This window comes from Bidens hawaiensis, unplaced genomic scaffold, assembly GCF_021521415.1.
Source record: "Bidens hawaiensis isolate Kalapana, Puna unplaced genomic scaffold, B.hawaiensis_p1.1 tig00003356_1, whole genome shotgun sequence".
NCBI classification, from domain to species: Eukaryota; Viridiplantae; Streptophyta; class Magnoliopsida; order Asterales; family Asteraceae; genus Bidens; species Bidens hawaiensis.
This window is the reverse complement of record NW_027491185.1, coordinates 579,804-711,563: the sequence shown is the minus strand read 5'-3', so window position 1 is coordinate 711,563 and position 131,760 is coordinate 579,804. Positions and strand designations below refer to the sequence as shown.

The 131,760-nt window shown below is 35.0% G+C and overlaps 5 protein-coding genes and 1 pseudogene across 6 annotated transcripts; 1 reads left to right on the top strand and 5 right to left on the bottom strand.

The window, feature by feature from the left end:
• Positions 1-24,461: 24,461 nt before the first annotated feature.
• Positions 24,462-28,817, bottom strand: LOC143623253 (DEAD-box ATP-dependent RNA helicase 31-like). The gene is made up of 10 exons (XM_077094202.1): positions 27,908-28,817; positions 27,398-27,504; positions 27,244-27,299; positions 26,951-27,175; positions 26,660-26,866; positions 26,496-26,582; positions 26,314-26,409; positions 25,575-25,790; positions 25,328-25,510; positions 24,462-24,777 (listed from the first exon to the last, which is right to left on the bottom strand). The coding sequence occupies exons 1-10, from the start codon at positions 28,735-28,737 to the stop codon at positions 24,550-24,552; spliced, it is 2,235 nt and encodes a 744-aa protein (XP_076950317.1). The 5' UTR covers positions 28,738-28,817; the 3' UTR covers positions 24,462-24,549.
• A 3,620-nt stretch (positions 28,818-32,437) lies between these two features.
• LOC143623252 (histone-lysine N-methyltransferase ATX3-like) lies at positions 32,438-38,123 on the bottom strand. The gene is made up of 20 exons (XM_077094201.1): positions 37,208-38,123; positions 37,066-37,121; positions 36,079-36,277; positions 35,944-36,003; positions 35,671-35,858; positions 35,463-35,598; positions 35,324-35,402; positions 35,142-35,241; positions 34,923-35,047; positions 34,442-34,587; positions 34,219-34,323; positions 34,075-34,139; positions 33,763-33,973; positions 33,580-33,666; positions 33,442-33,498; positions 33,280-33,369; positions 33,123-33,209; positions 32,952-33,026; positions 32,765-32,862; positions 32,438-32,669 (listed from the first exon to the last, which is right to left on the bottom strand). Exons 1-20 carry the CDS (start codon positions 37,868-37,870, stop codon positions 32,582-32,584), a joined length of 2,715 nt encoding a protein of 904 aa, XP_076950316.1. The 5' UTR covers positions 37,871-38,123; the 3' UTR covers positions 32,438-32,581.
• Positions 38,124-45,995: 7,872 nt separating this feature from the next.
• LOC143623134 (F-box protein At5g07610-like) lies at positions 45,996-47,114 on the top strand. The gene has a single exon (XM_077094110.1). It carries the CDS (start codon positions 45,996-45,998, stop codon positions 47,112-47,114), a length of 1,119 nt encoding a protein of 372 aa, XP_076950225.1.
• A 6,553-nt stretch (positions 47,115-53,667) lies between these two features.
• LOC143623286 (cytochrome b561 and DOMON domain-containing protein At3g61750-like) lies at positions 53,668-81,775 on the bottom strand (annotated as a pseudogene).
• A 5,420-nt stretch (positions 81,776-87,195) lies between these two features.
• Positions 87,196-88,793, bottom strand: LOC143623259 (cytochrome b561 and DOMON domain-containing protein At3g61750-like). Of its 2 annotated transcripts, none has more exons than XM_077094209.1 (4): positions 88,606-88,793; positions 88,119-88,515; positions 87,740-88,047; positions 87,196-87,489 (listed from the first exon to the last, which is right to left on the bottom strand). In XM_077094209.1, the coding sequence occupies exons 1-4, from the start codon at positions 88,774-88,776 to the stop codon at positions 87,214-87,216; spliced, it is 1,152 nt and encodes a 383-aa protein (XP_076950324.1). In that variant the 5' UTR covers positions 88,777-88,793; the 3' UTR covers positions 87,196-87,213. The 2 variants fall into 2 exon arrangements, with proteins under 2 accessions (XP_076950324.1, XP_076950325.1); XM_077094210.1 differs by having other exon boundaries at positions 87,740-88,041; positions 88,606-88,792.
• A 12,757-nt stretch (positions 88,794-101,550) lies between these two features.
• On the bottom strand, positions 101,551-107,183 carry LOC143623158 (phragmoplastin DRP1A-like). The gene is made up of 16 exons (XM_077094126.1): positions 107,049-107,183; positions 106,264-106,327; positions 106,085-106,189; positions 105,895-105,996; positions 105,744-105,794; positions 105,592-105,653; positions 105,399-105,489; positions 105,219-105,283; positions 104,386-104,580; positions 104,187-104,306; positions 103,583-103,653; positions 103,281-103,506; positions 102,359-102,409; positions 102,048-102,276; positions 101,836-101,975; positions 101,551-101,749 (listed from the first exon to the last, which is right to left on the bottom strand). The coding sequence occupies exons 1-16, from the start codon at positions 107,181-107,183 to the stop codon at positions 101,621-101,623; spliced, it is 1,836 nt and encodes a 611-aa protein (XP_076950241.1). The 3' UTR covers positions 101,551-101,620.
• Between the last annotated feature and the right edge of the window lie 24,577 nt (positions 107,184-131,760).

The following is a 131,760-nucleotide window of genomic DNA, read 5'->3' as shown; positions in this document are numbered from 1 at the left end:
TATAATCCTAGTAATCAGAAATCTGAGAATGTTGAAATTAGTCAGACAGTTCCAATAAAAGTATCTACTAAAGAACCTGAAGTCAATGAGAGTGAAACAAGTACTACAACTTCTAATGTCACTAGCTCTGTCTCTAGTTCCATCTCATCAAATTCAGACAAGTCGTCCGAATCTGATGAGATAGAAGAAAAGGCCGTGTTACTAAAAAGAGGGGAGGAATATAAGCCTGATGAAAAGAAATATCCCCTAAATCCGTTCATCCCACCATATGTTAGACAAACGGGTAGTAACGCCACCTCGACATCTGCAACAACTTTTGAGACGAAAGTACAAAACAACCAAAATAATTCGAACAGAAGTTGTTTCAGATGCAACAAAGTAGGACACCTTGTCGCTGACTGTCCTCTGAAACAGAGAAAGTCTAGAAATATGAGGCCTCCTAAAACTGAGAATAAAATGAACACTAATTATGATGCTGGTAAGAATGTGAACTCACCAAATTTCAATCATTGGACTAATCCAAGATTTCAAAGAAATCAGTCTCATTTTTTTCAGTAAACTACCAAACCAACAATTATAATTTTGTTAACTCACGAAGGTTTGGATGGCCTAACAGCCAGTCATCTAGAAGTTTTCCATTCAGAACTTACAGAAACTATCCTCAAACTGACTTGGGGCATTCAAGATACTGGATGCCGGATAACAGATTTACTCAACCCAAGACCAGAAGGTCTTGGGTCCCCAGATTTTAATATATTTCTTTAATTGTGCAGGAACAGTCAAAAAGGGCTGTAAACAATATGTGGGTTGTTGACAGTGGCTGTTCCCGGCACATGACTGGTAACAAGAAATTGTTACGTGACTGGAAATCTTTTCAAGGAGGAAGGGTTAGTTTCGCTGGAGAGAGTGGAGGAAGAATTAGTGGTATTGGAACTGTGACGAATGGAAGAATAAAGTTAGAAAAGGTGAATTTTGTGGAAGAGTTGAAGCATAACTTGTTGAGTGTATCTCAGATTTGTGACAAAGAATATACTGTGCATTTTACTAAAGATGAAGCACTCGTACTTTATCCTGGTTTCAAGATACCAGTGGCCTGGGTTGTGATGAAAGCTCCAAGAGAAAAGAACACGTATGTAATGGATATGAGGTCAACTGAGATGACAACAGAAGAATCGTGTCTTCTGTCAAAGGCAACAGAGTCTGAGTCAGAGTTGTGGCATCGAAGAATGGGTCATATACATCTTCGCAAGATGAATTACATTGTCAAGAATGGGTTCGTACTTGGGGTTCCTTTGAATAATTTTAACTTTGAAGATCAATGCATGGCGTGCAAGAAAGGAAAACAACACAAAAAGCCTCATCACTCCAAGAAAGTTAACTCAATTGTCAGCACCCTAGACCTACTTCACATGGATCTCTTTGGTCCTGTGAACGTAAAGAGTCTAGGAGGAACTTCATACTGCTTGGTTGTGACCGATGATTACTCTCGATACTCTTGGGTTTATTTTCTGAAGGCAAAAGATGAGACAGTTCAGTTGGTAATTAACTTGATTACCAAGGTTGAAAATATTGTTGGGAGAAAGGTTAAGTACATCAGGAGTGATAATGGTACAGAGTTCAAAAACTATCAGATGGAGATGTTCTGCTTACAGAAAGGGATAGAGCATCAGTACAACGCCCCATATACTCCGCAACAAAATGGTGTGGCTGAGAGGAAGAATAGAACGCTAATCGAATGCGCCAGGACCATGCTGGCAGATGCTAAACTTCCCGTGGTGTTCTGGGCTGAGGCTGTTGCTACAGCCTGTTATATCCTTAATCGTGTTTTAACTGTTAAAAGATTAAATAAAACATGTTATGAACTTATGCATGGTAGAAAGCCAAACTTGAAGGGTCTCAAACCTTTCGGGTCCCCATATTCGATATTAAAGACTAACTCTAAATTTGGTGAGAAAGCCGACGAAGGTATCTTAGTCGGATATGTTGTTGGGACCCCCAACAGAAGAGTCTTTAATTTATCGAACAGCAAGGTTGAGGTGGTCTGTAACACTGACATTACTAGTTACAAATCACCAAGGCCTAGCATGGGACCGGCAGAAGCTTTCGACTATGATAAGCTATTCAAATATTTTAATGTGCCCTACTTGGATTTTGCAAACATTGATGAGAAAATTGCTTCACAGATACTGTATGACGACGAGGAGACCATTATGCAACGTCCGAAATATGATGAATGTCAACCAACCTCGTCAAGTGCGATTAACACTCCTGCTATCTCGAATGAAGATGATTTCTACAATCCATTTCACACTCAACTTCTATCTCACACTGAAGAACTCTCTTCAAATCTTGAGAATGATTGGGAAGTCGATCCGGTTCAGACTACTAGAATTCACAAGAATCATCCTTTGGAGAATGTGATAGGTAATCCTTCTGACGGTGTTCGTACAAGAAGAAGTTTGGATGAACACACATGTGTTTACGCAAGCATTAAAGACTCGGGTATAATAAATGAATGCTTGTACTCCTGCTTCATCAGCCAGATTGAACCAAAGAATTATCAAATGGCACTGAAGGATAGCTCGTCGGTTGAAGCCATGCAGGAAGAACTAGCACGGTTTGAGAAGATGGAAGTATGGAAATTAGTTGAAAAACCACAGGACGTAAACGCTATCGGTACAAAGTGGGTTTTTAAATGTAAGAGAGATGTGAAGGGGATAATCATACGCGAAAATGAAGTGTTTGCTCCTGTAGCAAGATTGGAGGCAATCGGACTATTTTTGGCATATGCTGCACACAAAGAGATGAAGGTGTTCCAGTTAGATGTGAAAAGCGCCTTTCTTTATGGTGAAGTTGATGAGGTGGTATATGTTGAACACCCCCCGGGTTTCCCTGACCCAGATTTTCCTGATCATGTGTACAAACTGAGCAAAGCGTTATATGGGTTACATCAGGCTCCTCGTGCCTGGTACGCAACATTGTCAGACTACTTGCTAGAAAATGGGTTTGAGAGAGGAAAGATTGATAGTACGTTGTTTGTCAAGAGAAAAGGGGGAGATTTTCTACTTGGTCAGGTTTATGTGGACAACATCATTTTTGCTGCCTCAAGAGTTACTATATGTCAGGAATTTGAAGTGGTCATGAAGAAGAGATTTGAGATGAGCGCCATGGGTGAATTAACTTTCTTTTTGGGATTGCATGTAGATCAAAAGAAAGGTGGCATGTTTATTCATCAAACGAAATATGTCCATGATGTGCTTAAACGATTCAAGATGGATGATAGTACCCCATTTTACACTCCAATCTGCGTCAACCACAAACGGTGCTGATTCCGACAGTGATGAAGATGTGGATCCCATCCAATATCAGGCCATCATAGGTTCTTTAATGTATCTAACCGCATCTAGACCTGACATTATGTTTGCAGTTTGTCTTTGTGCTCATTTTCAGGCAAATCCGAAGGAATCTCACATGAAGGGAGCGAAGAGAATCTTGCGTTATCTCAAAGGAAAGCCCAAGTTGGGACTATGGTACACGAAAGGGGGAGAACTGGATTTGGTGGCTTACACAGATTCTGACTATGGAGGTTGCAATCAGAACAGGAAGTCTACAACCGGTGGATGTCAGTTTCTCGGAGGAAGATTGGTGTCGTGGCAGTGCAAGAAGGAGACCTCAGTAGCCATTTCCACCTGCGAAGCAGAGTACATGGAAGCATCAAACTGCTGCTCCCAGGTTCTATGGATACAATAGCAATTGCGCAATTATGGTATGAATTTCACTCAAACTCCTATTTGCATTGATAACACTGCTGCAATCTCAGTAACTAACAATCCCGTTAAACACAGTAAAACTAAACATATTGACATTCGTCATCATTTTATACGGGATTGTGCTGAGAAGAAATTAATTGTGCTTGAAAAGGTTGATTCACTAGATAATTTTGCCGATCTTTTTACTAAAGCGTTTGACCGATCCCATTTTCAAAATCTTGTTGAGCTTAATGGGATGATCAATCCCGAGTAACCTTGTTTTCAGTTTTATTTAAAAAATAATAATAAAAAAATAAAAATAAAAAAAAAAAAAAAAAAACCATCACTATCGCTTAAAATTATGTCGGTTACTCAAGTCTGAAAGACATATCCTTGGATATGTTTGGTCCTTACTTCTACGTGTGGATTTTAAGGATAGCCATTAACCAGATGACTGAAAGTGACCGGGACGGTTTATGATGGGTTTTTATTCTTTCGCTTAAAATTAGTCGTTCATACTTAGTTAGAAGGACACATACTTGTATGTGGTCAGTTCGGCTGATCCATTGGATCTTTAGGATAGCCGTTTACCTGAAGACTTTGACTTGATTGGGGTGTTAGAATTTTAATTTTTTTATTCGGGAGATGATATAATTTTTCAAGTCTATAACTTCGGAAGGAGTTTCAATACGATGTTAAAAGAAAATTTATCCAACCTTGGAAAGTGATAGAAAACTGATTTTGTGTGCTTAGCTGGTGAAGTAATTAGTGCTAAAAGACTCTAGAACAGTCATTGTATGTTATGGTAGCTTTCTATGGTGCGTAAAAGTTGAAGTGATACAAACTAAATCTTCTCGATTTAATGTGGAGTATCATTCTGAGTTGTGCATGTCTCCATATATATCTTTCCGAATGATAGGCAGAAAAGTGATTACCCAGTCATACACGAGCCCGTGAGTGTTCTGATTCCCGAGAAGATAGTGTTAAGTACCTGCAGTGATCCAGATTTGGGACTTGCAGATTGTCTTCAATTTGAAGTAGTATTAATGTCTTTATTTGTATCAGTTTAAAAAAAATCTCTCTCAAGTTATTATTATTAAGTCTTCTGAAGCTTATGTTATTACAAATATCTAGAAAGAGGCTAGAAAGAATTTTTAAAGTATAAGAAAGAACGAGAAGAAGACTCCGAAGATAGACGTGTGCTCATTGTTTAATCAGACACTACGGGTCGAAGTCAACTCGGGGTGACTTGGGGAAAGCCAAATACGCTTTGAGAATAGATAGGAGGCATCACAATCTCTCATGTGATGTCCATCTAAATTTTGAGCTTAATTGAACCTAATCCGTATCACAGAAGCAATGAAAACCATACTAAGTTTTATACCTGCTTACAACCGGTTTCTTTATGTCATTATACCGCTGAACATGGATCTTTGTGACAACCACTTAATTAGTATGATTCTTGTTCGGATCTTTTCTAAAACGTGCAGGTTATCGTGAAGACTGAAATTTGATCCCGTTTATTCGTTTCTTTAAATTTTCGTTATCTATTTCGTTTTATGGTTTAAAACTTGGTTACTTGGTTCTTTGATCGTCAAGTTTAAATCTTTTAAGGAAAATTTTAAAAGCATGTTGCCCTTTGATCAACTTTATAAGGTTCTGTTTGTAAGTTATTAAGGGAAAAGATAACTAAATGGCGAAGTTAATTGGTAAGCTACATAGGCGAAGTTGACCACAAGGTTGACTATAGGCGATGTTAATTTTGGGCGAAGTTAACACAACTTCGCCCCTGGGGTTCCTTTAACCTTTATAAGGGGTTTAGGTGGTCAAACAAGTCAAATATTCTTCAAATACTAACCCTCGGCGAACTTATACACTTGAATCGAACCTCATTCTAATCTGTTTCGTGTCCGTGATTAAGGTTTGTAGGATCCAAGTGACCCGTAATTTGTTATATATGGTGATAATCGGTGTCACGATGATTCGTTTTGTGTTCTCGCTTGCTGCAATCCATTAAACCCTCGTTTAACAATTCGTTTTTAAAGTGCTTAGTAACAAATTTGGTCATCTGGATCTCAATCGAACTACCTCTTTCATGTTTTCATCCTCAAATCGGCCAAACCAAACCACAAATGGGTCATCGTGATACGCCGATTACGAGGCGAAGTTAGGGTTTAGGCGAAGTTGTACTCAACTTCGCCATATGACTAACTTCGCCTGCTCAAGAAAATATTACCAAAGTGTTCTGGTTTGTTACTCTCTATGTTGATACTCTCAGGCGAAGTTGGTTAAGTATACTGGTATGTTACTCAGGCGAAGATGGAACTTTTAAAATTTCTCATAAGGTTATATCATAAATTCGCTCCTGGTAATGGCGAAGTTATGACCTGCTTAATCAAAAACCTAACTTAGACCGTTTGTTGTGCAGATATGGCTGCGGTGGCAGGTGCTGGTGGTGATGAAGGTGGAGATAATAACCGACAGTTTTTTCCGGGTCACAACATGTATATCACTTTGGATCCGGATGCTCGTGGCATAGACGATTATCGTGAGATCATTTCATTCCTCGTTCGCTCACGTATTTTTCACGCCATCACGACTACTCTTCCCATTTCACTACCAAATATTGAAGACTTTTGGCGAACAGTTGAATATGACTGTAGGGTTGATCCTCCGGTTATGCGCGCTACAGTTAATAATCAAGTGGTACAATTCTCGGCCGAACAGATAAGGGTAGCTTTATAGCTTGGGTTTGAAACTACTGATGATCCTACTAAATTTCCGGCATCCTTCAGAGATGGTGCGTTTCTGCGTATGGGGTATTCGGGTCCGTTGGGAGACTCTCAGAGGAGGAAAGGTTTTTTGTTAGATCAGTGGCGGCTTTTTATGCACGTGATGATAGTGTGCATGTCAGGTCGGAAAGCTGGTACAGATGGTATGGGTGCAACAATGCAATCGGCAATGACTGCTCTGATCTATAACAAGCCTTACAGTTTTGGTCAGATGATTTTTTATGAGATTGATCGTCAGAGGCGTGCGGTTGCTCGGGAAAGATTTTTGATGTATCCGAGATTTCTACAGATGATTCTGAATCATGTAGCTCCTAATTTGCCACAACGACGTCCTATTTCGTTTGTGGAAAGTGTGTCTAAAAGAATCTTTGAGCAATGTAAGTCATCAAGTGCTCGTAGCAACCCTGAACTCCGTCCACGGCACACTGCTTTGTTTGGTTATTTGGCGAATCCTGCGTATGTTGCTCCTCAAGGTGATGAATTTCTTGATCCGGCACCGCAACAGGCCAATGTTCCTCAACCACCTCCTGTGGCTCAACCACCACCCGTGGTACAGCAAGCACAGCCTGTTGATCCTGTTGCCGCTCCGGAAGAACAGGTAGACCTTGAAGTTGCCTTTGGAGGGCAATGGTTCTTTGACATGGAACAGATTCATCCAACTGATGAAGTTCAAGTCTCAGTGGCTGAGGCGTTTGGGGTAAATGTGTCCATGGTCGCTACTTCGGTGACCTGAGAGAGCCGACTCTGACTCCTCCACTGATGATATCGTTGAGGCACAACAAATCCTTGCCAGACAAGAAAGAATCCACGGCAAGCGACAGAAAGACTCAGATGATAGTGAATCTGATTATGAGGAGGATTTATATCGGATGGTACGAAGAACAAAGAAAGCAAGAGTTGGTGAAAGCTCAAGAGTTGGTGAAAGTTCGAGGGTTGTTCGTTTTTCTCCACCCTCATTATCTGGTATGACTATGGTTCTTGCTTCTACGACTGTAACAGTACCGATTACCACAGGTGTTTTTTTGGTGACCACGTCATCATCTTTTGGTACTCCTCCAACCACGTTTCAGTTTACTGCTCCAGAGATAGTTTCCTTGCCACCTCCTACTCTTACTCCATCGGAGGTTGTTGCTAGATTTGTAGACTCAACGTTGGTTGCAACTGCGGGGTTACCTGTTTCGATACCACCTGCGGTTACTATTCAGCCGACCTCAGATATACCAGCTATCTTGGGAATTCCTCCACCGTATGCTCAAGATATTTCTCACATGCGGTTTGATTTTGATGCTACTTTGTCTGATTCTGAAAGGATAGCGGCTCTTGAACGGGTAGTTGTTGAACAGTCAAGAATCAATCTCATCCAGACTCAAGCTATCCAGCGACTTGTGGCAGAAAATCAGATCCAATCGTCCCTCCTTGTTGAATACCGTAAACTATTTGATGCTCTTAAACAGTTCTTAGCATCTCAGGCGAGCTGCAAGGGTGATGAGTTGAGAACCAAGAAAGAACATGACAGAGACGATGATCCCAATGCATCAAGAGGTGCAGGTGGTGAGTTACCAAGAACTGAACAAGCTCTTGGGACTTCCACATCTCAGGGGGAGTCAGCTGGTACATCAGGTGGTTCAGGTGGTGAGAATGTGGTGGTTGTGGATGATGAGGAAGTGTTGGGAAATGATGATGAGTTAGTAGATGATGTGTTAATAATTGATGAGATTGAAAAAATAGGGGAACAAATTGAGATTGATAGTGAGTTAGAAGAAGGGGAGATTGTGGATGATGGTGTAGAACATGATATTCCAAATGTAGACAAGGTGAATATGAGCCAAAATGCAAATGTGTCAGACGAGTCTGAGTGGGAAGAACAGCCGAGATGGAAAGAAGGCTGTGCTTAGTGGTTTTTCAAGACAAAGAAGCCTGCGGTGCCGACAATGTTTAAAAAGAGTTACAACATCAAAGTGTATGCTGAGTCAAAGAAAGATATTATTTGTTGGTTGTATGACGAACAGTTAAAGTTGTTTGTGATTAAGCGTTATGATAGGATTCAGTATTTTAAAAAGGCATTGAGATCACTGAACACCTTGCCTGAGTGTGAGGTGAAAGACTTAGCTCATTCGAGGTTAATTAATCGAAGTGACGACAATTTTGCAAGATGGATTGGAAGGATCGTGTGGAAAGAAAGTGTGAAAGAGAAGAAGTTTGAGTTGCTAAAGCCACAGAAAGGGAAGTTAGTTGAAGACTAGGAAAGGGGAATGCGGGAAGATGGTAAACCCTGGATGGTGATGAAGTATAAACCGATTCGTTGTTTGAAAGAGGTGCCGATGAAGATGATGCCCAAAGATGTGTTAAAGAATCTCAAGTGGTGGTATGTTGACTGCCAGAACGCTGAAGCTGTTATGGAAGATGAGGACGAACAGGAGATTCTGAGGGTGTATGATCCCATGCACTTGGTTAATCTGTCTCAAGTTGATTTGCAGGTACTGAACAATAAGAAGATATTCTACATTCCTGCGTGGAAGGATGAAGCCAAGAAGTACCAGAGGGTGGTCTCTGTCCGTGTAAGGCAGGGAGTTCATGCTTGAAGACGAGTGGCACGAGATTTTTGGAATTACAATACACGAGAAAGAAGATAGAGATATGAAGCTACTGCCAAGGGGGAGTCTGTTGGTGCATGATGTCAGTAGTTCAGTATCTCGTGTTTTGTCTGTGTCTGTAATTGTTTAGTGTGTTTGTTACGTGTCGGATACTGTTGATTAGTTAAGTTCGCTGGTATGTATAAGCGAACTTGGGGACTTAGCGAAGTTATGACAACTTCGCCTAGCTTGTTAGGCGAAGTTGTCGAGGTATATATAAACCTCAACTTCGGGTTTTAGGGTGAAGTTTTTTGGAGAACGAGTTGTTTTGTGATCTTGAGAATCACGTGTTGGAGTTTTGGCAATATATCTAGTTTACAATATTATCCTGTGTGTTTGTTTTACCGATTCAACGTATTACTTGACTTACACTCGTATCGTATTACGTGGGGATTCCGCACCCTCGTGTTACGAGATACTTTTGTGTGATCCGGCTGGGAACCTACACTAACCTGACCGACATCTTTATCTCCAGCTATTTGAATTATTTTCCATCTACTGCTCGAAGTTCTATGGTTTTTCTGTCACATATGATACGGGCTTTGTAACATTCGTTACTTTTCAAACCCGAAAACTCGACCCGTTTTAAATTTTCGGTTTTGTTTCTATTTAAATTTATATAATTTTATAATATTATTAATTAATCTCAGTTTTCGTTAATGTATTTTATGTAATCATTTCTATGCAATTATATTTTTCACCACCCTTGTAGTATTACATACAAATTTAAAACATCCATAATTAAGATAATTTATTCATGAACTTTTCCCATGCAAATCATTATAATAAATCTTGAATTATTATTACCATATTTTTCATATTATGTTTTTTTAATTAATTAATAAAAATAAAGCAATGAATGGTTTAATTAAATAAAATTTATTAAAAGAGTTAAACACTTTGAAAACCTTTTAAACCATATTAATTTTTGTTTTTAATTATATTAAATATGATTAATTTTCATAAATGCCATAAGACATAACAACTCCATATTTTCACTATAAAAGGAGGACAAATCCTCCATTATTTTCACACCCCAATCCACTATTTTCTTAAGATTGAAAGCACTAACAAGTAAGTTTTATGATTCCATGCATTTTATAGTTTTTGTTTTGATTTAATGTTGAATGTTCATAATTTGTTCTTCATGATCATGTTACTTTTATCATAAAAATATTTTATTTTGGTTTTAAGAATCATTATGATCATGGATATCAAAGATAAACACTTTGATTTTTCTAACTCTTGGATCAAACCTAGTTATTTTGCAAGAACAAGCAAGAATATATATATTTATGTAAATCTTATGATTTGTTGATCATTATAAACTTATAAACTTTCTTTCAAATAAGATGATTTATAAAAATTTTCTTTTTTTAAAATATTTTACAATAAATATAACATATTTCATATCTTTAAATTAATAATTGAGTAAGTTAATTATTTTTTTATCTTATTTCAACATAAACTAATATTTTATAATTTCTTTAAAAGAATTCATGCAAAACATTTAAGTTAATTAATTAGTAAATTAATTATTTATGTTACTAGAATAAAACAAAACATTTAATCATTAATTGTTATTAATATTGATATTTAATCTTATATTAACAAGTTATAATTATTTATCTACAAATCATCTTCAACTAATAAACATCAAACGATTTATTCATTTTTGTTAAACTCATTAAAATCCCCAAGTCCCCATTTAACATAAGTTAATTAATTTTATAATTCTGGTAGCTAGTCCTTGATTTTTTGTACCTTCGTTATTATGTATAGTTTCGTGAGATTCAATTGCTTCGTTTGTTAACTCGCTTTCGGTCATTATTTCAAGTTGTCTCTAATATGAAAGGTGAGTTTCTCACACCCTTTTTTTAATTTTTTTACACATTTTGGGGGTAGCATATATATCCTATCAACATTACAACTTTGTTTTCTTATTATTTACAAACTACAATTCGTTACATGGACTTGTGTGTTTATTTGCTTACTTGCTCAAAGATTACGTGCTCATGGTTTCCTCATTAAGTATGATCATACGCCCCCCTATGCACTCAGGACCTCGATGTTATGAGTAGAATAAGGACCCCCGATCCGAGTACATTGGTTGTTACCAATTGGAAAAGACACTTACTTGCGCTATTATCCGAGTACGTTGGTGCACAATCCCAACTGGAAAGGACTTTACTTGCTCATTTACACTTGTTCATGGAAATGTAGATTTTTATGTACTTATATCAAAATTTGTGTGAACTCACCAACTATTCATTTAGTTGAGATTATTTTATATATATGCTACAGGTACCTTATTTAGAGAATGCTTTCGTGACGAGGACACTAGAACTTAGGTTATAATAATAAATGGACAATTTGTTAATTGTTCTTGTATTTTTCCTTGTATTTCTTGTTACAAACTTGTGTACATGATGTTTAAATTAATTAATGATATTATTTTCACGTAATAGTGTCACATGTGTTTTGAGCAATCTGTACGTCACACTCGAGCGTATTCCGCTTTAGCCGGGGTGTTACAGGCTTGGTTATCCGATAACCAGTCCATACCTAAGACTATATCAAAACCAGCCAATGTCATGGGCAACAATTGGACAGGTATGACATATCCTGCTAACAAGATTTTACCATTTTCTAATACTTCAGAAATTCCTACTAAGTCACCATTAGCCGTTTCTACGTGTAAAGTTTTGTCTAATTTTGTTAATCGTTTAATAGACTACAAAAGCTATAATCTATAAAACTCTGGTTTGCACCTGAATCAAACAATACCCTAGCGTAGACATAATTAACTAGAAACGTACTGGTGATGACATCCGGTATCTCTGCGGCTTGTTTGGTGTTGAGGACAAATGCTCTAGCGTTGCCCTTCTTTTCCTCTGGTTTGGTGCCACTTCCACTAGCACCTCCTCCCATCGTTATCTTCTTAGGGCAATCAAAACTGAGATGTCCCATCTCCTTACAATTGTAGCAAGTCATGTTCTTCTTCCAACAGTCTTGAGAAACGTGACCCGGTTTCTTGCAGTTGTCACAAACTGTTGGTGCTTCAAATCGACATTTCCCCATATACCTTCTTTAACAGGTTTTGCAAACTGGGTAGGTGGGGTTAAATTCACTTTTCTTCTTTTCTATCCTTTTGTAATCGTTTCCTTCTTTTCCTTCTTGTCACCTGTTTCACCTTTCTTGTCTTCTTCTTTATTTCTGATGAGACCATTCATTAAATAACCTGCCAATTCCATTGCTGAATCAGCGGTTTGTGGTAAATGGGATCTCACCATATCTCTGATCTCTCGAGGTAACCCCCAAATGTAGCGAGTTACTTTATTAGACTCAGGTGTCACCACTTGTGGAACCAACCTACAATACTCTTGAAACTTAGCATTGTATTCTTTTAGATTAGTTCCGATCACCTTATGATTCGGGAACTTTGTTTGAATCAGATCAGTTTCATGCATTGGGCAAAATGTTGCCAGCACCATCTCCTTGATTTCTTCCCACATTAGTTGATCCAACATTTCTCTCCCCTTTCTTATGATAAGAGTGTTCCACCACTCTAAGGCTTCTCCTTTGAACATTTGCGCCGCATATTGGATATTTTCTTGCTCAGCGCACTTGATGATAATCACTATCGATTCCATTTCCTCCAGCCACCTTAGCGTTGCAATGGTGCCCTTTTCTCCATAGAATTCTTTAGGGCCAAAAATTTTAAATTCTTTGAATGAAAAGTCTTCGATTTTAAGTTTCTTGAATTTGCGATTAAAATCGCCACCCATATTTGATTCGTGAACACTTTCTTCGGGATGAGATGGTTTAGGACGTGACTTGGATTTTATGGATTTTCGAGAAAGATCGGTGTGATGAGTTTGCCTAGATTCAGTTCTATGGTGCGATTCGGCTCTTACAGCTTTTGTTATCATTTCTTGTATTTGTTTCATATATTGCTCTGGTAGTTGTTGAGCTTGTTCATTTTGAGCGCGGTTGTCTTCTCCTTTTTGAGAAGCTTCCGCGTGTTGAGATCTTTGATTTGACATTCTGAAATAATTATATTATTTTCTTAATAACACACGTCTATGGGTGGTTTAGAGTAAGGACTGATAGAAAGGGTTACCAACCTATCTTATCCCTACTAAAATATAAAACAAACTAATAATAATACTTAATTACTTGGATCGAAGCTTAGGTATTATTAATTAATACCTAATTCGCTAAGATCGATGGCTCTGATACCAACCTGTCACACCCAACTCCATGGGCCTAGGCGTGTGACCATAGTTGGTACATGTTTTGAAAATACATCAAAGTATGTGTTGCGTAGCGGAAGTCTTTTCTTGTTTAAAATATTCATTTATAGAAAACTCGGGATTTAATACCCGGTATTGTCTTACAAAATATTAAAAGTGAAAAAACGTTAATTTACATCTTTTACATAATTAAAACCAAACTGAGCCATCAGATTCGTCTAACGGCTATACCCCCCATCTTCTATTACACCTTTCTACTGACTACCTGTAAAATAGTTTTATAAAATATGTCAGCGACAATTGCTGGTGAGCACGCTGACACTAAATCATTTATATAAACCTTTAGCTTCACTCGTAACAACTCAGCGGCCCTATAGACCGGCGTACCAAATATATCACGTAGTCAAGCCCTAACGGCCCTCTAGACCGGCTCAATAAGCAGGGACATGATGCTAAGCGTGGCGGGGTATGCCTACCCTCTGACCACATATGTATGGATCCAGATACACGTATATCTAGCCTGAGAGCCAGTGACTACTAAAGTTTTTAGGGATCTATAAACCCATGTAAACTTTTAGACTCGTTGAAATGACTCGATTAAATAATTTAAAAGAGTTGCAGGCGTATTCACCTTTTGATGAGTTGCTCAATTAACAACTTCTCTGTATTTGATGAACGATTACCTCGGACCTATAGTTCGAGAATAATAGTTTAATAATTTATCTAGATCAAATGATCTAGCTTCAGACCTTTAGTCTAGTTAAATAGCTTTAAACCTTGAATGCATATTTTATTGTTAAAGTATCACTTTAGATCTTTAGTCTATAAAATCCTATTTTAATATTGACGTTTCTTCCTGTAGAAGAAATCATCTAAATTATACGTTTCTTCCTATGGAAGAAATCGTGTTTATAAAAATTTTATGTTTCCTCCTTTAGAAGAAACATTATTTATTCATAATGATTTCTTAAAACCTTTTAGTTCATATGACGTTTGATGTAGCATGCTTTGGCCTAATAAGTTCGAACACTCTCATCAAGCTCTCCAGGAAAGTAAACGGGTCCCGCGGTTGATTGAGATTTATACGAATTACTTTCCTTAGACAAGAGACTCCACTACCGGTATTGTTACCCTTCCAGTTACTACATGTCTGTCATGTTTTTCTGATTTACAATTATCTTTAATATATATAAAAAAATAACGTTTATTCCTTTAGAAGAACGTCAATTGACAATAACCTTTATATGCAAAAATTTATGTTTCTTAATAATAAAGAAACGTCTATTTTTGTAAACTTTATATATAAAAAGCTTAAACATATCTATAAACTTTTCAAGGTTTAGGCTATACCATCGACTAGGATCTAGATTATGAGTTGAAATATCTTAAACATAACTCTTACCTTATAATGGGTATAACGCTTAAGAACGAACGAGGAGTACTTCGACTATACATAGGGTGTCGGGGAATGAAACGTCAAAACTCTAGAGTGGCGTCGGGAATCCAACTAGATGGCACAAACTTCGAGAAAGTGAGAGTGGTTTGGTGTTCGGGATGTCACAAATGAACAACCCATGACCACTATTTATAGTTGAATCTCACATCCTCGGTCGGACCGTCGCTCACCACCATTCATTCTTGTGATGACACGTGTCATTTCATGTTGACATGTGGCGACACATGTCATTCCACATGATTAGTCATTGGACACATGTCAATTTCATCTGATTAGTCATTGGACATGTGTCGCTTTTATGCGATTTAGTCATCGAACACGTGTCGCTTCATGAGAATTTACATATATTTATTTTACGTAAATGAATAATTGGTCCCTCAACTTTTTAAATTGTCAAAATTGGTTTGGCAATTTGTAGGTTGTTATAGCTACACACACACACATCTAATTAAATCATATATAAATCATGTAAACATCCAAACATAGACATCAAATATAATATAATCTATGCAATATCTTCCAAACGGTTCAAAAGGGTAAAATCGTGATAAAGCGTGTATGATAGCCCAAAACGTAAAACATTTAAAAAGGGGCATCATGAAACTCACCTGATATGGATCACACAAATATCACAACTGGATCCTCTTGCTAATCACTCACAATTCACAAGCCTGTCAAGTTAAAGCACACAATAATCACTATCTAAACTTCAACGACTCGCTTACTCTACGAGACGTCCTAACGTGATTGGATTGACCCGTAGCCTCACCCAATATTCATATTCATTTACATCAGTACCCGAAGTCCTTAAATTACCCAAAACTCCCCTTCCAATATAATCACCACCAACAGTTCCCAAACTATGCCCGTCTTACGTTAATTGTGTCAAATTCGCACATTAACGAACCGATTATCCAACCACAACTAGCCCCAATATTAAAAATTTGGAATTATTACAGCCTACCCATCAATATTTAACCAGTCAAGTTGATGGGGTTTGCAATCTCATCATTTTCTTCATTAATTAACAATTAATCGATTTTACGCGCTTTTACAAACCGATTAAATAATCACCAACCAAATCAGCCCCTATAACCAAAATAATAAGTTTTCTACTATTATTACACTAACAAAAGACTCCACAAACTGATCGGTTTGGCAATTCATTCAAATAATAACTGAATGACAACAATTAACTATTATACATATGTTACAGGTATGCTTATTAGAGGATGAAACAAGAGAAGACACTAGACATAGTATTATCAATAAAGTGTTTGTCTTGTTTATTTCCTTGTAATTTTCTTTATCTACAAAAGTACTTGTTATTTGAATCATCAATGAAATAATGATAATATTGTCACTTAATAGTGTCAAATGTGTTTTGAACAATCTGTATGTCACACTTGGGCGTATTCCGCTTTAGCCGGGGTGTTACAGATCACCATCTCAGGCACGAAAGGACATAAGTCCTGAACGGTTTAATACTGGATTGGATCTCTTTTTTCATCTCCGGTCATTGTCCTCGTTTTTCATAAACTTATCCACAACTTGGTAAATTTGCGTTGTTTGGGATTAGTTTAATAATATATGTGAGAAATTAGTAACTGACTATATTTGTCTTGGTTTTGAAAAGTGTAATTTGTGATTTGTAAATTAAGCAATGGTTAGACTTGTTTTCCGATGATGATAATGGTTTAGAACCGAGACTTAGGAATCTCTAATTGAAAATTGGTGAAGATGAATAAATAAATGTGGTAATATATATTCCATATTTTGTAAACATACCAAACATCATGGTAGGCTTTGTTGTTGATAAAAGGGATGTATGGTGTTCGAAACCCAACATCTACATTATTTTTAATGATTATTGTTAGAGAAAATTATGATTTGCATCCTTGTATAATTGAAGGCCAACATTGAACTAGGGGTGTTCAAAAATATTTGAATCCGAATCCAAATCCGTATCCGAATTATCCGATAATCCGTATCCGAAATTTCAGATATCTGAACCTCGGATATCCGAAAATTCGGATTCGGATTCGGATTAAGATAGCAGTTTTGGTATTTTTCTGATAGTTCGGATATCCGAACTATCCGAAATATAAATTTAATTTTTTTTATATATTTATTATATACCCAAGATGAATAAATGTATCCCTAATTTTAATTTCAAAACACTTTCATTCCTTCATTTCAGATGTCCTTCCTTTCTTGCTTTGAAATCGTCATCACCTTCAGATTCACTCTCACCTCCATTGTACGAATCATCATCTTTAGACTCTTTAATCATCTTACATTTGCCTTTGTCATTCTTCATTATCCCCTTACCTTCTAAATCAACTTTAGTTACAACTCACCTCTGCCATTAACATGTTCATCTTCGTCGTCTGAATAGGTTTCGTCTTCTTCTTCGTAATCATCTTCATCTTCTTCGTCTTCGATCTTGTCCTTTTCACCGTTTTTTTGTTAGGATTTCCGGTTCGACGGATGGGGTACTTTGATCAATTTATGTTTTAGGTTATCAGATTGGAAACCCAGGTGCTTTATGCTAGTTTAGGTTGTTGGATTAAAAACCCTGCTCTTGAATTAAAGTAGGTTGTGTGTGTGTGTGTTTCAGATTTGCTTTCGGATATCTGAACCACTATTTGATCGGATATCCAAAATATCGGATTCGGATAGTTAGTGAAATCCACTATCTGAAAGGTCAGGATATCAGTTTTGAACACCCCTAATGTGAACATAATACTTACGGGTAAAAGGGTCATTTCAAAACCTTCTTGAACGATCAACAAATAATCAACTGACAGAAGGGCACTTTTTTGAGTGTCAGAGAACCACGGGGGTACACATCAATAAATTTAAGAACTGGACCTGTAAAGTGCGCCCCTCCATAAAGCACCGGGGCACAAATCATAATATTTTCCGTATAAATAAAAAACTCAAATGTTATCATTACCACCTTATTACATGTTATACATCATAATTGCAAATATTAATCTTTTCATGGAAATTAAATCTTTACTGGGTCATAGTATGCAACTCACTATGTAAAAAGGGTAAAAATTCAGTAATTTCTTTGGGTTCTTCTTCTTTCTTTCCCATTAGGGTTTCCGGCATAGCTCGTTGTTCATTTACATGTAACTTTATTGTAATCATTTAGATGTTATTAAATTACTAATTTCCCTTTAAACCTTAATTATAAGGGTAAAATTTCTATGATTTCTTTGTATTTGTTTTAGTTATATAGTTGTAGCTTTTAATGAACGTTAGCTGAGAATAACTGCTTCATTTAACTCACATAGTGAAAAATTTCATTAGAAAACACCATCACTAATCACTATATAATTTAAAAAAGAAACACACACACATAATATATATAGACCGGAATTCACCATTTTCCCTAATCTACAAATGTTCAGGATCTAAAAAAAAATTTCGTTAATTTAGTACTCAAATATGTAGTTGGTGTTGAAAGAAAATTAATCCAATTCAATTCAATGTTTACTGTTTGTGTGGGCTTATGAGTACTATTGGACTGGAGTTGCTCTTGGACTAGAAGTATAGATTTGGGCTTGATGGGCTTTGAAGTTTGCTGCGTGTTCATGAAGAGTTGGAGGTCAAAGAGTTGCTGGTTAAAGTGTAACGGTCATATTCTCCCTCCCCCCCCCCCCCTCTCTCTCTCTCTCTCTCTCTAAGTCGTTAGAGAAGTGTGTTGGTTGTTAGTGGCAAGACAATCCAAAATGGTTTGACGTCATGTTAAGTCAAACGGCTACGCTTGTTTTTATTGAACTTGAGTCACACTGCTTATCAAACTAATTGGTTTATAACAACAAATATATAAAAGAGAGATTGAATTAAATACTTTCACTTCAGCCGGAAACACTTCTAACAAACGAAATAGTTTACCGTCATTCCTAACTTTTAAATATTTTATTCTAACACTCCATAACTTAACACTCAATCCCCGTTAGGTTTCTTGCCGAGGTGCCATTTTTTAGATGTGGCATGCTTATGTGATATTATTAAATATTAAAAAAAATCTAAAACCAAAAACAAAATTTAATATAATCCTTTTCTCTTACCACCCACTCTTTTTCAACTCTCCACAACTTAAATCGACCAGCTGCCTACCCTTCCTCGTGTTTTCTGGTCACAAACCTTTACTACATGGAATCATTGCGTCCACTCCATGAACCACAATCCAATATGTAGTTCCAACAACACCTCTGCAACCGAAATGTAAAACCATGCCCGTGCATCAACTCATAAAATTAGACCAAAACATAAAACATAGAAAAGAAGCGACATGGCCGTTAAACCTGGCACACAAAAAAGACTTCGAAGGTTCTCAGATAAAAGAAAATGTTGTATTGTATTCTTTTTTTTAACATGTATTTTTTTTTCAATTATAAGGTATATGAGTTATGCTGCTATTTTCTGCGTTGACATGTTACCTTTTAAAAATAATTAGCTTTGCTATATTAACGAACTTAAACCATACCAACCAAATGTATGTTAATGTACCACCGCAACACGAAATGCACAAAATTAATAAGATATTATTAAGATACATGAAAGGTTATAAGTGGCAGGTTTTAAAAAGCCCCTTTCAATGTCACGTTAGTACCACGTAGATGGTGGGTCTTTTTCCATTAAAGTGCCTAATGGGGTCACTTGGTCACTAAAGAATTAAAACGAATATGAAATGATAAGTTGATCGGTAACTAATAAAAAAAATGTAATAGGTGGCGTAACAGTGTGTAATTTTGTGACATTTGAGCCCGCCCCCCACTCGTTTGTGAAATTTTGTATACATTTTGAGCCCCCCCCCCCCCCCCGGGTGCCTCAGTCCAAGCTTCGCCACTGGTTTTGGATGCAAAGTATAGAGCTACGCAACGCCCCACTACGCTTGCTCTTTTTATGGCATGATGAGCCTGTTATCTTTAGCGGTGAGCGTGCATAAGTCTCGTGGCATAAAATGTATGTATGTATATATGTATGTATGTATGTATGTATTTATAATACGAATTTTAAAAATAATGATTTTCTTTTATTATTTTTAAATTTAATTTAAAAAAAGAAGGGCGAGGGCAAAACGGTAATTTTAGTAACCGTACGATTCGGCCTTGTCATATATATTTTGAGTGTAAAAGGTTCTTATTACAGTCGCTGAAGTGTACACGCACACAATAATAATATCATTTTTCAATTTTTTTCACACTCTTTCGATTCTGTTACTCTTCGTTTCTGTTATTCAGTTAGTTAGTCAATTCTTGTATTTACGCTTCAATGGAGGACAACCGTGGTCTCATCAACCCTCATAACCAACACCGTAATTCCACTCGTATAGTGCACATGCACAATTTCAGGCCAGGCGCCGTCACCGAATCACTAACCCCTCCTCCGTCAACCGTTTCTGTTTCACCAACGCCGTCAGCTTCTTCTCAGTCATCTGCACCTCCCATGATAGACAGAGAATGGCTAACTGAATGCCGTCAAATTGTTGTTGGCATGCGTGTAGAACTCTGTGAGATTTCAAGCATCATCCATGGAGAAAGAACTCGTATAAGGCCGCCGGAAGTTAGTCACATCGTTCTTGAGAACTGGTATGCGATTGGCCACAATTTCATAAATAATGAAGAAAACAACAACGTTGAAGAGGAATAGGCAGAGGTAGATGTCACGTCCGGGCCGTCAGTTGCTTCATCGTCCACCACACCTACTCCGGCGACTGCTCCGTCGAGTAGTCGTGTTCGTCATTCTAAGTTAATAAGGGATCCGATCTCTCAGGCTGCTCCAGTCGCCTTGTCAAGTGTCACTTTTGCCGTCTCGTGCACGTGATGCAGTTCCTCCATCGACTCGGCCACCGCCACCCGAATTGCAATCAGAAGAAGCTGCGGAGGAATTCAACCAACTGCTGAGTGAAAGTCGCCAATTAACCTCTAATATTCGTGCTGAAATTAAGGAGCTCCTTGCATTACCTAACGGATACAAGAATCGAAAGCCAGGGAAGAAAGATGGAGCATCCTGTTCAAGTTCTAAGTGATTCTGATTCTGATTCTCGATCAATGAGTAATATCACACCCCAAAAACCTTAACTTAACAGCGGAAGACTTAATCAACTAATTTGGGCAGTGACAGACGTCGTTTAGCCATCAGTAAATAAGCACAACATATTCACATACAAGTTGGACTTTTATTTATTATAAAATATCATAATTCGCACGTGTCAGAGTACACGGTTTATTTAAAATATAAGTCCAACATTCAGGTATTACACATGTTTTCCCACATCATCCCCACGAAACATCCGCTTTTCATTTACCTGAAAAAACACGTTTAAAATACACGTCAACACAATGGTTGGTAAATTCTCAATGTTAAAAACTTATATTTTGAAACAAGGCTTTTCTTGGTTTCGTAAATAGCACTCAACCCATAAGGCCCAAAGTCAACGTTCGTTGAAATAGCAAAAATAGCATTTAACGACTTACAGTCGTAACAATATTTAAAAGCAAAAAGTTATTTGTTAAAATATTCATTCGTCCTTATCGGCATGAAACCAAAAGTCACGTCGAAATCAATCTTTGTCCCACGAAATCCTTCAGACCCCTTTTTGCTTAACGAAAGTGTCGTTTTAACACACTTTTTCTTTGTCAAAACAAAGCCAGTAATTATACAAAGTCCCACTTTATTTTTCTCAAAACTTCTTTGTCTAACTTGGACCAAAGTTAACACAATACCATTTGTATAAGATCAAGGTCTACTTTGTTTTCACACAAGAAAGTTAATTTAAAATTATCCTCAGTCCTCGTTTACTACGACGTACGAATTGACCCCCCCTTTCGCTATAATAACGAAAGTGTCAGAAATTCCTCATGTTATTCTATAACAAATGTGATAGTTATAAACTAACTAAGAGTATAACAAATGTACAATAATTCAAAACGTACAATAATTCAAAATATTTATCATTTATTCCACCGGCGTGACCGGTGGTGATAGGGCGTCACCCCGATAGATCTACCAATATTTCTATGTCTGTTAATAGTTAATGATTATAAGGTTGTGGTAATTTTCTCGTTATTTGCCCTCGACAGCCCGACCACGTTAGCCAACGTCGGTCAAATTTAAAGTCATTCCAATACCACAATTATTTAAAATAAAACGCATTTTAGACCCAAACATGTTTTCCCCCAAAACATTTATGAATCATTTAAAACATTTAAAATGGTGGGGATTTCTGAGAAACTCACATTTGTTTCGGCACACTCAACACATGCGAGATGACACACAACCTGTTGATGCAAATTAGGACCGAGGATTATTTGAGGAGTAAAAGGAAAAAATTGCCCCTCACGATGATGGGTTTAACGACCAAACTTAGCAAGGTCAATAAATTCGGGTTTAATTGCAAGTGAAATGGAACCACGGGGACGAAAATCGCAAATATAAACATATTGGACTAAAACCACATATTTGGCCAAATCACATAAACGAAAACCACAATTTACTCTATCATCTAAAACTCTACTTAAACTAGGTGTTATGAGCTAACACCTTAGTTCATGTCAGCCACATAAGGTGCGAAACACCAAAATTGGTAGGGTGTGAGAGGCCGTGAGAGGCGTCGAAGAGCAAGAGCTCCATTGGTTGGCAGCCACTTATAGGGTGAGGGCAAGAGGTGTGGGGCCACTAATGGTTCAAACCACTTTTATCACATTTTTTATAAAAATAAATAATAAATAAAAATTTGTTGTTGGTTAAATCATCACGTGTTTTTTATAAAAAATTTGTTGAAAGCTTCCATGCCTGCGTGACAGTCACAAGGTGTTAAAATATTGATTTTGGTGAGAATGGAAATGAGAAAAACATTTATTGGTTTAAGTGAACATACTTGAAATGTTTCACAACTGCTAAAGAGAACTTACTATGGACACAAGACACATGGGTCGTAGTTGAACTAGAGGTGCACAAATCAGGTTCATCTTGAAAACCCGAACCGGTTCGGAACCGGTTTTTTTCACACCGGGTAGAAAATGAAACCGGTTCCAGTCAGGAACCGGTTCGGTTCCCGACCCGAACCGATGCCCAAAAATGCAATCTTTTAGGAACCGGGTAGGTTGGAACCGGAACCGGTTTTTACGTAAAAACCGGTTCCACCGGTTTTTTTTGAAATTTAAACAATATAGCCGTTAGGAACCGGTTCCAACGGCTATATAACCGTTTTAGACCGTTGGAACCGGTTTTTTAACTATAAATAGGTTATCTTCTTTCTATAAATAGCAAGGTTTGTTTGTGTACTTGTTAAACCACTCCCAAAACTATAAAACACACTCCAAACCACAATTAACCTTAAACCGACAACAAATGGCAACCAATGATGACGTTGTTATGGTGATCGAAACAACAAGATGCCCCGATGTTTGGGTTCATTACGATTTGTGTCTCATGACCGACTCACATGAGTTGGCACGTTGCAAATATTGCTCGAAGTTTCTTAAAGCAGCGTCCAACTCGACATTACGAAAACATACGAATAAGTATTGTCGAGAGAAAAGAAGAATGGAAGCTAAAAAAACGGAAGTGGGAGAGTCGTCCGGCTCTACAACCCAAAAATAAGTATTCCCGGGTTAAAACGACGGACTTTGTTTTTTATGTTTTAGTTGTTATGTTTAGTATCGTTTATGTTTTAATAATGTTTGTAATAGTTATTTTTTAGAAAAGGGGTTTGCTAAAGGAGTAGTATTGTAGTTTGTTTTTGAGTTTGATGGTGAAACAAGTAATAGAAACAACTTATATATAGGTTTGGCCCAAAAACCGGTTCCAACGGCTATATTACCGTTGGAACCGGTTCCAACGGCTAATTGGTGTCTAAAAAAACCGGTTCCAACGGCTATATTACCGTTGGAACCGGTTCCAACGGCTAGTTTGACTTTTGTTTGACCCTTCAAAAAAACCCGTCGGAACCGGTTATTCCGGGTACGAACCAAACCGGTTCCAATTAATAACCGGGTAGGAACCGGTTTGGGACCGGTACTGACATATAAATATTAGAATCGGGTACGATTTTCGGGTACAAAAATACCAAAACCGGGTATTGTTCCAACCGGGTTGGAACTGGAACCGGTTCCGGTTCGGTTCCACCGGTTAGGTTCCGGAACCGGTTTTTTTGTGCACGTCTAAGTTGAACTACGAACACGCATGTGTACAAAAGTCCAAAATAAAATCGGAAGTGTAAAACTTCACAAACTTTGTCAATTTTCCTTCGTAATTTTGTGTGTTGGTTTTGTTTTTTTTTTCAAGTTTTGGCTTCTCGCGTGGACAAATATGAATGTTTAGGCTTCTCGCGTGGACAAATATGAATATAATCAAACAAACAGATTAGCAAACTAAAAACGAGGATCACGAAACAATGGCGAACATAAATGTTTTCACCGGCTATTTTAGCAAGCTTTGGCAACCCCGGTCCATGCCCAAAATATCCTTTTCGTTAGGCAAGACGCGTTGCAACGTAAATGCATACCTTAGCCACCAAAAAATAGCCACAGAATATAAAAAAATAATAAGATAAAAAAGTTCCAAATAAACATATAATACTGTTTGTTCTAATAGCTTCTCCAAAATTTCACTAATTTCACTCACATCCATTCCAGGATCTCATTTAGACCGCAGGCCCGGGATATTTTTCAATCCCATTTTACCAAGAACAAGTTTAGGAATTGCAGGTGGATTATCAAGCCCCATACTTCGGCTAAACTCATTTGCAAGCTCCACAAGTCGGTATTTATCTTTCGCAATCGTCTTGTTCGAGTTGTAATACCCGAGCCACGCCTGATATGCAGATTCCTTATTTTTCATCTCCACATTACACAACGCTTTCTCCACCTAAAGATTCACAAACTAAAGTCAAACCTTTGACTTCCATGAGATAGGGCTGTAAACGATCCGAGCCACGTTGGCTCGGGTTCAAGCTCAAACTTAAACTAGCCCGGATCGTCTCACTTATTTAATGAGCTTAAAAGTCAAACTCGGCTCATAAAAAGCTCGAGTCAGCTCATGGCTTAAAAGTATACACATAATGAAATTTATAGCATTATAGAGATTATAGGTATTATTTACTTTTTCAAATTTTTTTTTAAAGATAGACAGATTCAATTATATAAGCATTATTTTGTTTTCTTTTAATATTTTTAATAAATTATTATTATTATCATTATTATTATTATTATTATTATTATTATTATTATTAAAATTTAAGGTTTAATTTTAAGAAGGCAATCATGATTTGAGCCAACCCTGGCTCGGGCTCAGCTAGGTTACAAACCGAGTCAGATTGGTTTGGCTCGCTTACAAACGAGCTTTTTTCAAGCCAAACATTTTTTGAGCTCAACTTCGAACAAACCGCTAGTTATTTTAATAGCCGAGAAAAGCCAACCTTTTTCTTTGTATCAGGATCTACCAAAGGCAGTTGGCGTTTTGAAATAGGCAAATCTTTAATTGTAGACAAAAAGAATTCTTCCCATGGTGCTAATAATAATATCCCTTGCCCTTCTTTCCCTTTACGCCCTGTTCTTCCTAGCCGATGAATGTACTGGGCTTTATCAGCCGGAATCCCAACCTGTGCAGGTCAAACGGGTTCAATATAACTGTCAAAACGGGTGTGCTTTGAACAAGAGTCGTACCTGAATAACAAGTGTTACATCCGGATAATCGACTCCACGTGCAGACACATCAGAAGTTACAAGAATAAGACCCTTTGACCTTCTAAATTCATCTGAAACCCGAGTCCTGTAACTCTGTGGCTTTCGGGAATGAATTTCCCTTATGTTTAATTTGAGCTCACCAAGCAAGTCAGCAACAAGTTGTGTCACCTTTGCAGTTGTGCAAAACACAAGAACCTGAATATAAAGAATAAACATTATACACTTAACAGTTATGTTTTAAAACCCTTCGGTTTTTGAGTATTTAAACCAAAGAAAAATTCAACGATCATAAAAAAACGTTATAAAAATTCGGTTTTTAATTTTTTTTAAAAACCCTTTGGTTTCGGTTTTCAGTTTAGGTTCAATTTTTAGCATTTGGGCTTGAATATTTTAGGCTGAAAATTTGGGACAAATTGTTTTTGTTAATTAATAAGTAATTGCTTGTCATATAATTGGGCTAGAATACTTGGGTAACACCATTTATTAAAATATTATAAATTGTTTTAAATTTAATAATGAAAATCCAGATGTTCGGTTTGATCTGGCTTTTTCATTTTTCATTTCATGCAAAACCGAAACCGAATCCAAAGTTGGGTTTTCACAAAAACATAAAACCAAATAATCAGTTTTTGTTTCAATCCGTTTTTACGATTACAGATTGGTCTATTCGGTTTCATGCAAAGTCAAGATTTTAAAATAAATAAAAACTAAAGTAAACCTTATAGTCAGGATCATCTGCAATATGATCTTTCAAAAGAGCGTACAATAGTGAAAAATGCTTGTCAAGTGGTGCAACTAAATGCGTTTGTTGAACCTGAACAAATTAAAACACACGGTTACAAAAATAAAAATCAGTAAACTTATAATAAATTACAGATAAGCAATATTTAAACAATATACCTGTGTGTGAGTCTCTTCGCTACCTTCACGAACCGTATTGATATATTCATGATCTCTTTTTAAAGCAATATGACAAATTTGACGAACCTTCACATCAGAAAACATTTCTAAATAATTCGCAATTCGGTGCCTTGTGTCATAAGAAAATAATATTAAGATAATACCTCAGGCGGGACCGTGGCTGAAAAGAGCAACGTTTGTCTCTCTTTCGGGACAGCTGCTATTATTCTCTCAATGTCTTTGCGAAATCCCATGTCTAATAAATGATCAGCTTCATCAAGAACCAAAACCTTAACGCCCCTTAGCCTCGTGGCAAATCCAGCTGTGTTTTCAATATGGTCTTTCAGCCGTCCAGGTGTCGCCACGAGAATCTAACAGTTACAACAACAAATTAGTTACTTAACAAAATTGATATAAAATTTGATATCAAAGTTATTATGAAATTGAAAGATGACCTGGCATGGGCTTGCTTGCATACGCTTTTGTTCTAGACCGAGTCGAGTCCCACCAATAACTACTTGAACACCAATAGAAGGATGGTATTTTATCAGTTTGTTAGCTTCCATGGCGGCTTGACTTGCAAGCTCTCTAGTCGGGCAGATGATAAGTACTTGAATTGGAGGTCGGTTTTGATCACGGCTGACAGCTGGCGATTTCACAACTACTTCTATTGACGGAAGCTGAAATTAAACATATTAGAAACTAACTGCAATTCTTTTTATAAATTGTTTTTATATAATGTTCTTACCAGAAATGCAACGGTTTTTCCGGTGCCTGTTCTAGCCTTGGCCAACACGTCCTTCCCTAAAATTTTATAATAATTTCAAAACAAAATTCGATCTCATTTAAATACTGGACTATTTATACTTTCCAATATTAAGTGATATTCAGAAATTACAAACCTTTAAGAATGACAGGAAGAGTTGCCTCTTGGACAATGGTCATCTTTTCATAGCCAGCATCCTTAATCGCTTTTAATGACATTGGTGAAACTGAACATTGATCAAACCTGTGGAAATTCATTTGATTTTTTTATTAAAAAGTCAATCACATGAGCTGAAAACTTGGTTTATAAAAGCGCGCCTGAAGCGTTGTTGCGCAAGGCGACCTAAGGGCTAAGGCGCAACCAAAGTTCAAAAGGTGCAAGTGAGGCGCGATTTTTAGGCAAAAAAGCGGCATGAGACGCAGCTGAGGCATGTGCATTAAAATGTGGTGCAGAATGCTTTTTAAATTCATGTGATATTTATAATGCTTATTTATAGTTAAATGTTAAGTAGGGATGCTTAAACCTATGATATATATATACACAACAGATTTATATAAAACCTTGCGCCTCGCGTGCAAAAGGCATGGGCTTTTGCGCTTCGGTTAAAACCAAGGCTGAGCATAATACAAGATTTCATAAAATGTACCTTGTTTCACTTAGATAGGATTCACTTCCATCAGGTGAAACTCTAGGCAGATTCACACTTGCCGGTTTTCGCAAAACACCATTATCATTACCATCATCAATGTCGGTATCCTCTTCATCCTCATCGTCATCATCATCGTCTTCATCACTACTAATCAACTCCGTAAACTTACTCACCGTATCCTTCCGCGCCTCATCATCATCCGACACCATAAACCTCCCACTTTTCCCACCTCTTTTCGACACAACCCCGTAATCACCTTTCCCATTCCCCTTCCCCTTATCCAAATCACGCGAAAACCCCTTTTTCCCTTTCCGCAACGAATCAAACCCAAACCCATTTCCCTTATCCACCCCGCGTTTAAACCCGTCATTTTTTTTCTCCAATTCACCCTTAAAACGCCCCCGCCCTCTCGAATAATCACCCGAACCCCCATTCGACCGCCCATTTCCCCTCGAATCACCACGATCACCGAAACCCCTATTATTAATATTATTATTACCATCACTCTCTTGTTTTCTCTTCAAATCTGAGCCTTTACGTCCTCTGACATCATTATCAACATCACTGTCACTATAGAGTCTAGATTTCTTGAACGAATCGGATTTTAATTCGCTAACCCAGTCACTGAGCTCAGCTTCATCTTCAATTAAGCTTCTAGCGTACATGTTGTTGTTTTTAGAAGGTCTGGATGAATATGCAGCCGTGGGATTAGTAAACCCTAGTATTTTCTTGGATGATGATGATGAGACACTTGTTGGGTTTTTCTTCTTCATGAAGGTGGAGTTGAGTTGACGGAGGTGTGGTAGTGAGAAGAATCTGAAACGCATGCTCCGGTCACCGGAATAATAATTGTAAAGGCGGCGGAGGTAGAGACAGAGAAGATATTATTATTAGGGTTTAAGCCAGCCCTCTTGTGAGGGGAAAAGGGTTTTGCCACTTATGGTGTTCACCGAATAATGGTTTTGCCACTTATTATATGTGTGAACCCTCGGGTGGGCAGAAGTGAAATTGCACTAATTTTGACGTTATTTTACTAATCTCATGAAAATAACGTTAAAAGTGACGGACGGTTAATCAGGCATCATGTAGTGGCGTTGATAGCCGAAAGACAAGGGCACATGCACCGATCAGCCGGTGTCCCGATGATTGAGTGCTATGTGCCTTATGTCCAAGGCTTGATGCAAAACTACTATCGAGCCGGGGGTCTCACCGAAAGCAGCCTCTCTATCCTTATAGGGTAGAGGTAAGGCTGTCTACATCTTACCCTCCTCAGACCCTACCATAGCTTTGCTATTGGTGGGATATACTGAGTACGATGATGATGATGATGGTGTTCACCGAATAAAAAAACGGGCATCGACCTATGGGGCGCGTGTGGTGCGATTTGGTGCGGTTTTGACTAAAATCAATTCAAAAATCAAACGTTTGGTTTTATGATTTCTTAAAACTATTCGGTTTTTGGGATCGTTCGGTTTTAGATGCGGTTTTTTCCGGTTTTATTAATCGAGCCAAAAATTTTCAGTGGAAAAGAAATTGGGCATGATATTTTTCTTTAAACTAATTGTTAACAGAATAATGAATATTTTGGCTTTAAACATTAAAAGCTAATAAGAGTTACATTTAAAATCAAAATTGAAACTAAAAGTACTGGTATTATTAGTTATTAACCATATGTAGCAACAAAATATTTTTGTTATTAACCATATGTTAAAACTAAACAAATGGTTGTCGGTATATTTTGTTTTAATGGTTACGGTTAAAATATTATGTGTATTTCAATTATTTTGGTTCGGTTTGGTTTTTTCGATTCTTAACAAAATACAAAACCGAACTAAAACCATTATCTCGGTTTTTGCTAAAGTTCAAAACCGAACCGTCGGTTTCTAATTCGGTTTGAATTTTTCGGTTTGGTTTTTTTGGTTTTAATTCAGTTATTTCGGTTTTGTGCACACCCCTACTTACCACAGGTGGCCTCGGTGAACGGTTCGTGAACCGTTCGGTGGAAAGTTTGTTTATGTTCGTTTATTTAATGAACGAACATGGCACATGTTCTGTTCGTTCATTTATGTTCATAAACATTCGTCTATGTTTGTTTATTTAGACTCGTAATTAAATATTATCTGGATGAATCATCTACGTTTTATATTTGTTAATTTGTTCATTTAAGTGTTTTTATTTATGTCCGTTTATATTTGTTTATGTTCATTTATCTTTATTCCGTTATGTTTGTTTAGTTTTTAAACAAACAAACATGAACATAACTAATTCCATAAATAGTTATGTTTTCAAATTTCTTTAAAAAAATTATACGAACCAAACGCACCATAAATATTTTTTTGGGTTACGAATTAAAGTATGATGTTTGTATATGGAATCAATTATCATAAGAATAGAAACTATTATAGAAAAACAAGTTTGGTGAAAACCGAAGTGTTTAGTTAATGACTTGATGTGTTTTAATAACATGTGATTTCTTTTACACAATGAAACGTTCCAACTCTTCACGAAAAGTATTAACTATATGGTTATGGTTGTTAGCGGTTAGATTACTCGTGCATTCATCAAATAAAGCCGTTAGATTAGTAAGCCCATGTAATTTGTTCAAGGATTCGTATTTGAGTTTGTGTTGGAATACACGAGTGAAAACCTCGTACCTCGTTGTTGTTTTCATGAAGATCAATCTGAAGGCCATGCTAATGAAACTTGTATATTAATGGAGAAAGAGAGAATTAATATAGGGTTTAAGCCTAGGGGATATTACTGGGAAATGGTGGGTGGTTTGCTGCTTGTAGACGAGATTGATTTTATATATTTTTTAAATCAGATCGTTTATTATTTATCAATGTTTTTTTATTAGTTTTTTTTATATTTTGAGAAAGGTTTTAAACGAGTTTTTATTGTTGCATGGCAATTTTTCAGACTACGTGTATCGAATACTAGCCAATCCGTCCGCATATGGTTTTGTCATGCCTTGGACTTATCAAGCGAGTGGCAACAGTTTGCGACCAACGATGCGTTTGTTGTGTGTATGCTTTCATTCCCGCTGAGGTCGTGCCCGATGAAGTTCGTGACGAGCAAGCAAACCGGCCCAAGCATTCAAGCGCATTCAAACAATTTGACATTCAAGTATTTGGTCTGTAACATTAAGCTTGGCTTGGGCTCGAATAGTACCTTAAAGGGCTTAAACTAGCCGGAACTCGGCCTAAGCTCGGCTATGCAATGTAAAATAATGCGTAGAAATCCAATATATTAAATTACAAAATATCACAAGTGGCTTGACATATATTCATATCATATTTTTCATACGACACTTGCATAAAAGTGTGACTTAATAAAAACACGCCAAATACATGAACCTTTTTGTCACATATACATACACAACATACAAACGCGTAAAAATCAATCTTCGACAACTTTACCATCAAATAATGGATTTTATTTACAAGATATGGTTGATCACAATCTGTCTACTATCGGTTTCATGGAACCTGGCCACGTTGGCTGCTCCTAATTGTGCATGGGTTGTACCCATGTTGTCACCGTGCTTAGGTTTCATGATCGGTCAAGAGCCGTCGGTTCTTTGTTGCATGTCAGTTGAGAACATAAACGTATGGGGGAGAACCAAAGATGACCGTATGGCAATGTGTGAATGTTTAAACAAGTGGCACGGGTGATCACTTATGACGCTAAACGACTTCCTCTCCTACCGAAGAAATGTGGTGTCAACTCGTCGTTTCCTCCCATTGATAAGGAATACGACTGTGGAAAGTTAGTTTATCTCTCTCTCCATTTTCATTAATATATGTAACTGTAGTTGATCATATAGTTTGTCGGTGATATATGCAAGAACTGTCGGTAAAAATAGTTTTCACGTCATTTTGTTATGACGTCTCAAGTATTTACCGATGGATTTTGATTATTATCGTGATAAGTAACTTATAGAAATTTGTTTCGTTTAAAATACAATAAGATAGTTTGAGTTTGAACGAGACAATCGAATAAAAGATTGGTTTGCTAAGTGAAACTTAAAGGCGTTTTAACAATCGGTAAAAAAGGAAAAAAGTTTTGACACATATTGTCATGACAAATGAAGAAATACTAAAGATTTGCTTATTTTTTATTGCTTTTATAGTTTCGTAGCAAGTCGTTGAAAATGTTAAAGACGTTAACATATCTTTAACACCTAAAGGTCCTGAGTTTGGCAAGTTTTATTTTGCTTTTCGGAACTAAAAAGTAAAATAAAACTTGCCTTTAAAAAAAATGTATATAATATATATAATGCATACAGATATCAAAGTCTAAAGAGTATGATTTAATTATTTGCAGGGTGAAATAAGCTTTGGATATACTGCACAAGCATGAACTACAAGCAAATTATGGTTGTATTGAATTAAATAAGTACTTGTGATTTTGTGTATATTGTAAATATAATTATCTACAAATGGAATTCAAAAATCCAAAAAAATAAAATAAAAACTGGCTACAACATTATCTGGTAACTTGATGTTTTGATGCAGCCTCAAAAAACATTATAGCTCAAAAATTAAAGTAGCTTTATATCAAACTTTAATGAAAAAAAAATGCCCAGATATTCAGTTGCCTAAAAACCGCAGATTTACAGGTTATAACTGGTAAGAAAAAGCAAAAAACAAGTATTTATGGTGTGTGCATTCATAAAAAATTCCGACAATTAGCGGCTCTACATAAACAGGGGACTTTGACTTCATCCTGCACATCTTGATCAAATTTGTAATCATACCTGTCATCACAAGAAACAGATGATCTAAAAACTTCTATAAAAAAACCCATTTTTCAATTTTTTAAACATTTTTCAACAATATGTAAAAGCCATACGTCAGTTCATCGCCAGCTGCAACGTTGGTTTTAGCTATAAGAACAATCCGACTCTCGTCACCCATACTCAAAATCCTAGCATAACAATTGGGCATACACTGCACGAAAAGAGTCAACAATTTGGATCAGTCAAAACTAAGTAGAAAGTCAAACATTGCACTTTTCAGTTTTCACAAAGGAAACTTACCGAATGATTGATTAAACGAGCCATATTACCCTTATCCGTCGCATCAATTACAATATCCTCACTAATTTTAAACAGCTGCAAAAGAAAATAATATTAAATTAATCACAGTAAATAGTTAAATACTAAACAAGAACTAATTTTCATAATTAAAGATTTAAAGAATTAACTCACATAGCAATCTTTCCCTTGTGACCTATATTGTACCTCCCTTAAATCCGCAACACTACGCCTCACTTGCTCACCGCGGTATTCAAGAACCTGCAACATAATAAAGTTAATAAAAACAATTGATGTGTTTCTAAAAAACTTTAAAAAAGAAAATAAATACCATTTCTCCTTCTAAAATCTTCCGACGTGCAAAGAGGCCCCATCCATGTATTCCAGATTTACCGAAACAGATCCGATGTTTTTCAATCCTCTGAATTTAAAGACACACGATAAGAATGATGCATAAGTGCACGTATTAACATGACCCGTAGGTAAATCATACCTGTAAAGTATTGAGTCGTTCTTTGAATGTAGAGCAAGTATCCAGATCTTGAATTTCCTGTATTAAAATAAAAATAAGAAATAAAAACTAGAATATGATTTTAGAATAATTAAATACTTAAAAAGGGTATGAGATTACGTTGTGAGAGGTTAAGCGATCAATTTCGTCTACTGAATGCTGGGTCGGGCCAATTAACCGGTGGAATATTGCTTCCTTCGCGTCATTCTAAAAATAAATAATAAAAAATATATAGATGTGAGAGAAAGCAAATGGATATGATTTGTCACTAATTTAATATAATATTTCAAAAAAAAAACGCACCTTTGTAGTTTTTCGTCTATAAACGCGACACCTGGCAGCCGATTGTGGCTCAATCTCCTCATCATCCTCGATCGTTGAGGAAGTCGAACTTGTACATTGCACGAGTCTTGACCCCCTAAAACTCTGATTATGATTATTGTTTTCAAGTAATCCTTTTGCACAAAACACCTCTGAAGAAGTCCTGATCACAATCCCGTTATCCGCAGGGGTTCTGAATAAAAATAAACATGTAACACGGTTTAACAATAATAATAATAATAATAGTTAATCCCAAAAATCAATACTGATAAATAATAAGTTTTGTAGCATTACTTGTGGAGAGCACAATATGTTGACCATTTGGTTTTATATGTCCCGCCTTTCTCAGATGAATGCAACTGAAAAATATTTTAGTGTCATCAATTATTCAAATTAATGTTATATTATATCTGAAAAAACAATTTACGGATAATTTACCTCAACACAGTAACCGGCCCTTGAAGCACACGTGGCATGGAAGGATGTGGAACATTTGCAACATTGTATGCACGAACCATGAACTTGCTTGCAAAGTACACATCTCTACAAAAAAGTTAGAAATAATAATAATAATTATAATTATAATAATAATAACAATAATAACACTACACACAATAAAGTTTGACTTTACTCAAAATGTGACATTGTTTTTAGTTTTTACCTTCACAAATGATTCGGGTGGAATCCTATAAAGTCCAACCGCGGGTTCCATCTTTTCACCGCTTAAGAAAGCAACCTCGGGTCGGAACCATGCACATATGACGTGGACCCACAACGTATCAATATTAGTTGGCTTCAATGCACCGCCTGTAGAACAATGATACAAGTTAACGTTTGTTTTTCATCCCTGTGGTTTTGGTATTTTAACCCTTTCAGTCTAAAATGGAACTTTGTCATATTACAATTTTCGTCTCTGACACCAACTCTATTAGATTTTTATGTTAAATGAAAGGGTATTAAGGTCCTTTTATATCTAAGGACAATTTAAGTACCTTCTTAAAACCGTTTAATAGTTGGGACAGCCCAACTATTATTAGTTACATATATAATCCTTAGGTGTAAAATGACTGAAATACCCTTTTTATATAACACAAAAATCTAACAGACAATAATTTGAAAACAGAGTAAATGACTATTTTAACCTTTGACAGGGCAGAGACAACACTCCCTCTTAACCTCGGGTGTTTCACACGCCCTACAAACCCAAGATGTGAAATCATTCATATCTCTAACTCCATAGCATTCTTGATGGACAGCTATTTGGCATCTGATAACAAAAGAGAAGTAACATTATTGACCCTGATTATGTAAACCGTTCGCATTTTATTGCATTACATATTGGAAAGAACAAATATTCAGACCTGTTACATATAATGATTTTGTTAATATCATAATCTTCATCCCATCTACAGATTGCACACCGTTCGGTTGTCCACTTTACATGAACAGGTTCATACTTCTCTATAATTATCAAATAAAAAAAATTAATATTATTTAATAATAAAATAGTAAAAGTACTAAAATTTAAGAATATTAATAATACCTTTAAGAAATGAAAACAGTTGTTGTTCATCTAACTGAGTCGAAGCAACCTTGTAATAATCAATCTTAAAGTCTACAAGCTGCACGTTAAATGTCAATAACAATAAAAACAAATATAACATATTTTATTCAAACTATACCATTTTTTCTAGTGGTAACGTCGAATCTTTGACTTTAATGCTGTGTTTCCACTTTTTTGCTCTCGAACCGGTATGCCGTTCCCATTCGGATGGAGTTTGCTTCCTGGTCCCACATGAACCACACTTGCACTCAATTCTGATACAAACATATAAAAACTAGAGTTAATTAAACAGTTAGAATTTTAAAACTGAAAAAATGTGAACTTACAGATGAAGATTTGTATAGTAAATCCCTTCCATGTCCGTACAAACAACAGGTATCTTTTCAGGAATTGTACTATAGCCATTGCTTTCGGTACAGCTGCTGACTTTGGGTTGACTTTCGTCTACAACTATTTGGTCAAACGGATATTGAACTTTGCATTCGGTGCAGTAATATACATTGTTTTCCATATCCTTCAATCAATATAACCAACTAAGTCAAACTAATAAAATTCTAAAAGTCACGAATCAATAAAACTGCTAGTAAATATAATAATACCTTGAAACAACTGCTTGAAATATCATCATGTACCCAAAGATTACAGCCATCACAGCATATCTAAACACGTAAAGATAATCAAAATCCACTCGTTATGCAAAACAAAGATACGAAATTATATCTGCGAAAACTTACCTTATTACGGTTGAAATATTCATGATAAAGATCAGTAGCGGGTCCCACGCGAATCTCAACCAAATCCGGATCAATATAACATTCTTGTTTATCTCTATATCCAGAATTCAAATACCCATTTTCTATGCTGTACGCCTCTTCTATCGCCTTACGAAAATCTTCTCGTTTGCAACCGTATAAGTGAGTTTGTCCCTCAAATCTAATTTTTTTATAAAAATTTTAGTAAACCTATTAGTATTTTTTTTTATTCGGGATACCCTCCGTTTACATGCATCACAAGGGGGTCAGATCAAAAGTTTACAATTTTACCCTCTTGTGATGCTGTAATATTCGGTAAGGGTGAGCAGAAAACCGAATTTACCGAACCGAAACCAAATTAACCCAAAAAACCGAAACGAAGCATTAACCGACAGTTAATTTTTTGGTTTTCCATTTTTAAAAAGCCTAAAAAAAACCGAACCGAACCAATTGACGGTGACGAAGAAGATGAAGACTAGGACTAAACTTTAAAGATGAACAAGATGATGAATGAATATTGGGACTAAACTTTTAGTGTTTTTTGATTAAGAACTTTGTTGAGTTTTAAACTCTACTACTCTAGCAACTTTGTATTCGTATGGTTCCATGTAACAAGCGTCTAATTTTGTTTTTAAATTCAATATATATGATGCGGTACTCTAACACGCTCTTACAAGCTTAAAATCATCATTTTCATTTTAAAATTTTTTTTACAATGCCTACACAAATTTGAAACTAAATAAACAAAAAAAAACAACTATAACCGAACCGAAACCGAAAATAACCGGAAAAACAAAACTGAAAGGTTTGTATATATTCAAAAAACCGATGACTTCGTTTTTGGTTTCGGTTTCAGTTTCGCCTACTAACCGAACCGAACCGTGCTCAACCCTAATACTCAGGTACACCAAATAAAAATATTCCCATGAATATATAACTAAAAAGTACAACAAATAAAGCACGAGGTACCTATCCATATACTGCAAAAATGGAAAGATCATTCCACCCTTCACCCAAGCATAATCCTAAACAACCAAAAATAACAAACACAATCCAAAAACCATTAAACACAAAACCAAATAACCGAAATTTAAAAACCAAACATACATACCCGAGTTCCTTTCCTTGAATACCCATAAAACATAACACAAACAGTGTTGGCAACAAAAGCTTTCTGCACAGACACAGGAGCTTCATGTATCGCATCAATCACAACCGCGGGCCAAGCCGGAAACCTATTCGAACACTTTGCCCAAACAATATCACCCGTCACAAAATCCCCCGGGCCAAATAAATCCATCCCATTGTTCTTCTTCACCTTCCCATTAACATTATTACTATTACTAATATTAATATTGTTATCAAACACATTATCATCGAAAAACACCGGAGCATCAATAAAACACGAATCCACTTCCATATTCGGTTTCTTCTTCGATACGAATTCCCCGTCATGAAACGGGTATTTCTGCTTATTCGAGCTCTCGTTATCGTTCTCTTTATTCCACGACCCGTTACCCAAATCAGCAAACCGAGACGGGCGGACCGAAACCCGCCCCCTGGACGACTTAAGCAACTGAATTGAACACGAATTGGGCTTCAATTCGGTACCCGAACACCAGGCGTTAACCACATTATCATATTCGATAAAACCCGGATCGATTTCGACGTTTTCGACAATCGCTCGGTACTCTGTAGCTGTCCGTTGTTGCTTCACGAAACTCATGGGCGGATAAAGGGTTTGTTCATGTTCAATTTCATCAATTGTCTTCATTTGTTCATCGAACAGAAACCCTAATTTCAGAAACTGAGTCCAATTAAGGGTCCGGAAGAATCGGAACACGTTGAAAGTGATAATTTGAGCAATTGGGTGAGTGAATCGGTGATTGAAATGAACCAATCGACGAATAATCGATTGAATTGGATAAATTTGGTGGGTATTGATCGATTGGCCACAAAAACTCAGCAATTGGATTCGAATGAACACGGAAAACAAACCCTAATTGGATTATTATTATTATTAATTAGGGGAAATTGAATGATTATTATTCTTATTATTAAATCTGGGTTTCTGCGAATGAATCGAAAGAAGGAGGTATGAACATGAATATGAATATGAATATGAATGAAGGAGATAAAAAGATTTAGGAATTGTTATTCAAGTTATAATAATAATATTATTATTATTACTAGGATATTGACCCGTCGGCGTCACGGGTGGAAAAATATAAATCGTTCAATAAACAAATAATTTCAAACAACATATTTTTGAATTTGTTATTTGGCAGCAACATGATATTTAATTGCACTTCATATAATTTAATGATATCAAAGCAAACCAAAACATAAAATTTTAATGAAAACTCTAAATCTATGACAAAAAAATCAACAAAATATCAAAGAAACAAAAAACAAACTCAAACATAAACCTAAAACAATTATTGTTTTCAAAGCATCCTTTTATTATCATCATTTAACAGACATCACTTCTCAAACTTTCGGATAACAAGAATAACCCTTTCATCACCATCAAACTTCCATTTCCTTCTTCACTATTGCTTTTTGTAGCCGACATATTTGTTTCAGAATCAGCATCATATGTATCAACTAACTTTCGTTTGAGCTTTGCGTCTTTAACAGAAGCGGATTAACCATTTTCATCAGTCAATGGAACATCTACAGCAACATCTTGAGAAATGAAAATAGGAGTGACCTAGTCATCGGTAGGAATTGGAGAATCCTATAAATAAGATAATAAATTTCATATTATTAATAAATATATAAATGAATATCATACACATTAAAAGTTGTATACTAAAGAAAAACAAATTATAATTTAATGTTTGTAACAGTAAATACCTTCAAAGCAAGTGAGTTTAAAAATCTACATACCATAAAATAAGCAAGGTAGCTGACACCAAGTGTTAATACAATTTCCATCACAGTATCATAAAAGAAATTCCATGCGAAAAGTAAGATTATAGTCTAAAAGCCACGCCCATTCCTACATTGGATGAAGAAAAAAGTATAACCAACCCAAGTGACATATTAGAAAATTGAAGGTAAAACACTCACGCTGTAACATATACAGTAGCAAAGAACTTCGCTAAATTGCCACCCTGGATGTACACAATGAAAATTATAATTACATAACTATGATGATTAAGAAATGTTTAGATGTAACATAAATGCATGATACAAAAATTAAAAATTTTATTATATCCATGAAGCAATTAAATTTCCAAAATTTAACTTTCGTTAAATTGGTTGAGTTTTGTTTAGTTCATAGTTGTTCGACTGTATGGGCTATAGAGATGGCAGTGAAACCCGAACCCGATTCAAAACCACGAAACCCGATGAGAAAACACGAAGCCCGACGGGTAGTTACCCGATAAATACCCGACGAGTTTGGGATGGGCTTTACTAATCGTGTATGGGTTTGGGAATACCTAAACCCGTCCCAAACCCGATCCATTGCCATGAGCTAGCCCAACTTTTGTTGTCTTAGGCTGGTTGTCATGTGTCTTCTGATATACAGTATGTTTAAGAAACATGTATGGGAAGGAAAACAATCATAAAAGACATTTGTTTATATCACAAAATCTTCATCAGTGAGCTTCAATCTCAATAACCATTTAAGTTAAGTATACGTGTTGTAAAAAAAGTAGAATCTATAATAGTTATTACCAATATATCAAATGGCTATCAAGTTGTACCAATCTTGAATCTTCCTCAAGCAATGTTACTGCAAAATCCTATATTTATACATGTGATACGACAAACACCCAGTGTGTTAAGTACTTAAATATAACATGAGATCTCTAAACCAAAATCTATTATCCCACCCCTAAGAAAGTTGGAGATGGTACTTACACTACTGAATCCTTGCTTGAAAAAGAAACATCTTGAAATAGTTGCAAGAGATAGATTTTATCCCAGTCCTGGATGGCTGCAAATAACAATAAAATTGATGTAGTGTATGATGATAACATACTTTTATAGTCCTCTTATGTAAATGTTTTGGCAGTTTTTGGCAGTTTAAACAAAAGGTTACATACCTCTTGTGCACACTTGTCTTCACTGGTGCTTTTGGCAGTTTAATTAAAATTCCATAAGCTCTGAAATTGGACTCAAGCAAGTCAAGGTTGTCAACAAAATTTATATTTAAGCGTGTTTCATGTGACATATCATCGACACACTATCATAAGTACCGTATGCCAAATTAGTTTCTGGTGCATCTTCTAGCAAAGTTTTGGTGATATTTTCAGTTCTGTAATAAGTTGCATGGTGCTAAGATTCTTTGGGTCTCATCTATCTACATGACATCCTTGTGTGGAGCAACATATTTTCTTTCATATTTGCTGAAAAAACAGAATCATTGTAAAAAAAATAAAAGCAAAAAACGAGCTTATTATCTTATTGTTTTTACTTATGAAATCTAACATAACTTGCATATTATAGGAAACAAGCATGTTTATATAATCTTCAGTAAAATAAGAATTTTCGAATTCATTGAGACAACCACCATGATCTTGATAATAAAAAAGAAATGTGTAGTTTAGTCCAAGCAATAAAATAATATCTAACAAAATAAACTTGCAAAGAACTCAATTTATGTATTATAAAACAGATAACAATGAATCAAAAGTGTTATGCACAATGTTCATTTTCAATTCTATAATTTATCCAAAAGTGATTTGTATTTTTTCTTTTTTTATATAACTATTCAAGTATAAATTTTTTCACTAATAATGTGTATTTACGTGTTTATGTTAATTGTATATTCATCCTCAAAGTTGTTCCTTCAAAATACAATACAAACATGAATAAAACTCATGATTATACAAAATCCAATTACATAGCATAATTTATTTGTGTTGTGAGTTTCAATTAATATAATTGTATGTAATTAAATCCAAAGATCGATATTTCAGAAATGTTGATGATTATAAAAACTTAAAAAAATTCCAATCAATCTTGTAAGTAATGGTGACCATAAAGAACAGAAGTCAAAGTCATAAACCCGTGCGCTACAAGGCTGGAAATATAAAAAGTGAAATCGAATTAACATGAATAGTGGTTACTATTGTTGCTATGGTTTATCATTATAACTTATATAATGTCACACCCCGAAAACCTTAACTTAACACAGCGGAAGTCTTAACTTTAATTCATTCGGGTTATGACAGATGCCGATAGTCAACAATAATAACCATTTAATAATAAAAGCATCATCTTTTATTATAAGAAATATTTTACAAAATCAGAGTTTACTACACGTGCTAATGCACGGTTTACAACACATCACTTTTGTTCAAACACCCCACGCTCTCGTTTCCATGCCACCTCGAAACCTTCACTTTCCTGCAAAGCATATTTAAATAATATTTGGGTCAACATTAATGTTGGTGAGTTATTCCTGAGAAGAAAACTTATTATATAAATATAAACAATTTATATATAAACAACACATGAATATAATGGTGTACGGCCATTATACTCCCAATAAAACCGATCATAACACGGTATAACACAATAACGAAACCCGCATTTTACCTTTAAGCACAAAAAGCGTTAGTTGTAAACTAGCTAAGAATACAACGCGTGTATGACTACCAATTTGATAACTCGAAACGTACCATACTCGAAATATTCCCACTTTTAACCCAACGCGAATGGAAGTGGGGGGGGGGGGGGGTCACCCCGATAGATCTACCAACATTTCTGTGCCCTCAATTCGGTTAACAGTTCTTTAACCAAATTGATTCATCTCACAATAACGACAATTTGTAGTATAATGCGTTTTCAAAACATATATATATAAATACGAATATAGATATACAATATGCTTTTCGGAGGAAGAACTCACCTTTGATTTCAGTGTTCGAATAAATGCTCGTTCCTATATTAGTACACGTTCGTTAATTTTAGGTTTGACTAAAATATATATATTCTTATTCTAAAAATCCACACAAGCATATAACACATAAAGTTTACTACTTATAATCTTATAATTCTATACTTAAAAATATAAACAAGTAATAATCAACTAATAATTGTTTTATTTAATAATTTAATTTAATTTAATTATTAAAATTTATAAAAATTATTACCTTTAGTTGCTGGAGTGTTTTGGAAAAATTCAAGTTATTATTTTATTTAAAATTTTGACTCTATTATAATCGGTTTTGTCGGTTTTGCCGGTTTCGTTGATTTTGAGCTTAAAAACGAACCGGTTGTCATTTTTATGAAACTTTTAGTTTTAAATTATCTAGAACACTTTTTATATAGTTTTTAGTCAAGTTTTATTGGTTTTTCAATAAAAATGTTTTGGTTCTTATTTTGTTGCCAATTTCTTAAAAATGTCAATTTTTAACGTTTTCGTGTCGGTTTTCGCGACACGAACCGTGTTGGTTTAAGTTTTGCTATTCTTGACTTTTCTTATACTTTAACTTATGTTAAGTATAAGAATATTATGACTTTGGGAGCTGTTTTAATTCAGTTCCAAAAACTCATGTCGGTTCACCTTAAAAGTCGAACTTTCCGACCGTTAAAGTCACCGACAAGCTATTTAAGTCACAATGTCAAAACCAAACCATTTGGTACAGCAAATATACATATAATAACAAGTAATATATCATCACATCCATGTTTGATCATCTAGCACCAAGTATGCGCACAAAACAAATTTTTAACTACACATGCTCAAGCCTTAGCTTAAGTTTTCAACTATACAATATACATGTTATTTCTACAATCTCTACAAGGTGTTTATGTACCAAAATTTCCAGATCTTATTAACCCATATTAACATCTTATTTCATCCCATTGTTATCCTTTAACAAACACATTCTTGATTTCTTTAACAACAAAGTTTCTATTACTAGTAAGTAGCAATTTTTAATAACCTTATTACCATACTAACAATCTTTACAATAGAGTTTACTAAAGTAATCCTAACCACAAGTCTTTAATCATCCACACAAGATTATGTTCACTTATCAAATCATTTTGCAAAACATCTTGTACAATTTACAAAGTTTCCTTTATTAGTAAGTTTAACACAAACTCTTGTTTATCTAAGTTATCATGTTTCATGCATCCTAGTACTTCTAGTAGATTTTATTCCTTTCCATATGTCCCATTCAATCACTTAGTTTGTCATTTTCAATCCATATAAGACAAGTATGAGCTTTATGATCAAAATCAAATTTTTGTATTACTTGCATGTGTAAGTAACTCTCCAACAAAGTCAAATCCCTACACTTTTGTCAACCCTTTTCCAAGATCCTTTCAAAACCATTATTATTATTACTTACAACTTTTTCAAGTAATCAAGTATGTGGGTTTTCAAAATTATCATTCTTTCTTTAACCATTTTACCATTTAACAAGCTTACAACTTCAATCCAATACCAAAATCAAAACTCACGGCCTAACATGGGTATTTTACTCATTATCCATCTTTGATCTTTTGGCCATTTACACATTTACTTCCAACATTAAAACAATACCTAAACCCATTTGTTAAACAAACTCAAGTAACATCAATATGGACAATCTATACAAGCTAAAATGCAACCATAACAAGTCCTATAATCAACAACCCATCTTATACATTCTTATGTAAACTCACGGTTCACACATATGCATGTATATATCCATATTATACCTACATGTACACTACCAAGCATACTAAAATCAAGCTTTAAACATCAAATAGCAACTAATATACACAAATCTTAAAGTGGGTTACATTGGGTTTCGGATTTGGTGTCTAAGGAGGTGATAATGTGACCTTGTGTTGGCTATAATCCTTCCTTTGGCTTCCTACTTCTTGTTATTAGCTTAACCTTCCACCAAAGATCTCCTAATCAAGTGTTGTGCGTATAAAAATTTGAAAATGTGAGATGGTAAGGTGGTGGTGGGGTGGCCGGTTATATGAAGGGAGAAAGAGAGGTATAGGGTTGTGAGTTGGATGGTATAGGGTGTGCATGTGTCAAAGTGTGTAGCTTCCAAGTAATCTATCAATCATTGCATACCTATATGTAAGCTTTTCATTGGTGGGTTTGGGAGGTGGGTTGGGTTGTGTGTAAGTGGCGGCCGAGAGAGATGGGAGAGGGAGAGGGAGAGGTGGTTTTGAATAATGACATGTGATAATACCTAGGTGTTAAAGTTTAACGTATCTCGTAATTTATCTAGCCAAACGACTTCCGTTTCTAATAATTTTTATCAGACTTTAAGCGAAATTAGATTACAGTCAATGTCTGCCTAAAAACAAAATTTTCTGATAAACTTAATGTCGGGCTCTTACGGTGTCCTCTACTGGCTTTCGGTTACTTATTTTCTAATTTTTGCGATTCGAACCTTCTAAAATTAAGTTTATACACTATCTCTAATATCCTAACATAAAATTTTATTTTTCGAGGTCATCTTGACACGTTTATGAATTTATCCGTTTTGAGATATTACCCGGTGTCAATCTGTACAGTGTCAGCTACACGACAAATTGAACTTTTTCGGGTTCCATATTTTAAAATTCAACTAAAGTCAAAAACTTTGACTAAAAATATTATTCCTATGTATTTATTTTACTAATTAATACACGATTACGGTTAAGATAATTACCAGATTAGTCTAATTTTTGTCGGTTGTCACATATAAGTCATAAGTTATAAGTTATAAAGTTGTAACTTACCACTTACGAGTTACAACTTATTCACTCACAACCTTTAACTTTCCCAAACACATTATAACTTATAGTTTATAAGTTATAACAAGACAAAATAAGCAACCAAAGCTACGTAAGTTATAAGCTAAACATGACATTTAGCTAACTCAAAACTTCATAAGTTGTAACAATAAACACACATGTGAGTATGTGACACAAAAAGTTAACACCAAAGTTACTTTCAATCACTCAAAAACCAAGTATATCACATCTCAAAGGGTTTGTATACCTGATAACATCAAATACAATATGAATTCAACCAAAACCAATATTCTGTCTATCTGTACAAAACTCTGGTCTTTAACAATCTTTAACAAATAGGCTTCTGCCACTTAATATATAACCTTACCATATCTATTCTTCTTATCTTTAACAATCTTTTACAAATATTATAGTTTTAAAGATATAATATATTAAATATATATTTTGTATTAAATTAAAAGGAAAAATAGAAAATGAAAAATGAGGAGAATGATTCATAGCGCTAATTGAATGATTAGAGAAAATGAGCGAGACAAAGCTAACGTGACACATCGTGACAAATGAGACCTATTAGCCTTTTTTTAACAGTAAAATTTTATAAACAAAACCAAACACCCAAAAAGAAACCTCCACAACCGGAGAGAAACCACCAACGAAATCCACAAAAGAATTGCATGACAAGAATTTACACCACTTCGTCCAATTTACATGTCTATTTTTTGTCCTACACTTGTACCAAAGAAAACCTTTCGACTTTATATCCCGATTACATCTTCTATCTTAACTGGTTTTCCTTGAAAGATTTCTCAGTTCTCGCCTTCCTAACTCTCCAACAAGCAATAATCACGATCCCGTGAAAAACCTATTTCTCCACTTCGCCGAGCTCAATAGTTTTATAAAGATCTAACAAGTCTTTAACCGTAAAGCCAAAGATAAAAGGGACTTCGCGCCCACGACTAACGAGCTAGTCTCTAACCGTGAGACCCATCAGCTTTAATTGTTTAGATTATTAAAATCCATTTTTTTTAAAAAGAAAAATCTTTAATGTGAATTTTATGGTGTTTTAAGTTTACTTTTTTTTTTCTCGGTTGGAAACCCTAATATTGTTTAACCTCCTCATACAAATAAATAAATACGCTGCTATATCAAACACACATAAACCATTAAACCCCAAACCTACGTCTCACATGGAGGATTCCGATACTATATCGGGAGCTATTATTGGTTCCAACGACGACCTTTTAACCGAAATCCTTATCCAGCTCCCTGTTACCTCCATCATTCGTTTCAAATCCGTATCTAAACACTGGCGGTTGCTTTTGAGTAACAGCCATTTAAACCGTCGGTATGATAATAATAACCTTTCTAAATCTCTTGGTCTATTTGGTCTTTATGGCATGTATTTTCCCTTTGATGTTGAAAACCCAAGCCCTCCTCCATTCCGTAGTCTCGACTTCTACTTTAATCGTTCCAAAGTCAGAATCAAGCAATCTTGTAACGGTTTATTACTTTGTAATGCCTTTCACAATAATGGTGCTAGTGAATATTATGTGTTCAATCCCACCACCAAGCAACTCGCATTCATCCCATCTCTCCCGAACATCCGTTCTATGGCTCTGGCATTTGATCAAACACATTCTCCGCACTACAAAGTTGTTTGCGTTTGTGCTTTTGAGTCTCGAAAAGACATGTTTCAGATTCAAATATACTCATCTGAGACAATGAAATGGAAGGTTTGTATTGAATCTTTCGCTGCGCGTGTATCCGACTTCCACTCCCCGGTTTACTGGAACGGTTCCATCCATTGGGCTCCTGATCATCTAGATAACAGTTTCTTGTACTTGAAATTAGATGTTGAAGAGTTGCAAATGTTGCCTGTGCCTGAGGAGTTGGCGTCTATTGAAATATCGACAAAGTATTTTGGGGAATCAAGAGGCCATCTACATTTAATACCAAACACTGATTGCAGTCACAGAATATTGTTCCTGAATGTGTACGAGATGTTGAGGGACCGTTCGGGGTGGTTTGTCAAGTATCGACTACAGTTTTATGAGCTTCGGGGTTTCCCGGAAATGTTAGATTATGATTTGGGAGTTGTTGATGTGGTTAGAGGTAAAGGAGAAGAAGAAACATTCTTGGTGCTGTTAACTCCCGAGAAGGTGATGAGGTACAATATTCATGACAAGAGTTATAATGAGATATATAGTCTAGCGGAGGATGACTTTTATGATGAAACCTCAAGATACGACTTTTTTGTGGCAACCGCAAGTTGTCATCGTTACATTGAAGCCTTGTCTTCTTTCTAAAAGACAATTACGTACAATTGTTTAGTTTTTCGTTATTAAGGTGTTTGAATGTGTGTTCTAAAATATATATGTTGCATCATGCATGTCAGTTTATCTATGTAATTTATATTTTGGCTTATGATTTGTGTTTGTGTGTCTTGTTCTAGCTGTTTGAAGGTGTATCTAATTATGATTTATGATTTGTGCACAACAATATGCACATTTTAATAAACAAATTGATTAATTAGTTTAATGCTCTAGAATTCATAGACTAGTAAGGATGAGGCCATATGATGAGCTAAAAGGCTTTTTGGTTTCTATTACATGTTTGACTCTTGAAAGTCAAAAGTCAAACAACATATAATTTGTATTTCAACCCAATCTAAACAACTGGGATGGCCAAAGGTCAGTGGCGGACCCAGGAATTTTGGCCAATGGGGTCCCGTTTTTTCGGTGTTTAGATTTTTCGGGTCAGTTGTTGTTCGGGTCGGCCGTCGTTTGGTTCGGGTCGAGACGATGAACATAAATAAAACAATATGATGAAATACGATCGGTCCTCATTAATTATCAACAAAATACAATGTAGATAACTTCAAAATCAATGTGAAATTATTAACAAAAAGTCCATGTTACATTCTACAATCACAAACATAAATAGTCAAAGAATGGGCTTTGATATACTTCTTTTTGAATCAAAATCATCCCTTAGGATATGGATGTTAGTGCCTATTATATTCACAGCTTTACGTTATGTTCGCGTAACCACTTCGAGATTTGTTTTGTCGATCTAAAACTGTGTAAAGCCATACAACTATTGCAGCTTCATAGACCCATATATACGTAGACATTTCAATTGATAAATGCTATATGGAAGACTGCTTATGACCAACCTTCAATATCTGCCACTTCTAATCTTTCTAAACTCCAAAACTCTTTTAGCAAATAGCAAGTTAATAATACAATGACAAAAAACGAGCTCTAAATGAAAAAAAAGGGTAAACTCCAAAGCTCCTATGCTGGATCCAACAAAAGGTAAACTCCACCTATTCTACTTATGGTCTTCTATCTCTGTGTCCTAATGTTGGTTATTTTAAAGCCCTAACTAGTAACTAATATTGAGTAGGATTTAAAAAAGAATGAAAAAATCATAGAAAATGGAGGGTTGGAAGACTTGAACCAGTGACCTTTGGGATACAAAACCAAGAATTTACCACCACACCACATCAATATTGATAGCATGGGTTCCAACTCTTAATTTTTATGGGGTCCATAAACAATTTAATATACCGCCTCTAGAAAATTTCTAAAAAACATTGGTGTCCCGGGACCCCGTTCTACACTACGTGGGTCCGCCCCTGCCAATGGTGCTCTAACTACACTTAGGGGGTGTTTGTTTTTTCTTCAAACATCTTCAAGGGAGCTAATGTCTGCAGGCGCGCAGACATTACCCTTGAAGACTGTTTGTTTTTTTTCTTAAAACAGATCTGAAGTTATCTTCTTTCATCTTAAAAGAAAAGCAAGGAAATCTTGCTTAAAACATCTTCACAAAAAAACCTTTGCAGCCACCCTCTCATCCACTGCTCCTACCACCGTCCGCCAACACCACCACCCACCGTACGCCGCCACCACCACCCCCGTACCCCGCCGCCACCGTCCACCACCATCCACCGCCACCACCACCGTCCACCACCCACCATCCATCACCACCCACCATCCATCACCACCACCGTCCGCCACCACCACCACCATCCATCACCGCCACCACCACCATCCATCACCCACCACCACCACCATCCATCACCGCCACCACCACCGTCCACCACCCACCATCCATCACCACCACCGTCCACCACCCACCATCCATCACCACCACCGTCCGCCACCACCACCACCATCCATCACCACCACCGTCCACCACCCACCATCCATCACCACCACCATCCATCACCACCACCACCATCCATCACCGCCACCACCACCATCCATCACCCACCACCACCACCATCCATCACCACCACCGTCCACCACCAACCAAAACCATCCATCACCACCACCCATTGTCCACCACCACCATCCACCGCCACTACCCACCGTCCGCCGCCACTACCACCATCCACCACCACCACCTTCCACCACCCACCAAAACCAAATCGGCATGGCAAGCAAAGACTAAAAACTAGATGTAACTTGAATAAATGACTTCTATCTTGTGAGATAAGTTTGACAGTTATGCAGACAGTATCAGCTTATAAAAACAAACAGTCTTATATTTTCAGCTTGCAGATCTTCAGACCACATCTTCAGTTGCAGACATGAAAACAGATGAAATCAGCTTGCAGACAGTTTATGTCTGCAAAAACAAACAGCACCTTAAAGAATGCCATAACCTGAATTTGCAAAACATGTTTAAGAAACTTGACTTTTTAAGTCAAACCTTACTGATGTAATTCAATCAAGATTTAAAAATACTCATATTTTTCAACACAAAACTTTATTTTTCTATATGTTTTGTATTTTCTTTGCAAACCCACCAATATATTTCTTTAAGTTTTGGAAATAAGTGATGAATTTGGAATTTAAATTCAGTTTGTTTGACCTTAAAAGTCAAAGTTGTAAATGGATACTAATTTTTGAACCTTGAGAATGCTGAGCACGATGGCGGTTAACGCCAAGCCTTAATTTGTATGCTGGTGCATGGAAATTAAACTTGTTATACATGTTTAATCCGACAAATCCTGCGGCGACAACAAATATGAACCCGACAAACTGAAACCCCACGTGCAAATAATACCATAACGGATCCTTGTGCTTGAAGTATTTAGCAATGATAGCCCCATATGGTAATATTATGCCCCACCCGAGTAAACCCAATGCCCCATGCGTCGTTTTGAGTGGTGGAGATTGTTAGAAGGCGTTCCTGAATTTGAACTCGATCTTGATCCTGAAAAACCGGGGGGCAAAAAAGTCAAATAATTGAGTTTTAAGGTCAACAAGCTCGATGATAAAACGAACCTTCAAAGAAGTCCAAGTAGATACATGTCTTGTCACTGTGAATCGATAAAAGGTGGTGCTCGGGGTACCTACTTGAGAACGCTAATAAAATAGGTTGCGTTTTGAGTTTACTCGGGTACATGATTTGATATGCTAAGTGAATATTGCCACCATAAACCGTGACAAAAGGACAAGGATGAGCAAAAAGATTTTGATCTCTTGACGCGAGATCTTAGCCATCTTCACGAAGAAGAACTCGAATTGGTGTTGGCTTTGAATGCAAAATCGCAAAAAAAAAATAACATAACTTTCTAGTTTTTTAGTTAATTTTTATGTTATTTATGTTTTAGTTTTGATTATTAGTTTTTTTTTTTCTAGTTTTTGGTTTATTATTTGCAATTTTCTTTTTAAAAGTAATGTACTCACTTCCACTATTTTAATTTGTGTGGTTTAACTTATTTTACAAATATTATAGTTTTAAAGATATAATATTTTAAATATATAATTTGTATTAAATTAATGAAAAATAGAAAATGAAGCATGAGGAGAAAGATCCATAGTCCATACCGCTGGTTGAATGATTAGAGAAAATGAACGAGACAAAGCCGACGTGACGCATTGTGACAAATGAGACCGAACTATAAAATTTTATATACAAAACCAAACACCCAAAATGCAACCTCCACAACCGGAGAGAAGCAACCAACAAAAACCACAAAAGAATTACAAGAACAAGAATTTACACCACATTCGTCCAATTTATATGTCTTTTTTTGTCCTACAATTGTACCAAAGAAAACCTTTCGACTTTATATCCCGATTACATCTTCTATCTTAACTGGTTTTCCTTCAAAGTTTTTTCTCGTTTCTCGCCTTCCAAATTCTCCAACAAGCAATAATCACGATCCCGTGGAAAAACTCTTTCTCCACTTCGCCGAGCTCAATAGTTTTATAAAGATCTTACAAGTCTTTAACCGTGAAGTCAAAGATAAAAGGGACTTTGCACCCACGACTAACTAATTCTCTAACCGTAAGACCCATTTGCCTTAAAAGTTTGGATAATTAATATCCATTTTTTCATTAAAAAAAATCTTAAATGGAACTCTAAGTTTACTTTTTTTTATTTCTCGGTTGGAAACCCTAATGTTTAAGCCTCCTCATACAAATCAATACATACGCTTCTAAATCAAACACACGTAAACCCCAAACCTACCTCTCACATGGAGGATTCTGATCATCAATCTGGAGCACTAATTATCGGTTCCAACGACGACCTTTTAACCGAAATCCTTATCCGTCTCCCGGTTACCTCCATCCTTCGTTTCAAATCCGTATGCAAACACTGGCGATTGCTTTTGAGTCACAGACACTTCACCCGCCTGTATGATAATAATAATAATAATAATAATAATAATAATAATAACCTTTCAAAATCTGTTGGTGTATTTGATCGCTATGGTATGTATTATCCATTTGATGTTGAAAACCGAAGCCCTCCTCCCTTTCGTAGTCTCGATTTTTACTTTAATCGTTCCCATGTCAGAATCGAGCATTCTTGTAACGGTTTATTACTTTGCACCGCCTTTCACAATGATGCTCGTGAATATTATGCTTTCAATCCCACCACCAAGCAACTCGCATTCATCTCACCGCTCGGTAAATACCCCAGATCAATGGCTCTGGCATTTGATCAAACACATTCTCCGCACTACAAAGTTGTTTGTGTTACTTCTTTAGAGTCTCAAAAAGACATGTTTCAGATTCAAATATACTCATCTGAGACAATGAAATGGAAGATTTGTATCGAATCTTTCTCTGCGCATGTATCCGACTTCCACCACCACCCGGGAACGGTTCCATCCACTGGGCTCCTAGTTATCTATACCAGCATTTCTTCTACGTCAAATTAGACGTTGAACAGCTGCAAATATTGCCCGGGCCTGAGGGATTGAGCTCTGAACAACTATTAATAATGTCTTTTGGGGAATCAAGAGGTCATCTGCATCTAATACCAATCACTGATGACGGACACAGAATATTGAATGTGAATGTGTATGAGATGTTGAGGGACCGTTCGGGGTGGTTTGTCAAGTATCGAATTCACTTTGATGAGCTTCCGGGCTTCCCAGAGAGGTTCGACCGTCATTCGGGAGTTGCTGATGTGGTTAGAGGTAAAGAAGAAGAAGAAGAAGAAACATTCTTGGTGCTGTTGGCTCCCAATAAGATGATAACGTACAATGTTCATGACAAGAGTTTCAAACAGATACATAGTTACAAAACCCACTGTAGACGTGTTCATCGATACATTGAAACCTTGTCTTCGGTCTAAAAGACAATTAGGTTTGTTGTCCAGATAAGCTAGCTGTGAATTCAATGTTATAAAAAGGAGAATATTCGTCTAGTATTTTATCACAAATTCATTTGATTCCTTCATTGACATTTCATCGATTTCAAGTTACATGGTTTTATGAATATTTACACTGTTTAGTTTCTCTTCAACACCAAATCTACATGTTTTTGTTCTAAGTCCCTTTGATTCTACAGGTTCTGTTTGATTGATTGTTGTTTAGTTTTACATGTTTTTATTCGATAGGACCATCTCTATTGGTTTATAATTTGCTTATCTACGTTACGAGTGAATATGATAATATTGCTTTAACTTTAGCTTTTTATTTTATTTTATTAGTTTTCTAGACTAAATACTTAAAACCTTATTAACTCAACACGATAAAACCAAACCAAAAAACCCGAAAAAAGATTAGGATCATGTTTTGATTATAGATTTAAATTCGCAAACCCAAAATACCTAACAAAAACAAACAAAGGGAACACTATACCTAATAAAAAAAATCTTTTAATAAATTATTATCATCAAAATGGCGAAATTTTTACTTTAGCTTTGTACTTTTTTTATTTCCAATAAAAAATAATTAAATTATTTTTACATCACTGATCACCTTCTAGTCATAGATTTCATATTCAAAGTGAGTTACTGACACGGTTTAACAAAACAAAACGTGTTCTTCTCTAAGGGTCCAAGATGAGGGTAAAAAGGTAAACTAAATGCATCTTTTTGTTACAAAACTACTATTTTTTCTTAAGTTTATAATTAATAATCGAAAATGTTACGAGCTTCAATTTTTTAACTTTAAGAAAAAGAAAGTATGGATTATTATTTACAAGGGGTGTTTAGTATTCCTTATTTTTACCTCCTTATTACTTATCGTAAGTCATAAGTCACAACTTTGTGACTTATGAAACATTTTCACTCACACGTTAAGCATTCCCAAATACATTTTTAACTTTTCAATAAATAATAAGGAGTCAAAAAATTAAGGAATCCGAAACACCTCCTAAAGTCTTATAATTCACCACTTGTGCCCTAGTTGTAGTAAGGTTTAGGTTCTCCAGTAGAGACCCAAGTTTGATCACCACTTTAGTCGCGTTTTTGTGGATTATGACAATAAAGGATTTAAGCTAAAAACTTTGTGAGGTTGTCGGTTGGAATCCTGAACCCACGCAGGTTTTCGTCCCATCGTGTGTTACGCTAAAGAATTATGCTCTTGTGGCTGCACAATGACTGTCAAGTGGCAACATGCGATATGGTTCTTCGAGGAACACTTAAGCCAAACTCTGAAGCCAACGTGAGCTTGATTAAGATAATATAGTCTGACCAAAGTGGGGCAAATGGCTCTCCTATTTGAAGACTGCAATGGCAAAATACAACAAAGTCGTAATTCTAAAAAAGAGTTTTATTAATAATTTATGGGAATTAAGTTGAGCATGAAGGTATATCATGTCGAATTAAGTTGAGCATGAAGGTACCGATTCAATAAGTGACGGACCTATGAAAAAATTTTACAGGCATTGAATGAGGGTTGGTATCAAGATTTTATAAGAGTCAATCGAGATTTTAACATATATGTATTTTTAAAAGAAAGTTTTCTCAAGGGTCAGCCGACACTTACAACTTTGATGTAGGTTCGCCGATGAAATCGAGTCATCAGCTCGAAAAGCGTCAACTCTGATACATTGACTAAGATTGTTATGTTACTAATTATATAGAGAACTGATAACGAAGATAAGTATAAAACAAAGAAAAAAACCTTACTTTTAGATTTTTATAATGGTGAATTCATGTGTTAGTATAAAATGATAGCAAAAGGATATATAATGATACAAGTTAAAACAATATAAATCAATGATATTTTCACATAATAAACAATTAAATTACATAATAAAATCACACTTTTAGTAGGGGCGGGCCTACACTTTTAAGTGTAGAGTCGGCGAACCATGTGAATTTTTCGTTTACAAATAATAAAATTTTAACACCAACACTCCTTTGACTCCTTTGAAATTCTATCTTAAACCCGTCATTGTTTATGGCAAATTATTGGTATAGTCCGGAATGATGAGACAAAGACATACTATCTTATCTAAGGAGATACTAATATTGTTTTCGCTGACCCTGGCTAGAGTTGCAATATTCATATAACATGTTTAATTTATAAAGGTTAAATTATTTTACATAAACTTTAATAAAATATAATGTTATAGTTATGGATTAAGAAGTGTTTCCAAAACTCTTCCGACTTGACTCTTAAGGGTGTTTAGGATTCCCTAGTTAATCTTCTTATAACTTACTTCTTATAACTTATGTAAATCATAAGTCATAAGTCACAAAGTTGTAACTTACCACTTACGAGTTACGACTTGTCCACTCACAACCTTTAACTTTCCCAAGCATTTTATAACTTATAATGACATTTAGGTAATTCAAAACTTCATAAGTAGTAACATTCAACACATATGTGAGCATGTGACACAAAAAAGTTAACAAAATTACTTTCAATCACTCAAAAAACAAGTATATTACATCTCAAAGGGTATGTATACCTGATAACATCAAATACAATTTGAATCCAACCAAACGTCAAAAACCAATATTCTGTCTCTCTGTACAAAGCTCTCTGGTCTTCAGCAATCTTTAACAAAAAGGCTTTTGCCACTTAATATCAAACCTTTACCATCTTCTTATCTAGTCTTCTTGCCCAACATGCTTTGCTATCTCGAAACTTAATATTTTGAACATTTTTGCATGATTTTACAATCATGTTTAACCTCAAGTGAACAGAATCCAATCGGAATGATGGATTTGGAGGAAACTTGTTACGTGTTTTGAGCTTCAAAACACTTCTAGGACAATAGAGTTAAGTATGATCGAAGCAAGAACGAACCTATAGCGATCTTCCATGAACTCCCTGCGTCAGCAAGCTGTATTTCTGTTGTAACCAAACGTCCGATTTTAGCTGTTATAAAGGATGAGTTTAGCACGGGTGGTTCGGATGCCTGTTGTAACCAAGATCTTAATATGGAATTTTAACAATGACGATCCTGTTGAATCGGAACATCCCAATAGGAGGGACAAGGCAAAGGGAAAGAGAACATGATCGTCTTCAAACACAACTGATGATCCAAAATTAGTTGTTATAAAGGATGAGTTTGCAAAGTATTCGGAGTTGCAAATCGAGAAAATGAAAATGAAGCAAAAAAATAAGTGAAGAGGCTGCTGAGATTGAACGAGAAAAAAATTGTTTAAAGGAGGCCGAGCAAAAGGACAAGGATAAGCGGAAAGATTTCGATCTCTTGACACGAAACCTTAGCCCTCTTCACGAAGAAGAACTCAAATTGGTGTTAGCTTTAAAGGGTCAATTTATTCTATAAATGAGAACAAAAATGAGAAGGATGTGAACATTGTAGCCATACAAAAAACCCCTTAAAAATTAAAAAAAATTAAAACTCAAAATTTAATAAAAAATGAAAGAAGTACAAATACAAAAACGCTTCCATCGTCTTTCTCGTTCTCATAAAAATAAAAAAATAAAAAAATAAAAAATAAATAAAAAAACACAATGGTAAGTGAAAAAAAGTCGTTGTGGCTTTTGTTTATCATTGTGTTTTGTGTTTATTTTTGTCATTGATTGTGTCTTTTATCCTTAATATTGTGTCTTTTTTCTTTATATTGTGTTGTATTACTCAGCATTGTTTTATATTTTGTTCGTCTTTGTGTTATACTTTGCGATATATTATGTCTTTTGTTAGTTGTAATTGTGTCCTTTGTTCATTTTCGTCATTGTGTCTTTGATATCGGCATCGTGTCTTTTCGTCAATTTTTTTATTTTTTTTGAACGGGAATGATGCCGGAAACATTTTTGTTTTTTAATTTTTTTCGTTTTTTATTTATATTTTGAGTTATGACTTATTTATTATTTTATTTGAATTTATTTTTAAGGGGTTTTTTTTGTGTGGTCAAATATCCTTCTCGCACATTCTCATTTTTGTCTCATTTTGTATTTAACTTTACCCTAGCATTAAATGCAAAATTGCAAAAAAATACAACACAACTTGCTAGTTTTTTAGTTTATTTTTAAGTTATTTATGTTTTAGTTTTTATTATCAGTTTTTTTTTCTAGTTTTTGGTTTATTATTTGCACTTTTATTTTTAAAAGTAATGTACTCGTTTCCGCTATTGTAATTTGTGTGGTTTAACTTATTTTATAAATATTATAGTTTTAAAGATATAATATTTTAAATATATAACATGTATTAAATTAAAATGAGAAATAGAAAATGAAGAATGAGAAGAACTATTCATAGTCCATACCTCTAGTTGAATGATTAGAGAAAATGAACAACAAAGCCGACGTGACGCATCGTGACAAATGTGGCCTATTAGCCTCTTTTTTTTCGAACAATAAAACTTTATAAACAAAACCAAAGACCCAAAAAGCAACCTCCACAACCGGAGAGAAGCCACCAACGAAAACCACAAAAGAATTACATGAACAAGAATTTACATCACATTCGTCCAATTTATATGTCTATTTTCTGTCCTACACTTGTACCAAAGAAAACCTTTCGACTTTATATCCCGATTATATCTTCTATCTTAACCGGTTTTTCTTCAAATATTTTCTCGTTTCTTGCCTTCCAAATTCTCCAATAAGTAATAATCACGATCCCGTGAAAATCTCTTTCTCTGTAACATCCTACTTTTGATATGAATTAATAAAATAAATTTCGTTTATTTTATCATGTGTCGTGTGTCGGTGTTAATAAGTAAACTAATAGGAGTTGGGCTTGGACCTTAGAAGATGGAAAACAAGAAATGGAATGGGCCTTAGGTCCATGGGCTTAAGGGAGTATAAATACCCCTTAAACCCTAAACCTTTCCATTTTTATCCATCTCTACACCCTAGCCTACACCTTGAAATACACACACAAACCCGAACCAAGATCCAAATACGAGAACCCGAGCTTGTTGGTGTTAGATCGTTGTGAAGAACCAAAACAACATCAAGGACCAGCTGTGTTCGTAGTTCGACTCGTTTAAGGTACGTTTATATTTAGAAATCGAACATATAGGTTCGGTTTGATTAGGGAAATCATAGATCTGTGTTAGTTTGTTATAAACAAATCCAAAACAACAAATCTTATGGAAATTTATCAGCATTTGATGGGTTAATTGTAAACCTAAAGAAACCCGTATATATGTACACAAATCGCACCTCGTAAACGTAAATATTTGGATGAATGGACGATTAGGGTTTGTAGGCGCTGTAATTCCGAATCCGTTGATGCCTAAATCATGTTATTTGGTTAAGAAACGAGGGTTTAATTGCAGATCTAAGATCTGTTGACTATTTGCTGTTCTTGGCAATTTTGACTTTGACCCTGAGTCAAAGTCTAGATAAGATGGACGCAATTCGTTATGATCAGATGTGGTTCGTTATGATAAAATAACGAATTAGTCAATCCATTCGTATGTCCAAATAACGAATCAGGTGATTCGCAATTCGTTATAATTACAGCAGCGAACTAGGTCATTTGCTACTGGTCAATTCGTTATAATAAGACAGCGAACCAGACAGCAGATCAGGAGATTTGTTATTGACCAGTTCGTTATATTTAGATAACGAATCAGTTGATCCGTTACTCATCATTCGCTATATTAAGCTAACGAACTAGGATGACGAGTCAACTAGCGAATCAGTAACGAATTAGTCTTAATTTGTCATAGCGAATAAGATAGCGAATCGGAAAAATAATTAAAATCCTAATGGAAAATGTGTTAAGACAGTTATTGGAAATAAATTTTTTCCAAGCTGACCTAGCAGCTAGACCCCAACCAGGGGCTCTGCCCCTTGGACCCTGCTAGGGGCTGCCGCCCCTAGAGCCCCGCTGCCCCCGGACCCCCGTTCGTTGTGGGTTATATAAAGATATAAATACGATATGAGTAGTAATAGTTAAATGATATATGTAAATATTATACAGTTAGCCGTGCACAGCTCAAGAAACGGATTACGATTAACGGTGAACGTAACCGCATTCAGGTGAGTTTCTACCCACATTTCCTTGATATGTTTTCGGGGCTGTGTGTGATATAGTCGAAAATATACATAATTTATATAAATATTTCCTATACTTTTGAGTTGCTTTTGAGGTGTGTTTATAAAATAATTCCCCAAATTGGTTCATATATACATTTTATGGGTTATCAGAGACAACGAGCTAAAATAGAGTGTATACTAAAGTTTTGATTAACGAGTTAACATGTGTTATCTAAACTTAATATTCAATTGATTAAAAGTTCACTTATTAATTATATATATGAACTTCAAATAAAAGAGTCAAAGTTGGTGACTAATGAATATCTAAATTTTAGTTGATTCTTATTATTTACAATTTTGTTTTCAAGAAGATTGAAAGCCCATTAATATTAATTGTTAAATGTATTATTGTAGGGTTCACCCAAAGGAAATTCTCACGTGGGCCGTTGGATTCTTTGAGCTAAAAAGAAAAAAAAACCTATATTATTATTATGAATACAAAGAGGAACGAAAAGAAGGCAGAAGGCGGTGTGCTTGATTGAGACGTGAAGTCAAAGCAGAAGAAAAAGGTTTTTTTTTTATTTTTGGTGGAGGAAGTCAACGAGAAGAAGAAGAATTATTATTATTCATGTTATCTTGGCTGTGAACGTGAACAGAAGAATTATTATTATTTCGTGAGGCTACGTGATCGAGAAAAGAAAAGATAAGAAGCAAGAAGCAGACTTTTAGTAGCTAAACCTTTACACTACCTGGGTTTTGGTTGAGTACTATGTTAGATTTGATGGTTTGACGAACTACTATTTGACGTTGGTTGATTTGGTATTATGGTAAAGGTTTTTAATTGGTTAGTTCACAATATTGTTGAGTGATTAAATCTAGTTTGTTACTTTAATATTTATTCCACTTGTGTTTAATAGTTTTTGTGATTGTTAGACGCATGATTAAGTTGTTTACTTTGTGTTTTCAACTTGTTTGCGGTTTATGGTCGAAATAACCGTAGGTGTAATTATTGAGAGATTATTAAATTTTATTGTTCTTTCACTAGAGAGACTGGGAGGTGATTTAGTGTTGTGTCGTCTTTGTCTTTTGCGGGTTTGGGTAATAATTGCACGAGAGTGAGTTATCTTAGGTCCCTAAGATTATTGTGATACAAGTTGTGTTCAAGTTAATTAAAAATACCCTTTTTATATTAATATATATTGTATTTAAAGAGACCGGGAAGTGATTTGGGTTTTGGGGTACCATAATATTATTAGGCAAAGTGAGACCGGGAGGTGATCCAAACCTTTAACAATTGAGCTTCACATTTCATTAGAGTTCTAGGGTGTCGTTGGTGAGGCCGGGAGGCGATCTAGCGTACTTTGGTGGTCTTTAATGTCATATTTACAAGATATTGTTTTTCAACCAAATCAAGTTCGTTAACTATTAATTTAACTAGTGGGATTCCATTACCTAGGTAGTCGTTTCTCATATTTCGTTTAAAACCCAGTTTTTATAAAGTTTTATTTTTAGTTAAATTTTAATTAGTTAAGTTTTATTAATTTAATTAATATAAAAAAATTCTAAAAAATTAAAAGAAAGTTTAGGTTAGTAATCATAAGGTTTAATAATTAGAGTTTACCCATAGTGTCCAAGGTTCGATATCCGTTCTTACTTGCTAGCTACATTGTGACCAGTACACTTGCCGATTGTGTGGTTTATTTAGGTGAATTCGGTAAAACTTGGTTTTTAAATTTTATAAACGTTTTTCACACATCAAGTTTTTGGAGCCGTTGCCGGGGACACTGGCAAATTCTTTTTTTAAACCGAGTTGATTATCTGATATTTTTATTTGTTTATTTGTTTTTTTTATCTAGTTATCATTTTTCCTTTACATGCCTTTACTTGCTATTTGTGCCTTTAGGTTTAGTTTTCCTTAAAAAAATAAAAATAAAAATAAAAATAGATATGGGCGACGCCGTTCAACCACCGAGACAAACCGTTCATGCTAGAGCTAACGATGGCATCATGGGAGCCCGATCCGCAATTGTTCGACCTGCTGCGACTAATAAGCAAAACTGGCAAATTCCCTCTCACGTCATGAATTATATCACCAATTCTGCTCAGTTCCACGGCTTGGATGACGAAGATGCTCCGGGAAACCTGTCCCGATTCGTGCGAATCTGCGAAACTTTTAATATTAATAATATCTCGTTCGACGTCATTCATCTTAAGTTATTCCCATTCTCACTTTCTGGTCGTGCTGCTACATGGTTTGACTCTCTTCCGAACGCCTCAATCGCAACATGGGCCGACTTGCAATCCAAGTTTCTTAGGAAGTATTTTCCTCCATCGAAGTCTGGGCGTCTACGCGAGCAAATCCGTTCTTTTTATATGGAACCCGATGAGTCATATTATTCTGTGTGGGAGCGTTTCCAAACTCTTATAAGTCGTTGTCCTCAGCATGGCTTAAATGATTGGGCTGTGGTTGAAAAATTCTATAACGGTCTTACTCCCGAAACCCTACAGCGGTTCAATACCGCCGCCGGAGGAAACATGCTCGATAAACTCACCATAGAGGAGGCTGAAGAAATGTTCGAGAGCATTGCATTAGGGGATCAGCATACACCGAGTAGAAGGTCCGTCTCGGCAGACAAGGCCGCAACCATCTCAGCATCACGTGGAGTGCATCATGTTGATCATAATACGAGTGTGTCGGCAGATGTGGAGGCACTGAAGAGGGAGATGAAAGAGCTTAAATTGCAAGCTCGTAGGTGCGAGATATGTCGTGGAAATCACGAGACAGCCGATTGTCCCGTTGATTCTCAGGAGGAGGTAGATTTTTTTGCTAATCAAAACCGTAACTTCAATTCCGGGTGGCGAAACAATAATTCTAACTCTAATTAGCGGGTAGGTAACACCGGTTATCAGCAACGCCAGAATCTGTTCCAAGAACCCACCCACCTGTACCAAATAGTACTTCTAAGATCGAGGAGATGTTGGCTAACCAATCTCAATTGTTAAATCAGCTCTTACAAAATGATGCCAACACCAAATCCACTCTTATGCAGTATGAGACGTTTATGAAGGGACAACAGGTCGCATTTCAGAATCTCGAGGCTAAGTTTGGTGAGTTGTCCGCAAAGATTGATCAACGAACCTCGGGGAGTCTTCCAAGTAACACCGTCCCTAATCCTGGCCCCACCTATTCTAAACCATTTCAAAATGCTCAGGCCAAGGCAGTGACCACCCGAAGTGGGCGAGGTGTCGTTAGAGATACACCAAGTGAGGAGGAAGTTGACGAGGAGATGGAGATGGAGACACCGCCTGATAAGGTGAACCAGAGGCGAGGCCCAGCAAGTACCTCACGGTCAAGCGGTGCGCCAGTTGAGAAGGAGAAGGAGGTTGAGCAGGAACCGGTGCGCGTCTATAAGCCAAAACCGCCATATCCCGGTCGTCTAGTGAAGAAGAATGATTCGGAGCAGTACTCTAGGTTTCTCGACATGCTTAAGAAGCTCCATGTGAACATTCCGTTTATTGAAGCTCTCGCAAACATGCCAAAACACGCCAAGTTTCTTAAAGATTTACTCACTAATAAAAAGAAACTTGAGGAGCTTTCGACTGTTACTCTTAGTGAGGAGTGTTCTGCCGCCGTACAGAACAAGCTTCCTAGGAAGATGACAGATCCGGGCAGCTTTACCATTCCTTGCTTGATTGGTAATCTTCATGTTAGCAATGCTTTGGCCGACCTTGGTGCAAACATTAACCTCATGCCCTATTCAGTGTTTGCCAAACTTAACGTGGTAGAGCTGCTTCCCACCCGAATGAGTATCCAGCTGGCAGACCGATCTGTGAAGTTCCCAAGGGGCATTGTGGAGAACATGTTGGTGCAGGTGGACAAATTCATCTTTCCGGTCGACTTTGTCATTCTCTATATGGATGAGCACTCGAACGTCCCGCTCATCCTCGGTCGTCCATTCTTAGCCACCGCACGCGCTCTCATTGATGTTGCCGATGGCAAATTGACTCTACGAGTTCATGATGACACGGTCACATTCGACGTGCAGAAATCCATGAGGCATACCCAGCAGCAGGATGACACTCTCTACTTCATCGACACTTTCATGATGCATGTATGCGACTATCTTACGAAGGTCTGCCAGAGAGACACGTCCGACACCCAGATCATCGATGTGGAGAATCAGTCATTCGAGATGACAGAATTTGATTTTGAGTTGCAGGAGAGGGAGGAGCAGCAGTTACTTGAGACAGGAGGACACGAACCGATCATGAGTTCCCAAATCTTTTCTAATGTCCTTGCGGTTGTAGAGCGAGAGTTTCCGATTGAAAAACCATCTGTTGAGAACCCCCATCTTTAGAGCTAAAAGATTTACCATCTCACCTTGAGTATGCGTTTTTAGGGGAGAGGTCTCAACTTCCCGTCATCATCTCTTCGAGTTTGGAGATGGAGGAGAAGGAGAAGCTGATGGTTGTTCTGAAATCTCATAAGCATGCCATCGCATGGAAGCTTATGGATATCAAAGGTATAAACCCGTCATTTTGCACGCATAAAATCTTTATAGAGGACGAGTTTAAACCTGTGGTGCAGCCGCAGATGAGGCTTAACCCGAACATGCAGGAGGTTGTCAAGAAGGAGGTTATTAAGTTGCTCGATGCTGATTTGATTTTTCCAATCTCCGATTCCGCGTGGGTTAGTCCAGTCCAGGTGGTCCCTAAAAAGGGCGGTATGACAGTTATCACGAATGAAAATAATGAGCTCATACCGACACGGACTGTAAAAGGGTGGCGAGTTTGCATCGACTACCGCAGACTTAACGAGGCCACACGAAAGGACCAATTCCCGCTTCCATTCATAGATCAGATGCTTGAGCGTTTGTCAGGACAACAATTATACTGTTTTCTTGACGGCTTTTCTGGTTATTTCCAGATCCCCATCGCCCCGGGTGATCAGGAGAAGACCACATTTACATGTACTTTTGGCACATTCGCGTACCGACGCATGCCATTTGGATTATGTAACGCTCCAGCCACATTTCAGCGGTGCATGGTGGCCATTTTTCATGAGTTAATTGAGGATTCCATGGAAGTCTTTATGGATGATTTTTCTGTCTTTGGGAATTCCTTCGATGATTGTCTGCGTAACTTAGATCGAGTGCTCGCTAGATGTGAAGAGACGAACCTTATGCTTAATTGGGAGAAATGTCATTTTATGGTTCGTGAGGGTATTGTTTTAGGTCATAAGATTTCTAGTGCGGGGATTGAGGTAGATAGAGCTAAGGTAGACACCATTTCAAAACTTCCACCGCCCACTTCTGTGAAGTATATTCGTAGTTTTTTAGGTCATGCGGGATTCTACCGCCAATTTATTAAAGATTTCTCGAAAATCTCCCGTCCGATGACCCAGCTTCTAGAGAAAGATAGGACGTTCGATTTTAGTGAAGAGTGTTTGAGGGCCTTTGAGTTGATTAAGGAGAGGTTAGTGAGTGCTCCTATTCTAGTTGCTCCCGATTGGACTCTTCCGTTTGAGATCATGTGTGATGCGAGCGATTTTGCTGTTGGAGCCGTGTTAGGGCAGCGTCGAGAGAAACACTTTCATCCCATCTATTACGCTAGCAAGACCCTTAACGATGCTCAGGAAAATTACACCACGACAGAGAAGGAACTTCTTGCAGTTGTTTTCGCGTGCGATAAATTCCGTTCATATCTCGTGCTTTCAAAGCTAGATGACGCACTTTGGGCCTTTCGTACTGAATTCAAAACGCCGATCGGGACCACTCCCTTTCGGCTAGTTTATGGAAAGGCGTGTCATCTTCCTGTTGAGTTAGAACATCGTGCGTATTGGGCTTTAAGAGCCGGAAATCTTGATTTTTCTGCGGCGGGAAAAAGTCGTTTTCTTCAAATTCATGAGGTTGAGGAGTTACGGAATGAGGTATATGAAAGAAGTTGGGGGTATAAGGAGCGGACAAAGGAAAATCATGATAAACATATTAAGGGGTCCAAAGAGTTTAAGTGTGGGGATAAGGTTCTTTTGTATAATTCCCGGTTAAAGTTGTTTCCGGGTAAATTGAAATCCCGATGGGCTAGTCCGTTCGTTGTGAAGGAGGCATTTCCGTATGGAGCGGTTGAGATAGAGGCTGATGATGGACATTCTTGGAAAGTGAATGGGCATAGACTGAAGCATTATGTTGGAGGTCCACTTGGTGATCGAGAGGAGGAGGCGATCTACCTTGATCCGCCTGGAGAGTAGAGAGGAGAGCACACTCGGGACTTTGCACGAGTTGTAGAGTTTGTATAAAACTTAGTTGCATTATTTTCTTTTATTTTTATTTTTATTTTTATTTTTAATCTTCTTTGTTTTAATTTTCTTTGAGTATTTTTAATCCTTAGAGTCTGTTTGATGTATGCTTTGGGTTGTTTTGAGTTTTATATTGCAGGATTGGATTTTCTCGTTCGTACTCAATCTCCATTCGGATGAGGATTTTTCTGAGCTTATCATATTGTAGTGGACACCCAGAAGCTGCGGCCGCGAATGAAATGTTATACGGTCGCCTTGGAACGAGACTTGTGATGATAACTGCATTATTACCAGGGGAGTCTGTTCCAGTTTATTGTTTTATTTGCTTACATTTTTTTATTCAGCTTTATTTTCTGTCTTTTTCTATTCCTACATTGGGGACAATGTAGATTTTAAGTGTGGGGATGAGAACTGACGTTTTCTTTTGGTTAAAAAAAAGTAAAAAATAAAAATAATAAAAAAAAAGTTTCAAATTTTATTAAAAAAAATGTCCCGAAATTTTAACGAATTTTATTGCAAATAATGGAAAATGATAGAAAAATTTGAGATTGGTTTTTAAAACTACTATTATATATGAGATTAAATAAAAGATAACGCACTATACTTGGGATGTGTCGGTAGGCCCAACTAGTTTTGATAGTCCTCTTTAGCAAGTTTTATATATCCAATAATTTGAAAAACGGTGAAACCAAATTTCGATGCTTAGGGAGGATTACCATAATCTAAAAACTTTGAGATGGTAAGACTTAGATGCACTCAAACCAGTACACCACCACATGTCCATCTTTTTACGAGCTTAGAAATAGTTATATACTTTAGTGTGATATAAAAGAAAAAAGAAAAAAAAAAGAAAATAAAAAGAAAAAGAAAAAGAAAGAAGTATGTTTTAAAAGTTATGTGTATTATCAAAAGTTGTTCAAGAAAAGAAAATGCTTGTGAAGAAAGTTATGTATTGTAAAATGCCAATGAAGCATTCTCAAAAATAGAAAAAGAAGCCAAAGATGCACATACTAGACGGGACTTAGAGTTTACGTGTTACCTTGGGGATGGTGACTCTGAGGATACACTATTGGGGATCGAAGGTTCTTAGTCAATAAATATCAAATTAGGAATTTATAGGACAAAGTCCAATAATATTTAGGAATAGCTCGTACGACATCCACAGGACCATTCATCCATCAAATTTCACCGAGTGCATCTAATTAGTACCATCAACGAGTCCTTAGCTTATGCTAATTTGTCAAACCAGTTTGCTTTTTATTTAAAAAAAATAAAATTTTGAAATCTAGTTTTTTTCTAGCTCTCTTTGTCTGAGATGGGGTAGGTGTAGCCGTGGTTTTTGAACTTAAAACGCTTAATGAAAAGGGGGGCTTGATAGGCTGGTGGCTGGGTTTAAGTGGACAACAATATCGGCAATCGCGGTTTTTGCGTTTATCTGTACTTAAAAGATAACCTATATGTTTTGAAAACTAGTCTTGAATTCTGATTCCATTGCAATAGATCATAATTTATATAAATATTTCATATACTTTTGAGTTGCTTTTGAGGTGTGTTTATAAAATAATTCCCCAAATTGGTTCATATATACATTTTATGGGTTATAAGAGACAACGAGCTAAAATAGAGTGTATACTAAAGTTTTGATTAACGAGTTAACATGTGTTATCTAAACTTAATATTCAACTGATTAAAAGTTCACTTATTAATTATATATATGAACTTCAAATAAAAGAGTCAAAGTTGGTGACTAATGAATATCTAAATTTTAGTTGATTCTTATTATTTACAATTTTGTTTTCAAGAAGATTGAAAGCCCATTAATATTAATTGTTAAATGTATTATTGTAGGGTTCACCCAAAGGAAATTCTCACGTGGGCCGTTGGATTCTTTGAGCTAAAAAGAAAAAAAAACCTATATTATTATTATGAATACAAAGAGGAACGAAAAGAAGGGAGAAGGCGGTGTGCTTGATTGAGACGTGAAGTCAAAGCAGAAGAAAAAGGTTTTTTTTTTTTATTTTTGGTGGAGGAAGTCAACGAGAAGAAGAATTATTATTATTCATGTTATCTTGGCTGTGAACGTGAACAGAAGAATTATTATTATTTCGTGAGGCTACGTGATCGAGAAAAGAAAAGATAAGAAGCAAGAAGCAGACTTTTATATGAGTAGCTAAACCTTTACACTACCTGGGTTTTGGTTGAGCACTATGTTAGATTTGATGGTTTGACGAACTACTATTTGACGTTGGTTGATTTGGTATTATGGTAAAGGTTTTTAATTGGTTTGTTCACAATATTTTTGAGTGATTAAATCTAGTTTGTTACTTTAATATTTATTCCACTTGTGTTTAATAGTTTTTGTGATTGTTAGACGCATGATTAAGTTGTTTACTTTGTGTTTTCAACTTGTTTGCGGTTTATGGTCGAAATAACCGTAGGAGTAATTATTGAGAGTTTATTAGATTTTATTGTTCTTTCACTAGAGAGACTGGGAGGTGATTTAGTGTTCTGTCTTCTTTGTCTTTTGCGGGTTTGGGTAATAATTGCACGAGAGTGAGTTATCCTATGTCCCTAAGATTATTGTGATACAAGTTGTGTTCAAGTTAATTAAAAATACCCTCTTTATATTAATATATATTGTATTCAAAGAGACCGGGAGGTGATTTGGGTTTTGGGGTACCATAATATTATTAGGCAAAGTGAGACCGGGAGGTGATCCAAACCTTTAACAATTGAGCTTCACATGTCAGTAGAGTTCTAGGGTGTCGTTGGTGAGGCTGGGAGGCGATCTAACGTACTTTGGTGGTCTTTAATGTCATATTTACAAGATATTGTTTTTCAACCAAGTCAAGTTCGTTAACTATTAATTTAACTAGTGGGATTCCATTACCTAGGTAGTCGTTTCTCATATTTGTTTTAAAACCCAGTTTTTATAAAGTTTTATTTTTAGTTAAATTTTAATTAGTTAAGTTTTATTAATTTAATTAATAAAAAAAAATTCTAAAAAATTAAAAGAAAGTTTAGGTTAGTAATCATAAGGTTTAATAATTAGAGTTTACCCATAGTGTCCAAGTTTCGATATCCGTTCTTACTTGCTAGCTACATTGTGACCGGTACACTTGCCGATTGTGTGGTTTATTTAGGTGAATTCGGTAAAACTTGGTTTTTAAATTTTATATATGTTTTTCACACATCAGTGTGCATACTCGATGTGATAGTTAATACACTTACCTTAAGTGGTAAGTGTATGCCATGAATGATTTATATGTTAATTATGTATATCTTGAATGTGATCGAAGGCTTGTCGGTACGTGAACGATCTTCGGATATTGCACGTATTTGACAAGGGAGGTATGTATATGATAGATGGATGTGTATGATAGATATATGTATGAATGTGTATGAAAGAATAAAGAATGTTATGTATGTTACGAGTATGTAAAGATAGAACGTACGAAGATGCAGAAGTAAGGGATCAGACCCTAATAATATTTGAGATAGAGAAGAAAGGGACTAGACCCTAATAATATCTGAGATAGAAAAGTAAAGAGGGATCAGACCCTAATAATATCTGAGATAGACAAGAAAGGGATCAGACCCTAATAATATCTGAGATAGACAAAGGAAAGAGAGATCAGACCCTGATAATATCTGAGATAGAAAAGGAAGGGATCAGACCCTAATAATATCTGAGATAGAATGGACAGTAAATAAATAGTATGAAAGTAATAAAGTATGTATTGAAAGTGAAATAGTAACGTAATTATTATGTGTCTTCGGATGCATAATGGAAGGTAAGTGTACGTATGGTATGTTTTTTGATTAACTAGAACTCACTCAGCGTAGCTAACTTTTAGTATGCACGCAGGTGAGTAGAATGAGGCACCTGGCTTGAGCGGGGACACATGGCGGTAGAATAAAGAAGCTGGCATCTGAAGATCTATTTATTATGTTTTGAACTAAAGACATGTTTAAGTTATGTTTTAAAGACAAGATTATGAATGCTTGTAATGATTGTTGATGTTTTATACTATTCCGCGAAAGTTTTAATTAACTCTGATATTCAGAACTGCGTTTATGAGTAAATCTAACACCAAAGTAGGGCTACCGGTAACGGGGCCTTACATTCTCCACTTCGCCGAGCTCAATAGTTTTATAAAGAACTAACAAGTCTCTAACCGAGAACTCCTAAATAGAAGAGACTTTGCACCAACAAGTGTCTAACCGTGAGACCCATTAGCCTTAAGACCACTCACATTGTGAGAGTTTTGTTTGGTCGGTCGGACCATTTCATTTAAAAAGAAAAGCAAAACTCTAATAACATTACCAACCTGATCGATGAAGCGACTTTGTGGCCCCACTCCATTATCACTTTCTTTTTCCATTTTGTTTTTGGATATATCATCACATTTACATTTATCATTGGTTGAGTATGTAATATATATATACTAGTTTTTATGTTATGGGGGTTGTTTTATATTATTTATTTATAATATTTATATATTTTTTTAAATTGAATTTTATTTATTGTATGTAACTTAATAATATACTTATGGTTTGATAATAAAAAGTTTTACAAATAAATGAGATGTTATAACCCCGATTTAAAAGCTATATGAGTTTGGTCAGACCCAAGACTCGTTTATTTTTTTAACATAAAATTGTTACTTAATTAATGATATGTTTATCTCCAGTATTACGGGGTTATTTTACATTATTCGTTTCTAATATTAATATATTTTTTTAGGATCTTAATTTTATTTATTGTATACTTAAGATTTGATGATGAAATGGTTTCACAAATAAATAAGATGTTATAACCCGGTTTAAAAGCAATCTGGATTTGGTGAGACCAATGAGCCGCTTTTTTTACTATAAAATTGTTTCTTATCTATAAATAATATATTTAAAAAAATCGGATATTAATTTTTAGCATATCCCCATTTTATAGAATTCTCATATCAAATATTTGATGGATTAATCCTACTATACTATTAAAACAAATTAGTTTGCCTCCACATGCCTCTTTTCTATTGGATGATTTCCTTTTTTTCCAAATATATCTTATATTTTTTTATTTTTCTTACCAATTAAATAAATCAAAAATAAAATCAATTTATACCACATCAATGCCACCTTAATGCCATGTCGCCAATTCCTTTTATACTAATGCCAACTCATCCTCTAACCTATATTTAAACAATAACATTTCTTAATTTTTTTCCCTAATCATGTTTTTCTTTCTTTCTCTAATAGCCGGATCTTCTTTCATCCTCTCCCATATTCCGGCCAATCCAAATCTATATCTTTATTAATTATTTTCCGGTAAGTTTCTATTATATATTAAATTTCGATTGTTGATATATGTATTTCCGGCAATATTATATTTCTTTCGGTTATTGTTTCCTCTAATCTTTTTATGTTTATTTTAATTGTTAACTAATTTTATTAAAATCATTTTAGGTTTTTAATAAAGAAAGGAGATGTCTACAATTTTTGGACGTGTTTACGTTGTTCCAATAAGTATTGACGATAATTTTTTCCGGTTATGTGTTATACTTATAACAATGATGATTGTTTTATATTTATTAGTATTTTTTTAATTTTTCATGTTCTTTTGTTTGACATGCTGTTAATCTATGTTCTAGATCAAAATTATGTTCATCCATCGACGGTATCAAAATCGGAGATTCCATGGTTAAAAACCATATTTCTTACTTTCTGGTAAGACATTCAATTTTTCCGGTTACAAATTAAAAATCAAATATTCCATAATATCAACATTAATATTCTACTTTCTAATTTCAGGTCAATGCCAACTAATAGATGTTCATTTCTCTGGAAATTCTACAAAAAAATCCGACATACCATGATCATTGTCACAATATCGTTTTTCCGGTTACATCTTTTAAATTTTCCGGTTATTAACTATAATTCAGAAAACCATAATATCAATATTAATTTTCGATTTTATTATTTCAGGTTATTTTCCGACTCATATAATATAATTTCACGATTGATCAAGACTTTATAAGATGTATTTTTATTATATTATCATGTATAGATTTTCTTTTTTGAATATTCATGTATTTCAATATTTCAATTTCATAAATTTTAGTTAAAGCTAAATATTAATCTATACCTGATGTATATTTTGTTTTCCGACGCCTTAATAAATGGCACAATTAACTATTCCATTAATTCGAATTATTTAGTTTGACTTTCCTAATTTATGGTCATAACAAGATTCCGATTTTATATGCATTGACTTTCTCAATTAACTATTTCCTAATTTTGTTGCTTAATACAATTTATTTCATTCACATTTTATAAACAATTTCTTTCCTTAATTTTTAAAGAAAACCGATTTTACAAATTAACTTCATTTTTTTTCTCATTTACTATTTGGCCATATCAATGATAATTATAAAATAACATTTACACATACTTAGAACTTTGTTACTACCTTTTATAATATAATTATTGTATTCCCTTTTATATAAAAATTTAAATCTTAACGAAATACAAATTAATTTGCAATCATTTCACCCAACTCAAAGTTAATATGAGTTTACCGTAATTGTATATAGTTTTGGTGTATCATAAAAACTTAATTTTAAATTAATTATCCATAATTTATCTAACATTAAATGTCCATAATCTATAAATAATAATACATAATAACAGGTTTACTAATTTACATAAATAAGTTAATCAAGATATCAAATTTATTTATGGTATCTCTCTACATTTTTGGTATATTATTTAAATTTGAATTTGAATTTCTAATTAATTCCATACTAATTATTTGACTAACATTTACACGAAATATTAATATGTTTCCTATTTAACATGTTTCCTTTAATTGTTTGACTAACATTTGAATTTCTAATTAATGTTTATTCATTCCTTCATTTTGTATATATAACCGAATTAACATCAATATTGTAATTTATATGCTTTAATACTTTAATTATCCCATAATTTATATACTTTAATTATACATAATTTACATAATAATAAGTTCCCATAAACTTGAATTTCTAATTAATGTTCATAATAATGGTTTGACCAACATTTCCATGGAATATATACCAACATTCAAATTATGTTTAAGGTAACATATTAAAATTATACTTTACAAGTATGTTATTATTTTTATTTTTGTTAAAAGATTACAAGTTACCATTCATACCATTACAAATTCAAAATTCGTTCTAAATTTTAAAACAACTCATAACTTCAATTCTTTATTTTGTTTACCGTAATTGTTTATAGTTTTGGTATATCATAAAAAATTAATTTGAAATTAATTATCCATAATTTACATAATAATAAGTTCTCTAAAATCAATGGTCCATAATCGGTAGATAATAATAAGTTTACTATTTTACATAAATAATTAAATAAAGGTCTCGATTTTCTCTGTAGTATTTCTCTACATTTTTGGTATATGATTTAAATTTGAATTCCTATTTAATGTCCATAATAATTGTTTGTCAAACATAATTGTTTCTATACATGTTTTCCATTATTATATTGACTATAACCGTATCTTAATAATTACCAAAAATTATAATTCAGATTATGTTAAATTATTAAAATTATACTTTACAAGTATGTTATTACTTATATTATTTTTTGTTCTAGATATTTCAAGAAGTACTACCTTAGAAAGTTACCATTCAGACTATTATTTTTATTTTTGTTATAAAATTACAAGTTACCGTTCATACTATTACAAATTCAAATTTGTAATCAATGTTAAAACAACTCAAAACTTCAATTCTTTATTTTTGTTTACCCTAATTGTATATAGTTTTTAATTTTTTCCCATTTTTATAAACTCATTCCTTAATATGGTTTGACCGAAATAATACCATAATTATCTTATTATTACATTTTATATGGTTTGACTTTCTTTATTTGTTAAAAAACCCGAATGAAGAAGTTATAAACTAAATAAATTTCCGACCGATTTAAGTATTTGACCATTCACATTAAATCATTTTTGACCATTCATATTAAATCGTTTTAATTTTTAAATAACATTTACATAGTAAATATAACTTTCTTGAAATATATCAACATGATTTAAGTACTTTTAAATTTAAGATTTGCACTCACAAATTATGTCCATATAAAAATTAACATACATTTATTTTGACTATTGTAACATTTTTAATTATATTATTATGTTATTAAGAGTTACTATTAATTGTATTAAGTTTGCTTCAAGCAAAAGAAAAAACAATGGACACATTTTGGATTTTAAAAAATGCATATATATTATGTTGACATTTTGAAGTCAAAATATGACATTTTAAATTAAAAATTAGACCTTTTAATTCAAACATGGTGTGTTATTTTTTTTTCAAGATAGTACATTACTAACTATAATTTTTTCAAGATGATAAAATTTAATTCAAAAATGGTTTACAATAAATGTTTTAAATTGATGTGCAAATATACACAGGTACTATCTTAGAGTAATAAATATTACAGTTATTGATGTGTAATAAATGTCCTAGATAAAGTTCATCTTTTAAATCAACATTAAGATAAAAGTTTTGTTGAATCGACGTTGTAGAATTGTTTTATTGATTTGGAGACTAATTTCATTTGTTTGCTTATTATTGTACTAATGATATAAGTTATAAAATATTTTAACTTTTCATTTATCTTTGTTAGTCTTTGTATATTTTTGTATTTGATTCAAATAAGTTATGATGTCTTATAATTCATGTAAAAGTATCGTTCATTTATAAGTAAAACATTTGCATTTCATTACATTTATATGATGTTACATATATATCATGTTTTTAAATATGTTGCACCGTGTGTAACACGAGTACTATCCTAAATCAATATTGGAATCCAATGATCTGTTTCTTTTAAGAGATTTGGATCACTTAAAGCTTGCTAATGTTAAAAAGAAATGACACATTTGAATTTGGAAAATGAAGTTAGTGATAAATGTTTTTCAAGATGGTAATATTTAATTCAAACATGATTTGTAATAAATGAATTAAATTGATGTGCAAATAAACACGGGTACCATCTTATAGTAATAAATATCACAGTTATTAATGCGTAATAAATGTCTTAGATAAAGTTCATCTTTTGAATCAACATTGAGATAAAAGTTTTGTTGAATCGACATTGTAGAATTGTTTTATTGTTTCGAAGACTAATTTCTTTTGTTTGCTTATTATTGTACTAATGATAAAAGTTATAAAATATTTTAACTTTCGTTTATCTTTGTTTGTCTTTGTATGTTTTGTATTTGATTAAATAAGTTATGATGTTTTATAATTCATGTAAAAGTATCATTTTTTTATAATTACAACATTTGCATTTCATTAAATTTATATGATGTTACATATATATCATGTTTTTAAATATGTTCCACCGTGTGTAACACGGGTACTATCATAAATCAATATTGGAATCCAATGATCTGTTTCTTTTAAGAGATTTAGATCACTTACAGCTTGCTAATGTTAAAAAGAAATGGCACATTTGAATTTGGAAAATGAAGTTAGTGTAATATTTAATTCAAACATGGTTTATAATAAATGATTTAAATCTCTAGCCTGAAGTCAACCGAAAAGGTAAGACATTAAAAATAATAATGGAATATGTATCAGTTTGTCTAAATATAATATTTCATGAAATCTAAATATGTAGACTAAAAACATTTTTTACACTTCTTCGTAGGATATGTGTACGCCTTCGTCCAACCAGTTCACTCTGATTTCAATTTCTGAAGATGTTATTCCTGACCGTCTTTCATTCATCGCTTGACGAAAAGGTTATTTCTTTACCTATCGTTGATGCAAAACTCAAGCGCAAATTGGATGACACTTATAATGTTCATGATGACACTTGTATGTCTGCAAACAAGACGAAGGTTGACGAAAAACCAATTGTTGATGCTAATGTTGGTGAGGGAGATACCGTTGGAATGAAAGATATAAAATGGACGGATTTGAAATTTTCGTAATAAATGCAACATTTTGCATGCATGTTTACTTTATTTTTTTGGTTTGAGATTGGATGTTTTTGTGTTTATTGTCCTTGACATTATCAATTTAGTTTTATTTGTCGTGTTTGAATTTCATATGGATAGCAATGAATTTGTGTTTTTTTAATGTTATGTGTTGTTTTATATTTGTATTCTCTATTCTCCTTGGTTTAAAGTTCACACCAACTACTATGTTTATTCTTTCTAATGTTAGTCTAAAAATAACATATTTTTTATAAAACTTTAAATTAGGGAATCTTCATCATCGTGATCTTACTAACATTACTTTTTACATTGGTACTACCAACATGCAATTTGAATAATGATACACCCATTTTGGACATCTACATGTACAATATTTATCATGACATATCTTTTCAATATAACTTATGTTGTACTCTTTTCCTAAACTTAAATACCTAAACTTATTTTTTATTACACTTTCACTCTTCAACATACAATTGTAACTTTTTAAATTTAATGTATATATTATAAGTTAACATGAATTATAATGTTATTAGCATAAATAATCGACTTTATTTAGCTTCATATCATTAAATACTACATTACACTTTATGGTGAAAGCCACTAATAATTATCTAACAACCACACATAACAAAACACATAATTTTACAAAATTTGATGAAAGCCATTAATAATATATAATTTAATGTTACAACAATTTTAAAAGGAAATGATGTATTCCTATAACTCTATGTATTAGTTACCAAATAAGTTGAAAGAAAATAAAAGTAAGTCAAAGAATATTTATTACAATACTTATACGCAACACCAACGTTCATGTACGAGATACAACTATTTGTTTATTTTTTTTAAACTTATTAACATTAATATAACTATAAGTTTATTAATCCTTTAATATTATAAAAAATAAAGTTTTAACTTATCAATATTTAAACATATTTGCTTTACTAAAACTATTTTGATTGTAAAAATGTAACATTTAGATTTGTAAAACCAATAAAAACGCGTGTTTTTTCACCACTGACTTCCTGTTTTTTGAAACCTAACATTATCAAACTACAAATTTACAAATGATTTATAAATTTGAGATGTCTTTTTGAACCGTTTTTACTTTAAACGGTAAACAAGCATATAACAATACCGACAATTATAAATGTTTCATAAAAACAAACTACTTAATTTTAAAAACGTCATATCATAAAAAAAAATATCTCATCGTATACGAAAATATACAATCTATATTTGTAATTCATATTAAATAATTTCTTACAAATTAAAGTCTAGAAAGTTAACATAATAATATTATAATATTACTATAATAAATTTATAACCATACTATCTAATATCAACTCCTAAATTTTCAAAAGCCCTTTCATCTTCTTCGACAACCGGTGTTTACACATGGTCAGCTATATGTGGCTTTATCACGAGTGATGAGTAGAGCCGGTGTTAAAATGCTTATATTAAATAAGGAGGGTAATGTTACAAATAAAACTACAAATGTGGTTTATAAGAAACTATTTAGTTATTTATGAAATTTTAATTTTCAAGTTTTTTTTATCTATCAAATAATTGTAAAACGAAAGTTATTTTGTTGTTTATGAAAAGTATTATGTATATAGTAATTGTAGAACCAATGTCATTTTGGTTGTACTTATGTTGAAGCAAATTTTTTGTTTATAATACGTTATAATAACAACTATATATCATGTTATCGTCTCCTCGAGTGTTGTTGTTAAACGTTTTATATATTTCCACCTGTGTCGTACACGGGTCAATAACCTAGTTTTTAATATAATGAGATATTATAACCCGTTTAAGAGCTACCTGAGTTTGGTGATACCCATACCCGTGAATTCGGGTCAAATGCATGAGAAACCTTCATTTACAAATAAAGTAATCTGATAGCTTTAGAGAATTTAGAAAGATTTCGTTTATATATATTTAGAGAATTATAAAAATGATCATTTGCACAACAATTATTAACTTTTCCTCAATGTCCGTTAGTTTTTATTGATGATGCATCAAATGGCTTATACTTGATCAAGTTTAAAAGCTAGCTCTTGCACTTTTCAACAGATATGGAAAAGTTGATACCAAGAAGCAAAGGCTATAACCAAATGCGGTAAAAATTAAACCCATGAAGCAGGTTAATTGTTTTGGCACAAATATGGGCTATTAGGACTACTAGACAAATATTATTATCCAAGCTACACAACTTTTAGATAATGTGGCTAGGATAACAACTACTTCTCTTTTGTAATTATGGTTTATGGTACTCTATTTTGTAACTAATATGTAGCTAACAAACTCAAGTGCTCTTTGTTATTATAGTATTGTTGTCGAGTCACAATCATACATGTGTTAACTAGGTTTAATCCGTCACAACGCGCGGGGTTGCCAACTTGTTATTATAAACTTTATCATCTGTAATACACATTAACTTATAAAAAAAATACCAAAATTCATGTTTGTTCTATGTTTATAGTGATAATATTTACGTATTTTGATACCACCTCATCGCTTTCGATCCTGTACTTTTAATTAGTGTCTTTCAAACTTTCATTTTCGACTATGGATCCAAGTTTTTATATCGACTTTGATGGTTCGAAAGATTATTTTATTTTTTCCGAACAGTTAACCTTTATAAACACAAACACCAACAAGGCACCCACGGAAACCTCCAGATTCGGAAGATTATTTGAATGTTGAATATATTATGCCAACTATATTTTGAAAAGTGAAAATGAAGAATACAAAACATGAAGAGACAAACATTTAAGATGCATATTACTCCAACTTTGGTTGTCATACCAATAATAAATAAATCATGAGAGAATATATAGCGTTTCAACTTTCAACTTTAACTTGGGATCATGTTTTCAATCTTTACTTTATGGTGACTTGGTAACCCAAATGTTAAGCGTCCTACATACGTTGATACATTCAAACAGTAACACACCCCTTAAATATACATATACATATACATATATAAACCCCAAACCTGCTTCTTGCTTGCTTCCATGGAGGATTCCTATCATCAATCTGTAGCGGTAATCGCTTCCAACGATGACCTTTTAACCGAAATCCTTATCCGTCTCCCTGTTACCTCCATCCTTCGTTTCAAATCCGTATCTAAACACTGGCGATCGCTTTGACTCACAGACACTTCACCCGCCGGTATGATAATAATAATAATAACGTTTCCAAATCTGTTGGTCTATTTGATCATTATGGTATGTATTATCCATTTGATGTTGAAAACCCAAGCCCTCCTCCATTCCGTAGTCTCGATTTCTACTTTAATCGTTCTGGTGTCAGAATCTTTCAATCTTGTAACGGTCTATTACTTTGTCATGCCCTTCACAATGACAGTAGTGAATATTATGTGTTTAATCCCACCACCAAGCAACTCGCATTCATCTCACCGCTTGGTAAATACGCCAGATCAATGGCTTTTTCTCTGCACTACAAAGTTGTTTGTGTTACTCAAAAAGGCATGCTTCAAATTCAAATATACTCATCCGAGACAATGAAATGAAAGATTTGTATCGAATCTTTCTCTGGGCGTCCATCCGACTTCTCCTACCTCGTTTAATGGAACGAATCCGTCTATTGGGCTCCTGATTTTCTATGTGACAGTTTCTTGTACTTGAAATTAGATGTTGAAGAGTTGCAAGTGTTGCCCGGGCCTGAGGGATTGAGGTCTGATGAACTATCAACAATGTATTTTGGGGAATCAAGAGGTCATCTGCATCTAATACCAGACACGGAATATTGAACGTGAATGTGTACGAGATGTTGAGGGACTGTTCGGGGTGGTTTCTTAAGTATCGACTACAGTTTAATGAGATTCAGGATTTACCAGTTATTTTGACTCGACTACATTCTTAATCTTATACCTGGATAATTTTATAAGAGACATGTTGTGTGCCTGTATATGAAATTGGGATATATACTAAGTGTTTTTACCCTACAAAGTGTAAGAAATGATAAAAATCATTTTAATGACAAGATTATATTTTATACAGTTACAAATCATTGAAATTATTGGCTTCTTTTTGTTAAAATCTAGTTCACCTTTTCAATTCAAATAATTTTTATATACTTACTATTTTAAAGAAAATTTATACTATAAAATCAACAATTCTTTCTTGTTTACATCAAAGAAACTAAAAGGCAAATATTTAGTATCCTTAATTTGACATCATGCCTTATTTTCTTAATTAAGATTTTAAACCCTATAAGAAATAAGAATTTATAATTATGAACTCATAAATTGTTGTCCAGATAAGCTGTGAATTCAATGTTATAAAAAGGAGAATAAGTTGTGATTGCATTGTTACAACAAGGAAAATAAGTTGCGAGTTCTACTTAATGTGAAGATAAAAGTTGAATTCATTGTTACAAAAGGTTGTGAAATTGTTATGAGTTTCTTCTTACAAAGTGAATTCCAATATCTTGATTTTAAATTTGCAATTTTTTTTGTAAATTAAATTGTTTTAAACCATGAATTTGAATTCCCATGGGTATAAAGTTTTGAGTTCATCAGTATTGTACAATGTGGTGATATTGTTGTAGCTTTGTGAGTTAACAAAGTTGTTACAAAGAAGAACGAAGATTAACATGAAATGTAACACTTTTAGAGCTTTATAAGACAAATTCAATATGTTTCTGTAAAATGTTGGTACAACTGTATATAGTAAGGTAAACAATATTAACCCTTGATATTTTTGTTATAAATTACAAGCATACGTACACACTAAAGTTCAATTTATAGCAACTAATTGATAAAGTCGTAAGAGGTGTGAATAATGACAACATTTTCCAAATCACATATAATAAGCTTAATTTAACAAATTAAAGGTTAAATTATATTAGATATATACTCCGTATAAGTTATAAGAAACTGATTATTTTTATGTTAAAATATTGTCAATAGTTATTAACTTTTTTTGTGTATTCTAAAACTCTTTCTACTTTTGATTAGGCTAAGGGAAACTCGAAGGGACATTAGGTAACTCAAAACTTCATAAGTTGTAACATTAATCAGTAACACACATGTGAGTATGTGACACAAAAAAATAACAGCAAAATTACTTTCATAAAAAATAACAGCAAAATTACTTTCAATATTCAATCAAAAAACAAGTATATCACATACTCAAAGGGAATACTTGATAACATCAAATACAATATGAATCAAACCAATACCAATATTCTATCTGTACAAAACTCTGTTCTTTAACAATCTTTAACAAAAAAGAAGGTTTTTCCTCTCAATATTAAACCTTATCATCTTCTAATCCACGTCTTCTTCACTAATCCATATATATTTGCACAGACTGCAACCATGTTTAACCAGGGGCGTCTGCGAGAATTCTAGTGCCCATGACAAGTATGAAAATTGGGTATAATTTTTTTAATTAAAGTATATTTAGATTACTATACACACAAATATATACACACACATATACATATATGTATATTATAAAAAGAATAGGAAATAATAGACCAAGAACTAAGTAAAAGAATAAATCCATAAAAGTAGGATAAATAAGCAAATGAAAAGTTAAATAAAACTAATAAAAAGTTTTATATAATTAAATTAGATAATAGAAAAATAATAACTAAATCTATTTAAAGGTCTACCAAATGTTGATTGTCTTTACTTTCAAATAAAAAAATCAAATGCAATATTAAATAAAAGTCATGTCATCTTCTTCATTTATCCAAGGAACACACGACTACTTCAACGTTCATCTTCTTCGCCGGAAAATATTACGTATAGTCAAAACCCACTATTTTTTTTATCGTCGTACATGTCTCTACTCACATCTCTACATGGTTTAAAATTAAAGAAAGATGAAGACCTTATATACACATAGTAGCACCTTCATCTTTCTAGTAATATATTTAGACAACCAAAAAACAAGGCGATTCTTCCAACATAATGATGGTACCAGTTCCAGTATCTTCTGTGCTTGCTGTCCTTTTCAGGCCTTATAAAGAATTCCATAACCTGAATATGCAAAACATGTTTAAAAAAACTTGACTTTTGAAGTCAAACCTTTTTTACTTAATTTAATCAAGATTACGAATTTTTCATGTTTCCCAACACAAAAATGTTGTTATTATGTAGGTTTTGTTTATATTAACCAAATCTATTGATATTTTTCTTTAATTTTAAGAAATCTGTGATGAATTTGTAATTTAATATCGCCTGTTTGACTATAAAAGTCAAAATTGTATATATGTAGTGATTTTTGAACCTGGAGAACACTGAGCACATTGGCGGTTATCCCCAGTCCTTTGTGTGCTGGTGCATGGAAATTAAACTTGTTATACATGTTTAATCCGACAAATCCTGCGGAAACAGCAAATATGAACCGGACAAATTGAAAGCCCACGTGCAAATAATACCATAACGGATCCTTGTGCTTGAAGTATTTAGCAATGATAGCCCCATATGGTAATATTATACCCCACCCGAGTAAACCCAATGCCCCATGCGTCGTTTTGAGTGATGGAGAGTGTTAGAAGGCGTTCATGAAATTGAACTCGATCTTAATCCTGAAAACCAGGGTGCAAAAATGTCAAATATTTGAGTTTTAAGGTCAACAAGTTCGATGATAAAACGAACCTTCGGAGAAGTCCAAGTAGATATGTGTCTTGTCATTGTGAACAAATAAAAGGTGGTGCTCAGGGTACCTGCTCGAGAACGCTAACAAAATGGGTTGTGTTTTGAGTTTACTCGGGTACTTGAGTTGATATGCTAAGTGAATATTGCCACCATAAACCGTGACAAAATGAGGGATACTTGTTAAGGGTAACTCACCATTATCATGTCCACATGGTATCAAGCCCAAAATCTTTTAACTAATTGGTAATTTTGATTTTGACTCGATTCGATATAAAATATTAAAAACTTAGTTAATGTAAGCATTAGAGTTGATACCTTCAAGCTAATGACTTGACTCAGAATATTCATGTTGTAAACCTGTTGTAACCAAAACGTCTGATTTTAGTTGTTATAAAGGACGAGTTTAGCATAGGTGGTTCGGATGCCTGTTGTAACAAAGATCTTATTATGGAATTTTAGAAATGGTGATCCAGTTGATCCGGAACGTCCGATTGTCCGATTGAGAGGCACATGGCAAAGGGAAAGAGAAAATGATCGTCTTCAAACACAATTGACAATCCGAAATTAGCTCTTAAAGGATGAGTTTGCAAAGTATTCTGAGTTGCAAATCAAGAATGTGAAAATGAAGCAAAAAAATAAGTGAAGAGGCGGCCGAGATCGAACGAGAAAAAAATTGTTTAAAGGATGCCGAGCAAAAGGACAAGGATGAGCGGAAAAATTTTGATCTCTTGATGCGAGATCTTAGCCATCTTCACGAAGAGGAACTCGAATTGGTGTTAGCTTTGAAGGGTCAAGTTATTATTCTATAAAGGGAAACAAAAATAAGAAGAATGAGAATGATTTGTAGCCATACAAAAAAAACCCTCAAAAAAATTAAAAATAATTAAATAAAAAAATAATAACTCAAAATTTAATAAAAAACGAAAGAAGTAAAAATACTTTTCATTCTCATAAAAAAATTAAAAAAAAAACACAATGTGTCTTTTATCATCGTGTTCTTTTTATCATTGTGTTTTGTGTTTATTTTCGTCATTGTGTCTTTTATCCTTAATATTGTGTCTTTTTTTCTTTATATTGTGTTATATTACTCAATATTGTGCTATATTTTGTTCGACCTTTTGTTATATTTTGCAATAATTATGTCTTTTGTTAGTTGTAATTGTGTCTTTTGTTCATTTTCGTCATTGTGTTTTTGATCTCGACATTGTGTTTTTTCGCCAATTTTTTTTATTTTTTTAACGAGAATGATGGCGGAAACATGCTAGTTTTTTAATTTTTTTTTGTTTTTTATTTATATTTTGAATTATGATTTTTTATTATTTTATTTGAATGTATTTTTATGAGGTTTTTTGTGTGGTCAAATATCCTTCTCACATATTCTTATTTTTGTCTCATTTTGTATTTAACTTTGCCTTAGCTTCGAATGCAAAATCGCAAAAAATATAACATAACTTTCTAGTTTTTTAGTTTACTTTTAAGTTGTTTATGTTTTAGTTTTTATTATTAGTTTTTTTTTCTAGTTTTTGGTTTATTATTTGCAATTTTCTTTTTAAAAGTAATGTACTTTTTTCCACGTACTATTGTAATTTGTGTGGTTTAACTTATTTTACAAATATTATAGTATTAAAGATAAATTTTTAAATATAGACGTGTATTAAATTAAAATGAAAAATAGAAAATGAAGAATTAGGAGAACGATTCATAGTCCATACCGTTAGTTGAATGATTAGAGAAAATGAACGAGACAATGCCGACGTGACGCATCGTTACAAATGAGGCCTATTAGCCTCTTGTTTTTTCGAACAATGAAATTTTATAAACAAAACCAAACACCCAAAAGCAACCTCCACAACCGGAGAGAAGCCACCAACGAAAACCACAAAAGAATTACATGAACAAGAATTTACACCACATTCGTCCAATTTAAATGTCTATTTTTTGTCCTACACTTGTACTAAAGAAAACATTTCGACTTTATATCCCGATTACATCTTCTATCTTAACTGGTTTTCCTTCAAAGATTTTCTCGTTTCTCGCCTTCCAAATTCTTCAACAAGCAATAATCACGATCCCGTGAAAAACCTCTTTCTCCACTTCGCCGAGCTCAATAGTTATATAAAGATCTAATAATTCTCTAACCGTGAAGCCGAAGATATGAGGGACTTTACACCAACGACTAACAAGTCTCTAACCGTGAGACCGCCTTATTAGTTTGTATGATTAAAATTCATTTTTTCATTAAAAAAAATCTTAAATGGAACTTTATGGTGTTTTAAGTTTACTTTTTCTTCTCGGTTGGAAACCCTAATGTTTAAGTCTCCTCATACAATAAATAAATACGCTGCTAAATCAAACACACATAAACCCCAAACCTACCTCTCACATGGAGGATTCTGATCATCAATCGGGAGCTCTAATTATCGGTTCCAACGACGACCTTTTAACCGAGATCCTTATCCGGCTCCCTGTTACCACCATCCTTCGTTTCAAATCCGTATCTAAACACTGGCGATCGCTTTTGACTCACACACGCTTCACCCACCGCTATGATAATAATAACCTTTCTAAATCTCCTCGTGGTCTATTTGGAAACTATGATGTTTATGTTCCGTTTGATGTTGAAAACCCAAGCCCTCCTCCATTCCGTAGTCTCGATTTCTACTTTAATCGTTCCAATGTCAGAATCAAGCAATCTTGTAACGGTTTATTACTTTGTAATGCCTTTCACAATAATGGTGCTAGTGAATATTATGTGTTCAATCCCACCACCAAGCAACTCGCATTCATCCCATCTCTCCCGAACATCCGTTCTATGGCTCTGGCATTTCATCCACACTACAAAGTTGTTTGTGTTACTTCTTTAGAGTCTCAAAAAGACATGTTTCAGATTCAAATATACTCATCCGAGACAATGAAATGGAAGGTTTGTATTGAATCTTTCTCTGCGCGTGTATCCGACTTCCACCACCCGGTTTACTGGAACGGTTCCATCCATTGGGCTCCTCGTAATCTACACCGGCATTTCTTCTACGTCAAATTAGACGTTGAACAGCTGCAAATATTGCACGTGTCTGAGGGATTGAGGTCTGAAGAAGAACTATTATTAACAATGTATTTTGGGGAATCTAGAGGTCATCTGCATCCAATACCAATCATCGATGACGGACACAGAATATTGAACCTGAATGTGTACTAGATGTTGAGGGACCGTTCGGGGTGGTTTGTCAAGTATCGATTACAGTTTGATGAGCTTCCGGGTTTCCCCTACATGGCCACTTATGATTCGGGAGTCGCTGATGTGGTTAGAGGTAAAGAAGAAGAAGAAACATTCTTGGTGCTGGTAACGCCCTGTCGGGTGATGAGGTACAATGTTCATGACAAGAGTTTTAATCCGATATATATTCAAAACAACGTCGAAATTTATTATTATCAACGCTCATGTTTTCATCGTTACATTGAAGCCTTGTCTTCTTTCTAAAAAACAATTACGTTTGTTTAATGTTTCGTTATTAAGGTGTTTGAATGTGTGTTCTAAAATATGTTGCATCATGCATGTGAGTTTATCTATGTAATTTATATATTTTTGGCTTATGATTTGTGTTTGTGTGTCTTATTACTATATTAGAACCTGTTATCCAATTTTGATTTATGATTTTTGCACAACAATATGCACATTTTAATAATCAAATAGATTAGTTTACTGTTCTAGAATTCATAGACTAATAAGGATGCTATATGATGAGATGTAAGGGGTTCAAACCTCACTATCACCAATTTATATGGGAGATATGAGGGATGACCCTGGCTTGCCAGGGTTCGAGTCATGATCTCACCCGGTTTTACCGGCTCCTCGCTGTCGTCCGTTCGGCAGGCGTGGGGGTCGGGTTTTATCCGGTGAATCCCTCAATTAGGTGGACCGCTAGGGGCTCCGTCCGTCCGGACTAGTGGCCGGCTTGGGCTACCTTTAGTCAATGGGGGCCGCGCACGGAGTACCCGGCGTTACTTAGTTGGCCGTTCAAAAAAAATAATAATAAGGATGCCATATGATGAACTAAAAGGCTTTTTGGTGTCTATTATATGTTTGACTCTTGAAAGTCAAAAGTCAAACAACAGATCCTTTGTATTTCAATCGAATCTAAACAACTTGGATGGCATTGGTGTTGCAGCTACACTTAAATCCAGATGTTAATAAAAGGCTACGGAGATATTGATATGATGTTTGTTTGTTCGTTGAAAAATATATGAACACGGACTTTTTGTTCATGTTCGTTCGTTTATTAAATTAACAAACATAAACAAAATTCTCATCAAACGGCTCACGGACAGTTCACTGAATTCTCATTTACACGCCTAAAAGGTACACATGTCATTATTCTAAATATAAGTGATATACTTCACATCTCAATGTGCTGATCTAGTCAAGTCCACATGCATGCTAGTGAGTCTTATTGAGCTTGTGAGATTTAGCACTTTTGTACAGTTACAAATCATTGAAATTATTGGCTTCTTTTTGTTAAAATCTACTTCACCTTTTCAACTCAAATAATATTTATATGCTTACTATTTTAAAGAAAATTTATACTATAAAACCAACAATTCTTTCTTGTTTACATCAAAGAAATTAAAAGGAAAATATTTAGTATCCTTAATTTGTAATTATTAAAGATTTTAAGATTCTAAGATCAAACAATTCTTTCATATGTTCTTAATTAAGATTTTAAACCCTATAAAAAATAAGAATTTATAATTATGAACTCACAAATTGTTGTCCAAATAAGTTGTGAATTCAATGTTATAAAAGGAGAATAAGTTGTGATTTCATTGTTACAACAAGGAAAATAAGTTGTGAGTTCTACTTAATGTGAAGATAAAAGTTGAATTCATTGTTACAAAAGGTTGTGAAATTGTTATGAGTTTCTTGAATTCCAATATCTTGATTTTAAATTTGCAATTTTTTTGTCAATTAAATTGTTTAAAACCATGATTTCGAATTCCTATTGGTATAAAGTTTTGAGTTCATCAGTATTATACAATGTGGTGATATCGTTGTAGCGTTGTGAGTTAACAAGTTGTTACAAAAAAGACCGAACATTAACATGAAATGTAACACTTTTAGAGTTTTATAAGACGAATTCAATATGTTTGTGTAAAACATTAGTAAAATTGTATATAGTGACATAAGTAAGGTAAACAATATAAACTCTTGATATTTATTTTTTTATAAATTATAAGCAAACGTACACGGTAAAGTTCAATTTATAGCGACTCATTCATAAAGTCTTGGAGTGAATAACGACAACATTTTCCAAATCACATATAATAAGTTTAATTTAACACTTAATAGGTTAAATCATATTAGATATATTTTAAGTTACAAGAAAATGATCACTTTTAAGTTAACATGTTGTTAATAGTTATAAATTTTTTGTGTATTCTAAAACTCTTCCTACCTTTGATAAGGCTAAGGGTAATTCAAAAGTGACATTTAGGTAACTCTAAACTTTCATAAGTTGTACTTTGATACAAAAAAGAACACCAAAATTACTTTCAATCACTCAAAAAACACAAGTATATCACATCCCCAAAGGGTATGTATACCTGATAACATCAAATACAATATGAATCAAACCAATACCAATATTCTATCTATCTGTACAAACTCTGTTCTTCAACAATCTTTAACAAAAAAGAAGGTTTTTGCCCAATATTAAACCTTATCATCTTCTAATCCACGTCTTCTTCGCTAATCCCGATATTTTAGCACAGATTGTAACCATGTTTAACCTCTACTGAACAGGATCCAATGGGAATGATGGATTTGGAGGAAACTTGTTGGGTGTTTTCAGCTTCAAAACTTCTAGGACTATAGAAGTAAGTATGATCGAAGCAAGAACGAAACCATAACCGATCTTCCATGAACTCCCTGCATCAGCAAGCTGAATTCCTAGTAATATATTTAGACAACCGAAAAACAAGGCGATTCTTCCAACATAATGATGGTACCAATTCCAGTATCTTCTGTGCTTGCTGTCCTTATCAGGTCTTATAAAGAATGCCATAACCTGAATATGCAAAACATGTTTAAAAAACTTGACGTTTGAAGTCAAACCTTTTTTATTTAATTTAATCAAGATTACGAATTTTTCATGTTTCCCAACACAAAACTGTTGTTTTTATGTAGGTTTTGTATATACTAACCGAACCCATTGATATTTTTCTTTAATTATTGGAAATATGTGATGAAATGGTAATTTAAATTCGGTCTGTTTGACCATAAAAGTCAAAGTTGTATATGTGTAGTGATTTTCGAACCTGGAGAACGCTGAGCACGATGGCGGTTATCCCCAAGCCTTTGTGTGCTGGTGCATGGAAATTAAACTTGTTATACATGTTTAATCCGACAAATCCTGCAGCGACGGCAAATATGAACCCGACAAACTGAAAGCCCACGTGCAAATAATACCATAACGGATCCTTGTGTTTGAAGTATCTAGCAATAATAGCCCCATATGGTAATATTATGCCCCACCCGAGTAAACCCAATGTCCCATGGGTCGTTTTTGAACGACGAAGATTGCTAGAAGGCATTCCTGAATTTGAACTCGATCCTGATCCTGATCCTGAAAAACCCGAGTGCATAAAAGTCAAATATTTGACTTTTAAGGTCAACAATTTCGATGATAAAACGAACCTTGGGAGAAATCCAAGTAGATAGTTGTCTTGTCATTGTGAACCGATAAAAGGTGGTGCTCGGGGTACCTACTCGAGAACGCTAATAAGATGGGTTGCGTTTTGAGTTTACTCGGGTACTTGAGTTGATATGCTAAGTGAATATTCCCACCATACACCGTGACAAAAGGTGGAATGCTTGTTAAGGGTAACTCGCCCTTATCATGTTTTACTTGCGAGGGACTAAATCCCTCAGCATAATATTGTTTAATGACTGGTTTACCCTTTCGGGTAATCCAGCCAACCATAGCACTCGAGTTTAGCATCATACCGTCCCTTGAAAACCCCATCGCAACATATCCACTTGTATATGTTGCGGATAACACAATCGTCACAACATGGTCTTTACTTTGCGAGAACTGTTTTTGCGTGTAAATAAAATCGTTACATTTATACGTCATATGTCGAAATAAATGATTTCAAATATTTGGAAATCAAGGAACACTTACTCGAAAAACAAACGAGTTCCATACTGGTTTACACACCATATGTGACATATTAGCATATGGTAGAGGAAGAATTGCATTGATATCTTCATTGCATTTGTCGCCTACCACCAATGAAACTGTTATAACTGACACGAAAACCGCCAAAAGCAAGAATCGGGAGCCCGGAATCATCTCAAGTTGAAGGGAATAGCAAGCACAAAAGAAGCAAGAATGGAGATAGATTGGAATGAAAGAATGAGTGGGTAACAAGTTTATGATGTTGGTTTGTAAAGATTTCTTAAATTTGAAGATTTTCTGGTTGGTAGGTGTTGATGAGAGAGGTGGGTAATCATCATCATCATCAGTTATTTACATGTAATATTTCTATTTTTACTTTATAATATAACTCATGAATGTTATTTAGGTAGCTCAAATAAAAATTATGATGTATGTGTGTATATACATTTATATATTTTTTTGAAATTCAAATATCTTTTACTTCCTAGTTCCTCAAACTCGGACCTAGGACCTTTGTCCGTAGGGCCCAGTATGCTTTCCACCCGAAAGAATCACCCATCAGCTAGCCGGTGTTTAAGAGGCTATGTCTTTGTGACGGGGCTACCAATCCGAGGACATATACATTTATATTGTTATAAAATATATAAAGTTTTATAAATATACATAAAAGCATACAAATTTGTTTTAAGAAACTGAGGTATTTATTTATTTATTTATTTATTTTTTATTTATTTATGACATGCATAGTTTTCTTGTTTTATAATGTGGGGTATTGTAGGATAAAGTGTTCATGTTTTGCTGGGATGATAATTGGGCATTGCGTAAAAATGTGTTAAAAGGGGGACACTATTTATCATTTAAGGTTAAGGGTCACAACAGAGTTTGTTGGCTATTATATATACAATAAATTTTGTATTCTAAAAAGGAATAATTTGATTGAGTGTTAGCATTAAATTATTAGGTTTAGTTGTGTTTTCTATAATAAAAAAAATATTTTTCTTAACAAGAACTTTGGTTACTAAAATAATCTATCGGTTAAATCAATTATTGGTTTGGTTAAGCAAAATTTTGATGTAATGAAACCAAACCACATTGTGATTAAGAAAACTATAACTTGAACCACCGTTGATCGACAGTTTAATCGATACAGCTATTCAATTTTTCTGATCAACACCAGTTCCATATATTTATGACATAAACACCCTACAAATTTAAGGCTTCAAAAGTGTAAAAAGAAGACATTAGAAAGAAGAGTATAACAGTGATAATGTAATCTATATTTAATAAAATCCATAAAAATGAAATTTTTATTTATTTTGAAAGGATATATTTGATATTGGTTTTTGTTTTGACAAACATAATAGAGTAAACTTCGGTTTTTGTTCATTTGGTTTGTCCAAATATGTGGTTTTAGTTCAATAGTTTTTAAATCTGCAATTTTCGTTCTTGTGATTTCATTTCACTTACAATTAAACCCGACACCACTAACCCTGTTAAGTTTGGTCGTTAAACGAACTCATCAGTGTGGCCCTCATGTGAGGGGCAGTTTTGTCATTTTTCTACCCAAATACACCTTATGACTGGGGTAAACTTTCAACAACTACTTCAAGGTCTACAAAAACCGATGCCATCAAAGGTTTGGCACTTCAATAGTTGTCAACAATCAACTTGTTAGATGTCCGATTTAAGCAAAGACACTTTAGACGGGACTCAACAGCATCAAGAACCGACGAAGGATGAGGAGATACCAATTGAGGTCGTCATGGGGGGAAAGGTAAAAGGTGGACCGATGTCGAAATTGTCGTTTTAGTGAAATCGTGGATTCACAACTCGGAAGACCCGATATTAGGAAACGAACAAACATGTGGCAGTTTTTTGAAATTGGTATATTTATTATGTTTTTTTTAATTATGTTAATATATTTTACAATTTATATTTACTATATTCTTTCTGCCTTTTTAATATTTTAAGATTACCACTCATGTTCAAGAGGAGCTCGGGAACTACGAGGAAAGTCTAGATCAATGTTATTCGAAATGGCGGGACTTAGTACCAATATGAACATGAAAAAGTTGCTAAAGATGTGGTGTTTTCATGGCCGGATCGACAACCGGACCCGTTACCGATTCAGTGGACAGATCGGTTTTGTTTTTATGAAATTTGTTTAAAAGGTCTTTTTTTATTTTTATCTGAATCTATTGATAATACAGCTATGGTTATATAAATTCAATACACTAAATTTATTTAATCTCATTTTTAAAAAGTAAAATTCTTTTTCCTAACATAACATACTTACATCAAACTTTTAACTTAATTTGTTTAAAAGGTCTTTTTTATTTTTATTTGAATATATTGATAATATAGCTATGGCTATATAAATTAAATACACTAAATTTATTTAATCTCATTTTTAAAAAGTAATATTCTTTTTCCTAATATATTCGTTTTTATTTGAATATATTGATAATATAGCTATGGTAACAACATACTTACATCAAACTTTTAACTTAATATAAAGTTTAGATTTTATGTGATATTTAAATATTTTAACAAACTAATTATGACGTCATCCGATTCTTGAGTGTAGAGTCTGGGCCAGTGAATATGGGCCAGTTTGATGACGAGTCTGATTATGTAAACATTAATTGGTGGTAAACGTGTTAATTTCTTTCATCTATATAACTTAAAGTAATCACATATATACTTATTTTATTCATTTAAAAATTATCGAGTTTATTTATTACAAATTTTAGTTTATCAGCTAATTTTAGTTTGGTGACGAGTCCGACTATAAAACGTTGGTTGTATGTTTTGAGTGTTTTGAGTGTGTGCTCATAGTTCGGTTGTTCAAGTTTAATGGTGTACGGTTTGACAAGTCAAAGAATTAGTCGATAACTTTGGATTTTGAAAGGATTGGTTTTGGTTAATGAGATATAGTTGTTAATCAAGATTAAACTATAATGAGATTTCACTCATACTCATTAGTGTAATATCCTAAAGTATTCTAATATTAAATAAAGAAATTTGTGTTAAGTTGTCGGGCGTTAAATTACTAATTAGTATTAAACAAAGAAAAGTCATGGACTTGGATTAATTAAGATAGATTAAAAGGGTAATGGGCCTTAGGTCCATGGGCTTTAAGGGATATAAATACCCCTTAAACCATCCTAAAACCCTAATCCTCATTTCTTTCCATCTTATTCTCTACACACTCAAAAAACACACACACCACCACACATATACGGCCGCAAGTGAGAAAAGGGATCGAGCGGATGTTAGCTTTGGTAGATCTTTGCTATACGAGCCATACACAAGATCTAGAGTCCATAAGCAAGCTAACCGAGACCGAAGAACGCATAAAGGTAAGCCGTTTTACCTTTAAAGTTTACGTTTTTATAAACGTTTAGTCTTGAAACTTGAACCTAGAATAGGTTGAGTATGAACAAGTATTAAAGTAGCAAAATTGATGATAAAACGAACCTAATGAACCCGTGAGCATAAGCGGCTCGTTAAAATGGAACCCTAAGATATAGTTCTGAACGTTTTAATCTTAAAGGTCCAAACTTTATGCGCTTTCGGGTCAAGTTTTATCCGAAAATGAACATGAGAACGTTAACGGGTTGGCTAGTATCATATCCAAGGATTTCACGAAGAAACGGATACGATTATGGGGTTTAGAGCGAACTGTAGTTGCTGCTGGGGAACTTCGCTGCAGGTAAGTTCGCATCAGCTGGGTTCGCCGAATAAATTCGCTGGTGGCTAACTTCGCTACATGTTAAGTTCGCTTGTATATAACTTCGCTTGTATATAAGTACGCTTACAATTAAGTTCGCCTATTATAAGTTCGCTTGTATATAACTTCGCTTGTATATAAGTTCGCTAAATGTTAAATTCGCTTAATATTAAGTTCGCCAAAAGTTAAGTTCGCTGAGAAATGAATTAAAATCCTAGTGAAAAATGCGTTAAGACAGTTAATGAAAATAAATTTTTTCCAAGCTGACCTGGCAGCTTAACCCTAGCCAGGGGCTCTGCCCCTTGGACCCCGCTAGGGGCTGCCACCCCTAGAACCCCGCTGCCAGGGGCGCTGCCCCCGGACCCCTGTTCGTTGTGGGTAATAATTGAACTAGAAAGACGTTATGGGTAGTGAGAGTAATTGATACGTGTAATTGTTATACAGTTAGTCGTGCACAGCTCAAGAAAGGGATTACCATAAACGGTGAACGTAACCGCATTCAGGTGAATTTCTAGTCTCATTTCCTTGTTATGTTTTCGGGGCTGTGTGCATACTCGATGTGAATGTTAATACATTTACCTTAAATGGTAAGTGTATATCTTAATGACTATTGTGATAGTTATGTATGTATGCTGGACAGTACGTGAACGACCTTCGGGTATTGCACGTATTGTTAAGGCAAAAATAGTGTAGTATGTATGATATGTGCAGGTGAATAAGGGAGTATGTACGATTATGTTGTGTATGGTATTAAATGTATGGATATGATAATGAAATGTAAGGTAAGGTTAAAGGGTTGCATACCCTAATAATATATGCGAAGGATAAAGGGTTGCATACCCTAATAATATATACGAAGGATAAAGGGTTGCATACCCTAATAATATATGCGTACCCTAATAATATAAGCGAAGGATAAAGGGTTGCATACCCCAATAATAAATGCGAAGGATAAAGGGTTGCATACCCTAATAATATATGCGAAGGTTAAAGGGTTGCATACCCTAATAATATATGCGAAGGTCAAAGGGCGTAATGATCTTTACAACGTAAGGTAAGTATATGAAAGAAAGAAAGTACGAAGATAAGTAAGTATAATATAAACGAAAGTATGAAAATATGTAGTTACGAATGTACAGTATGTTATGCGATTAACTAGAACTCACTAAGCGTAGCTGACTTTTAGTATGCACGCAGGTGAGTAGGATGAGACAGCTCGCTTAAGGGGAACGCATGGCATGAAATTGAAAATACTGGCATCTGAAGGAAGTGTTATGTTATTTTAAAAGAAAATGTTTTATGTTTAAACTACTTTGAATGTTTAAGATGATGAGATTTGAAAGCTATGTAATATATTATAGTTGATGTTTTATTATTCCGTAAAAGTTCTAATTAACTATAATATTTAGAACTGTATTTATGAATAAATCCAACACGAAAGTAGGTACACCGATAGCGAGGCCTTACAATTAGTCTTGAGCTACAATATGAGAAATAGAATTGTAACTTTGAATTTAAATAGTAGTAGGCGTGAATTCTAAATTATTACCCCTTATAAACACTATTAAATGTTTTATTAAGTAACCACAGCAATCACCATGCCATACTAGCTTATTTGATTATTGTAATGTATTATTTCTGCATAATTAATATAATATACACTATATAGCCTAGATAATGAAATTATTAACCACTAAGCTCTTTATATTATATAAAATTCAATACACTTTTATTTCATCTGTTTTTAACACTGAGTTCTCGAGTTTTTAATTAAAAGAAATGAAAGTATAAGATTGGATAGAATGGGAGAAGAAAAGAAAGTAGATGCATATAATGCATTCTCAAGAAAAAATATGTAGTTTTAATGAAAAATGAAAGAAATGGGAAGAAAAGAAATGGTTAATTACATTCTTTAGTTTAACTGAAAGGAAATGAAAAGAAAAAATATGTAGATTTACAAATATAACATTTTTAAAACAATTATTAGATGTAAATTGAAGGGTAAAATGATAATTTTAAATATTTATCCTTTCCTTTCTTTTCAAATCATGCCAAATTGGCAAGAAAACTTTGGGATTTAAAACACCAAGTTTTCCTATAATTTCCTATCATTTCTTTTATAAAAAAAAACTTAAGAATGAAGATTCAAACTAAAATCTTATCATTTCCTTTCTTATCTCATGGAAAAAAAACTCAAGAATACAGTGTAAAAGTAACATTCTTTTGCTGTTATTTTAAAGGGGTAATTTCATATAATAGTAATCAAGTTTTAAAAGTGTTCTAATTAGGTCACTCAATTTTAAAAAGTGTTCCAATAAGATCACTCAACTTTCATATTTTATTAAATTAAATGTTTTAACATGTTTTTTTAGTGTTTTTTTTTGTTTCACATAGGAAATGTTTTTATCCTTTTCTTAATGTTGACGTTGAGTGACGACGTGGATTTTATTTTTTATTTTTGAATTTTAATATAATTAACATTTTTTAATTTTTTTTAAAATATAACAACATAAATTGCAGATTCCGACCCCCGCATCTTATCCTCCATTTCTTTATTAACGCACACGTGAGACTCGATTTGAAGATTTAGTGACCCGATTTGAGAAAAATATGCATGAGTGACTTAATTGGAACACTTTTAAAAGTTGGTTACTTTTCTATGAGATATTCCCTATTTTAAGATATAGCTAGCATAACAACATACTTGTGGGAGTGCGGGTAGAAAAGAAAAGGTCGGTAATCTGATAATCTTATCATAGTATCGCCTCATATGATCGCTAATTGCTTGCTAATTATTACAATAAATGTTTTCATCTTAATGTCACAAACCTAGCTATCAATTATTATTATTATTATTATTATTTTCCCCTATTTTTTTCCTCTGACTCGATTTTATATGTGTATAAGGTTGACCTGTTGAAGAATAAATATGGATTAAATGACGCTTTTAACTACAAGGAAGAACAAGATCTTAATGCAGCTTTGAAAAGGTTAGCATAAGATTTCAGATGTGGCAAAATGGGTTGGTCTAACGAGTAGTTTTTTTTGGGTACATGTTTGGTCAAATTAACAACATGAAATAAGATTTCATTATGTTATTGTATGGACCTAAAAGAAACTAAATAAAGATGAGTCTGTTATGCTTTTGAGTCAACTGAATTATCAAAATCCACATGTTTGACTTCTAAAGGTCAAACTGTCAAGAGGTGTGTCCATTTAAGTCACAACTTATGCCAAATTGTAAAGAGAGTGTGTAGTTTACTCAAAATTGTAAAAAGAGCTGTTTATAAGAAAGATTTTGTTTTATACTTGATGATTTTGAGTAAACTTTAAGGCTAAAATGTTCAATGTAGACACACTAAAAGGGTAAACTTTTAACGAGGCTCGAGGCCGAGGGTTAGGGGCTGTTAGGACTCAAACCAGAGCTAGGATTGTCGCATAATTGATCCAGTGTGAGATCACCACTGCCCATGTAGCTGTTGTTTGAACTCGTTGGTTGAAAAGTTTCGAGTTTCATGTTAATCTCTAGGATTGATTTCGTTTGAAATCTTTTTCGGTTTTGGTCAACAGGGTGTTTTCAAGCGGAAATCAAACCCGGTTTTCTCTTAGACAAACAGAAAATCATGGCTTGAATATATTCAAATAGCAAAGTAAATCATCCATCACAAACAAAAGATATAACTACCCAAAACATCTTAAAACCAAACCAAAAGAATTCATGTTTATCGAAAGCAGGAGTTACTAAATGTTTGAAGGAAAAGAAAGTTTACCTCATCCGGTTCGGCTTCATCAAGACCAAGTGAATCACACTTCCTTCAATCAGCAGTTGGATCTTGGTCCTTGGCGGTGGTGTCCATTGCATCCTGATATTGAGCACTCTGCTCACCGATATCAGCAACCAAAGCTCCGGGATTAGCAGCTGGATGATCTTGGAATAAGCGTCCGAAGAAATCCTCCCCTAATGCTTTTCCAGTGGTCATTGCTTCTTCCAGCTCTTCCTTATCTCTAGCTGTCTGATCACCACCAGTTGAAACCTACAGACCTCCATCGGAAGCACCAACAGCAACTGAGACAACAGATCCTTCGGCAACCCCCGCCGGATTAGTAGTTAGTACCAAGGGCTTCTTATTCTCAGCAGACGATGACGAGCTCTCCGCCTCACCGACAGTACTCCCAGCACGACTAAGCACTACTATCAGTTTTTTTTACAAATTCTAGGTCTGCAAACTTAGCTCACAACACTTCTCGAATAAGAGTCAATGGATCCTCCTGTTCCGTCTCCACCTTGACTACAACATAATCAGAGGAGGACCCTGAACCGTAACCAAGGCTCTCGAATTCGCTGCCAATGGTTTTCTTGATCTCGTAAAACTCTGTCACCGATGCTGCAATCATATAAAGAGGCATCGGATCGGTTCCAGGGCCTTCATAGAGAGGATTAGGCCCGTTGCAAAAAGCTTCTGACTCATTTTCAAAGATTACACGACGACCACGGTTAACGCGAGCAAGAGTAACGGCGGCGCCATCTTCCACAAATTCAGTGTCAGCACTTGTTCCTCCAGGAAGTGAGGCCATGATGTTGAAGAGTTCGAAGAAACTTTTAAGTCCTCATTGTTAAAAGCACACTGTTGTTGTTCGTCGGCGGATCCACTACACAGTCAATAATAACGGAGGAGTTAGTTAGCTAGCTAGTTAGGTGTAAAAGTAAGAAGACGTGTCACTGGGTGACGTCAACATCCGTCAATGATGACGTGGCGCGTTGACGAGCAAACACGTCATTGTGATTAACTAACCCGAAGGTGCCACGTCACCTTCATCGTTGATGAACGAAACGTGCAGCATCGACGGAGTTAGATGACATCACCGGATGTTATAACTAACACGCATAACGGATGGTGCGGTGGTTCACCGACGCCGAAGTTATATGACGTCTTCGCATTTACAACGGAATGTGCACCGGCAACGTCGACGTCGTTAACGACGAAGACGTGCACCGGAATAAACAACAGAGCATAAGTAAACACGTAATGACGGTGTGGTGACGTAAACAAAACAGATACGGTGCGAGCATTACGTATCGTGAGCTGGTATGACATCATCCACCGTCGGATCGACGATTGGAGGAACACAATCATCGTTGTTAACCGCTGGATTGAAGACCTGAGGATCAGTCGAATCGGAAACCTCATCTTTCGCCATTGTTAAACTTCACTTGAGTTCAGTTGAGAGAGAGAGAGTTATGTTGAGTTGTGTGTGTGTGTGTTTGTTAGTGCGAGCGTAACAAACTCTCTTGGGCGGGAGTTATATGGTTTAACCGCTTTAACCAATAACTTGTTAACAGCTGCCAAACTACCCCCACAAGTTTCACTTTCAGTCCCCCAACTTACACTAACATCACATTACCTTTCCAAACTTATTTACCATATTAATAACATTAAGTAGCTTCCCTTCACTTTTATTAGTTGACAGCTGTTGACCCATTTTATTATAATTTATTAACGCCGTCCGGATTTATGTGAGTGCGTCCAGGTGATTATGATTTTTTTTGAACGGCCAACCAAACTCTTATTACCGACATACTAGCAAGACGCTAGCAAACAAGATTATACAACCGAGAAGACATCAACCGAGTACATATACAACATCAACGAACAGCCCCACAAAGAGACAATACAAAACAGAAAACCTGCACTAAGGCCGTGTACCCGATCTGTCCATCTTGCACGTGTCGAATCTCCGCCAAGCTTCCCATGTCATGTTTCCCATAGTCGCCCGATTTAGAATCCACAAGAAGCTCATAACCTTTACCTCTTCTACGATCACCCGAACCGAAGGCTCTTTGTGATTGAAAACAGCCTCGTTTCTGGCCCGCCAAACGCTCCAGAAGGTAGTTAAAACCACTTACAAAGTCTCTCTTTGCTGTTGTCCTGACATGGCTGACTTATGAATCCCCAACAAGTCACTGACGTGGAAAATAACTTGAGCTGGTATATTGCACCACCTCCAAACCTGTTGCCACACTTCGGAAACAAACGGACAGCCCGTGAAGACATGTTCGGTACATTCCATTTGCAAATGACAGAAGTTACACAGATCATTCACAATAGGTATACTTCGCCTTTGTAGTGCAGCCGCCGTAGGAAGTCGATCGAGGTTCGCTCGCCACGCCACTACGCAAACCTTTTTTGGAACCCATCTAGACCATACGAAACGTGATTGCAGCTGGTACTGTCTGTTTTCAAAGATTAGTAGTTTGACTGTACCTACAGAGAAGCCGCACAACCCATTAGGAGTGAAAACCCATCTATCCTTTGACCCATTCAGCGCCACATCCCCCAGAAAAACAAACAATTCACTCAATTCAGCAGCTTCAACATCGGACAACCCAACCCGCTTCCAGTTCCACGAAAAGCCCACACCCGCAGGGCCCATCCAGACCCGGTCTGCGACAGTGCAGCGCTGGTTTCTTTCCAGTGCGAATAAGGCAGGGAACGATGTGGATATTAATTCATCACCAATCCAATAATCCAACCAGAACATTATACCAGAGCCGCACCCAATTCTCCCTTTGAACCAAAGACGGGTATCGACATTTAAGCTCTCGAGGATCCTTGGGACAGCAGCGATTTGTTTCCACGGACCGCTAATAGACACCTTTGCTGGAATATTATGATTTAGTAGTATATTTTTGTTTCTTTGATAATAACAATTATGACAATTTATTACGATAAATGGTTGTTATATTTGTGTTTATCTGAGTATTTTTTTTTATCCAACTTTCATTTACAACATTTTGCTTTTATATTTATGTCATTCTGCCGTATAATTCAAATACATACTTTTGAGTTAATTACAATTTGTGCCCATAGGATGAACATCAAATTGCAAGATGCGACCTCCAACAGCCAACTCTATTTCGAGACAACCCACACCACTCGTTGACTGTTAAAAAGAGTGAAAAAGACCATTATACCCCATAAAGGTCAACTGTTTAATTTGCCAATTCACCCTTGTTGTTGATGAGGTATGGTACCAAACTCAAATTCAAACCTGAAACATGAGGACAAGAGAACATATAGAGTGAGAGAAAGAATGTCAGGACAAACATTCAATAAGACGATGAGACCCGCACAAGGGACAAAAGGCATAACATATTGGGGACCAATCCACGATCTCCACCATGGCTACAATAGCAGGAAGCGTACTACCCAAATTTGACATGTGAACAAGTAATAGATCACCAACACCGAACAAGCTCGACTATAAATACGATCTCATATCAACGAAGTAACGGTACGCTCGAAATCTCCATTACATCACACTCTCTTGATGCATGCACTCATGCACTGAGAGACCTTTATGAAGGCGACAATGGTCCTTAGCTGAGCCAGGGGCGGACTCACTTGTAAGGGAGGGATGTCCCCGTCTCCTGTGAAAAAAAAAAACTTTAATGGTATATCGGAAAATTTTCGACCGATCCCTGTAAAATTTGACCCCGACCCCTATGAAATTTGGAAGGCGAACCCTGTAATTTCAAGACGAGCCCCATGAGATTTTGAGACTAACCGTAATAAAAATACAATGAAAATTTTATAAATATAATTATATAAACAGTTTTTTCTATTAAACTAGACTTTAATATTAATAAGTCCATTAGTCTAATACCCAATCCAATTTTTAAGTCCAAAACCCAACTCAAACCCTACACAATTTTTACGAGATTGATGGTTCAAACAAAGAAACACCCATATGATTTTGATGAAAGTGATAAAAGAAGACTCCCGGTTGAACTCGCGACATACATCGATAATTTGAAAGGAGATAAACGATTTAAAAACTTGAATGGTTTAGCAAGTCTTGTTCAATTGATGGTTCAAACAAAGAAACATCATTCCTTTGCATTGCAACATTGTTGTATCGTTTATTGAAGTTAGCTCTCATATTACTCGTCGCAACCACAACCGTTGAAAGATCCTTTTCGGTGATGAAGTATGTGAGGTGATGAAAATTTAAGCAACAGTTGTATTTGTTACATTGAGAAAGACTTGCTTATCAATGTTAAAGTAGATGATGTAATGGTTAGATTTCAAAAAATGAAAACTCGTAGAGAACAACTTTAATATATTGGTTATCTAATATTTTGTTTGGTAATCCTTTTTTTTTATATATGACCCGACCCGATTCGACCCGACAGTTGTATTAGTACCGACCATAAAAATTCCCGACCCCGGTTAGAAAATTTCCTGAATCCGCCACTGCTGAGCTAAGAGCATCTCTCCATTCTAACCCACACCATACCTTCTTTCTTGTGATATTTTGCAGACCATACATCCATCCACCATCTGATCTGAAGGATTCAAACCTCCACGACAAATCCCTTTGGAAAAACTTGTATGATCCATACAATAGTAATCAAGTTTTAAATTTTTCCAATTAGGTAACTTATAAAATATTTTGTTCCAATTAAGTCACTAAAATTTTATTTTTGTTCTAATCCTATATATTTTACATGGATAGCATGTTATCTAGGTTTTTTTTAATTTTTAAATACTTTGACATTTCAAAATATTTTTTTAAAAATTGAAAAAAAATAGTAAAAGTTGAGAAAAATAATTTTTAAATTGCGAAAAATGGCAAAAAAAAATAGTAGAAAATTTAAGTTACGGTTTTGTATAAAAACACCATTTTAAAAAAAAAAATCAAAAAGATAGTTAGGTGATATTAAAATACTTAATAGTAGAATTAATAATTGCTTCGATACAATAGTAGAATTAGTAACTTTTCGCAATTATTAAGATTTTTTTTTCAGCTTCTCAGTTTTTATTCTTTTTTTTTTTGCAATTTTTCAAAATTTAAAATTTATTTTGTCAAGTTTTTACTATTTTTTTTTAAATTTCTAAAAAAATATTATGCAATATCAAACTCTTTAAAATAAAAAATTCCTAGATAACCTGCTATACAGGTAAAACATATACGCTTGGAATAAAAAGGAAATTTTAGGTACTTGATACTGAAACAAAATATTTTATGAGTGACCTGAGTGGAATAAATGAATAATTTCAAAACTTGGTTATAAAATCCATAAATATGAAACTTTAATTATTTTAAAAGGATATACTGTATTTGATATTGATTTTTGCTTTGACAAATATAATTTTTTGTTAAAATTTTACGAGCATATATCAAATCGTCTAAAATTTTTTTAACCAAAAAAGTAAATGGTCGCTAATCCGTTTCCAAACAAAAAAACATGATCCAAAAATGATATGTACGAGACGACTCAATCTACTTAGCCCATACAACTGTGTCAATCTCAGACTGTGCAGCCCGATATAGCTCTAACCGCCTTGCTATGTTTTGACGCCTTTGTATTATGACCGGATCTTCATCCAACATTTTACCCAGTTGTCCTCCCTACAAACAAAATAAATCAAAATATCATAACAACCAAAATATTCAAGTTATTACTTCTAGTTAACCTATATAAAACACAAATGTACCTCTTTTGCCCCCAATTCGGTGAAGAAACGATCGAGTAAGCTTCTTTTGGCTTCACGGACTTGACAATACACAACAGATTTAGGTATTGAGTGTCTTAAAGTTCCAACCACCATGTGAACATATGACAAAACATTTGATCCTGCATTTTGTGTAAATAAGATATGAGTTTTTAACAATGTTATGACTTATGAGTTGTGTCAATAATACATACCAACGCGACGAAGATAAGTGTCATTGTATCTATCGTAAATCGAATGAGTTGGATTCCCGCCCTTCTCAACGTCTTGTGGAAGCTTTCGAAAGAAATCAACTGTTAAGTAACTGCTTTCCATGTCAACTAACTGTAATGTAGCTCTTTTGCTTTCAATCCTCATTCTGTCTAATGACTCACATGCTGCATTCATAACTTCCACCTTAAGTGAAGGAAATTGTTTCAACTCCTACATTAATCAGCAATAGTACCAATTAAAATACATGAATATTAAGGTGTTATTATCACACATAGGGTCTTTAAAGACTCACCGCGGTCTCCTTAATTGACTTTCGAACCAAATCCTTCAGAATGCTGTGAACCTGAAATCAATAAAAAGTAAAACAACAAAAAGATTTAAGTTGTTTTTATCAAAAACTAGGGGTGTTAACGAGCCAAGCCGATCGTGAGCTACTCGAGATTGGCTCGCTAAAAGCTTGAATTGAGCTGAGCTTAAATGACATCGAGCCTAAAAATAAGCTTGCTTTAGTAAATGAGCCCGAGCCCAAGCTTCATTTATCGAGCTTGAGCTTGCTTACAAGCCTAAACAAGCCTATTATTTATATAATTTTTATTTAGCATGTTAAATATATACTTATATGACAATTATAATTATATATAAAACTATGATGAAGTAATTAGATAAAGGTGTATATAAATTAATAAATCAATAATAAACTAGCTGATCCCGAGCTTGAAAACCTACTCACGAGCCAAATTTTAGAATTGACGCTTGAACCGAGCAGAGCTTTAAAAATAAAACTTGATAAAAAGCTTAGCTTAAGAAACAAAGCATAAAATGAGTCGAGCTTTAAAAATAAAGCTTGAATCAAGCTGAGCTCGAGCCTAGACGAGCTTGGGCCTAAGCTTTCTTTTTAAGAAATGAGCCCGAGCATGAGCTTTACTTATCGAGCTCGAGCAGGCTCGTGAGCCTATGATATACATATATATATTCAATATTATATGTTAAATATATATTTATATAATAAAAAATTACATATAAATTTATCATTAAGTAATAACCGAGCCAAACTCGAGGTTGAAAATCTACCCACGAGCGGAGCTCAAGCTTGAAAATCTACTCACGAGTCGAGCTCGAGCTTTAGAAACAAAGCTCGAAACGAGCAGAGCTTTTGAAGGTTAAAAAAACCGAGCCTGGCTCGTTTACACACTATCTAATACATATTTGCATACCGCGTCAACAACAGCCTCAGCAGGAGGTTTGATGGTAACTAAGGAAGATTCAATAAGACGGCGATAGCCTTGTTCAGGGGCTATTAAATGAGGCTGATATCCATCAGCTTCAGTAATTAACTTTCTCACATTCTCCAGTGAAAGTTGCTTGTCAAACTGTAATCTTTTTAAAGAAGCAGGTAGTTGATTATCAAATACACCATACACTTTTTCACCACCCGGTCGTCTGCATAAATTTATAAAAAAAGTTGTTAAAATAACTATCAAGACTCATGAAATGGTTAAAGTATTCTAATACATACATGCCATCAAGATGCTCTTTAAAAATCTGATCAAAAGCACGACAGATCTCCATTATCATATATAATTTCGCCTGAAAAACATTATAAACACCATACGATAAAATATAAAGAAAGAACAAATAAATATAGGAAATGCTCAGGCTTGTCAACAAACTGAACAAATGATCAAACACGAACAGTTAAACGAACAGGTTTTGTTGTTTCGTGTTCGTTGGTTAAGAAAATGAGCATGTTCTTGTTCGTTTATGTCCACTCGTTAATAATATAAACGAACAGTTCGTAAACCTAACTGCACAGAGAAGAATGAGCTGACACCATTAAAAGTAAAGGTGAACAACAATGTGCTTGGACTAAAAAGGTAACAAAACTTGACTAAGTTGTAATGAGTAATATTTTAATTTCTAAAACTATAATAAATTTTAGCGGGCTTAAAAATCAAACATAAATGAAATAAATGAACGAACGTAAGAAAACATTCATGAACACAAATGCACGAACAAGACTTGCTCATGTGCGTTCTTTTAACTACATGAACAAAAACCTTCGTCCATGTTTGTTCGTTTGTTAAATAAACGAACATAAACCAAATGATTCACGAACTTACCCCGGCATCAACAGCAATGGGCTTCCCAAGGCGGCTTGATTCTGTTTCAAGATCAATGATTGTTCTGCTAATAAGAGACTGAAGACCCGGGATTCGAGACTTAATGACAGATTCCAAATGCTGAAATTATGAATCATTGTGAGAAATTGTGTATCTTTTAAAAGAAAACAAAAACCCTGATGAAAACGATTTAATCTACCTTGGAAAGAAGTTTTCCTAAATGTTCAGAGCCCATTCTGTTGGCAAGATGACTGTATTCAGGTGAATTAGTGAAATATTCTCGTTCTCTCTTTCGAGCATAAATCATGTCAATGTTTTTGTTGATATCAGCTTGAGATCGGTTGACCACACCTATCCAAGGGAAATTTAGCCTATATGATCTACCTTCTAGTATCTGCCAAACACAAAGAACAGGGCCTACAGTTAAATCGGCCTAACAAATTCCGCATATTGCCATAGGCTTGTAAAGTAACCAAATGAACACGAACAGGGCATGTTCTTGTTTGTTCGTTTATCTTTAAGCAAACAAACAAACGCTTGTTAACTGTATAAACAAACGTAGACGAACGAACATAGATGAAAACAGATGAATGACCTAAACTGAACTACAACTAAATAAAAGTAAATGTGAACAACAATGTGTTGGTCCTAAAAAAATTTTAATGAATGTGAACGAACGACCTCAAATAAACATAAACGAATTTAAATAAGCGATTGGCACATGTTTTCATGATCATTCATTTAACTAAATAAACAAACTTTTCTATCCATGTTCGTTCATTTATTAAATAAACAAACTCCCCCCTGAATGGTTCACTAAACTGTTCAGTTTGTTCACATACCTACAATTCTACATATTGGAACCAGATTTTGTAGTGTAATGGCCATTTTGAAAGTAAAAAGGTAAGTTGTCAAATTAGCACTTTCAGGAAAGAAAGTTCGATTTTATAGCGTAAACCCAAAATATTTGTGTTGTGAAGCAATATGCTTGATTCAGATAATATATGAACTGTAGAGTGAAGGCTGGCTTACATTAGCTGCATCAGTACCCTTGTCCATAAGATCAATCTTTGTCAAAACACCAAAAGTTCTCTCCCCTGTGTATAAATTAAGATTTTAACTAATTAGAAAACTAAAATTATAAAAAAAAGGTATTATTTAGAAACAAATAAATAATAACATATTATGGTAAGGAGAAGATTTATATATTACCTTTCGGGTCCACTTCACGAGAAATTTTGATTGCATCGGATGTTGCAAGGTCTTGGTTAGCAGGAGAAACTGCTAGAATAATGCAATTAGGCTGTAAGAAAAGAAGGATAATATGTTATTAATTATGATATAATAATACATTACCTAAATAATTAAATGTCCAGTTTTTAAGAATAATCTGAAAACAATATACCTTCTCAATGTAGGACCGTACCAAATTCTCAATTTCTTGCACAATGCTATCTGATTGACCATCTACAAACATCATATAAGTAAAACTTTAAGATTTGAATATTTGATCACAGAAATGTTACCAAAATAGCAAAATGAATTATGTAAACTCACCAACAGCTACTTTTGTAAGACCAGGAAGGTCAATCAGGGTCAAGTTTACAACTGTCAAATATATAAAATAAAAGTAGTAAGTTGTTGTGACCAAGAGCTGCAGAAAAGATATTTTATGGTCATAAAACATGATTATAGATTTATATCCTACCATTGGGAGAATATATACTGAGATATATAGGAACAGATGAAATCTGTTTGGTACGACCCGTCTCTCGGTCAGTCTCATCAGCAATCTCCTTCCTCACAGCAGCTACACAACATAAAACCTTGAGCTTTGCATTTCAATAAAGCTTGCAACTTATATTGAATAAAATGCCATATAATTATGTTGATCATACCAAAATCAGTGAACCTTTTTCTTGGCAGGTGAGCAAACTCTGCATATTCTCTTCCTTCTTCAGCCCTATGAAGTTGTAGAACAAGAGGACGCCGTGTAACAATCCCTGAATATAGATGTTTTCTATTGCTATAGTTAATTATACACGGATTTATGCTACAAATTTGAATATTTAATTACCAGATCCACGAGGTAAAAAATCCTTCCCTACGATACTTTCCAGCACAGATGACTTTCCAGAACTCTTTAAAAAAAATTATGATGAGTCACATTAATCATTTAACATATGTCACATCTAGGGGTGCAAAACGAGCTTAGCTGATCACAAGATACTTGAGATCGAAGCGATAAAAGCTTGAATGAGCCGACCTCGAGCCTCAAATAAAGCTCATTTAGTTATCAAGCCGGAGCTTGAGCCTTGTATTAGAAGCTCGCTTAGGCTCATCGAGCTTTAGCGAGCCTTGGGTATTTGCAAGTTTGACCAGTTTTAGACTTCTATGTACTGATTTCACACAGCACAGCCGAGCTCGAGCCAGGCTTTTGCTCGATTAACGTACTACATGAGCTCGAGTCGAGCTTAGGCATGCTTAAAATTCTTCCCAAAATACACACAAATATTTGAAAACATATATATAAGCTAATTAATAACTGACAATAACAGTTATCAGGAGTTAAATTAGATCAATTAACACTTCAACTCAAAATTTATAACAAAAACATCTCATACAAAATTTATGAAACGAGCCGTGCTTAGTAAGTCAAAACGAGCAGAGCTCGTGTTTTAGCAAAACAGCTCGAAACAAGCCAAGCTCAAGCTTAGAAAAAGAGCTCGAAATGAGCCTAGTATACTGTAACATCATAATTCATAAACATGTATACACACAAACGTAACTTACGTAACTCTATATACCTAATACAGTATAATCAAAACACGTTGCGAATTGCATATATATATATATATATACCTGACCGCCAACGACGGCGATGGTAGGCAAGGCGTCCCAAAGCGTAGGAAGTTGAGTGGAGGATTCGTCACCGAAATCGCCTAACGCTGTGCATGCTTTCTGTAGCTTGTTCACCAGATCGATCAGTGTCTCCATTGCAAACACCGGTTGATATATCGATTGATGATGATATTAATAAAGATGATGAAGATCGATTGATTAGCTAGGGTTTGAGAGTGAGAGAATAACGGACGGAACGAATTAATTAATTAATGTAACGGAAAATGGGGATGATTTATTATTATGAGTTGGGTTAATGTACGTTTATGGAAGCTACATACGTATTTAGGGAATGAACGCGTTTGCATGTGGACGGACGTAACCCCGTCTCTTTTATTGGGATAATTACCGCTTGGGCTACCTAACATTGTATGTGATCGTGAACGTATAAGGTTGTCTTTTATCATTGGGTGTTTGAGATAGTTGAGCTTTATTCGTTGGTTGTTCAAAAAATATTATTCATATCAAATAAAACTTTACTTTTTAGTGATATTACTTTCATTAAGTTGGTGGGGTATGAATACGTGATCAACCTTCATTGATTCTACGTAGTAGCCCTCTTATTCAAATAAGGCCACTAAACACCTATCTAGTCATCTACAATAAGCATCCCGTAAAACACCTAATAACATGTCTGGTCGGATGTCACGTCATAAAAACATTATTTTTTTAAAAACAACAAAAACTCATGCAGTAAGAAATCCTAGAAACACTCAAAAACATTGTCATGTGATCACCATCTTTAACCAAAAAAAAAAGTATTCAAGATCCCCCGCCCCAACCTGGCCCCACCACCTAGAAAAAATGGTGTTTTTGGGAGTTCATATGAAAAAACTCAACTAAAAAACGTATCATAAAAACTACATCCACAATAAGAAAAAAACTGATGATGTGGACAGGCATCAAAAACACCGCCTAAAAATACCTTATTGTGGATGATCTCATTTCAGTAGTGACATGAGGCCACTGACTATGGTCATGCTGCTGGTCAGTGACCAATCAGTTTTTTTTTTATTTTTTAATTTTTTATAATTTTAAATAGTGGAATGGTAGAGAATGATGGAAAATGAGGGAAATGATCCATAGCCCTCGTTGAAGGGTACCGAAGAATGAGGGAGGCAAAGCTGACGTAGCGCTGGCGTGATGAACGAGGGGTGATTTATATGAACCATACCCTTTAGTCTTATAATTTAAAAGATATTTTAAAACTTAGTATTTTACGTGAATATAGGTTTTATTTTTGAACTGTAAATTTCTTTAATACCTTTTTTTTGGATTTGAACAATAAACATCCCTCTCTCAAACCTAGATATTAAAGATTTTGCTCTGGTTGGACAACCAAATCAATAGCACGTGAAAACAAGTTTAATGCAATATATTTGATTATATAGTCCTTTTGTATGTAATGCGTGCATTTATTCACGTATTCTAGGTATTAAATCATAGTTTAATACTTTTAAAAGGTTTACGATAGATTGTGCAAGTCTTGTTACTTGTTTGTTGGTATCTAGTTCGTTATTCAAATTAATTAAAAAGTAAAAGGCAATTTGTGATATCCAAATTGGTCTATAAGAAAGGTTGTAGCATGAATCCCATATTAGCAAAGTTAAATGAATTGAACTTATTCAAACATATGATACATATCTATATGGTTTAATCTAGGAACAATTTTCAAAATGATCCAAAATAAGAAAGAGAACAAAAAATGATCCTAATTATGTCCACATTCCCAAACTAACCCATCAAATATGTACTGACCAGACGCTTTGGGAAAATAAACGACCATATTTTTAAACCAATCAAAAGCTGACATGTGTAAAGGTTCTGACACACCAGACGAGATTTTTAAAAATCTCGTCTGTTCCGACCATATTTTTAACTTAATTCACTTTAAATAAACAGTCTACCAAGACTGTTTTTTAATGTTTCTTATCTGGTCAGTCCATATTATTATTTTTCCTAACTTTATCTTCTTCATCTTTATTTTCTTCATCTTCTTCTTTAATTCTCCACATTATTTTTCCTAACCACCAACTCCACCCTCATCACCACCACAAACCACTGTCATAATCCTGATAATACCCTTCTTAACCTCCTCCGGCAAAGAAAACCCGTCGGTGGTGGAAGTTTCGTGTAGTTTAAACCGAGATGGGTTTATAGTGGGGTGGTGGTGAGGCTAGTGAAGGTAGTGGTGGTGGCGGGGTTGGGTGTAACACCCCGTAACCGCAGCGGAAACGTAAACGGGATGCAACAGACACATCTGATATCAACAGCATTGCTTATAAAGAAAACACCACTACATTAATTTACATCATATTACATTGTTCCAAGTTTAGTTCCCGTCTAGGCGTTAACACATAGGTTTTACCAACAGTACAATAACATATTTAATACAAAATGATCACTAAGCTTCCACAAAAAGCACGCATCATTAAGCATGTAGCACTTATTCCAGTTTGGGAGTACCTAGAAAGCATGTAAAGAAAAGGGGTCAACTACGAATAGTTGGTGAGTTTCACTAATTTACACAACTGTGACAAATCATTATAATAATCATATATTAGCGATTTAATTATACTTTAACGGACATCTGGGGACACTGTTAACCCAGTACAGTACCCATTCCGGGGGCAAGTTAACCCAGAAACACTTCTAGGGACCCCTGGGGACACTGTTAACCCAGTACAGTACTCATTACGGGGGCAAAGTTAACCCAGAAACACCTCTAGGGACCTCTGGGGACACTGTTAACCCAGTACTGTACCCATTCCTTACGATTCCCGTACAATCAAATATTTATAAATTCACGCAATTCCATGTGTTCAGTATGTACTTAAACATTTCAATAATAACAAGCTTTCCGCCCCGGGAAAATATTTAAAAACACATTCAGAAAAAGGGGCTCGTGAAACTCACCTTATCGCAAGCAGTAACACAGTATGTGAGCTATTAATCCGGATCTGTAATACGATCCCTAAGCTCGTTACTATACAATCACTATTAATATAACTTTAACCGTGTTAACCGGTACATCTGGGGACACTGTTATTCCAGAAACACTTCTACGAACTCAGATTGTGATATCGTTTAGAGTTCAATAGTCAAAATTACCATTAGTCGTTTTTCCCGTTTTGCGTGCCTAGCACAATTATTCGTTTTTACGTTTCAAAAATGAGTTTGATCACACCCGACCCGAAAATAGTTGTTGATTGATAATTTAGTTAAAGTTGTGAAATTAGAGCTCGGTTTAGACGCCCCGATTGGCCGCGGGACCCGTTTCCGTCTTTAATGCACCGGAAACTGTTAAATCGGGTAAAAATTACTCAAATCATCCGAATTATTTTCGGATGATTCATTTTTACTTATTTAACTCAATTATATGAAAATAGTTCATTTTTCGAGTTTTTATACACCAGTCAGCTCGCTTATGCGAACTTTACCGGTTTACGCGTTTTAAGCTTTAAAAGTTTGTTTTTATCTTCTTTTTAGCACAAATAAATATCCGTTTAATCTCGGATCTTGAAATTTTGCACAAATCACTTTTTGACAGTGGGGATTTTTATAAAAATATTTCCAGAATTAATTTTTATATTTAAAATTTATTTATCTATTTTTAAACACCATTTAAACACTAAATATGTCGTAAATACCAAACGATCTTAGGAAAATCCCAAATTTTTCCTGGATGACCCTTGCCATCCACATAGTCCCCTGTAATTTTTCCAGAACCAAAATCTCATTTTACATGCCATTTTCACTAAAACCGAGCTAGAAAACCCTAGAACTTGTTTAACCGAAAAGCCTACTTAGACTTTTCCAACTAACCTCAAATTTTGTGTGTGACTTATACATATTATAAAAAGCTTATCTGAAATTTTCTAGAATTTTTCATGATATTTAACTATTTTTCACCATTTTTGGCCAAAACCGAGCATTAAATTCACCAAATATTCATCATTTGTCCAAAAATTACCAAAGATTCACAGAACTCATATTTTCATATATCTAACACCTCTGTAAAATTTCATGACCTAACTCCACACGTATCACAATCTGTCCCAAAACTCAACAACATACAAAAACAGAACTACCTTGAGTTTCTAGCTTCAAACCGCAAGGATCTCGCTTTCTAGCCTTTGCTAGCAACTAGATACAACACCTACAAGCACAATAACACCACACCAAGCAAGTTACACCCACAATCAAGCCATTTCTTTCATGGTTTCGGTTATGATATAAAAACAAATATTTAACCGTAAAAATTCGTTTTTGGTTCGTTTAACTCCTTTCTTGGACCAAGATCCCTTGTATAACTTGTATACATCACTTGATCATGCAAGAATCGGTTCCATCTCGGGTTTTCACCCTTTTTCACTTGAAAACCTCATTTTCTTGCAAGAACACTCAAGAAACGAAGATAACACGTACATAACACTATCTTTACCTCGTTGTTCTTGCTAGAACTCTCGGTTCTTGGATGAAATTGTTGAGAGAAAAAGATGGATGTGGAATAGCTTGGTGAAAAAAAGAAATGAAAGGGTTATGGGGTTTACCCCATTTCCGATCGGCCTAAAGGAGAGGTGGGGTGGGACCCACCTTTCCATTCTAAGCCACACATTTGGATTTCCACAATCCGGATAACGTTTTGGGTAATCTGGTTCAGTTCGTTTTTCGGTTAAATGTTTAATTCGGCTTAAAACGTGGCTAAAACGTTCGTTTTTTCGGCTTAAAAATGAAATTTATATAAAACCAATTTATAAAACTTTAAAAACTTAAACCATGACTTTCATTAACTTAAAACATCATATTATTAATAATTGCGCATCTTTTTCGACTTGATCGATAGTCTCTTGCTCGGTTTGGTATTAAAGGTTTCGTTTAATGTACCGACGTACCATTAAATCGAAGATCCTTTTTCTGTGCTTTAATTCACTTATCCCGAAGCTTTAATACTTCGTAAACATCACTAATTATTATATATTTCATCTATAATGAAATCCCCGATCGTTCGGGCTTCAATAACCGTTAATCGGCTAATCGTATTTCCAATACGATTAACTGTATAATCGAGTATAATCCGTAAAGTGAATCTTACATACTCGTATAAACGCATTATAATTCATATATTCATTATTAAATAACACATAAATAGTATATACCGGCTAGGGTATACCTGACTTTGCCGGAATCGTTACATTGGGTGAAGGTTGTGGTGGTGGACGGTGGTGGTGGTGAGGGTGGGGGTATAACGATCATTACACCATGAAATTGAACGGGGGTAAAGCTCCGGCCAGTTGTTCGGTGGTGGAAGCTTCGTGTAGTTTAAGATCGGTTTATGAATTTGTGGAGAATTAAAGATGAAGATGAAGAAGATAAAGATGAAGAAGATGAAGTTAGGAAAAAAAATATGAACTGAGAAGATAAGAAACATTAAAAAATCGTCTTGTAAGACTGTTTTATAAAAAGTGAATTAAGTTAAAAATATGGTCGGAACAGACGAGATTTTTAAAAATCTCGTCTGGTGTGTCAGAACCTTTACACATGTCAGCTTTTGATTGGTTTAAAAATATGGTCGTTTATTTTCCCAAAGCGTCTGGTCAATACATTAGTTTGGGAATGTGGACATAATTAGGATCATTTTTTTCTCTCTCTCTCTTGTTTTGGATCATTTTGGGAATTGTCGCTTTAATCTATACTATATATAAAGCATAAGTGAGCGACCTCTTAATTTTTAAGAGGTACCAAACTTGTTGCTTTTAATACAAACCATGATGCATAAGATTGAAACACTTTAGGGGCAATTTTGTCTTTTAACAATTTTGTCTTTTAGCCAAAGCAAAATGTTACACTTAGTTTTTATTTATTCAAAAATAATTACAATTTTGGTCCTTTAACTTTAATCACACTTTATTAACTTATATAATACTTACATATATACCCCTTATTTTAAACCAACTACCCCGACGACGTTTAAACGTTTATAACTTTTTCGCACGCTAGTATTTTTTTAAAAACATTATACCATAAAAACGAGTATTTTTTTCTCTTTAATTTGAGTATAGTATTGTTATACTTTTTTTCATTTTAAAAACTTAACGTGTTACGTGATTACCATTAAAAACCGGCTAACGAATCGGACGAGTTCGGCCGTTCGGGTCATGGGTCTAAAAAGTTAAGGTTGGAATGAGTCGATACAAAAAGTTAATTTAGTTTGGGTCGGGCCGGGTTTGGGTTGAAAGGGGTCAAGTCATGACGAATTTCGGTTAAACATTGTCAAGTGGAACGGGTTGCGGGTTAAGACGAGTTCAATATAGCGTTACCTGCGCACCGACACCTGACTTAGCATGCACCGTCGTTGTGTGACGTGCTTACTAACACCGGCTAAGATTCCAATGCCGCAATACGAGCATACTATCGTTGGTTTACGCGCGTACTATTGTGAAGTCACGCACATACAAGGACAGTAACATCGGTTATGCATCTGATGTCATGTTTGCATGCATACCTCGCCGCATCGCGCGGGCACGTAGCTAGTGTAATATAACACATCATGTAAGTAACGGCTTTGTAGCATAAATCACACACATAATTCAGATTTTCAACTTTACGGTCATGACTATGTAACATTCTATGTAGTCATGTGTCATAAATAGTGCCATTTGAAAAAAAAAATAGCTTTTAAACGACAAGATCAAATATTCATTTTTGGTCATATCTTCTTGCTAGTTTGGATTGTTTAATGATAGTTGTTGTTTGGAAAATAATAAAAAAAGAATATCATATTAAACATGAAAGCTTGTTTGACACTTCACTCTTACCAAATTAGATCAAACCATCAATTAGTGTACTCTTGTCTTGCATTTACTAAGCACGTAATCAAATCTACAAAACGGTCAATTGCATAAACGTAAAGAATTTGGGCACATTAAAAGTGATCAAAGAAATGGATTTTTTTTCCAGACTTATTTCTTGTCAAATAACTAATTTCAATTAGTATGCTTATTTGAGCACAATGTAAATCAATGTATTCATCCATATGACCAACTCAACTCTAGTTTTTCTAAAACAACTATAAACATCTATTTGATCATATCTACCCAATTAAGAGTGGATTCTAGTCTCGATGACTCATTTTAATCTTAACACGATCTCTTAGTTTCAAAGTTATTCTCATAGTGGCTCAAAGTTGTGTCAATATAGAATATAGACCACTTTTATTACTTGCCTATATAATCTTTACTGAATACAAGTCAAGTCTACAAATCCAATTAGGGCGAGTCTTTAACCAATGCGAATTAGAAAATATTGATAAAACACAATCCAAAACTGATCACTTATAGTCTGAATATTTGATGACTTTTTCTTTTACTTTCGGTCTATATTAACTTTTTGGTCAACGATCCATATTTTATCTTCTAGCTTTATGATGTTCTCCAATTCTTTGTTAATCCATTTGAAGCATATAGCCATATACTCTTCATGCCACGAGCCCAAATCTTCCTTAGACTATCCTCATTGGAAATTGAGATTGCAATCTCATTATTAAAAAAATTAAAAAAAGATGAAAAAATAGCAAAAGGCAAACGATCTGATCGGCTGGGCAATTGGGTTTGCAATCTCATAACCAAAAAAGTAGTGGACACTTGTCAACATATGTGTGGATATGTGAATTTATTTTACTTTTTCTTTTTTATTCTTAACAATTAATTATATATATATTTTGATTTTTGTTTTATAACTTATTATATTTAACTTTTTAAAAAAATCTAAAAACACAGTCTTACTTAGTTTTTTTTTGTGAGCATTCCGGTATAAATTTCGTTAAAAATGGAGTTTGTTTAAAAAATCGTATTTTTTATATAAAATTTTAGTTTTAACCATTATTGAACTATCTTATTTGAACCACTAGTTTTCTATTGGTTAGTCAGATTTTTTGGATAAGATTTATAATCTAAAAAATCAAACATTATCTGTTCACAAAAATAAAATAAGTATCTAAATTCGTATTTTAACCCTATAAATATTATAAGAACTTTCGTATTTTAATTAAAACTAATTATAAATTGAATTTATTTAATTAAAAAAAAGATGAGATTGGGTTGTTAATGGGAGTAAAGATTGGAGTGGGTTAAATTTTGTAGATTGAAGAGAGAGAAATTAATTTTATAATGTGAGATTGAGATTGTGAGATTGTTGATGGGGATAGTCTTACATCTATACTACCCAACTTTAACTTTCTTAACGTCTTTTGGTCAGTGTCTTTGTTAGCTGTAAGACCATGTGTTATGGTATGTGCGCGTGCCTGCGTTGTGGTTGAGTTGCCACATTAGCACCACGGGAACACCGCACCGATGAGGTGGCCATTGATCCGAGCGAGATGATAGAGAGAGGATTAAAAGAGAGAAACACAAGAATAGGTCACAAAACTCATCGATATTGTTTATTAATCAGTAACTCGATTAAGTATACAGACAACCACCTAACCAGCAAGTTGTAACTATATATGTTTCTAAATTCTAAGCTATTTGATGTCTCAAATATCATAAATTTTTAAAATTTAATGCATGCTTCATAAACCAACTTCAAAACTTTATAACATTAAATTTGATATTACAAATGAAAGTCCAACACTTCTAGCTAGATGGATGAAAATGACAAAGCTCTAATGACCAATATCTCTTTCAGATTTCCCAAAAAAATTGTTGGATATTTGACTTGGATACGTGAAACGCACACATGTGAATGTTGTATATATTGCGTACCTGAAGGATGAATTCGATTAATGATGCAAACCTGTAATCTTGATTTCAATCTTAGTTTCTTGAATAATTGTCTGGATTAATCTCTGAATCGTGAATCACTTTCAGATAAACCTATTTGCGGGTTGCACGCAATGATTTATCGGATAAGACAGAATTTTCAGCACATGAAATTGAATTTGATGATTCTATGTGATGATGAAGAACCAGAGAAGACGTAACCGCTTTTCTCTGTTCTGTATATTCGATCGATATAATCTTCTTCTCCAGGGAATGAAAATATTAATTTATATATTAATCCAAACCTAATTCCCTTATGAGCCCAAATGAATTAATTAAAAGCCCATTTAACATTACACTTAAGCCCAAGTATAAAACCGAATGACAAAGTCTAAATAACTTTATTGTTAAATAAGTCCGCACTCTCGCATCACCTAACTCGTTTAATCTCTAACGTTATTTCCTCGATCGACAAGTTAATCCAATAACACTAAAATATCCAACAGTGAACACTTTGTTTCTTTCCATATGAAGAAACCGACATATGGTGACCCAAGGGTTTGTGAATCATAATTTGTCTATAATATTATTAGCCAATTTAACGCAATTTTTGACTTTTACGGTTTACCATAAATCATATATTTTCAGCTTTGATTATCAATACTCAAAAGTTTTACAACAATGTAAATGTAAACTTATCGTCATTCTATAAAAAAAGGAAAAAAAAATCCTCAAGTCTTAATATTAAAAATTTAAGATGTGACGGTATAATGAGATATTTGAAAAAAAAAAACACACTATAAATTATTATATTTAGATATAGTTACAATGTATCTTTAATAGCATCAAAATAAACCTAATAGAGAGTGTTAACAACATTAAGTGTTTTAATCATAATAATATGAATATAAGTTCATAAAATTAATAAGCATTTTGCGTTAAAAATGTGTTCAACATCATGCATATCACATCATATGAGTTGTATGATGTATAGACCTCATAGTTTTTTTATATAGGTGAGCAAAAAACGGTTCGAAACCGCTAGAACTGAGGAACCGGAACCGAACCGGTGCTTCAGAACCGCTAACCTGTGTTACCTTACGGTTCTCGGTTCTTAGAATTTGTATTAAACGGTTAGCGGTTCGGTTCCGGGTAAAACCGGCGGTTCTACTCTTGGAACCGAAGAACCGGAATATTAAAAACATTTAACTAAATTTACCAATCCCAATTTTTTATAGAGTAACTTATTAACCGACATCAATTCAATCATTATTTAATTCAAATCTTCTTTCTTTAAGTTAAAGACTTAGCAACCATGATCAATTTTTATTTAAGCTATCAAGGTAATTTCATATAAAATGATATGATATTCCTTTAATCTCTCGTTGCTAATGACTTATTTAAGTTCAACAATTATGTTTTAATAAAAAAATATAACAAAGGTTCATGTTGTAAACTAAACTAATTTTACTGTAAAAAAAGACATACAATTATGTAAACTTATTTTGTAATTTGCAAAGTTCGCACAACTCATTTGATAAATATACAATGGAACCGGTTCTGGTCAGAATCGATTAGCGAGAACCGACTTTATCGGTTATGGAACCGGACCGGTTTACCATAAGAGGTTCCAGTTCCGGTTCTAATTTTCAGTCATTTTCGATTCCGGTTCCGGTTCGGTTCTCACGGTTTTGAACCGTTACACAGCCCTAGACTTTTTTATGCATATCACATCATACGAGTTGTATGATATTTTATAGATTGCATAGTTTTTTTAGATTATAAGCCCGACACATCATATGTGGCCCATAAAGCAAAATGTCACGTCATATGGGTTGTATAACTTTCAATACAACACACAACTATCATATTAAATAGTTTCAGTAAAGCCACACGAGTTCGTATAACACGTATGGTTATACGTCACGTATAATGATATAACGGAAATATTATACGACCCGTGTGAGCTGTCGATTGTGTGTAGATAATCTGTCATTGTTTATTATTACTTAATTTAAACACTCATAAATTGTTACTTTAGCTTCAATTTTCACAATAACGAGTTTAAGGAAGCATCCAAACACCTCTGTATTATATTGCTTTGGTATATTCACATCAACTCACTAAACAAAGTTAGTTATACTAAGATGTACACATTTTGTTTTCAATAAACAAAGCGCATATTCTTACAAGGAAAGTATAGTTGATGTTTATCGAATCATGTCAAGTGACAGTTTAATAGATAATTTATAAATTCGTTAATAGATAATTTATAAATTCATTATGGATTAAAAGTTGTTTATGCTCTAGACTCTTTTCCACCAATCACGTTTTTATTCGGCCAGATCTTTTTATATAGCTTTTTAGCAAGACTAACAAAATTTAGTATCGGTCCTAATATATAATATTAGTCAACACACCATACTAATAACATATAATAAAATAGAAAAGAGTATTCATTAAGATCATTTGATGATTGGTTCTTGTAAATTAAGTTGTAATTAGACACGAACTTGATGTTGCTAATTTTGTTTTGCTTTTAAAGTTTATTCATGATTTTTTGAATACTTCTATTATAAAAAAAATTTATATAAAGTTTTACAATGTCACACCTCTTTCTAGGGCCTAGGAGTGCGACCCAACAGTTTGGTATCATTAGTGTAAATAAATCAGAGTTACGTTTGTTTGCGGAAGACTTATAAAACTTCAAGGATCGAAAGTGTAATATACAAAAGACGATGTTTTAAAACATCCGTTAAGTTTGTATACCAACAGTTTGGTATCATTAGTGTAAATAAATCAGAGTTACGTTTGTTTGCGGAAGACTTATAAAACTTCAAGGATCGAAAGTGTAATATATAAAAGACGGTGTTTTAAAACATCCGTTAAGTTTGTTACAAAAGATTATGTGTTTTATATTTACAAACCACCATGTTTATATATTAAGTTACAAAAGAAATCCGAGCCATCGGATATATCAATAGCACTTCGACGCTTAAAGTGCTAAACTTGTTCACCTGCAAAATGTAATAAAATACGTCAGCAACGAATGCTGGTAAACACGCTGACGCAAAAATATTTCTTTTACTTAATTACCCCTCGAGGCTACGCCTGCCTCGGCCCAACGTGGCTTAGGAATAATCAAGTCAAATAACACATTATAAACTAGAGCCTCTACACTAGGTCACCTCACGAATACCGCAGCGTTCGACTTCAATTAAGTACCCGTAAATATACACAACGGTCATACTCCCTGCAGGAGAGCATCCTACGACCAAGGGTGGTGAGATCATGCCCATACATCGCATAGTACCACCTATGTAAGGATCCAGACATATGTATACCACAGCCTGAGGGCTAGGTTCATACCCATAGTTATAACGGTTTTAGGAACACATAGTTCCTTGTAAACAATTTCATATAACAAGTTTGACTCATTTGAAAACAAGTTTAAAAGTTTGGGGACGTATTCACCTTGTCTCTTTAGGATCGGCTTCACTCACCGTCCAAGGGTCTTTCCCTTACTTTATCTCGAACCTATAGTTACGAGTATAAATGTTTGTTAGTCGGATACACGATCCGGCTTAAGACCTTTAGTCTTACATCTCAATCCTCGATTGAGCCTCTAGTTCAATTCTTTATTTACTTGAAAACCTCTTGTTTAAAAGTAAATTATAAACCTTTAGTTTATATGAAAACCCGACGTTTCTTCTTCTCCAGAAAACGTAATCTTTTATTATTTAAGAATACTCTTATTCATTAAATAATGTTTCATAACAAAGAATATCTACATATATACTTACACACACATATATGTTTATCTTATCGTTTCTTTATTCTTTTTCTTTGTTATGTTTTGCATTTCTTTTCTTTTATCGAGGTATCGAGTATATCCTCGACTTAAGGCCTAAGCCTTTGAATATAATATTCAATTATATTGAATTCATCATTACGCCTAACCTTGGTGGCGTATAGAAAACCCTAGGGACTTTGAGCAGCACTCCGATGTCGCTTTACTTCTCGATCGTCAAACGAATACACCAAACTTCAATACTCGTTGACACGCGAATCGAGGTATGCCAAATCTTCAATACTTGTGGATACGAACTTTAAGAACCAACACCATCTTGGTTGTATGCGGGTGGGAGGTGGTATAAACTTTCGAGGAAACGTTGATACACATTCGAAGGTTTTTGAGACACGCTTATCGAGAAATTCGTGGTACGTTTATCGAGGTAGGGTTAGAGAGAGAGTAGTGAGAGGTTAGAGCTGTGTTTTTGGTGTGAGGAATGAAGTGTCCATGGCCTCCCTATTTATAGCCAATTTCGGACCCCATCGCGATACGCGATGGGTCCCTTGGGCACTTATCGCGTATCGCGATATAGGTGCTATTAGTCACCACGTAGGTCTGCCACGTGGCGACACGTGGCAGGCACCGCTGACACGTGGCAACACGTGGTGGCAGTGTTGCCACGTGGCAGCACCTAGTGCCACCGTGTGCCACGTGGCACACGTGTCACAAATTGTCCGCGATGGAGTTCTCTTCTGACTCATCGCGTAGCGCGATAGGTCAGGAAAAATCAAATTTTCATTTTACACCCTCGAGTTTGGATTTTTGGCAATTTTAGTCCCTAGACTTTGGAAAGTTGATTCTTTAAACACGAAATTTTTACGGTGTTACATACAATCAATGTTTATAACTCACAAGTCATAACAATATATTTAAAATGATAGTTGTTTTTAAGCATCATTTGTGCGTTATTATGTTCTATCTTTCTTTTTTTTTTTTTTTTATCTTTCAGGTGTTCAGAATTATATTAAAAATAGTTCCAATTACAATAAAGAGGCAGGTAAGCGGGCAATAAGCTGCGCCGCCACCCCCTTTTGAATGGCAAAACCGATCCTACTGAAAACAAAGTTATCGTTCTTCGGCGTCGATGAGTTACTGTGCACGACCCGCTGAACTCTTTTTAGAAACGCAACAGCATCGGGGGCAAGAGACCCAAATGTGTTAAAAGCAAAAGGAATGAAGGCGTGTTGATTCTCCACACACGCCTTCTCGTGCTTAGCAATTTTTCCTGCTTCTGCCTTTAGCACGACATGCCTAGCAACAAACCCGGTGTCCCTAAGCCCGACAAGAGGGGATACCCCAGTAAGGTCCACACAAGCATGCTTCCCCCCCCCCCCGGCCATCCAAACACAAGAATATCCGCTGGTCGGAGAGTAGACCTTCCTTCATGTGGATCCGACAAGAAATTCACAGGAGCCTCTTTTCTTGCCGAGATTCCCGCCCGTTTTAACACATCACAAAGGACATCTCTGACCAAATCATGTCTATATTTGAACCCAGGGAGTTCTTTGCAATGAATCACGTGTTCACCAAAATTATCTAAACAAACCTTACGACAGACCGGGCATGGCTCATCAACTGGGAACAGTGGGGTCATTAAACGATATTTAAGAATGGCTCGGTACTCCACTGCTGACATGTGCTGGCCTAACCCTTCGATTGGGGTGACAGTCAAAAAGTCTTGAGCATGAGGAGCCTGAAGACATTCTAATACCGCTCTTTGACGAGAGGACATGCCAAACTTTTCTCCCAAACTTTGGACGGTTTTACTATAAAGGGCACTCGCCAAAACATTTTGGTCTTTAGGGGGGGCGGTGTCCTTATTAGCGAACCCGCCAAGATCAAAATCGGGAATAGAGTTGTGCAAATAATCCATCGCACACCCAAAATCGGAATCCAACCCATCACCACCACAATCACGCAAAATGCGGTCCTGTAACTTCCAAGATTGTGCTCTCGAGGCGACGAAAGCATAGGTGGAAACATCCTCAGCTGAATATAACCCTAAACCACCGAAATGGATAGGGAGAGAGGCTAGTCTCCATTGAAAATCCCCAAAAAACGGACCCCCACATACCACAATATCCTCAATCGTCGCTCGAAGCCCTTTGTAAAAAACATAGACAACTTCCTTAACAAACATAGGCTGACATGTTCGGAGTCCAAACAACAATTTAGCCACCCCCATACATGAGCGAAGCAAGAGAAGCTCACATTGAGGGTCACGCAGACGAGTAAGACATCTCATTAGTTCCATGGCTCTTGAAGCTCTGGTAATGGCCAAACTACTGATAAACCCAGCATCCCGGCTAACCGCACATCCAAGGATTTTTACCCCTAACTCCGGTCTCCCAATCCCTATAGGAAATAAACCTACTTTTGCCTTTACCCCATTGCATGACGGCCAATATACTTCTGTCTTTTTAATATTAAGCTCAAGCCCTAAACTTGGCCCCTTAGATCTAATTATATCCAAGGCTTTAGCTACTTCAATGGCGTCTCCTATAATCGTGCCATCATCTAAGTACCATGTATGGAAAAGTAACTTGCAACCATCTCGTACTTGATGAATGAGGGGGTGTAAAGCTAAAGCAAAGAGAAGGGGTCCTAAAGGATCGCCTTGTTGAACCCCAGTAGTTGACTGGATACAATCATTCCCTACATATAGCCTTGCAGGTTGCCCGTAAAGAAAATTAACCCATAGGGAAATAGATGGGCATCTGGCACGAACTTCCTACAGGAGGGTGCCTATCCACCAGGTTGAAGGCATTAGAAAAAACTACTGTAAGCAAAGCCAACGACCCATCCGAGTGGAACATATTAAGAAATCTATTCGCGCTATGAAGCACCGACTCCGCTCCACTCGGGACCCCCACCCCGAATTGAAAATCACCAAGGTATTTTGCCATCTCTTTCCCAACACTCCTCATAGCCACTTTGGATACAAGTCTTCTCCAAATCGCGCCAACGGCAATAGGCCTAACCCCATTTTCGGGCTTAAGCAGTGGCCTTAGAGGGGCCGAGGCCACAAACTCCGCCAAAGAAACAGGGCATCTCCCCCCTAACCACAAGTTAACCACCTCAGTGATAACCTTAAGCAACCCCACGGCAATCGCGGATCCTTCCCCACATAGGGCATCCAAAATATGTTGGGCCCTAAGCCCATCTCTACCACATGAAGTTCTTTTAGGAAACGATTTAATACACCCTAGGACACTTTCAACGTCCACAACCAAAGGGGCCACCGAGAGTAAGGCATCAGGCAAGGCGGGCGGGGGAAGACGGGATGCTTATCAAGCAACGCTTTCATAGTAGCGTCACCAAGAGGAGCAACACCCGAAGAGCACAAAACTTTAACTGCGGCTGTGAAGTGCCCATCGGCAACTTTCCGAATACATTGCTTAGCATTGAGGCCCTCCCTCGAATGATCACCCCCGAAGGAGCCCTCATCGGCTCTGGAGCCCATATCCATCGGTTGGTTAAAGAGCGATTGGATAAGATCAAAACATCCGATTACATCACCCCAACTTGCTAGGGCCTGCTGAATAGAATGGCATTGTAAGGATTTCCTATTCCCCGACCTACGCTCCTGTCGGTTGGAAGGCTTGACAACTTGTAATGTGCAATGGGGTAATATCAAAAGTTTAACCCACGCTTCAATGGACTCTGGCCTAGACACCACCTTGCACAATGAAGCAGATAAGGCATGGGCAAATGCCATGCGACAGCTAGAAGGGATGCTTTTAACTGTCGTTACCGGAAGTACGAAAATACGGTCAAGGAGGGTCGCGTCCAAAACTATCCTACCCAAAGGAGCTACATCTATCGCAAGTTGTGGCTTAGGGATCCCGACAATGAAGTCTTCCACCCCTCCCGTATCACCTTTGAACTTGATAACTTTGTCTACATGGTGACAATGCCGATTGAGGGCCTGTAAAGACATGCACTCACCGCACAACCATAGTTTGGCAACCTTTAGAGCATCTGCCAACGCAACAAAAAGCTCACAATCCTATGAAACCGCATCCCGCATAGTGCATTTTTTGTCATCCGAATATAGGTGTAACCGCTTTATATGTGCCCCTAACCTTTGGATCCCCTTGGACCCAACCAATCCATCCGGGCAGCAATAGAATCCTCTTTTTTTTATATTTCTATGTAATGAAAAGAAAATTTATATTGTTATGACACATGGCATACAATTTTTTTTTTTGGCATAGGATAAGTTTGAAAGTAAGATCAATACGGGAAGATGATGGTTGAAGATTGACATAAATATGTATGGCGTCACAACTCACAGGAGGTTTTAAGATGAGAAATGATATATCATCTTAAAGATTAATAAAAATTAATCTCACTCGATAACTGACATACTGTTATAATGTTAAAAACACGTTTAGGTTAGTACATAAGGATAGATACCGTTTTTCCTTTTGAGAAACAAAATTTTACACATCTTGAACCCAATAATAAAAAATAAAAAATACCATCTATATGAAGTTAGCTTATTGTTTCATTTAATTCATTGTCCAACCTTACGCATCAAGTAACGTGGATTGCAATCATACTATACTTAACCATAACACCATTATTTTAACAAAACCTTTTTTGGAATAATTTAACCATCACTCTCCCTATCTATAATCATAAAACAATTCAATAAAATATATAAAAAAAAATCTCTAAATCATCAAGCCAGCAAACTTTATCTCAACTGGTATCAAAGGAAACGTAAACATCTAAACCAAACACTATAAAGTCTTAAGTTAATTTGAATTCGATCATAACTTTGGTGTTTCACAGTAGACCTTTGAGCAGCAGAGTTTCCACAAAACAATAGATGTTGTGGTCGCCTTTTGTCATTAGTTACCTTAAACAGTCTGACTTTATTCGTCAGTCGTTTAAAAAATAAATAAAGGTTTTGATAAGTTAATTTGAATCCGATCCCAACTCGATTTTTTTCACAGCAGACCTTCAAGCAACAAATTTTCTCTAAAACAACGTTCAGCTCGTCATTACATCACATTACCTTAGATAACCTGACTTTATTCGTTACTAAATAATAATAATAATAATAATAATAAAAAAAGTGGAAGTGAAGACAAAACCACCCCACACACACAAACACTTTCCCTATATTATTATTATTATCTTCTTCTTCTACTTCACTCACTGCTTCAATCTTCAATCAAATTGATAGATTGAAACACACCATGAACAACCCTCAAACCCACACCAACAACCACCACCACCACCACCACCACAACAGATCCAAACGCGGCCGTACAAATCTCGCCTCATGCATAGTAGCCACCATCTTCCTAATCCTCATCGCCATCGCAATCACCACCGTATACTTCCTCATCTTCAAACCCAAAAACCCCAAAATCGCCGTCGAATCCGTACAATTCCCAACCTTCTCAGTCTCCAACAACACCGTCAACTTCACCTTCTTCCAATTCGTATCCGTCACTAACCCTAACCGTGACGCCTTCACTCACTACGACTCGTCTCTCCAGCTCGCCTACTCAAACTCACCAGTCGGATTTATATTCATTCCCGCCGGTAAAATAGACGGCGGCCGGACACAGCACATGTCCGCGAAGTTCGCCGTCGAGTCGTTTCCGATTCCGGCGAGGCCGCCGCCGGTGACGGCGGAGAGCGGTGGTACTGTCGGTGGATCGGAATTGGGAGTTGTGGCTCCGACGATGGAGATTGAGACGAGGATGAAGTTGGTGGGTAGGGTTAGGGTTTTGAAGATATTTACGCATAGAGTTGAGAGTGGAGTGAATTGCGGTGTGGCGATTGAGGTTAAAACTGGATCTGTGTTGGGGCTGCATTGTTAGTTATTAATTAGTCGGTGTCTGGTCAGCACGATGTGGCGTAATATTAGAGGATGAATCCGAGACTAATGAAGCGCGATGGTCTTATTAGTTAGTTAGGGTTTGATGTGTTTAATGGTTTTGGTGTTGAGTTTAATTGGAATTAAATGGTTAATTGTAGATAATGATTGGAAGTCTGATTGTGGTTTAGATTTTGAGAAATGAGAATCTATCTGCTTTTAATTTTTGGTAAAAAGTGAGTTGAATTTTGGTTGATTTAAGACAATGTGTTTCAAAGTGGAGAATGTGAGAGCTTTAGTTAACAATAACAAGATCTGAGCATTACAAAGATCTTAATTCAGATTTTTTTTATTTGAGTTTAGTTAATTTGTGGTCAAAATATTCATAGTTTTAGGAATAGTTGGTGGTCTATTAAACTTTTGTTTGTAAGGTTTCCTGATTTGGAAACTTTGAACATATAAAAAGCACCAGTTGATATGATAATTGATAAATGTGTTAACATGACAACCTAAAATTCATCATTTTTTAACATTGAAATTCTTTCAATTATTGTCGTTTGTAAGACTTTAACCAGGATGTCTCAAACCCTTCAACTAGAGGTGTACAAATCGAGTATTTTCAAGAAGCGGGACAGGATAGGAACCGGTTTCGGATATGATCAACAAAAGTGTATACCGAATATCATTTCCCATCTTAAAACTATTGAAGAAAATCTGCTAAATCCCATGAATTCTACAAAGTCGATGAAATTGTCGGGTCACAAGATGATCTATATTACAAACATCGTTGAGGACCAACTCAAATCTAAGGGAAAAAAAGATGTAATGTATATGAACATAAAAGGCAATAATGTTATACTAAAAAGTCAATTTTACATCAATCGGTATAATTAAGGTCATAAGTCATGAATACATATGTATTGTTCTATGTCTAAAAAACCAGTTAAACCAGTGTATGCTCTTAATAATTTTGACTTATGATTTTAGATCAAATTTAAAACACATAAAAAATTAAAAATACTACATATATGAAACTCTTAACCACCTGACAAAGATGTGCTTTAATCATTGCTTAGGTTATCTGTTGCGGGTTAATGTCCACCGCCACATTGGGCGCCAAATATCGTGCCATGGGTGCCACAGGTGAGGCGCAAGTGGGCTAATGAGTGCAAAAGGGAGAGGAGATGCACTAACTTCATATATGTCAATGTTAAGAGTGAAGAGTAGTTCAACATACACATAAGTGTTTTGGAACAAAACATGACTGGTTACGAGATTGTACTAACTTCATATTTTTCAAGTCATGCACTAACTTCATGGTTCGAAACATTTAAACGTGTTTGACGGGTAGATTATGCCCATTCGTGTGCGTACAATTTATTTCTCACAATCACCCCAAAAATCCCATCCAACTTAAATCACAATACAAAATCATAACATATACATTCACTGCTATCAATATCCATAATTTTAGAAAGAAAACAAGAAAAAAAAATGAGAAAAAGAAAGACCCACAAATAAATAATATAACATTATATGTCAGGGCACATGGGTTTTGGTAGTTTTGTTTATAATTCCTGTTTTCTTGTTTGTTTGTTTTTTTGTCAAACGAACACCTTTTTCTAGACAGGACTTAAAAGTAGATCAATCATTTGGTTGGCAACGGGACACTAGGTTTATGAAGGGTAACACCAAGGTACCCCCTAGTCCCAAACTAGAAGTCGATATGTTATATCTGGACTCCTTGAATCCAACATGACCAAAGGTTAACTCCTGGATGTAGCCGAACCTGGCAATGACCTGGGATCCCGAGGGAAAAAGCTACAGATTAGACCTTGACACTGGTTGGGATAAGATATTGAAATTTTGATGAAATGACACACGTTTAATGGGCGTTAGATCAAGACAAGGGGAACAATCAGAACGTTGATCATGAACCAATGGATACAAGCTGTAACTTTCTAATCTTCGACATAATTATTTGAAAGCTAAATTGCTAGAGTGACTATGGAAATAGCATAAATCATTACTCCCAGTTACATTTTTTTTACTGTAATTGGATTTTCTAATTCTTTTAGAAGTCTTTCAACATCTTATTAATTTTTTTAACGACAACAAATAAACACTGAGATCGACTTGGTCCCCCACCACTTACGAGAAACATCTTTATTTTAATACATTGATACCATTGAGCTACTACTCTTTTGTTTAATAAATCCTATATTGACCCTTTTATATTCTATGTTATCCTTCAGCATTTAAATCACAAAATCTTCATTAGATATCTAGTGAGTTGAGTAAATGGATGCATATATCATGCCCACATGTTTATTTCATAAACTACGTTTTATTGATATTTTACCAAAGTTAAAGTTTTATTTAAGTATAATAATTTAAATGTATACAGTATACACTCGGCTCTTAAGGGTTACCTGACATTTAGCTCGTTTATATACAGACCCGGTTTAAATATAAGGATGTGTGATTATTAGGGCTGTTCACAAGCCGAGCCAAACTGAGAGAAAGCTTGCTCATTGCTTGGCTTGTTTACAATCGAATCGAACCAACGGCTGAAATCAGAACCGAGCGAAAACCGAAACGAGCCAAAATCAAATCGTGCATTTTTCGATCGAACATCGAGCGATTTCGAGCATTATTTATATCTTTTTCACCTATAAAATTTTCAGCAAGAAACAAATTTGAAGGTTATAAATATATTTTATAAATAAATTAGTAGTTTTTAGACAAACATGTAATAGATTGTAATTTTTTATAAAAATAAGTTTGAAGTGAGATATAATGATCATGTATACAAACTTCTAGTATTATAAAAACTTGAAGCGAACAAATAAAGCTATAAAATTGACGGAATATGAAAATTTTAAAGGGGTAAAAGTAATTGTAAGCTTGTATTTATGTGTTTTGTCTATATATTTATAAATTTCTTTATATATAATTATATATAAAATAAATTAGAAATATTCAAGCTGAACCGAACCGAGCAGACCTTTGCTCGTTGCTTGGCTCGTTTACAAACCGAACCGAGAAGAGCGGCTTGTTTTCAATCGAGCGAAAAACGAGCAAGAATTTACCGAGAAATTTCCAAGCTAGCGACGAGCGATTTGAACGGCATCACAGTTCTTAGGTGGATCACATGCGGCAAGTTATAATAGGCTACCCTGAATAGACGTGCACAAAAAAACCGGTTCCGGAACCTAACCGGTGGAACCGAACCGGAACCGGTTCCAGTTCCAACCCGGTTGGAACAATACCCGGTTTGGGTATTTTTGTACCCGAAAATCGTACCCGGTTCTAATATTTATATGTCAGTACCGGTTCCAAACCGGTTCCTACCCGGTTCTTAATTGGAACCGGTTTGGTTCGTACCCGGAATAACCGGTTCCGACGGGTTTTTTTGAAGGGTCAAACAAAAGTCAAACTAGCCGTTGGAACCGGTTCCAACGGTAATATAGCCGTTGGAACCGGTTTTTTTAGACACCAACTAGCCGTTGGAACCGGTTCCAACGGTAATATAGCCGTTGGAACCGGTTTTTAAGACAATATATCCGTTGGAACCGGTTCCAACGGTAATATAGCCGTTGGAACCGGTTTTTGGGCCAAACCTATATATAAGTTGTTTCCATTACTTGTTTCACCACCAAACTCAAAAACAAAATACAATACTACTCCTTTAGCAAACCCGTTCCTTTACCCGACCATCCAACTAAATATTATTATGGCACCCATCAAAAAAACTAACAACAAGGCTAAGAAGAGTGTTTTTGTTGCCCCCGTTCCTGTTACGGAGGACCCAAGGGTTGTTACGGTAGTCAACCATAACCGCAACCAAGACGTATGGAAGAATTGGGATTTGATTGTGGATGACGAAGGTTATCAAAAGGCTCGTTGCAAACTATGTGGTTCAATATTAAAGCACGATTCCAACTCTACTTTGAGAAAGCACATCGAGAAGCCATATTGCAAGGCGTTGAAAGGGATTGGCGCGACCGATCAAATTGACTTGGGTAAAGATGGTACACTATTTCGTTACAACACGACTCAAGTTCAAGATAGAATGGCAAAGTTCGTTATTCAACGAGGTTTGCCGTTTAACCACTTTGATGACCCGGAGTTGACGTCGTTGATTCGCGAAACTCTACAACCGAGATACACACATGTAAGTCGTACTACCTTAAGACGTCATTGTATCAGGTTGTGGGAGTGTGCTAAAAAAGAGTTAATCGAGTCTTTTCATTCTTTAGAAGCCATGGTTAGTTTAACTACCGATGTTTGGTCGGCACCACACGGGTTGCCCGAATCATACATATGTGTCACCGCTCATTGGGTTGATCCGGTGACATGGCAATTGATGAAACGCACCATCGCTTTTGAAAACTTCCCGTTCCCACATACCGCCGAAAAATTGTTTGAATTACTTGATGAAGTTATAACGACTTACAACTTGAGAAATAAAATATTTTCGATTTCGTTTGACAACGCTTCAAACAATACTAAGGCGGCTGAAAAATTTATCATTAAATATTCACCACCTTGTTTCGGGGATTTTTTTCATGTCCGATGTGTTGCACATATCATCAACTTGGTTGTCCAAATAGGTCTTGACAATTAACACATTTGTGATGATTTAAAATACTTTAGACTTATGTTACAAGATGTCTTCAAAAGTGGTAAAAGAAGACATCTTGAATATAAGAACTATTGCAAGTCGGTTGAAAGAAAGTATTTGGGGCCGAATTGGGACGTTCCAACCCGTTGGAACTCAACTTGTCATATGTTAAAGTGTGCTTTTGCCCAACGCCAAACTTTACAAGCTTTTCATAACAATCTTGTTGAAGAACGCGAGGCCGATATGTTTCCGGAAAGTGTTTGGGTCCAAGTCGGTTATTTGTTGGAGTATCTTGATGTGTTCAAAAAGTCAACAACAAAATTATCGGGAGTCTATTACCCTACTAGTTGTTGGGTTTTGCAAGAATTGTACTATATGTCTTGTGTTTTTAAAAGCTTTGCGGAGAAGAACAAACTCTTCGAAAATATTGTTGCTGTGACGAAAGAAAAGTTCATAAAATATTTTGAAATCATACCGCCGGTCTTCACTTGTGCCGCCGCATTAAACCCCTATTGGAATGTTAATGGGGTTGAAACAACGATTGAGGAAATATTCGACAACTTAGGTATGCACGAGATTGACCCGAAGTTGTCGACGGAAGCGAAGGACAAGTTCAACAAAAACCTTCAAGACCTTTATGACCATTATTTTCAAATGTATGGTCCAAGCACGAGATCGTCTTTTGTGAAAAAAACAACAACTGGTAGGCCGTGCAATGACCCACTTATAAACTTGATGAATGGGATTCGTGAATCGGCATCTAAGAGGCAAAGAGGAAACACACCAAGTAGCGAACTTGGTCGATATAGTGGAGCAAACTATGTTGAGGGCGCAACGGTCGACGAAATTCGCAATATTGATTTGTTGGCTTGGTGGAAAGGTAAACAAAACGAATTTCCCATTCTATCCGCCATGGCTCGTGACTTGCTTGCCGTACAAGCCTCAACGGTTGCTTCCGAATCGGTTTTTTCTCTTAGTGGGAGGGTGTTATCTATGCGAAGAACAAAACTAACTCCCGAGTCTCTAGAGGTTTGCATTTGCCTAAAGGACCATTTGGATGCGGTGGATCGTGTACAACACAAGGCGAACTTTGAAGACGAAATACCAATAGAGCGTCATATTCATGATGAGGAGGCGGAGGACGGGGTTTCTTCCGATAACGAAGACGAGGGTGAAGACGAGAATGAAGACGAAGAAGAGTTGTAATTATTTGTTTTGGTAAACTTATTTGTAACTTGTTCAACTAATATTTAGTTTTGATTTGTTTTATTATAATTACTTTTGTTACTCATGATTTCAACGGCTATAATGTTTAAATTTCAAAAAAAACCGGTGGAACCGGTTTTTACTTAAAAACCGGTTCCGGTTCCGGTTCCAACCTACCCGGTTCCTAAAAGTTTGCATTTCTGGGCATCGGTTCGGGTCGGGAACCGAACCGGTTCCTGACTGGAACCGGTTTCATTTTCTACCCGGTGTGAAAAAAACCGGTTCCTAACCGGTTCGGGTTTTCAAGGTGAACCCGATTTGTGCACCTCTAACCCTGAAGGGTAAGCCCAATAGCCCAATATTTGTAGCCCAAAAGATATTTGACTTAC

Excerpts from the sequence above, each read along its gene's own strand:
- LOC143623253 (XM_077094202.1), bottom strand. The coding sequence starts at position 28,737 with ATGCGTTTCAGATTCTTCTCACTACCACACCTCCGTCAACTCAACTCC. Across the intron at positions 27,300-27,397 it reads TCTTCCTGTCATTCTTAAAG|GGAAGGACGTGTTGGCCAAG; the intron begins GTTTGTAATTTC and ends ATAAAATTTTAG. Across the intron at positions 24,778-25,327 it reads ATCCTGATACAAAGAAAAAG|GTGGAGAAAGCGTTGTGTAA; the intron begins GTTGGCTTTTCT and ends GTGAATCTTTAG.
- LOC143623252 (XM_077094201.1), bottom strand. The coding sequence starts at position 37,870 with ATGAAGACAATTGATGAAATTGAACATGAACAAACCCTTTATCCGCCC. Across the intron at positions 37,122-37,207 it reads ATTCAAGGAAAGGAACTCGG|GATTATGCTTGGGTGAAGGG; the intron begins GTATGTATGTTT and ends TTGGTTGTTTAG. Across the intron at positions 35,048-35,141 it reads AAAATCATTATATGTAACAG|ATGCCAAATAGCTGTCCATC; the intron begins GTCTGAATATTT and ends TTTTGTTATCAG.
- LOC143623134 (XM_077094110.1), top strand. The coding sequence starts at position 45,996 with ATGGAGGATTCCGATACTATATCGGGAGCTATTATTGGTTCCAACGAC.
- LOC143623259 (XM_077094209.1), bottom strand. The coding sequence starts at position 88,776 with ATGATTCCGGGCTCCCGATTCTTGCTTTTGGCGGTTTTCGTGTCAGTT. Across the intron at positions 88,516-88,605 it reads GGAACTCGTTTGTTTTTCGA|TTCTCGCAAAGTAAAGACCA; the intron begins GTAAGTGTTCCT and ends ACGCAAAAACAG. Across the intron at positions 88,048-88,118 it reads CTACTTGGATTTCTCCCAAG|GATCAGGATCAGGATCGAGT; the intron begins GTTCGTTTTATC and ends CGGGTTTTTCAG.
- LOC143623158 (XM_077094126.1), bottom strand. The coding sequence starts at position 107,183 with ATGGAGACACTGATCGATCTGGTGAACAAGCTACAGAAAGCATGCACA. Across the intron at positions 105,654-105,743 it reads TCTTACAAAAGTAGCTGTTG|ATGGTCAATCAGATAGCATT; the intron begins GTGAGTTTACAT and ends TGATGTTTGTAG. Across the intron at positions 104,307-104,385 it reads TAGGAAAACTTCTTTCCAAG|CATTTGGAATCTGTCATTAA; the intron begins GTAGATTAAATC and ends TCATAATTTCAG.